Here is a 125,345-nt window from a genome sequence, read left to right as displayed (position 1 = left end):
AAGCTACTATTGGTAAAATACCCAGGGTTGGGACCATAGTAGGTCCCTGTGTTTTAAATGTAAATTTTGTTAATTATTGATTTTCCCTAATTTTTATTGTATATTCCTTGGAAGCCCTGAGAAAAATAGAATAAAATGGTCCAAGAAAAGGGAGGCTAGGTAAGAAGTAATGCTAATCACTGTTGGAGGATTGTTTTCAGAAAGCACACTTTCTTGATCTTCTATGAAGGAGATAATGGTGCAAAAAAAAAAAAAAAAAAAAAGAGGTCCAGATCTCCTGTCCATTCTGACCTCCCTTACCTGAGATCATTCCTGCACCAAGTCCCATAGGTACCTGCATAGACAAATTTATTAGAAAATTGTATTACAGAATTAGAGTCAGGAACTCAAGAAGGGGAATATTCCCTCTTGAAGCTGAAGGAAGTTGAGAGACCTACCTATGGATTTCTGATAAGCGTCGAATGACTTCCTTGGTGTATAACTATGACCTAACTAGGGAGAAGATAACATAACTTCAAGGCCAGGGTTTAGGGCTGTGATAAATCACTTATGGTATGTTTTTTTCCTTTAGACTAATGTAAATTAGTTAAAATTAACAGGAATGGCAAAGACATGTTTAAGAGGTATGAATAAAGGAGGATAGGGCTGCAGGAAAGTTTGAGGGATGATATATAAAAGCTTTGGATGTATTTTCCCCAGTTTCTCTTCCATTTTTCTTCATTTGGTTAAGTCCTTGTCCAATCGTGGGGTTGGGTACCTCCAGCCCTGCTCAACTCTGGTCATGAAGTAGGATATTGAATTTTAGAGCCAGAGTTAGATGTCCCTACAAAGAGGGTACATAGGAGAGTGGGTGATTCTGTACCATTACCTGAGATAGGAACCATGATTATTCTTTCTCTAGTAGGGGATTAGAAAGAGGCTTCTTAAGACTGTAAAGCAAGTTTGGCAGATGCTAGATGAAGAGAATTGTGTGACGGCCTTTTGTAGGTTGTTTAGCGTACAGGGTCTGGATTATCCAGGCTCTTGAATCCTAACACCAGTTCTTAGGGATTCCCAAGTCACTCTCATTTATCCCCCCCAAAAGTCATTTTTACCTTTTAAATACTTTATCCCAGGAATTAGGAGTCCAAAGTTAATATAATATTTAGTGAAATTTCTTTAGTTTTATGCCATAATTTCTCAATTATGGTTCTAGTTTGGCAGCATGGATATTCATATGCATTCCTCATTCCTGGGTCCTAAAGATGGACAGACCTCCAATGTTTTGACAGCAATCAGCTTAAGTTCCAAAATGAGCCTACTAAGGAAAAGATAGTATGTTTATTTTCTCCAAACTGCTAATTCTATCAGCAATTTGATCAGCATTTAACTTTTCTCTAAAACAAAATTGCCTCTGGCCCCACTATTCTGAGTTGTTAAGGGCCACTGAGTGAATCTCAGTGGACTCACCTTTCCTATTACAATGCAAATCTACAAAGGGATTGAAAACTTATGTTGTGAGTCTAAACTGTCTACATTAAAAAACTAGTTTTTGTTTGTTTGTTTTTTTAGGTCTTGTGACAAACTTATAATGCTGGGCATTTTAGGGATTTAGAAAGTGAGAGAGTAAGTGGGCCAGTAAGAATTAATATCAATACTGGGGCACCTGGGTGGCTCAGTGGGTTAAGCCTCTGCCTTTGGCTCAGGTCATGATCTCAGGGTCCTGGGATCGAGCCCCGCATCGGGCTCTCTGCTCAGCGGTGAGCCTGCTTTCCTCTCTCTCTGCCTGCCTCTCTGTCTACCTGTGATCTCTCTCTCTGTCAAATGAATAAAAAAAAAAGAATTAATATCAATACTGATACTAATTAAATTTTGTAGTGCTTAGATTATCCTTCCTTCTCTTATGTAACATAATCCCCAAGAGTAAAGGTGAGACTTGACTTACATCTTTTCATGAATGTGCAGAATGGAACTCCTTATGTGACTTTTTATATACTGCATTTTGGATTTAGAAACTAAAGTCTAAAATGTAAGGCTATTTTTTTGGCTCTTGATCAATGAGACAGAACATAGACTTTTTAAAAAAAGATTTTATTTATTTATTTTACAGAAAGTGAGCATAAGCGGGAGGAGCAGAGGGAGAAGGAGAGAGAATCTCCAGCAGACTCCATGATGAGCATGGAGCCTGATGTGGGGCTCAATCTCACAATCTTGAGATCACAACCTGAGCCAAAACCAAGAGTCAGATGCTTAACTGACTGCCCCACCCAGGCACCCCAGAAGATAGACTGTCTAAGCAGGTTCCATTATTTTGCAGTGGGAGGGGAGGAATAAAAACATAAAATGGTCTTCCTTATAAATGTCAGTGCAAAAATCATTAATAAATTATTATCAAACAGAATTTATGCACTGAAAAATACAGCACAACCAAGTGGGATTTATTCCAGGAATTCAACCATAGTTCAATATTAGGAGTTCCATCAGTCTTAAAGCCTGCATCTTAATGGGAAAACATTAGAGGCATTTTACTAAGTTCAAGGACAAGGCAGGGATGCTGGATGCTTAGGACCTCCACTACTATTTAAATTGTACTAGAAGTATTAGCTAATGTATTCAGATAAGGGAAAATAGAAGAATAATAGTTGCAAATGAAGAAATGAAACTATTTCTATTTGTTGATGATATGGTGGTATATTTGGACAACCCTATTCCATAGGACCAACTTAAACAACATATTAATTAATAGTCTTGATTTCACAAATATACGATAATTGGTTAGTGGAAAAAGAAACCTCCATCGACAACAGAAATAAAAAGAGAAATACTTGGGGCGCCTGGGTGGCTCAGTGGGTTGAGCCGCTGCCTTCGGCTCAGGTCATGATCCCAGGTCCTGGGTTCGAGCCCCACATCGGGCTTTCTGCTCAGCAGGGAGCCTGCTTCCTCCTCTCTCTCTGCCTGCCTCTCTGCCTACTTGTGATTTCTCTCTGTCAAATAAATAAATAAAATCTTTAAAAAAAAAAGATAAATACTTAGAAATAACAATTTAACTAGTAATGTTTAGCAGCCTTTATGAGAAAATTTCAGACTCAAAGACATAAAAATAGGCTTGAGCAAATTTAAAGACATTCCTTATTATTGGATGGTAACTATCAACAAAATAAACATATTATTCTCCCTAAATTCATTTACAAATTTAATGTAATCCAATAAAAATGCCCATTTTTTTGCTTATTATTTTTTCTTAAAAAAACTTTATTGTGAGATAGAGATTTACAGGAAGTTGCAAAAATGGTACAGAGAGGTTTACTCAATTTCCTCCAACAATTATATTTTACATAATATCAAATTCAGGAAATTGACATTGACACCATTTGTAAGCATATCTCTGTGCCATTTTATCACATGTGTAGATTTGTGTAATTACCACTCCAGTCAGGATAAGGAACTGTTCTATCACCACAAAGAACAAAGATCTCTCTCCTGCTACCCGCTTTATTCCTACTCATCCTACCCCCCCAACCCTTAAACACCGGCAATCACTAATTTGTTTCCCATCTCCATAGTTTTGTTACCTTGAAAATGTTATACAGATGGAGTTATATAGTATATAAGTTTACCTCTATTTCTAGTTCTTTAAGAGTTTTAAATAACAAATAGGAGCTGAATTTTGTTAAATTTTGTTAACCACCTTTTCTGTATCAGTTGATTTTGGTCATGTGATTTTCTTCTTTAGCCTGCTAACATGGTGGATTACATTGATTTTTGAATATTGAGCTATCTTTGTATCCTTGGAATAAAACCCTATCTGGTCAAGGTGTATAATTCTTTTTATATATTGCTGAATTCTATTTGCTAACATTTTGTGAAGAATTTTCACATCAGTATCCATACAGGATATTGGTCTGCAGTTTTCTTTTCCTTTTTGCACTGTCTTTGTCTTATTTTTGTATCAGGGTACTATTACAGGGAAACCAACTGGGCCTGGAGATTTCTTTTTCGGAGTTGTAAAAATTAAATGTTTAATTTCTTTAAAACTTATTGAGTTATTCAAAGTATCTCATATTGGTGAGGTGTGGTAGTTTATGCTTTTCAAAGAATCGTTCAGTTCGAATAGGTTGTCAAATTTATGTGTGTACAGCTGTTTGTAATAGTCTCTTATTACGCTTTTATACCTGCAGGGTCTGTAGTAGCATCTTCTTTTAAATTCCTGATATTGGCAATTTGTATCTTCTCTCTTTTTTCTTTTTTTTTAAATCTTATTTTATTTAAATTCAATTAAATAACATATAGTGTATTATTAGTTTCAGAGGTAGAATTCAATGATTCTCTCTTCTTTCTTTGTCAGTCTTGCTAGAGGTTTGTTAATTTTATTCATCTTTCAAAGAATAATTTTTCTATTTCTCTGATTTTTCAACATTGTGTATTTTTCAATTTCATTGGAATATCCTATATTTCGTCCTTCTTTTTGCTTAGGGTTTATATTGCTCTTTCTTCCTAGTTTCTTACAGTGAGAACTTATATTACTAATTAGAGACTTTTCTTCTCTAACAGAAACATTTAGTCCTATGAATTTCTTTCTTTCCTTTTTAAAGATTTTATTCATTTATTTGACAGAGAGTGGGAGAGAGAGCAAGAGAAAGCACAAGCAGGGGGAGCACTAGAAAGAGGGAGAGGCAGGCTCCTCACTGAGCAGAGAGCCCAATGTGGGGCCAGATCCCAGGATCCTGGGATCGTGATCTGAGCAGAAAGCTGATCCTTAACCAACTGAGCCACTCAGGTGCCCCTATAATTTCTTTTTTAGTACTGTTTTACTTATGACCCACAATTAAAATTTTTTTTTATTTAAATTAAACTTATTTACTTATTTCTTAATGCATTAAGAATTTATTTGTTTATTTATCTATTATTATGTTGTTAGCCCCCATATGTGCTCATCACAACACCTGCCCTCCTTAATACCCACCACTTGGTTACACCATCCCTCCATCCTCTCCCTTCTGTAACTTTCAGCTTGGTTTCCAGAGTCCAGAATCTCTTATGGTTTTTCTCCCTCTCTGATTTCTTTGCATTCAGTTTCTTCTCCCATTGTGGTCCTCTGCACCATTCCTTATGTTCCACATGTGAATAAAACCATATGATAATTGTCTTTCTCTACTTGACTTGTTTCACTTAACATAATCCCCTCCAGTTCCATCCATGTTGATGCAAATGGTAGGTATTCATCCTGATGGCTGAATAATATTCCTTTGTATGTATGAAACACATCTTCTTTATCCATTCATCTGTTGAAGGAGATCATGAATCCTTCCACAGTTTGGGTACTGTGGATATTACTGTATGAACATTAGGGTGCATGTGCCCCTTCTTTTCACTATGTCTGTATCTTTGGGGTAAATACTAGTAGTGCAGTTGCTGAGTCATAGGGCAGCTCTATGTTTAACATCTAGAGGAAACTCCATACTGTTTTCCACAGTGGCTGTGCCAGCTTGCATTCCCACCAACAGTGTAAGAGGGTTCCCCTTTCTCTACATCCTTGCAAACACTTGTTTCCTGTCTTGTTAATTTTTGCCATTCTAATTGTTATAAGGTGGTATCTCATTGTGGTTTTGATTTGTATTTCCCTGATGGCTAATGACATTGAACCCTTTTCATGTGTCTGTTAGCCATTTGTATGTCTCCTTTGGAGAATTGTCTGTTAATGTCTTCTGCCCATTTCTTGATTGGATTATTTGTTTTTTGGGTGTAGAGTTTGAGGAGTTCTTTATAGATCTTGGATACCAGCCTTTATCTGTAATGCAAATATCTTCTCCCATTCCGTGGGTTGCTTCTTTGTTTTGTTGACTGTTTCCTTTGCCGTGCAGAGCTTTTTATCTTAAAGTACCAATAGTTCATTTCTGCTTTTGTTTCCCTTGCCTTTAAAGACATATCTTGAAAGAAGTTGCTGTGGCTGATGTTAAAGAGGTTACTGCTCATGTTCTTCTCTAGCACTTTGATGGATTCCTGTCTCACATTAAGGTCTTTCATCCATTTTGTGTTTATCTTTGTGTATGGTGTAAGTATATGTTGAATCCAGTTTCATTCTTCTGCATATGGCTAACCAAGGCTCCCAGCACCATTTATTGAAGAGACTGTCTTTTTTCCATTGGATATTCTTTCCTGCTTTATCGAAGTTTAGTTGACCATAGACATGAGGGTCCATTTCTGGGTTCTCTATTCTGTTCCATTGATCTATGTGTTTTTGTGCCAGTACCACACTGTCTTGATGATTACAGCTTTGTAAGATAGCTTGAAGTCAGGCATCATAATGTCCCCAGTTTTGGTTTTTCTTTTTCAACCTTTTCCTGGTGATTCAGGGTCTTTTCTGGTTCCATACAATTAGAGGATTGTTTGTTCCAGCTCTGTGAAAAATGTTGACGGTATTTTGGTAGGGATTGCATTGAAAGTGTAGATTGCTCTGGGCAGCATAGACATTTTCACAATGATTATTTTTCCAATCCATGAGCATGGAATGTTTTTCCATGTCTTTGTTTCTTCCTCATTTTCTTTCCTAAGTGTTCTGTAGTTTCTAGAGTATAGATCTTTTACCTCTTTGATTAGGTTTATTCCTAGGTATCTTGTGCTTTTTGGTGCTATTATAAATGGAAATAATTCCTTAATTTCTCTTTCTTCAGTCATACTGTTAGTGTATAGAAATGCAACTGATTTCTGTGCATTAGTTTTGTATCCTGCCACATTGCTGATTTGCTGCATGAACTCTAGTAATTCGGGAGTGGAGTCTTTGGGTTTTCCACATAAAGTATCATATCATATGTGGAGAGAGAGAGTTTGATTTCTTCTTTGCCAATTTGAGTGCCTTTTATTTCTTTTTGTTGTCTGATTGCTGAGGCTAGGAATTCTAGTACTATGTTGAACAATTGTGGTGAGAATAGGTATTCCTGTCGTGTTCCTGACCTTAAGGGAAAAGGTCCCATGTTTTCTCCATTGAGAATTATATGTGCAGTGGGCTTTTCATAGATGGCTTTATGATGTTGAGGTGTGTTCCCTCTATTCCTGTATTTTAAAGAGTTTTAATCAGGAAAGGATGTTGTATTTGTGAAATGCTTTTTCAGTTGAGAGAATCATAAGGTTCTTGTCTCTTCTTTTGTTAATGTGATCTATCATATTGATTGATTTGCAAATGCTGAATCATCCTTGCATCCCAGGAATAAATCCCACCAGGTCATGGTGAATAATCCTTTGATCCTATTGGTGAGGATCATGTTGAATATTTTGGCATCCATGTTGATCAGGGATATTGGTCTATAATTCTCCTTTTTGATGAGGTCTTCGGTTTTGGGATCAGGGTCATGTTGGCCTCATAGATTGAGCACTAGAAATTACCATATTAACAGCAGAGAGAAAACAGACTAAAAAATTTAACAGAGCCTCAATGACTTGTGGTACTGTACAAAAGATTTAACATTTGTCCAGACATCATCAAGTTCCCAAAAAGAGCAGAAAATGTGAGGCCAAAATATATTTAAAGATCAGATGATTGAAAGTGCCCACATATGGCAAAGACATAAACCTACAGATTCAGGGAGGAAGAAAGATGGCAGAGTAATAGGGAACCCTAAATTCATCTGGTACCTGGAATTCAGTTAGATAGTTATCAAATTACACTTATCACCTGCGAAATCAATGGGTGAACTGAGAAAATAATTACTTCTGTTCTACAAATAGAAAAGTGATCACTTTTTGCAAGGTAGAAGACATGAATCCAGGGTGATATATTGTAAAATAAACCATGGAGGGGAGGGAGCTCTTAAGCAAGCTACTGGGAAGATTATAAGCAGCAGAGCACAAAATTGGAACTTTTAGAAGTCTCCTACAGTTGGGGATGTCACTGGTTTAAAGGTGCTCAGGTGGTGAGGTGGGGCAGAATCCTAAGTGGGAAAGCATGGTCTCAGGATCCCTGGGGTCATAAAAAGAAGGGGGGGGGTGCCTGAGTGCAGCAGAATTCCCAAGCACTGGAGCAGGGAAGCTGGCTGAAAACAGTAAGTCTAGGTGCTGGTTTGCTGCTCAGTGTTGCCATAGTGAATGGCTGCATGGTTAGGTAATTGCTTTCTGGGAGGGGCCCCACAAATAGTGGAAGCAGGGTGAAACACCCGTTATTTCCCTGGGAGGAATAGTGTGGGTCCATGCAGCAGGACTCCAGAAAATTTGGAATCTTGAAACCCAGTCATGTGTCTGAGATAAAAACAGCCACAGGCTCATGAACACATCAGAAATGTGTTAGGATGGAAAGTAGGAAGACAAGAGTGACTGACTGCTTTTCTGTGAAGGTTAAATTGAAAAGTTGGGGGAGGGTGTGTGAGTGCAAACTTTCAGCTCCAGGGCTAGATGCACTGCCATTTTCATTGGGTGCTGAAAGCCTTAAGGGAGCAAAACAGTGCCACATAGTGCAATCTGGAGCTGCTTACACTGAGCGAGACCCTTGGCAAAGGAGACCCATTTCCACCCGGGCAAGCATACATGGGAAACAGCTCAAGGGCTCCTCCCCCAAGAGACCAGCAGGAACAACTGCTTAGCACCAAGTTTACCAATTAGAGAGAACTATAAAGCTTCAGCTCTTGGGGAAAACAATATACAGCATTCATGTTTTTAAAAAATTCTCTAGTCTTTCAGTATTATTTTTCAGCTATTTTCTTATTTTGTAAATTCTTTATTTTTAAAATTTATATATATGTATATATATGTTTGTTTCCCTTCATTATATATATTATATATAAGTTTTATATAATTATATATATATATACTATATATATATATAAGTTTTTCTTTCTTTCCTATTTTGAGATCTAGTTTTCTTTTAACAAGCAGACCAAACACACCCAGGATCTAGTTTTCTGTTCTGCTTTGTTCTAGATTTTTGTTCTGCTTTGTTTCTTGTTTGTTTTTTTCTTATTTTGTTTTGTTTTTCTTTTTTTCTGGTTTGTTTTGTTCTTTTTCTGTTGTTGTGGTTGTTATTGTCTTTTCTCTTTCTTTCTTCTATTTTTTTTTTTTTTTTTTTTTGCTGGACAAAATGAGGAGATGGATAAACTCACTAGTGCTTTAAAACTTGAAGTCAACCAGAAGAAAACTTTTGGAAGGACCACAAATACATGGAGATTAAAGAGCATCCTGCTAAAGAATGAATGGGTCAACCAGGAAATTAAAGAAGAATTAAAAAAAATACATGGAAACAAATGAAAATGAAAACATGATAGTTCAGAACCTTTGGGATAGAGCAAAGGTGGTCCTAGGAGGGAAGTATATAGCAATACAGGTCTTCCTCAAGAAACAAGAGAAACTTCATACACAACCTCACCTCACACTCAAAGGAGCTAGAAAAAGAATAGCAAATAAGCCTAAATCCAGCAGGAGAAGAGAATTAATAAAGATGAGAGCAGAAATCAATGACATAAAAATAATAGAAACCTGGTAGAACAGATCAATGAGACTAGGAACTGGTTCTTTGAAAGACTTAATAAGATCAATAAGCCCCTAGCCAGACATATCAAAAAGAAAAGAGAAAGACCCCCAATTAATAAAATCATGAATGAAATGGGAGAGATCACAATCAACGTCAAAGAAATACAACTACAAGAGAATATCATAAGCAACTATATGCCAACAAATTAAGCAATCTGGATGCATTCCTAGAAACATACCAACTACCAAAACTGAACCAGGAAGAAATAGAATACCTGAACAGACCCATAAACAGCAAGGAAATTGACACAGTAATAAAAAAATCTCCCCCAAAAGAGTCTAGGGTTGGATGACCTCCCAGTAGAATTCTACTAAACATTTGAAGAAGAATTAATACCCATTTTTCTGAAGCTGTTTCAAAAAAAATAGAAATGGAAGGAAAACTTTCAAACTCATTCTATGAGGCCAGCATTACCCTTATTCCCAAACCAGACAAAGACCCCACCAAAAAGGAGAATTACAGACCAATATCCCTGAAGAACATGGATGCAAAAATTCTCACCAAGACACTAGTTAATAGGATCCAAGAGTACATTCAAAGGATTATCCACCAGGACCAAGTGGGAGTCATTCCCAGGCTGCAAGGGTGGTTCAATATCCACAAATCAATCAATGTGATACACCACATTAATAAAAGAAAGAACAAGAACCATATGATCCTCTCAAATAGTTGCAGAAAAAGATTTGACAGAGTACAGCATCTGTTCTTGATAAAAACTCTCTGTAGTGCAGGGATAGAGGGAACATACCACAATACCATAAAGGTGATATAAGAAAAATCCACAGTGAATATCAGTCTCAATGGGGAAAAACTGAGAGCCTTTTCCCTAAGGTCATGAACAGGACTCTTTTTTTTTTTTTAAACATCTTAATTTAATTTTATTTTTTTCAGTGTCCCAAGATTCATCGTTTATACACCACACCCAGTGCTCCATGCAATATGTGCCCTCCTTAATACCCACTACCAGGCTCACCTATCCCCCCACTCCCCTCCCCTCTAAACCCCTCAGTTTGTTTCTCAGAATCCATAGTCTCTCATTCTTCATCTCCCCCTCAGACTTCCAACAATTCACTTTTCCTTTCCTTCTCCTAATGTCCTCTGTGTTATTCCTTATGTTCCACAAGTAAGTGAAACCATATGATAAATGGATTTCTCTGTCTGACTTGTTTCACTCAACATAATCTCTTCCAGTCCCGTCCATGTTACAAAAATTGGGTATTCCTCCTTTCTGATGGAGGCATATTTCATTGTACACATGGACCATATCTTCTTTATCCATTCGTCTGCTGAAGGCCATCTTAGCTCTTTCTACGGTTTGGCAATTGTGGCCATTGCTGCTATGAACATTGGGGTATATGTGGCCCTTCTTTTCACTCCATCTGTATCTTGGGGTAAATACCCAGTAGTGCAATTGCAGGGTCATAGGGTAGCTCTATTTTTAATTTTTTGAGGAATCTCCACACTGGTTTCCAAAGTGGCTGCACCAACCTGCATTCATTCCCACCAATACTGTAAGAGAGTTCCTCTTTCTCTACATCCTCTCCAACACTTGTTGTTTCTTGTTTTGTTAATTTTGGCCATTCTAACTGGTGTAAGGTGGTATCTCAATATGGTTTTGATTTGAGTTTCCTTGATGGTTAATGATGAACATTTTTTCATGTGTCTGTTAGCCATTTGTATGTCTTCTTTCGGAGAAGTGTCTGTTAATGTCTTCTGCCCATTTTTTGACATTATTATCTGTTTTTTGGGTGTTGAGTTTGAGAATTTCTTTATAGATCTTGGATATCAGCCCTTTGTCTGTAGCGTCATTTGTGAATATCTTCTCCCATTCCGTGGGTTGCCTCTTTGTTTTGCTGATTGTTCCCTTTGCTGTGCAGAAGCTTTTTATCTTGATGAAGTTCCAAAAGTTCATTTTTACTTTTATTTCCCTTGCCTTTAAAGATGTGACTTGAAAGAAGTTCTTGAAAGAAGCTGTGACTGATGTTGAAGAGGTTACTCCTCTAGGAATTTGATAGATTCCTGCCTCATGTTGAGGTCTTTCATCCATTTTGAGTTTATCTTTGTGTATAGTGTAAGAGAATGGTCAAGTTTCATTCGTCTATACATAACTGTCCAGTTTTCCCAGCACCATTTATTGAAGGGACTTTTTTACCACAGGATATTTTTTCCTGGTTTGTCGAAGATTATTTGACCATAGACTTGCGGGTCCATATCTGGACTCTCTACTCTGTTCCACTGGTCTATGTATCTGTTTTTTGTGTCAGTGCCATGCTGTCTTGGTGATCATAGCTTTGTAATAAAGCTTGAAGTCAGGCAACGTGATGCCCCCAGCTTTGTTTTTCTTTTTCAACATTTCCTTAACGATCTGGGGTCTTTTCTGGTTCCATTCAAATTTTAGGATTGTTTGTTCCAGTACTTTGAAAAATGCCGGTGGAATTTTGATCGAAATGTCATTGAAAGTTTAGATTGCTCTGGGCAGTATGGATGTTTTAACGATGTTTATTCTTCTGATCTATGAGCATGGAATGCTTTTCCACCTTCTTGTGTCTTCTTCAACTTCTTTCGTGAGTGTTCATAGACTTATTCCAAGGTATCTTATGGCTCTTGGTGTTATAGTAAATGGAATGGATTCTCTAATTTCCCTTTCAATTTTTTTTATTGTTAGTGTATAAGAAAGCAACTGATTTCTGTGTTTTGATTTTGTATTCTGCCACATTACTGAATTGTTATATGAGTTCTAGTAGTTTGGAAGTGGAGTATTTTGAGTTTTACTTATAAAGTATCATGTCATCTGTGAAGAGAGAGAGTTTGGCTTCTTCATTGCCACTTTGAATACCTTTTATTTCTTTTTGTTGTCTGATTGCTGTTGTTAGAAATTCTAGTACTATGTTGCACAGCATGGTGAAAGTGGGCATCCTTGTCGTGTTTCTGATCTCATTGGGATGGCTCTCAGTTTTTTCCCATTGAGAATGATATTCACATGAACAAGATTCTTAACTCTAGGGAACAAACTGAGAGTTGTTGGAGGGGAGGTGCATAGGGGGATGGGATAACTCAGTGATGGACATTAAGGAGCACACTTGAAGTAATGAGTACTGGGTGTTGTATACAACTGATGAATCACTGAATTCTACCTCTGAATTCTATAAAAAAGAAAACTGGAAATTATCCAGATATTCTTCAATGTATGAATTGTTAAACTGTGGTGTCATGTAATCCTACTGAGTAATAAAAAGGAGCAAACTAATGATATACTCAATAATCTGGATAAATCTCAAGAGAATTATATTGTGTGGAAAAAAAAAACCTCTTTTCCAAAGGTTTACATGTTGTTTGATTCCAAATACATAAAATTTTTGAAATGACAAATTATTGAAAAGGAGAACAGATGAGTAATGTCAGATGAGGAGGGGGCAGTGCTGGAAGAAAGTAGGTGTGGGTATAATAGTGCAACATGAGGGATTCTTGTGGTGATGGAAATGTTCTGTATTGACAATGACTGCATTGGTGTCAATATCTTGATTGTGATGTGTGCTATCGTTTTAAAGGTTGTAGAAACTGGAATTTCTCTGTTGTATTTGTTATAGCCGCATGTGACTCCACAATTTTCTCAAAATAAAACATTTGATAATAAAAACCCAAATGAGGGGTGCCAGGGTGGCTCAGTGGGTTAAAGCCTCCGTATTCAGCTCAGGTCATGGTCTCAGGGTCCTGGGATCGAGCCCCACGCTGGGCTCCCTGTTCAGTGGGGAGTCTGCTTCCTCCTCTCTCTCGGCCTGCCTCTCTGCCTACTTGCGATCTCTCTCTGTCAAATAAATAAATAAAATCTTTAAAAAAAAATAAAAACCCAAATGAATAATATTATAGCTTGGATTTTGTGTTGGTAAAAAAAGAGTTAATATAAAGGACAAATTGGGATAATTGGCAACATTTAAATATTTAGTGTATGTGTTGGAAAATTGTATTTTATCAATATTAAATTTTCTGATTTTGACAATTGCTCTCACTTAATGTAAGAAAATTTCTTTGGTCTTAGGAGATACATTGGATTATTATGGGTGGTGAGTCTTGATAGGCAATTTCCTTTCAAATAGTTCAGCAAACAAAAGAACACTGATTTAAAATATATACATATAAGGTGTGTGTGTGTGCCTGTGTGTACACAAGAGAAAAAAGTAGTAAAGCAACTGTGCCACAATGTTAATAATAAGTAAAGAGTATATGGGATCATTGTTATACTTTTGTAACTTCTCTGTATGTTTAAAATTACTTTCCAAAAAATAAAATATTTAATTAAAAAAAGGCAATAAATTGCCAGAGAATAGAGAATAATTTAGGAAAGGTAATAGATGCCAAATCATAATCTGTTTTAGTTCTACCCTGAAATTCATGCCAGGAGATTAAAACTTAAGAGTTCTGTTTGACTGCTTCAGTTTATCTCCACTCACTCCTTAACAGATTGTGTTTACCCAAAGGAGTTTTATGACAGAGATTCAATCTACACACCTGAAAATCAAACTTATAATTTATTTTTGGAACCATGCAAAATAAAATAAGGTTTAAAATACAAAAAGCATGTCTTGATAAAATGCAGAAGAAAACAGACAAGGGAAAGAGTTGTGGAGGAGAATGAGCAAACAAGTCACGTGAAACCAGAAGTGTTTGTGGAGAAATGATCTATGTAAAGAAGTACTAATATGTACTTCTATTAGTCATTGATTTTTTTTTCTTTTTCTTAAAACACCACTTCCCTTAGCCTGTCCTTTTCCTAGAATGAAAATTAGCATCAGTTTCTATAAATTTTTCCTCATCTTGTACAAATAGCTTTTCTCTAAAAGTAGCTTTCCACAGCGAAGGAGAATTTGATAATCGCATAAAGTCAGCAAAGGGTTTTTCTCTGTGACCAAATTTAGGCAGTTTTCAACTGAGGTAGTTAGGTGCGGTTTCTTGTCTTGCACTTGGAATCAAAAAGGAAAAAGAGAAGGAAATCCACCTGTGATTTTCAGTGAAACCGTGCAAGTTATAGAAAATGCTTCTTAGGGCACAAACTTTCTTTCTCTCTCTCTTTCCCTCTTTCTTTTCTTTTCTTTCTCTCTTTCCCTTTCTTTCTTTCTTTCTTTCTCTTTCTTTCTTTCTTTCTTTCTTTCTTTCTTTCTTTCTTTCTTTTTTCTTTTCTTTCTTTCTTTTTCTCTCTCTCTCCTTCCTTCTCTTTCTTTCCTTCCTTCTCTCCTTCTCTTTCTTCTCTTTCTTCCTTCTCTCTTTTTCTTCCTTCCTTTCTTCTTCTCCTTTTTAAATATTTCATTTATTTGAGAAAGAGTGAGCAAGAGCACAAGCGGGGGAGGTGCAGAGTGAGAGGGAGAAGCAAGCTGAACAGGGCTTGATCCCAGAACCCCAGGATCAGGACTCCAGCCAAAGGCAGACGCTTTAGGGACTGAGCCACCCAGGCGCCCCCCCACCCCAACTTTCTTTTGAGGCAACTATCAGACAGTTTCAATTTAAACTCTTTCTTGCCTGGTTTTGAGAAATGTCAGCCAATGCTTTCAAAGAACACCCTCTTGTTAGATCTTTTCATTGTAAGTTCTGAGGAATAAACAGTTTACTTCCTCTCTCCTCTGTGCTTCACCATTCATCACGGCTGTCCTCTGCTGGCTCTGCGGAACAGCAGCAGAATCAAGGAATAAGGACGTTATACCCATGTGCCACATTTCATTGAATCGACAAGCCATCGATTTTAAGATACACAATTTCAGAAATTATATTACGAAAGGCAAAATGTAATGTATACTGTGAAACACCATACGACTGTAAGACGCATCCTTTTTTAAAAACTTAAATTCAATTAGCCAACTAATTTTTAGTTAAGTTAGTTGGCTAATTTTTTCAATTAGCCAGCTAACTTTCAGAGAAAAGCTATTTGTACAACAAATAGATCATTAGTTTCATAGGTCGTGTTGAATAATTGATCAGTTTCTGTAATACCCAGTGCTCCTCACATTAAGTGCCCTCTCAATGACCATAAAATGCCGGATAAAAAGGCCCCTGTATGCTTGGCCTAGCAGGCAAAGGGCAAGCCCTGGAAGCACAGCATACTTGTTGAAAAGCGAAACCCCAAGGACTGCTGGGTCTCCCAGCCGCCGGGTGTGGGCAGTGCATCGCTCTTGCTCCCCACGCGGAGGCGCTGGGCACAGCCGACTCCTGTTGAGTTTCACTTTCCATTCAGTGGGAAACGAAAGCTGGGCTGCCGCTGGTGGGCGGGGCCTGAGCGAACCTTGGAGGGGCTTCCCGCGATCTAAACTCTAGGCTAGATGACTGGACGAGCCGGCCCAGCTCTGCTGTGCATGTGCATTCTCCGCCAACCCGGCGGCCAGCAAGGCTACAGAAGCTTTTTCTGTTTCCCGAGCATCCATCTTCGCGGTGGAGGTTTGACGCTTCCCTGGAAGTCCAGGCAAGTTTGGTGTTCATTTTCAAAGCTTTCTTTCCAGGGACGACATCCAACGGGGCTTTACTCAGATGCCACCAGGGCAATCAAGGGATTTATTTGGATTTTTGCAAATTATAATAATGGTCTATATTTATTACATACATATATTGGGCCAATGAATTTTTTTTACAAGCTGATATATTTATTTGGACTTCTTGCGTTTTGTGTTTAATTTAAAAAGAAATTCCAAAAGTGGTGTAACCTTGTAAAAAAATTGGAAAAAATGCAGACAGGTGAGTAAAGTAGAAACAGAAATTTCTCTTACTCCACAACTCTGTATTATTTTTCTGTATACTTTACCAGAAATTTTCATCCATACAAGTTATTAATATTGTTTTGTAATTTGCCTTTTCCCACAGATGGATCTCTTTTCACGGCAAGATGTATAGCTAGGTCAACCTCATTTAAAAAAATTGGTGCATAATATGGTGCGTGCATCTTTTATTTAAACAATTAATAGGCATTTATGCTGTTTCTAGTTTTTACTGGTATAGATGATGCAGCAGTACACATTTATGTACACATTCACGTGAATATACAAATATATTTGTGAAAAATTCCTAGAAGTGGAATTGCTGGGTCAGTGGGCATCTATACTGAGAAATTTGGAAGATTTTGTCAAATTGTGCAAATAAGGAGTATTTTAGTCTTAATCCCCCTCCAACCTCCTCGCCTTTTTTTCCTGGAAGAAAGCTGAATTTAGATGTTTAAACATAAAACTTCATTCTATGACTTTTGAAAATCTGGGTTCAAAGTGTTTGAAAATGAAAACAGTGACTTTAGTTGCATTATTTATAGCTTTGAGGTAGTTATTCTTTGAAATTGTTCCAGAAAACAGGCAAATTGTTTATATTTTATTTTATTATTTTTATTTTTTGAGGAGGGAGAGGGGCACCGGAAGAGAAAAAGAGAGAGAAAATCTTAAGCAGGCTCCATGCTCAGCACAGAGTCCCATCCTGGGCTCAGTCTCAGGACCCTGAAGTCACAGCCTTAGCCAAAATCAAGAGTCAAACACTTAAACAACTGAGTCACCCAGGCGCCCTTTAAACAAGGCAAATGCTTTAAAACATTTGGAAACTTTCTTTTATAGTGTTATGTAGTGGCAGAGGGAGGTCAGGGGAGGGTGTTTAAATCTAGATATCTAGGCTATCTAGATATCCTAGTTTATAGGAACAAAATGAGTAGGAGAGTAATGTACGTATATAGTGCTATCTTGATTTATGGAGCACTATCAAGAACTAAAAAAAAAAACAACACTTTTTGTTTTGTTTTTCCTTTTTCACTATTAAAAATGTGCTGTGCTTTTGGCACTTTTATTTTTTAAACTTTTAAACTTTTAAATTTTTTATTATTATGTTTGATTAGCCAACATATAGTACATCATTATCTTTTGATGTAGTGTTCAAGGATTCTTCCATTGCATATGACACCCAGTGCTCATCACAACATGTGCTTTTGGCACTTTTACACAAAGATGGGCTTGCAAAGGGGAAACACTTAACATGTACACAGGCTCAAAGAAGGTAAGTCCTAATGCCTTCCATGTGGGCTGATTCTTTTAGAGAGAGTAGTCCCAAGATTCATTCCCTCTTATCTGGGGTTCCATCTGGTATGGTACTAATTCATGGACACAGCATATTACCATTACTTAAACATACAACAAATGATTAAGGATGAGGTCTAAATTTGTTATTGCCATGATGGGTTGGATTTGGGAGACTATGAGGTGGTTTGTATCATGTTCTAGGCATGTTAATTTTGTTTCTCTTAGGGCATTTCAAGACAGTCAGTTTTCCTTATGGAGAGAGAGTCTAGTTGTGGGTGAAGAGCCCAGTTAAAGACACAGAACAGCCAGGTTTTCTGCATCGCATTTTTTGCTGTTTCTTGGAAGTCCCTGATTGATTCTGTGGCTACAATGATGGTGGACTTAGACCCGTTTCTATCATTCACGTCTTCTACTTATTTTAAGAGAAAAATTTGGGGGAGGTTGGGGGCCACAATAGTTTAGTTCTTTGGAACCAATAAGCATTTAATAAATAATAGACTATTTTCCAGAGTAGTTTTAGGTCCACAGCAAATTTGGGTGGGATGTACAGAGTTCCCATATATCTTATCCCTCTCCTGACCCTCATCTTAACCATTATCATCATCTGACACCAAAGTGGTACATTTGCTGCAACTGATGAGCCAACAGTGACACATGATTATCATCAAAAGTTCATGCTTTACAATAGGGTTCACTCTTGGTGTTGTGCATTGTATGAGTTTTAAGAAATGTATAATGACGTGTATCCACCATTATAGTATCATATGGAATAATTTCACTGCCCTAAAAATCCTCTGTTGGAGTCAATTTTTTGAGTCAGGGCTTGAGTTTGAAAATTCAGCTTCATTGGAATAAAACCATCCTTTTTTCTCTGGTATATGCTAATCACCACCAACTTAGCTCAACAGGTATTCTCTGCCAGCTCCGCCTTTCTTCATCCTTCTTAGATCTCTAGGTTTCATTTTCCTTCCTTTTGTAGCCACACCTACTTATTTCCCCTCTTATCAGCTCTGAAGATTTTCCTCTTGGAATCTGGCATGTCAGCCTGCCCAAATGATACTCTCCACTGGGGTTTACTGCTATATTTGGCTGACATATATTTGAGGTTTTTTTTTTTTTTAAAGACTTATTTATTTATTTGCCAGACAGAGAGAGTGAGAGAGCATAAGAGTACAAGAAGGGGAAGCTGCAGGCAGAGGGAGGAGCTGGCCCCCACTGAGGAGGAGCCCCATGTGGGACTCAATACCAGGACCCTGAGATCATGACCAGAGCTGAAGGCAGATGCTCAATGGACTGTGCCACCCAAACATCCCAGTTTTGAGGTCTTGACAAAGTACAGAACAATGTCTCTGGAAAACACAGGCTGGTCCTTTTCTATTCTGTTTCATCAGATTTCTCTCAGGGTGGTCTTAGAATCCTATTTCTTGCTCATGGAATTGCTAACTGCCATCATTTCTCTCTTAGTTTTAACCCTTCAGGCTGAGGCTCCTAAGATTATGAGATTGTTTTTATTTATTTATTTATTTATTTATTTATTTATTACGAGACTATTTATTAAGACTGGTTATGACTACTGAAAATAAATACTAAGTAAAAGAAATTATTATCTGAGTCATTTAACATGATTTATTAATATATGCTACCTTTATATTTAGGTTTTTCCCAACTTCTGATTTTCACCTTTGCTTCACATTTTGTAAAAGAATTAAGAAAAAGAAATTCTAACAGTTCTTCTCATCCCCAATTTGTTAATTTTTTGGATCTTGAAATAGGAACAGTATTGCCAACAAAGATTCCCTTGAGAAATGGTAAATCTACCCCCTAAATGAATTATTGCTTATTTTAAAATTGCATATTAATTAATTACAAGAAATTTGGAAGTTAAGAGAAATAATAAAATAATGAAAAAATTGATTTGTAATCCCACCAATGAAATCTCTATTTAATGACATTTTTGGTATATTTCATCCCAGTCTTTCCTTTCTCTCTCTGTAGTTATATTTATGTTTTAAAAAATTAGGTTTGGGGGGCCTGGATGGCTCAATCGTTAAGTGTCTGCCTTTGGCTCAGGTCATGATCCTAAGGTCCTGGGATCAAGCCCCACATGGGACTCCCTGCTCAACGGGGAGTATGCTTCTCTATCTCCTCCCCCTGCTTGTGTTCCCTCTCTTGCTGTCTCTCTCTGTCAAATAAATAAATAAACTCTTAAAAAAAAATTAGGTTCATACCATATGATTTTTAAATAATTTCTTTTTTTATTAAATGAAGTGTTATAGTCACTTCCTCATCTTTCTTAGTCTAAAATGATTGTAATGTCACCATAGTATTTCATTTTGTGAGAGTGTTGTAATTTACTTAACTTTTATTGTTGCATTTCCTATTTTTTTTCTTTTTTGGCCATTGTAAATAATGCTTCAGTCTTGAATTTGAAATCGTCCTTTTACTTTTTGGCAGTTGACAACAACAACAAAAATCTCCCTTTGAAAAATCATCTAGTGTTAATTAATGGGGAACAAAAAGGATAGACAAAATATTAATGGAATTATTGCACCCCATTTTCCTAAATGCTTCACTTTTTCTCATCAGTATTTCATTTTATTTGTAAAACACATAAGGAAAATAGGCCATAAAAATGAATCTCTTACATAGATCTTTATATGTATCTTTGTATATGTGCTGCCGAAGCGAGCACTTTATATGTATCTTTGATTATTTTTATTTATTAAGTTTTTAAGTCCAGTATTAATTTCAGTTGTACGATATAGTGATTCAACAATTTCATACATCATCCAGTGCTCATTGTGACAAGTGCACTCCTTAAATCCCCATCACTTATTTCACCCATAGATTATTTTCTTAATCAGTATTAATTAGTACTCTTTCAGCTACAAGGACAGAAAGCCTTTTCAAACTAATTTTAAAAACAGCAGAGGAGGGGCGCCTGGGTGGCTCAGTGGGTTAAGCCTCTGCCTTCGGCTCAGGTCATGATCCCAGGGTCCTGGGATCGCGCCCCGCATTGGGCTCTCTGCTCAGCGGGGAGCCTGCTTCCTCCTCTCTCTCTATCTGCCTCTCTGCCTACTTGTGATCTGTCTTTCAAATAAATAAATAAAATCTTGAAAAAAAAAAAAAAAACAATAGCAGAGGAGGGGCACCTGGGTGGTTCTGCTAGTTAAGCATCTGCCTTCAGCTCAGGTCATGGTCTCAGGATCCTGGAATAGTATCAGAGTATGAGAATGGAAACAGGTTTTTTTTTTAAAGTTATGTTCAATTAGCCAACATAGAGTACATCATTAGTTTTTGATGTAGTGTCCAACAATTCATTAGTTTTTAAAAGGAAGAGGTGATTCTGCCACCAAAAGTAGGGGCAGTGGCCTGGCAGAAATGACGATGTTCACTATGGTCATTGTTGAGGTTGTGATAAATGTTGCCAAATTTGTGTCAAGGTTGGCTTTAGCAGCTTGTACTCCCAGTGGCAGAGTGTGGAATGCTTGTGCAGTGGGTAAGTTAGGAAAGCTGTTTGGGGCTGCTAGACCTGGACCAAGAGTGTTCTGTCTTCCATATCTCCATAAATAAGCAACATGAGGTTTTCATTAATGACTTCCTTAAATGCAAATGAAACAACCAGGAAATCATGCACTTTTAAGGAAACTAATACAGAAGATTCTTCATGAAACTAATTAAAGATTTTTGTCTTGTGTTGAAATCTGTATGTTTCATGTAGCACTGGGTATTATATGCAAACAATGAATCATGGAATACTACATCAAAAATTAATGATGTCTATTTTTAACTTTTTGAGGAACCTCCACCCTGTTTTCCAAAGTATCTGCACCAACTTACATTCCCACCACATCCCCTCCAACATTTGTTGTTTCTTGCCTTGGTCCAGTGATGGGTATTAAGGAGGACATGTATCACATGGAGTACTGGGTGTTACATGTAAACAATGAATCATGGAACACTACATCGAAAACTAACCACGTACTATATGGTAACTAACATAACATAATAAAAAATAATAATAAGGAAAAAAACTAATGGTGTACTGTATGGTGACTAATATAACTTAAAAAAAAAAAAAAAAAAGAAACCTGCATGTCACTGGTCGACCCTTGACATCCTAAGCTTCTTTAGTACCTGTTGTCTAAAACATCTTCTCAAACTTTATTGTATATATAGAGAGCCAGGAATCTTGTCAACATGCAGATTCAATTTGGTAGGTCTGCTGTGCGGCCTAATATTCTGTTTTTTAAATAGACTTCCAGGTGATGCTGATGCTGCTGGTCCAGAGACCTGCTTTTCTTTTTTTTATTTTTAATTCAAATTCCATTTAGTTAACATATATTATTAGTTTTGGAGTAGGATATAGTGATTCATCAGTTGCATATAATACCTGGTGCTCATTACATCAAGTGCCCTCCTTAATGCTTATCACCCAATCACCTCATCTTTCCCCCTCTCCAGCAACCCTCAGTTTGTGTCCTGGAGTTAACAGTCTCTTATGGTTTGCCTTCCTCTCTGTTTTTATCTTATTTTATTTTTCCTTCCCTTCCCCTGTGTTCATCTGTTCTGTTTCTTAAATTCCACATATTCAGGAAATCATATGGTGTTTCTCTTTCTCTGATTTATTTTGCTTGGTGTAATACCCTCTAATTCCATCCATGTTGATGTAAGTGTAAGTATTCATTTTTTGATGGGTGAGTAGTATTCCATTGTATATATAAACCACTTTTTTATCCATTCATCTGTTGTTGGACATCTGGGCTCTTTCCATTGTTTGGCTATTGTGGACATTGCTGCTATAAATATTAGGGTGTATGTGCCCTTTTGAATCACTATGTTTGTATTCTTTGTATAAATACCTAGCAGTGTAATTGCTGGGTCATAGCGAGGGTAGCTCTATTTTTAACTTTTTAAGGAACCTCCACATTATTTTCTGGAGTTCTATATCAGCTTGCATAACCACCAAAGTGTGAGAAGTTTCCTCTTTCTCTGCATCCTCACCAATATCTGTCATTTCCTGACTTGTTCATTTTAGCCATTCTGACAAATGTGAAGTAGTATCTCATTGAGGTTTTGATTTGTATTTCCCTGATGCTGAGTGATGTGGAGCATTGTTTCATGTGTCTGTTGGCCATTTGTATGTCTTCTTTGGAGAAATGACTGTTCATGTCTTCTGGCCATTACTTGACTGAATTATTTGTTTTTTGGGTGTTGAGTTCAGTAAGTTCTTTATAGATTTTGGATACTAACCATTTATCCAATTTGCCATTTGCAAATATTTTCTCCCATTCTGTAGGTTGCCTTTTAGTTTTGTTGTTTCCTTCACTGTGTAAAAAAGCTTTTTATCTTGATGAAGTCCCAAGAGTTCATTTTTGCCTTTGTTTCCCTTGCTTTTGGAGATGTGTCTATTAAGAATTTGCTGTGGACGAGGTCAAAGAGGTTGCTGCTTGTGTTCTCCTCTAGGTTTTTAATAGACTCCTGTAGAGACCTGCTTTTCAAGTAGCAAGATAAAAGACCAGGTGTTCCCAATATTTTAACAAAACAAAAAATCAGGACCTACCACCCTCAAAATAGTAATTGTTATTTTAGTGTCCACTAATTGAGAAAATATATTGAAAATTATTATACATTCAGAAAAACTTTTACATGAGACTGTTTTTATAGTCATGATGGCATCTGCCTACATTTTGGCACATTTTGACAGAACACTAAAAGGCTGAGTTTTATTTGGTTACAGTTCTGCCATCTGACCCCCATCTTTACTTAAATGCACACCAATTTCAGTATCTTCATTGGAATAGAAGGATGGGAATATCTTGCAGCAGGTATCAATTAGAAATATTTGGATTCTCAAGAGGACTTAGTTTGATTATTCCAGTAGGTTTCAGTGAACAAATCTGAAGGCATTAAGTTCTGTAAACTATAGCATTAGGCTTTTTTGGTGTGGTTAGAGTAGCCTTCTAAGCACATAATGTCTATCATTCCATAGTGCTTGAACATCTCATGTGAGTACCCAACAGGACAATTCCAAAATCTCTTTCGTATCAAATAGTGTGTGTTTGACTGATGAAGAACTGCTGTCTTTCTCCTTTGGCCAGAATTTCTGTTACATTTTTCTGTGCTATAATTACTTTATGAATATATACTGAACAATCTGGGCAAATCACTATATGCAGGACAGGCTACATAACTTGCCAGTCCTATGGTAAAGTAAAAATGTGGAACTCCTTGTTAAAAATTATTAAGAATTTCAAGTCTATAACAAGGCAAGCATTAAACCAAGTCTGGATCTCCCGAGCATATGTATCTGGAACTACACAGTTTGTACACTCATGAAGCGGGCCATGACTGTATGTTCATGATTCCTAAACAACTCATAGCTTCCACCTTGTTTGTTCCACTGTTGATGGTATTGACATTTTAAAAACTGGTTTTTCAGTCCATAAATATTTCTTCAATCAGATTTGCAAGGAGAGAATCCTGGCTGAATTCAATATCCACCATGCTCTTAAATTTTAAAGACTCTGGTTGTTTCTACCTGTTCAAATAGATACCTGATGTACATGATATAGAAATGGTACATTTAAAATATCAATTCTTTTTTTGTGTGGCCAACAGAATATAATTCAGGAAAATTATTTTTAGCAGAATATTTTCCAGAACAATGTTGTCCCTAAGATTCAAAGTTTGGACAATTCTTAAAATTTTCATTTCCAACTATCAAATTGAGTGACAATCTAAAGCAATCATTTGGATAACAGTTTTTAGCTTTCATAAGTAGACTAAACACTAAAAGCGCTGTGTGCTTGATTCAGTTTGTGTAGTGTATGATTTTTGAAGTATGACTAGTGAGAACAAACTCTGTTATGGGTATCCCATTAGTCTTTAAACTTTTCTTCTTTTTTTTTTCAGATTTTAAAATATTCTTTATCATACTTGGATTGAGGGATGATTTATTATTGACTTTTTAGTATATGTATTTGGGATTTTTCACCTCACGATAATTTTAGGTTGTAAAGTTGACATTCTGCTTTTAATTCATCTTCACAAGATGTGAAGAATTTATAGATAGGATCTTTTTCTTGAAAGACTGTGGCATTGGGAATAAATTATTAAAATTTAAATACAGTTCTTAATAATAAGTATTAAAGTGCAACAGTACCATTGGAAAGATGTAGCTGATTCTGATATGAAATATAAAGGTGTATCAAAAATAAAAAAATGGGGGTGCCTGGGTGGCTTAGTCAGTTAAGCATCTGCCTTTGGCTCAGGTCATGATCCCAGGGTCCTGGGATCGAGTCCCACGTCAGTCTCTCTGCTCAGCTTGGAGCCTGCTTCTCCCCCTCCCTCTTCCTACAGCTCTGTCTGCTTGTGCATGCGTGCTCTCTCCCTCCCCCTCTGTCAAATCAATCAATTAAATATATGTATATATGTGGAGCTGTGCTGTCACAAATCTCTTATTGTAGTGTCTTCTAATGGAAAAAATTAAAAAGCCAGACCAAGTTTGGGTATGTAGGCACTGTCCCCCCTGTGGAATATGTAAAGAATATCCAGGTAAAAATGAGCTGAAAAAAGACTACCAAGCAGTGTACCAAGTAAATAAAAATGAACACATATTAAACAACATAAAATAAAAGACATAATATGAAAAACCTAAAACATGGAAATATCAGTCACTCGCACCTATGGCCAGGACATTCAATGAAAGTGGCACTGTATCCAGAGGAATTCTAACCATTACATGAAGACTTAAATTTTTTAGACGAAGTAGAAAAGCCTGAAAGTGTGGCTTCAGTGTCATTATACAGCCAACATCTGCTCCTTGGCTTCAATTCTGGCCCCAGTGTTTGAAAGTCCAATTAACAAAACACCACTTAAGTAGCATTTCTGGTGTCCTTGGACTTGTGCATGATCAAGTGATCACATTGGTTACAACGATGTGTAATCAGTGTGACAAAAGGGAGGTCACATGGATTAGCTGTTAATATCTGAGTACATGTAGTGGCAAATACTACACACATGATTGAGGGTAGAAAATCTCATATAGGGGCACCTGGGTGGCTCAGTGGGTTAAGCCTCTGCCTTCAGCTCAGGTCATGATCTCAGGGTCCTGGGATCGATCCCTGCATTGGGCTCTCTGCTCATCAGTGAACCTGCTTCTCCCTCTCTCTGCCTGCCTCTCTGCCTACTTGTGATCTCTCTCTGTCAAATTAATGAATAAAATCTTAAAAAAAAAAAAAAAGAAAATCTCATATACTTTTATGTTGAAATATAAGAGCATAATTTTTAGTGCATAAGTTAAATGTTGCAATAATGGATAGTTTAGGCCATGCTTTTATGTATAAAACTATTATTTTAAAGTCTTAAAGAAATTGAAAATTAATACATAAAGAGAATAAATTTACTAAATAGTGTATGAGGTATCTTTTTAAAAATTTTAAAAAATTATTTATTTATTTAAATTTATTTGATAGAGATTACAAGTAGGCAGAGAGGCGGGCAGAGAGAGGGGGAAGCAGGCTCCCTGCTGAGCAGAGAGCCCGATGCGGGACTCCATCCCAGGATGCTGGGATCATGACCTGGGGTGAAGGCAGAGGCTTTAACCCACTGAGCCACCCAGGCGCCCAGTGTATGAGTTATCTTTTGGGGGTTTACGGCTATTTATTATTATTATTATTATTATTATTATTTTTAATTTTAAAGATTTTATTTATTTGTCAGAGACAGAGAGAGAGCACAAGCGAACACAGGCAGAATGGCAGGCAGAGACAGAGAGAGAAGCAGGCTCCCTGCCAAGCAAGGAGCTCAATGTGGGACTCAATCCCAGGACGCTGGGATCATGACCTGAGCTGAAGGCAGCCGCCCAACCAACTGAGCCACCCAGGCGTCCCTTACAGCTATTTATTAAATTAAAAAGTAATTTCAACTAATAAAGTTAAGAATGTATCACTTCTATGCTTTATAAAATTGGTATACCTGCATTCATAATACTGAAGAAAATAATCTTTAAGAATTTATTTTTAAATTCCTATAAATCATTTTTTAAATTTTATCTTCTTTTTTTCAGTGTTGCAAGATTCATTGTTTATGCACCACACCCAGTGCTCCATCCATTATGTGCCCTCCTTAAATCATTTTTTAAAAAGATTTTATTTATTTATTTGACAGAGCACAAGTAGGCAGAATGGCAGGCAGAACGGGCAGAAGGAGAAGCAGGCTTCCTGCTGAGCAAGGAGCCCAATGTGGGACTCGATTCCAGGACCCTGGTATTATAACCTGAGCTGAAGGCAGACATTTAACCAACTGAGCCACCCAGGCACCCCAGTGCATCTCTCTTTAAGGACTCCTCATCATAGTTAGTTAAAACTGAGTGTTGTTGGGGAAAATAGACAAAGTGACTTGTCATAAATTCAGATTTGTCGTTCGTGTTAGTTCTGTCTTAACTGCTTGAGCTGTGGCATGAGATCTCTACAGAGTGAATGATTCTTTCTGGCATATGTTAGACTATGTCTTCCTCAGACCATTAGCCTTGACCCCAAGTCCCAATTAATTACTTAATTAATTAATAACAAAGCCCTTAGGAAACCTCTTCATCCCCAAACTAGACTGTTGCTAGCAATAACACAATAACACAGTCTTCACTTGTTTCATCCTTCTGCCTCCCCACCAGAGGTCAGTCATTACTTGATCCTTGTGGTTTCACTATTTATTTAAAAAGTTTTATTACACACATATATACTGATGCCTAAACAACATAATATTCCATTTTCCCTGAGTTTGAATATATTTTGACTCAACAGTATGTTTCTAAGAGTCCCCATACTATGACATGTGCTATAGTTCCTTCAAATGCAACTGATGAATATTATTTCATTTGTATAAATTTATTACCACTTAGGTACCCATTCTTCTGTCTTTTGGGTTGAGTGCTTGCATTTTTTCCATGTCTTTGCTATTATAAGTAGTACTGCCAAGAACATTCTTATATATGTCTCCAGGGAAAAATGAGAATTTCTCTTGGAATTTTTGGGTTGAAGTTAAGTGAATGTTTAACTTTTTTTAAATTTAAATTCGATTAGCCAAGTTACAGTATACCATTGGTTTTTGATATAATGTTCAATGATTCCTCGGTTCAGTATAACACCCAATGAATGTTTAACTTTACAAGATAATGACAAAATGTTTTCCCAAGTGATTGCACCATTTTACACCCCTCTCCTGATAGTGTATAAATGATCTTATTTATTTACATCCCCTCCAAAACTTGATTCAGTCAGAATTCTTAATTGTTGCCAACTGAATAGTATAAAATGGTATCTCACTGTGGTCATGATTTGCATTTACCTGACTACTGGTGACCAGTTACTTTTTTTATTTTATTTATTTATTTATTTATTTTTATTTTTATTTTTTATTTATTTTTTTTAATTTTTTAAATTTTTTTAATTTTTAAATTTTTTTTATTTTTTTATTTTTTTTAAGATTTTTTTTTTTAATTTATTCATTTGACAGATAGAGATCACAAGTAGGTAGAGAGACAGGCAGAGAGAGAGGAGGAAGCAGGCTCCCCGCTGAGCAGAGAGCCCGATGCGGGGCTCGATCCCAGGACCCTGGGATCATGACCTGAGCCGAAGGCAGAGGCTTTAACCCACTGAGCCACCCAGGCGCCCCTGACCAGTTACTTTTTATAAAAATTACAATTTTGGAACTTTTACATTTTATTCTAGTCCTAGGTTGGACTCATCTATGCAAATCTGCTTTTATAATCCTTTGTACACTTTTCCCCACATTTTCCTCCCCCAACCACTGATCTTTTCTTTTTTTTTTTCATTTTTAAAAAAATTTTTTTTCAGTGTAACAGTATTCATTGTTTTTGCACCACACCCAGTGCTCCATGCAATCCCTGCCCTCTCTAATACCCACCACCTGATTCCCCCAACCTCCCACCCCCCACCCCTTCAAAACCCTCAGATTGTTTTTCAGAGTCCATAGTTTCTCATGGTTCACCTCCCATTCCAATTTCCCTCAACTCCCTTCTCCTCTCCATCTCCCCTTGTCCTCCATGCTATTTCTTATGCTCCACAAATAAGTGAAACCATATGATAATTGACTCTCTCTGCTTGACTTATTTCACTCAGCATAATCTCTTCCAGTCCTGTCCATGTTGCTACAAAAGTTGGGTATTCATCCTTTCTGATGGAGGCATAATACTCCATAGTGTATATGGACCACATCTTCCTTATCCATTCGTCCATTGAAGGGCATCTTGGTTCTTTCCACAGTTTGGCGACCGAACCACTGATCTTTTCATATCACTTGCCTTGCCTCAAGGTGCCCCTTATTTCAAACCATACCCTTTCTTCTTTAATAAACCCAATTCCTAAAAACAAAACATAACAAAACCAAATAAGTTCAATTCCAGACTCACCTTTTTTCCTCATGAAAACCTGTCCTTGTAAACATCAGTGAACTTAGGTTATTACATTTAACCACTGAGTCCTGATGGTTTGTTCACACTGCACTGTCATTGTATAAACTGGTACAAGGCCTTTAGCAACAGTATTAAGAACCTTAAACTTTGGGGATGCCTGGGTGGCTCAGTTGGTTAAGCAGTTGCCTTTGGCTCAGGTCATGATCCCAGCATCCTGGGATCGAGTCCCACATCGAGCTCCTTGCTCGGCAGGGAGCCTGCTTCTCTCTCTGTCTCTGCCTGCCACTCTGTCTGCCTGTGCTCACTCTCTCTGACAAATAAATAAATAAAATCTTTAAAAAAAGAACCTTAAACTTTGTACACTTTGACCTTATAATTACATTTCTTTTTTTAAATTTAAATTAAATTAGCCAACATGTCATACATCATTAGTTTCAGATGTAGTGTTCAATAATCCATCAGTTGTGTATAACACCCAATGCTCATCACATCCTGTGACCTCCTTAATGCCCATCACCCAATTACCCCATTGTAATTACATTTCTAAGAATCTGTTTTAACGTTTGATTTAACATCTGGTTGTTTCTTTTCTTTCTTTCTTTCTTCCTTTCTTTCTTTCTTTTTTTTTTAACAGCTGGTTGTTTCTAATGGTCAAATAAATTGGAGGGCTGCAGAGTTACTGGCATGGAGTCAGAGAAACAACTGAGGAAACCTTTCATAAGTGCCTCTGAGTGGAGAGAAGGGAGACATAGAGAAGACAATATAATTTATGTTTCCCAGCTTAGACCTGGGCACGGACCTGGGCACAGAACCCTGGACAGAGAGCAGTTGTAGGCGGAAATATAAGCCCTTTCGGAAGGAGTTCAGTGAAATCAAAGGGCACAAGGCAGTTGGAGGAGCTGGGCATGTATCCCACTTCCACATCAAGCCCCTACTTGGAAAGAGGAGGGAACCTTAATTCATTAATTGTTTTACCTTGCATTGCCTTGCGGTACTCCGCGGATACTCTGGAGTGGTAGTGGCAGTGTACAATAATTGTCACTTGTTCCAAAACACGTAAGAGTCTCCTCCTGAGAGTCTAAAATATGCTCGGGAGCATTTACAGGTGGCTGAAATCTGTGTTGTCAGGAGAAAGTAAGAGAGTAGGGGATTTGCTTTATGTGGTTAATATGACCTCATTTATAGCTAAGTTTTGTTGTGTCCGTGGACCTTTAGTTTGTACGAGGGACATCAAATAGGTAGAGAAAAGTTTTATGCCTAAAAATGTTCACTATGTGTATTTGTTATAATTGTAAAAAATTGAAAAATAACCAGAATATTCCACAATGTTTTATTGCTACATCAGTCATCAAAAGGTATTTATAAAGAGCTTGGGAAAAGTTATGTTATAATGTGAAATGAGAAAAACAGTAAAATATCAGCCATGTCAAAAATATTTAGGAAAGAGGACACCTGGGTGGCTCAGTTGGTTAAGTATTTGGTTCTTGATTTTGGCTCAGGTCATGATCTCAGGATCATGTGACCGAGCCCTAAATGGAACTTGGCATTAACTGTGGAACCTGCTTGGGGATTCCCTCTCCCTTTCCTATTCCTCTCCCGCTCTCTCTCTCTCTCTCAAAAAAAAAAAAAAAATACACACACACACACACACATAAATAAATGTTTGTTTGTTTGTTTGTTTGCTTATTTATAGGAAAAAAGATTGTTACATACCAAGTAGTGGTTATCCCTAGGTCCTGGGACAATGAGTGATTCATGTTTTTTTCATTTTGTATTTCTACATTTTACAAATATTCTTCATAAGTTAGCATTATTTGAGAAAAACAACCTTAAAAATTATAATGAAAATCTTAAAAAATACATATATTTTTTTCCTTGGTGGGCATTTGTGTATGTACAAGGGAACTGTTTTCTCTAGGAACAGCAGTGATTTCTCTTTCCAGCTGCCGTGGTAATTCTCCAGAATACATTATTCAGTGGGACATATTTGAATGCTTCCACTTGAATTAAAATGAATAACTAGAAAGAATCACAGGCTTCGGGTTTGGGAGGCAAACAAGAGATCTCACACGCCACCCACCCTTCAATTCCTTTCTGCACTCTCTCTTTCAAGGGCTAGCCCAGCTTCTGCTTACTGACAAATTACTGCTGCTGGAGTTGACTTTCTTTATTTTGAAATTAAATCTATTTCTTAGTAGTTTTCACATTTTAGGTAGTTTGACCTCCTCCATCCTCATGCCCCAAAGACAAGAAATCTAAGTAAGTCTAATTATATCACTTCCACATGATAGCCTTTTAAGTATTTGAACACATTTCTTTGTTCCATACAAGTCCTTATTCTTTCATGTGTTCATTAATTCATTCAGTGGTTATTTACTGAATGCCCACAAAACTCTGTGCTAAGTGTAAAGGAAGCAGTTGAAGATACACACTCCCTGCCTTCCAGATGCTCACAGTTTAGGGTCTCAGGTCAGATGCTGAAACTCTGAGATGGGTATGCAGGAGATTATTGGGGAGTACCCTTGGGAACAACATCTGGGAGACGTGAGCAAAGCAGGGAAAGAGAGGGAAGGGCTGCCAAATAGTTGCAGCAGAGGCCTCAGCTGTTCTTAAGGGAACTCTGGGGCTGGCTGACCCTTCAAAGCTATTTCATCTTGAGGCAAGGTGGTAAGATTTTATACCTGCTATTGTCCAGTCATTGTATAGGGATAAACTTCTTTTCAAGGGTAGATTATTGGACAGGGACTGAGTGGGGAGCTGTTAAGCTGTGTTCCTCTCAGCCTAAGAAATCATGTTGGTCCTGCAGGAAGAGTGTGAGTGGTGCATCACTGTCCAGAACAAGTGGAGAGATAGCTATTCCCCACAATAGAATATAGTGAACCAATTACTTGATTAGCTCTGAGTACAAGGTGTATGGACACACAGACAACATGTAGGCTTCATGTGAGGAGTCAGGACAGGCTTCCCAGGAAGTCAAGGGTATGGATAGCAAGGAGAGTGCTTGTGAGCGGCCTTTAGGTGGTGGAGTTGACAGTCCTCGATGATTGTTTGGGCCAGGGAGTGAGGAGAAAGGAGACACCCAGGTTTCTGATCTGGACCCCCTTGGTTCATATTGTGCTATTTGCCAGAGTAGAGAACCTGTGGGAAAGAGTTATATGGCAGTCTGTTCTGAAGAAGAAAATGGAAACATGTGAGACAAAGGTAAGGAGTATCTAGCCTAGTTGTCATTTCTAGCCCTAGAGCTCTATAAGTCAAACATTTCTTTCCAAGACTTGTCTGTTTTTTTTTTTTTTTTTTTTTTTTAAATTTTGTTAGTTAACATACAGTGCAGTAGGGGCATCTCAGTGACTCAGTTGGTTAAGTGTCTGCCTTCAGCTCAGGTCATGATCCCAGAGTCCTGGGATTGAGCCCTGCATCAGGCTCCCTCCTCGTGGGGGGCCTGCTTCTCCCTCTACCCCTCACCCCACTCTTGTGGTCTCTTTCTCACTCTGTTTAAAAAAAAAACCAGACAGTGCAGTATTGGTTTTTGGAGTAGAATTCAGTGATTCTTTACTTACATATAACCCAGTGCTCATCACAAGTCAGCCCTTTTTTCCTCTCCCCCTCCTTCCCTCCCTTTCTAAAATTTTAATTTAAATTCCATTTAGTTAACATATAGTGTATTATTAGTTCAGGGGTAGAATGTGGTGATTCATCAGTTGCGTATAACACCCAGTGCTCATTATATCAAGTGCCCTTCTTAATGTCCATCACCCAGTTACCCCATCACCCCATCCACCTCCCCTCCAGCAACCTTGTTTGTTTCCTATAGCTAAGAGTCTCTTAAGGTTTGCGTCTCTCTCTGTTTTTTTTTTTTTTTTAATTTAAGATTTTATTTAGTTTTTTGCCAGAGAGAGAACAATCAGGGGGAGCTGCAGAGGGAGAGGAAGAAGCAGGCTCCTTGCTGAGCAGGAAGCCAGATGTGGGGTCTGATCTCAGGACCTTGGGATCATGACCTGAGCTGAAGGCAGATGCCCAACCGACTGAGCCACCCAGGCACCCCCCTCTCTCTGTTTCTATCTTATTTTATTTTTCCTTCCCTTATGTTCATCTGTTTTGTTTCTTAAATTCCACATATAAGTGAAAACATATGGTATTTGTCTTTCTCTGATTGACTTATTTTAGTTATCATAATACCCTCTAGTTCCATCCATGTCATTGCAGATAAGTGCCTTCTTTAACACCCATCACCCATCTAGCCCATCTCCCCCAAATCTCCCTCCATCAACCCTCAGTATGTTCTCTTCCCTTAAGAGTCACTTATTGCTTGTTTTCCTCTCTCCTTTTTCTCTTTTCCCCCTTCCCATATGTTCATCTACTTTCTTTCTTAAATTCCACATATGAATGAGATCATATGGTATTTGTCCTTCTCCGACTTATTTCATTTAGCGTAATACACTAGAGTTCCATCCACATCCGACTTGTCTCTTTGGAATTAGAACTGATCACATGAATATGCTTTCCCTCTTCCCTTATCCTTACCTACTTGTGGTGTGTTTTCACAGAACTCCCACCAACGCTGACTTATGTGAGCTCTTCCTGGAGTGTGCAGTCCTGAAGACAGGCTGGGCAGCCAGTGTCCTGGGGATTTTGGAGTGATCGCTAATGAGTCAGGTGCTGGAATCCCTGAGGAAATTTGCCAGTGCGTCCTGGCTGAGTCTCAGCATTTCTCAGCAGAACCCATTGAGAAGAAGGAAGAGAACAACATGAAGAGGAAGAAGGAGCAGCTAAAGGAGCGCCTCAGTGCCTGGGACTCTCCCCATGGTCATTAGATTCCTCACATTTTTCTCTTTTTGATTGCATAGAAATGCTTTGCTCACCCACTATACTCTGAAGTAGTAGATCTTTGTGGTTAAAAACTCCTGATTTCTTATGCCTCCATTTCTGCATCTGTAAAATGGGAATAATCATAGTACTGAGCACATAGGGTTGTTGGGAGGGGTAAGTGAGATAATCTGTGGAAAGTGCTTTGAGTTATAGCTTGGCATATAACAGCAGCCAGCATTAGTTCTTGCCTTTACTGTTACACCTGTGTGCTAGGATATCTAGAGGCAAGGTTCTTCTTTCTGCTGATTCAGGAGCCAAAATCTGTGATTACTTGCTGTCCCTGGATTTTTTTCATCTTAATCACACACTCAAAACTACTTCCTCAGGAACTCTGAGATTAGTGGTATTCCCTCTCTCTTAAATTACTCACCTTGTGCGGTCAGCTGTGTCCAAGTTGAGTTGGGAAAAGAGAGGTTGGTTCCTAGTACATCAGAGAAATACTGTCTTTTGGTTTTCTCACATCTTTCTTCATAGGTTCCTTTTGGCATCTGGCCTCTGGAAGTGAGCTTAGATTAGTGAATTTCCCCCAGAGCTCCCCACCCCCCGATTTCTTTCAGCCTTTCCACTGGAGTCTGAAATAGACTAGCTAGGAAATTACTTTTATCTATGAGCTCCATAGATGCTCATTCCGACTCAACTCTGTAGGGAACAGCTTGAGTGGGAAGAACTCAAAATGCTCCCAGTTATGCTTTCTGTAGTGTTTCTTTCTTTGTCTTTGCTCTTATAACAATTGCTTGTACTACTCATTTGACATTGCATAATACTGTTTCTTTTTTTAAATTTTATTTTATTTTTTCAGTGTTCCAAGATTCATTGTTTATGAACCACACCCAGTGCTCCATGCAATACTCGAACTCCTTAATACCCACCACTGGGCTCACCCATACCCCCACCTCCTCCCCTCTAAAACACTCAGTTTGTTTCTCAGAGTCCCCAGTCTCTCGTGGTTCGTCTCCCCCTCTGATTTCCCCCAATTCACTTTTCCTTTCCTTCTCCTAATGTCGTCCATGTGATTCCTTATGTCCCACACTGCTGGTGGGAATGCAAGTTGGTGTAGCCACTGTGGAAAACAGTGTGGAGATTCCTCAAAAATTAAAAATAGAGCTACCTTGTGACCCTGTAATTGCACTACGGGTATTTACCCCAAAGATACAGATGCAGTGAAAAGAAGGGCCATATGTACACTAATGTTTATAGTAGCAATGTCTACAATCACCAAACTGTGGAAAGAGCTAAGATGCCTTTCAACAGACAAATGATAAAGATGTGGTCCATATATACAATGGAATATTACTCAGCCATCAGAAAGGATGAATGCCCAACTTTTCTGTCAACATAGACAGGACTGGAGAAGATTATGCTGCATGAAATAAGTCGAGCAGAGAAAGTCAATTATAATAGTGTTTCTTGTGACAACTCTCTTTTCCTAATGAATTATTAAAAGTTTTACTGCTGGATGTGAGGGTGATCTGGCTGTGAGATCTGTCACCTCATTGATTTCCAGGGTTGATTTGGCTGATCTGGCTGTCAAGGCAGGTGTCCCCTTCCTCCCTCAACACTCCACATGCATCCCTCCTGAAGCTGCATGCTCATTCCAAAGAGGACAACTTTCCCCGATACAGGAGGGCTGTTTTTCTGTCAAGGGTATACAAGTCACTGTGCTCCCCTTCTAGAACCTCCAAACAAGCTCTCCAGGTCTGTTTGTAGGAGAACATAAGGTAGTCAAGCTTCCAAGACTCCACAGACATCCAAATAAGGCACTGCAGGTGGCACTTTGACTTTCTTTAAAAAAGTTTTACTGCTATTTTGTTTTTCAGAATCGCATGCTTTATCGCTCCTCTCCAGTTTGTTTGCAAGCTCTTTTGTGAAGTCTTTGTACCTCTGAGAGTATTTTGCAGGATTTCATGACCTTGGTAGATCTTAGAAAACCATCTGATTTTTGTTAAGTCCCTTAGCTTGCCCTTGTCCTCAGTATGTTTTTTTCTTTTCCCCGTATAGGCCTGGTTGGTTTACACAACATTGGCCAGACCTGCTGTCTTAACTCCCTGATTCAGGTATTAATTATGAATGTGGGCTTCACGAAGATATTGAAGAGGTAAGACTAACATGTATATTATTCTGCATTTTCATATGTTCAATTTTTCACAGTGACTTATACTTTAAAAAAATCTTCTTTGAATGGTTGCCAGAAAAAAGATCTTGTTCTAAACAATCTAGACTACACTCTGTAACCACCTAAGAAGTTTAAAAAGAAATATGAATACCTATTTCCACCACCAGATATTTGGTTTTGGTTGGTCTAGGGTGGGGTTCAGGTACTGGTACTTTTATTTTTTACTTTAATTAATTAATTTTTTGTTTTGTTTTTAAATTTAAAATCCATTTAATTAACATATAGTTTATTACTAGTTTCAGAGGTAGAATTTCGTGGTTCATCAGTTGCATATAACAGCTAGTGCTCACTTCATCAAGTGCCCCCTTTAATGCCCATCACCCAGTTACCCACCTACCTTCCCTCCAACAAACCTGTTTGTTTCCTATAGTTAAGAGTCTCTTATGGTTTGTCTCCCTCTCCAATTTTGTCTTATTTTATTTTTCCTTCCCTCCCCCCTATGTTCACCTGTTTTTCTTCTTTTATTTTTTTAATTTTTTTATTTTTTATTATTATTGTTTTTTAATTTAAATTACTCTTATTATTTTTTAAATTTCTTTTCAGTGTTCCAGAATTCATTATTTATGCACTACACCCAGTGCTCCATGCAATATGTGCCCTCAACAATACCCACCACCAGGCTCATGCAATCTCCCACCCTCCTCCCCTCCAAAACCCTCAGTTAGTTCCTCAGAGTCCACAGTTCTCTCATGGTTCATCTCCCCCTCCAATTTCCCCCAACTCCCTTCACCTCTCCATCTTCCCATGGCCTCCGTGTTATTCCTTATGCTTCACAAATAAGTGAAACCATATGATAATTGACTTTCTCTGCTTGACTTATTTCACTCAGCATAATCTCTTCCAGTCCCGTCCATGTTGCTACAAAAGTTGGGTATTCATCCTTTCTGAGGGAGGCATAATACTCCATAGTATAAATGCACCACATCTTTATCCATTCGTCCGTTGAAGGGCATCTTGGTTCTTTCCACAGTTTGGTGACTGTGGCCTTTGCTGCTATGAACATTGGGGTACAGATGGCCCTTCTTTTCACTACATCTGTGTCTTTGGGGTAAATACCCTGTAGTGCAATTGCAGGGTCATAGGGAATCTCTATTTTTAATTTCTTAAGGAATCTCCACACTGGTTTCCAAAGTGGCTGCACCAACTTGCATTCCCACCAATAGTGTAAGAGGGTTCCCCTTTGTCCACATCCTCTCCAACACATGTTGTTTACTGTCTTGTTAATTTTGGTCATTCTAACTGGTGTAAGGTGGTATCTCAATGTGGTTTTGATTTGAATCTCCCTGATGGCTGGTGATGATGAACATTTTTTCATGTGTCTTTTAGCCATTATTATTGTTTTTTACATTTTATTTTTTCAGTGTTCCAAGATTCATTGTTTATGCACCACACCCAGTGCTGCATGAAATATCTGCCCTCCTTAAAACCCACCACAAGACTCACCCATCCCGCCACCCCCTTCCCTTCCAAAACCCTCAGTTTGTTTCTCAGGGTCCACAGTCTCTTCTGGTTCATCTCCCCCTCCGATTTCCCCCAATTCACTCTTCCTATTTTTCTCCTAATGTTGTCCGTGTTATTCCTTATGTTCCACAAGTAACTGAAACCATATGATAATTGATTTCTCTGCCTGACTTATTTCACTCAGCATAATCTCCTCCAGTCCCATCCATGTTGATACAAAAGTTGAATGTTCATTTTTTCTGATGGAGGTGTAATATTCCATTGTATATATGAACCACATCTTCAACCATTCATCTGTTGAAGGGCGTCTTGCCTCTTTCCACAGTTTGGTGATTGTGGCCATTGCTGCTATGAACTTTGGGGTACATATGGCCCTTCTTTTCACTGCATCTGTATCTTTGGGTAAATACCCGGTAGTGCAATTGCAGGGTCATAGGGTAGTTCTATTTTTACTTTCTTAAAAAAATCTCCACACTGTTTTCCACAGTGGCTACACCAACTTGCATTCCCACCAATACTGTAAGAGGTTTCCCCTTTCTCCACATCTTTGCCAACACTTGTTTCTTGTCTTATTAATTTTGGCCATTCTAACTGGTGTAAGGTGGTATCTCAATATGGTTTTGATTTGAGTCTCCCTGATGGCTAATGATGATGAACATTTTTTCATGTGTCTGTTAGCCATTTGTATATCTTCTTTAGAGAAGTGTCTGTTCATGTCTTCTGCCCATTTTTGATATGTTTATCTGTTTTTAGGGTGTTGAGTTTGAGAATTTCTTTATAGATCTTGGATATCAGCCCTTTATCTGTAGTGTCATTTGTGAATATCTTCTCCCATTCCATTGGTTGCCTCTTTGTTTTGTTGACTGTTTCCTTTGCTGTGCAGAAGGTTTTTATCTTGTTTAAGTCCCAAAAGTTCATTTTCGCTTTTGTTTCTTTTGCCTTTGGAGACGTGTCTTGAAAGAAGTTGCTGTGTCTGATGTCAAAGAGGTTACTGCCTATGTTCTCCTGTAGGATTTTGATAGAATCCTGCCTCATGTTGAGGTCTTTTATCCATTTCAAGTTCATTATTGTGTAAGGTGTAAGAGAATGGTCGATTTTCATTCTTCTATACATAGCTGTCCAATTTTCCCAGCACCATTTATTGAAGAGACTGTCTTTTTTTTTCCCCACTGGATATTTTTTCCTGCTTTGTCAAAGATTATTTGACCATAGAGTTGCAGGTCCATATCTAGACTCTCTACTCTATTCCACTGGCCTGTGTATCTGTTTTTGTGCCAGTACCATGCTGTCTTGGTGATCACAGCTTTGTAATAAAGCTTGAAATCAGGCAACATGATGCCCCTGTTCTGTTTCTTAAATTTCATGTATGGGCACTGGTACTTTTAAAGACTCCCCAGGTGATTTGAAACTACAGCCAGGATTGACAGCCACTGATTTGGTTAAAACAGTGTTGGGACTAGATCAATATCAGAAATTTCAGAGAAGGAATAAATCAACAAGTAGGTCCCTGCATCTCTCCATTGATTTCGCTCAAACAGAACACACACACACACACACACACACACACACACACACACAGTGTATATATGTGTGTATATATATTTATACATGTACATACTTCATCACACATTCTTTTAAAAAATGTTTATTTACTTATTAATTGATTAAATTATTTTTAGTAAGTTTTTTCTTGCCACTAGATTTTTTTTAAGTTCTTAATTAATTAATTAATTAATTAATTTTAAAAATGTTTTTATTTATTTATTTGACAGACAGAGATCACAAGTAGGCAGAGAGGCAGGCATAGAGAGAGGAGGAAGCAGGCTCCCTGCTGAGCAGAGAGCCCGATGCAGGGCTTGATCCCAGGACCCCAGGATCATGACCTGAGCCGAAGGCAGAGGCTTTAACCCACTGAGCCACCCAGGCGCCCCTGAGTTTTTAATTTAAATGCCAGTTAGTTAACACACCATGTAATATTAGTTTCAGGGGTTCAGTATAGTGATTCAACACTTCCCTACATCACTTGGTGCCCACCACAAGTGCCCTCCTTAATCTGCGTCATATATTTCACCCATCCCCCTACCCACCTCCCTTCTAGTAACCAGCATTTTGTTCTCTGTAGTTAAGAGTCTGCTTCTTAGTTGACCCCTCTCTTTCTTTTTACCCCATGCTCATTTTTTTTTAAATTCCATAAATTAGTGCAATCATATGGTATTTGTCTTTCTCTGACTGACTTATTTTCATTTAGGATATTATTACTTCCTCTATCTGTGTTGTTGCAAATGGCAAGAATTCATTCTTTTTTATGGCAAAGTAATATTCCATTATATCACACACATATGCACACCTCTTTGGTTAGGCTTATTCCTTGATATCTTATGGTTTTTGGTGCAATTGTAAAGGTGATTGATTCCTTTATTTCTCTTTCTTCTGCCTCCTTGTTAGTGTATAGAAATGCAACTGATTTTTGTGCATTGATTTTATATCTTGCCACTTTGCTGAGTTCCTGTATCCATTCTAGCAGTGTTTTGGTGGAGTCTTTTGGGTTTTCCACATAGAGTATCATGTCATCTGTGAAGTGTGAGTGTTTGACTTCTTTTCCTATTTGGATGCCTTTTATTTCTTTTTGTTGCCTGATTGCTGAGGCTAGGACTTCTGGTACTATGTTGAACAGCAGTGATGAGAGTGTTCTGTCTCTGTCCTGTTCATGACCTTAGGGGAAAAGCTCTCAGGTTTTCTCCATTGAGGTTGATATTTTATTATGATAGACTGTCTTTTTTCATCTCTTATTACAGTCTTTGGTTTAAAATAGTTTGTCTGATACAAGGATGGCTACTCCAGCTTTGTTTGGGTGTCCATCGGCATGATAAATTTTTCTCCACTCCTTCACTTTCAATCTGGAGGTGTCTTTGGGCCTAAAGTGAGTGTCTTGTAAGCAGCTTATTGATGGGTCTTGTGTTTTTATCCTTCCTGATACCCTGTATTTTTATTGGAGCATTTAGTCCATTTATATTCAGAGTAATTATTGAGAGATATGAACTGAGTGCCATTGTATTACCTGTACAGTTGCTGTTCGTGTAGATTGTCTCTGTTCCTTTCCGGTTTTTGTTACTTTTGGGCTCTCTGTTCATTCAAGGGATACCCTTTGATAATTCTTGTAGGGCTGGTTTAATGTTCACAAATTCTTTTAGTTTTTGTTTGTCCTAGAAACTCTTATAGCTATTTTATTCTTAAATAAATTTTCTGTCCCCTGTTCTCCCTCTTCTTCTGGGACTCCTATAAAACAAATGTTATTACACTTAATAACTCAGTTCCTGAGTTCTGTAAGTCTATTCTCATGTTACATAATTCTTTTTTCTTTCTTTTGTTCAGCTTCATTGCTTTCCATTACTTTGTTTTCTAAGTCATTAATTCATTCCTCTGGTTCTTCCAGTCTGCTGTTCATTGCGTCAGGCAGGTTTCTAATTTCATTTATTGCACTCTTCATCTTTGTTTTTTTCTTTAACTCTTTTATCTCTGTGATAAGGGTCTCACTGATGTCTTTCATTCTCTTCTCAAGCCCAATGAGTATCCTTATGATCATTGCTTTAAGTTTTCCCTCAGGCATGTTACTTGTATCTGTTTCATTCAGATCTCTAGCTATGGCCTTACCTTGTTCTTTCATTTGGGATAAATTCCTGTGTCTTCCTGTTGTGTCTAAGTCTCTGCCTGCTTCTCTGTGTTAGAAAAGTCAGTTGTGTCTCCTCTTCCTGAAAGTAATGACCTAATAAAGAGAGGTCCCATAATGTCCAGGGCCTGCTGCTTCAGGGAGTGTCTCCTGTGTGTGCTGTATGTGCTCTGTTGTTGTTTTGGTTGCCCTATCCTTCAGGCCAGTCATTTAAAGAAGCTCTCCTTGCCTGCTGTGATCAGTGTTTTATCTCTGGCCTGAATTTTAACTAGGTGGTGAGTTTTAACTAGATGTGCCCTGGTTTGCTTGTGAAATGAGACCTGTCACCACCTCCTCCACAACTGAGGTCCTGCAGGACTCTCTGGTTGGGAGGTGTGCTATGGGCAGGGGTTTGTGCTGGTCTTCTGGGGGAGGGGCTCACCACTCTGGGACTTAGAGAAGCATGACTGAGAAGGGTTGTTTTACTGGAGCTCAGCGGGTCTTGGTGTAGGTAAGTTAGGCAGCCAGTGTTGATACACCTGCTTCCCACAGGTGGCTCTGTGTTCATGCTGAAGGGTGGGGGAGGGAAATGGTGCCACCTGGCTCTTTTATTCCTGAGTGATGTCCCTGTACATGCTTCCTCTCAGGAATGTGCTTTGAGAGGAGCAAATAATCTCCCCACTGTGTGCCCCAGGCATGCTTTAAATCCCTGTTTCCATGCTGTCTGCCCCTCAGGTTGTTTCCTGCCTTCTCTCCATGAACAGCACAGTGACCTCTAAGCTCTATCCCAGTCAAGCCCTCTGATCTTGGCTCTGGCCCTCTGATCTCTGGCTGTGGTTCCAGATGCTTATTGCAAGAACTCATGAAATTTTACCCCTATCATTTTCTAAACCAATGGCTTTGGGGAAATGTTCTCCTTGTGTGTTCTCCTGTGTACTCCTCTCTTTCTTCCCCTTCTCCATGACCATGGCTCCCTTCCCTCTGCAGCACCTGCAGTCTTTTTCTCCCCTAAACCACACCTCTGCACTTTCTACATTCTTTGATGTGGCCTCTTCTTTCCCTTTAGTTGTGGAGTTTGTCCTGTCTTCAGGTCTACTTGATAGTTATCTGGTTGTGTTCCCGGGACTAGTTGTGTTCCTCCTTCTATTGGCTTGGGCAATGAGAGATGCCTATAATTAAATAAGTTATTTAAAAAAACCCTGACATTCCTTCATGTCCTTTATTGCCAGGACCTAAATTGGTATTTGCCTTTTCACTTTGGAGTACTTCAGCCTGGACATTTTGCTGTATTGCCACATTGATGTGGACCCAGGACTCTCTTCATTTGCCCTTCATTTAAGTGTGATTATTGGGCAGAGTTGGGAGAGGGGTAAGGCAAGAGTTGTCTTATCCCCTCCTTGAAAAGATACTCTCCATAGCCAGTTAGCTAATTTGGTGCTTCTCAACCTTGTATATATTTAAATCATCTGGGAAACAAAAATTCTGATAACTGGGCCCCACCATCAGAAATTCTGACTAAAAAAAATTCTGATTTTGTTAGTCTCCCAAGTGGCCTGGAGTTCCCCCAAGTGAGTCCAGTATGCATCTAGCATTGGGAACTGTGGGGATAAGGAGGTTCATGGATGTTCTTATTTGGCAGGATAACAGTACCAAGGGGAACAGAAGAGCAGAGAAGAAGTGTCCCTTTCCAGTTGCTCTTACTACTGGAGAAGATGCAGGACAGCCGGCAGAAAGCAGTGCAACCTATGGAGCTTGCCCACTGTCTCCAGAAGTACAATGTTCCAAGTAAGATAGCCTTCTCAGCTCTGAAAGAGAGGGAGGGGGAAGAAGTTAGGAAGGGGAAGGAGGGGGAATGCCTCAATGAATGAGTCAGCTGCTGTTACCTCCTCTTCTTTGTTTTGGAAGCATTTGTGAAGGTATAGGTATTAGTTCTTTAGGTGTTTGGTAGAATTAAGCCAATTCTGGACCTACGCTTTTCTTTGTAAGAAGTTTCAAAATGACTGATTCAGTCATTTTCCTTTTTACAGTTAGGGTCCTTTCTTTGGGTTAAACTGAGCTCCCTTTAGCAATTTCTTGTAAGGCAAGTGTAGTGGTGATGAACTTCCTCAGCATTTGTTTGGGTAAGTCTTTATCTCTCTCTCATTTCTAAAGTAAATTTTTCTTGACTGGCAGTGTTTTCCTTTTATCACTTTGAATATGTCATTCCACTGTCTCTTGACATGTAAGGTTTGTGCTAAAAATTCCAATGATAGCCTTATGGGAGCTTCCCTTGTAAGTGATAAGGTCCCTTTCTCATAATGATTTTAATCCTTGTCATTGATTTTTTATTAAGTTCAATTAGCCAACATATAGTAAGTACATCATTAATTTCTGATGTAGTATTCAATGATTCATTAGTTGTTTGTCACTGATTTTTAAAAGTTTTGCTATTGATGTGTCTTGGAGAATATCTGTTTGAGTTGAATGTGTCTGGGGACCTAAGAGCTTCATGAACTTTGATGTCTAAATCTCTCCCTAGATTTGGGAAGTCTCAGCCACTATTTCTTTATTTTATAAAATTTTATTTACATTCAATTAATTAACATATAGTGTATTATTAGTTTCAAAAGCAGACTCATCAGTTGTGTATAACATCCAATGCTCATTATATTGGACATTTCCACCCCTTCTCTTCCAACAACCCTGGGTGTTTCCTCTAGTTAAGACTCTTTTATGGTTTATCTCCCTTTCTGACTTAATCTTGTTATATTTTCCCCTCCCTCCCTCTATACTCCTCCATTTTTTTTTTGTTCTTAGGTGTTTTATGATTTTGTCACTTTTTAAAAAATTTTATTTTATTTTTTCAGTGTTCCAAGATTCATTGTTTATACCCCACACCCAGGGCTCCATGCAATATGTGCCCTCCTTTAATACCCACCACCCGGCTCACCCATCCCCCCACCCCCTCCCTTCCCAAACCCTCAGTTTGTTTCTCAGCATCCACAGTACTCTCATGGTTCGTCTCCCCCTTCCATTTCTCCCAGTTCACTTTTCCTTTCCTTCTTCTAATGTCCTCCATGTTATTCTCTATGCTCCACAAGTAAGTGAAACCATATGATAATTGACTTTCTCTGCTTGACTTATTTCACTCAGCATAATCTCTTCCTGTCCCGTCCATGTTGATACAAAAGTTGGGTATTCATCCTTTCTGATGGAGGCGTAATATTCCTTTGTATATATGGACCATATCTTCTTTATCCACTCATCTGTTGAAGGGCATCTTGGTTTTTTTCCACAGTTTGGTGACTGGTCATTGCTGCTGTGATCACTGGGGTACAGATGGCCCTTCTTTTCACTACATCTGTATCTTTGTGGTAAATACCCAGTAGTGTAATTGCAGGGTCATATGGTAGCTCTATTTTTAATTTCTTAAGGAATCTCCACACTGTTTTCCAAAGTGGTTGCACCAACTTGCATTCCCACCAACAGTATAAGAGGGTTTCCCTTTCTCCACATCCTTTCCAGCACTTGTTGTTTCTTGTCTTGTTAATTTCAGCTATTCTAACTGGTGTAAGGTGGTATCTCAGTGTGGTTTTGATTTGAATTTCCCTGATGGCTAATGGTGTTGAACATTTTTTTCATGAAGGAAAACTTCCAGATTCTTTCTATGAAGCCAGCATTACCCAATCCCCACCCAGGCAAAGACCCCATCGAAAAGGAGAATCTCAGACCAATATCCCTGATGAATATGTTTTAGTTCTTCTTTGCCAATTTGAATGTTATTTCTTTCTGTTGTCTGAAAAATGAGGCTAGATTTCTAGTACTATGTTGGTGTTTTAAATTTTGGCCATTCTAATAGGTTTGTAGAGGTATCTCATTATTTTAATTTGCAATTTCTCTTTTTTATTATTTTTTCATTTATATTAAATTAGCCAAATATAGTACATCATTTGGTTTGATATAATATTCAATGATTCATTAATTCACTATAACACCCAGTGCTCATTATATCACCTGCCCTCTTTAATTCTCTTTAACATATGCCATGCACTACTTCATGTGCTTATTTGCCATTTGTATATCGTCTTTCATGGGATGTCTATTCATGTTTCTTATCCATTTTTTATTCAGGTTTTTTTTTGTCTTATTGTTGAGTTTGAAGAATTGTGTATTGTGGGTAACAGTCCTTTGTAAGATATGCCTTTTGGAAATATTTTCTCTCAGTCTGTGGCTTGTTGTCTCATGCTTTTGATAGTATCTTTCACAGAGCAGAAATGTTTATTTTTAATGAGGTCAGTATACCACTTCTCCCTTTTGTTGCTTGTACATTGGAGTTGCATTAAAAAGTAATCACCAAACACAAGTTCTTCTAGATTTTCTCCTGTATTATATTTAGGACCTCTATAGTTTTGCATTTTACATTTAAGTTTATTACACATTTTCAATTTGTTTTCTTAAGGGATTTAAGTTCTGTGTATAGATTCATTTATTTGCATGTGGATATTCTGGGTCTTTGCCTCTCCAAATAGACTTTAGAATCACTTTGTCAATATACACGGAATAAATTGCTGAGATCTTGACTGAAATTACAATGAGTCTATAGATCAAGATGTAAGAATTGGCACCTTGACAATATTGAATCCTTCTTTCCATGAACATGGGATATCTCTCCATTTATGTAATTCTTCTGATTTCTGTCATCAGAGTTTATAGTTTTTCTCATATAGATCTTGTACATATTTGGTTAGATTTATATCTAGGCATTTCATTTTCATGGTTTCTAATGTAAATAATATTATGCTTTTAATTTAAAATTCCCCTTAATAAAAAACTAATGATGTTCTCTATGTTGACTAGTTGAACATAATAATAAAAAAAGGGAAAAATCCCCAGTTCATTGCTGATATATATTTACCTGTATCTTTACCTTTATATATTTAACTTGTATCGAAGTTAGTTCCAGTTGTATCCAACTCCTAGTTCCAGGAGTTTTTTGTTGATTCTTCTGAAGTTTCTACATAGATGATCATGTCACCTGCAAATAAGGACACTCTTAATTTTTCTTTCCAATCAGTATACCCTTTATTTCCTCTCATTGTCTTACTGCATTAGCTAGGACTTCCAATTCCACATTGAAAGGAGTGGTGATAAGGGACACTATTGTCTTTTTCCTGATCTTAGCAGAAAAATTTCTCACCATTAAGTGTGATGTTGGCTGTAGGTTTTTTTGAAGATGTCCCTATCAAATTTAGGAAGCTCCTTTCAGTTTATAGTTGGCTGAGAGTTTTTATCATGAATGAATGTTGGATTTTGTCAGATGCTTTTTTGGCATCTATTAATAAAATCATTTGAATTTTGTTTTTAGTGTATTGATGTGATGGATTACATTAATTAGTTTTCAGATGTTGGGCTAGTCTTGCATACCTGGGGTAAATCTCACTTGTTTGTTGTATATAATTTTTATATTTTGTTGGATTCTATTTGCTAATATTTTCTTGTGGATTTTTGTATCTATGTTCATGAGAGATATTGACCTGTAGTATTCTTTCTTGCAATGTCTTTGTCTGGTTGTTGTATTAGGAGAATGGTAACCTTATAGAGCAAATTCCTCTGTTTCTATCTTGTGAAGAGTTTTTTTGAGAGCTGGTATAATTTATCCCATAAATGTTTGGTAGAATTCATCATTGAGCCCATTGGTGCTCTGTACATTTATCCTCATTCATTTTCCTTTTTATTCCTCAGACTGTATGACTTCATTGACCTGTTTTCAAGTTTGATAATTCTTTTTTTCTGCCAGATCAAGTCTGCTACTGACCACTTCTTGAAAACTCTTCATTTCTGTTACTGTATTTTTCAGTTCAAGAATTTCTATTTGGATTTTTAAAATAACTTTTTCTTTACTGATATTCTGTGTTTGGTGAGACATTGCTTTGATATTTAGTTATTTTGATATTGTTTTATTTAGTTCTTTGAATAAATTACAACTAATCTAAATTCTAGTGAGACTAAAGTGCCTGGGTGGTTCAGTCATTAAGCATCTGTTTTGGGCTCAGGTCATGATCTCAGGGTCCTCGGATAGAGCCCTGCATCAGGCTCCCTTCTCAGTGGTGAGCCAGATTCTCCCTTTCCCACTCCCCCTGTGTTCCCTCTCTCACTGTCTCTCTCTCTGTAAATAAATAAATAAAATATTAAAAAAAATTAAAGTCTAGTGAGACTAACATCTGGATCTTCTCAGTGATAGTTTCTACTGATTGCTATTTGTGTGTATGTGTACCACACTTTTCTGCTTCATTGTATGTCTTGTAATTTTTTGTTAAAAACTAAACATTTTAGATAATATAATGTGGCAACAGTGGAAATCAGAAACTGACGATGAGGTTGTTGCTCTTGTTTTGTTGTTGCTATTTGTTTAATGACTCTCCTGGGCTAATTCTGTAAAGGCTATGCTTCCTATTGTGTGTGGCCATTAAAGATTCTGTTTGGTTAGTTTAATGTCACCTAATGATTGGTCAGGGATTTCTTTAAAGGCCTACAAATGGCCTTCCAGATCACCAAGAATATGTCAGAGATTTTAGAAGTCCACTATGGACATCTCAGTACTCAGATCCATCTTTTAAGTTTCAGCTGGTCTCTTTTTTTTTTTCCCCCATCTGTTATTACAATCTTAGGCAATCACAATATTAACTATCATTGATTTCTTTTGACAAATATCCTGGGGATAGGATTTTAAGCTCTGAGTTAGGTCAAATAATGACAACCTCCATCACAGGGTGCTTTTCCATAAAGCTGCAAGACAAGTCAAATAATAAAAATGCTCCTCAACTTTTTGAGGAACTCCCGTCCCACTCTGTCTCTTTCTTGGTTGCAAGGCTTCTGATTTTCACAGCTTCTATGATTGCAGGTTTTCTTGTTTTCAAAGCTACTACAGAGCTGGGAAGAAGGAAATGGGAATAGGCCAGGTTGAAAAGTCTGAAATCCTGTTCTTCTTATGTAGGTTCTGCTGTGTTTGTTGAATAAATATTCCTAAGATTTTTTAAACCTTTGGGTAATTTTTAGAGTTCTGAAAAAATGATTTTTATAATTTTTTTGCCAGGATTTTCATTGCTTTTCTGGAGGATTAGATTTATAGAGCTCCTCACTCCATCATTCCAGTTGTATTTTCACTTTTATATCAATTTTCATAGCAGTTTGATTACCTTCGGGAATTTTTCTTATTCTTTAAATTATGACTTTGTGGATACTTGTCCTCCACTAGAATATAGGTTTCTTGGGGATAGTAACTTTCTCTAGCATGTGCAATGCCTTTTACATAGCAGGTGTTAACTAAATTATGGGTTGGGCAGATATCCCTGTATTTTTTAGACAAATCAGGACTCTTGGCTCTGGTATGATCAGAAGAGGCAAAATGTCTTCACATGACAAGGAGATCTATCTTTATGTCCAGTGTTGGCTTCATGGCAGGCAGTCTTCTGTAAAGAATTCCCTGGAGACAGCATAGTTCAACCCTAGTTCCACTCTGTTTGTCTTTAGGTTTTGGGGTTATAACCTTAAAATATGGATTAATTAATTCATTCAGCTCATAGATAGTGTTCACCTATTATGTGCCAGGTATTGTGCAAGTGTTGCAGATAAGGGAATAGATGATAGGGTCTTTGCTTCCATGGAGCTTATAATCTTGAGAAGAGACAGGCCAAAACAAAAGTCAAACAAAACAAAATGAAATAAAGAATGTTAAGTACAAACTGTGATAAGTATAATAAAGGAAATAAAAAGGTGTTGAGATAGCTGATATGAATATTTAATACATTTACAATAACTACCTTTTCTTGCAGTGTCTTTGCATGTTGGCAGACATATATTCTTTTGTAAAATAGTCCTCAGTGTGTTTTTCATGTTCTTTGTATTCCTAGGTTTCTTTTAAACAATAGAAATTCATTTATATCTGTCTTTTAGGCTTCTTACATAACATATGGAAAATCTACTGCTTAATTCCTGTTTCCTCTTAGGCAGCATCATCTAACACTGAGACAGTTCTTTCCTTTCTTGTCCTCCCAGATGCCTTTGGGGAAGACCTGGGTCAGATATGAGCATTGGAAAACTGCTCAATTTATGGGGAATGAAAAAGAAATTAAATAAAAAGAAAGAGAAATGAATGGTCATTAGAGTCCAAATAAGGTGTTGGCTTGGCTTGGAAATTGGAAAGAATCCACTATGGAATATTGGTTTTATGTGGCTGGGCCCCCCAGTAGAGGCCAGTAGGTGTGGATGGCTCAGAGAAAAGGAAACTTCTGTGATGCAGTCAGACTGGATTTTGAATTTTAAGAGGAGTTGTGAATACCCAACTTTTGTATCAACATGGACGGGACTGGAAGAGATTATGCTGAGTGAAATAAGTCAAGCAGAGAGAGTCAATTATCATATGGTTTCACTTATTTGTGGAGCATAAGAAATAACATGGAGGACATGGGGAGATGGAGAGGAGAGAAGGGAGTTGGGGGAAATTGGAGGGGGAGATGAACCATGAGAGACTATGGACTCTGAAAAACAATCTGAGGGTTTTGGAGGGGTGGGGGGTGGGAGGTTCGGTGAGCCTAGTGGTGGTTATTATGGAGGGCACGTATTGCATGGAGCACTGGGTGTGGTGCATAAACAATGAATTCTGGTACACTGAAAAGAAATTTAAAAAATAAAAAATTAAAAAAAAAATAAAGAATATTTACTGAGTTCCTAAAAAAATAAACAAGCTTATTTTTCATTTTTAGTGCCTCACTAAAGTGGGGGTTGGTGGTGATGTTGAGGGCTGGGAGAGGACAAAATGGTGAATGTTCATGTACATGTAGGTAGCTAGGGCACAAGGGCATCCATGAGAATTGTCCCTTGGTGACCTCACTGATCGGGCTGTTACTTTTCTCTTTGTCCAGTGTTTGTCCAGCATGATGCTGCTCAACTCTACCTCACGGTCTGGAACCTAATTAAGGACCAAATCACAGATGTGGACCTGGTGAGATCCTAGAACCAGAGAACTCAGAAGTTTAAGATGCTGCTTATTTAGCTCATCCAGCAATCAATATAATGTATAGAGAGGATTAAAAGAGAAATCCACATATGAGGCTTATCACAATTCCATAATATTATTACTGTTATTATTTTGCACCTTTTTGAAGAGCAAAGAGCATCAGTGACTACCATTTTTGGAGCTTCTGTTTGATGGCTACAATTTCTGGAAATTGACTTGACTTGTTTTGTTTATGACTTTGTACCCTTCTTTCCTCTCACCTTCTCTCTCTTACAGGTAGAGAGGCTGCAGGCCCTGTATACAATCCGGGTGAAGGAGTCCTTGGTTTGCCTTGAATGTACTGTGGAAAGAAGCAGAAACAGTAGCATGTTGACCCTCCCCCTTCCTCTTTTTGATATGGACTCAAAACCCCTGAAAACACTGGTAAAGGATTTCTTTTGGTGAATTTTCTGTTCCCATAAACCCGGTGCTGCCAGTGTGCCCTTACTTCTTTAATCCACCATTGCCTTTTAAAAAGTAATTTCTATTTCCTTTGCACAGTTCTGTTTCTCCTTTGATTTGGTGAAAAAAATTTTGTTTCCTTTTACTTTCTTTCCTCACACTGCTACCTTAACAAGTGCTCCCTCTTATTTATCAATCCAGTCACTAGGTCCTTTTGGAGATCCTGCCACATGCACCACACTGGGCCAGGGGGGAGGACACGGAGAGAACCAGAAGAAAAACTTTTATCTTCATCTGTAGGGTGGTAAATAGTAACTCTGATTTTTCTTTGATCTTCTGAAACAGGAGGATGCCCTTCGATGTTTCTTCCAACCCAGGGAATTATCAGGCAAAAGCAAATGTTTCTGTGAGAAATGTGGGAAAAAGACTTGTGGGAAACAGGTACTCACTCTCTGAAACCAGACGCTGCCATAGTTTGGGGTTGCCTTTAGTGGATTTTCTGATAGAGCCTTCATAGAGGGTACCATGTGTTGGTTGAGGGAGGGAATCTATATTCTGGCTAGTATCTGGGATCTGGGGATCCTAATTTTCAGAGGCCCATCACTGAGAGGGGCAGAGTCTTTTAAAAGATAAGAGAAGGGATGCCTGGGTGGCTCAGTTGGTTAAGCATCTGCCTTCAGCTCTGGTCATGATCCCAGGGTCCTGGGATTGAGTCCTGCTTTGGGTTTCTTGCTCCTCGGGGAGTCTTCTTCTCCTTTGCCTGCCATGCCCCCTGCTCAGATCTCTCTTTGCCTGCTGCTCCCCCTGCTTGTGTGCACTCTCTCTCTCTGACAAGATAAATAAATAAAATCTTAAAAAAAAAAAAAAGATAAAAGAAAGTCCAAAAGCAACAGGCAGTTTTCCATGCAGAGTTAGACTAGCTCTCTAGAGCAGACTCTAGTTCCCGTGGTTCCTGGTTCTTGTGCAGAACCCTATGGCTGCTCATGATTTCTGTGAAGAGCTCAACAGATTCAGCAGATGGGAGCCCTTAATTCTGTATTATATCATTCTGATACATTTTGGAGAAGAAGAACGCACCATCGGCCCTGGTATTTCTCTAAATCTACCCATTTCAAGTGCCTTAGGACTTCATCTCCATAGTAATTTTGCTTTTTCAGGTCTTGAAGCTGACCCATTTGCCCCAGACCTTGACAATCCACCTCTTGCGGTTCTCCATCAGGAATTCTCAGACAGAAAAGATTTGCCACTCACTCTATTTCCCCCAGACCTTGGATTTAAGTCAGGTCCTTGTGATTGAAGAAGGCCTCTGTAAAGCTGAGGAACAGGTGAGAAGCTCCTTAATGCCCTTCCATTCTCCATCTCTTCAGACCCCTTTTCTGCTTGATTTTGCCTCCCTTCCCCTAAGATGCTTAAAGTCACGCACTCAACAGACATAGCACTTTTGGTCATCTCATCTTTGCCATTATAGCATCTCATAAATCACAGCCTATGTTGGACATGCTTGGGGCACACAAAGGGAGGAAAACTCACCAGCAGCTTCTTGGTGTGATTCATAGAAACACATTCATATGTTAAGAAACATTTATTTTTTTTAAAACAGTATTTTAATGATGGAAACCTATGTGTTCTTAAATTAAAAAATGATGGCTTGTTATTACCATACTACTATCACCAACATTTGCTGTATGTGGTTGCTTTTCTTATAAGATTCAAAATACTTCTGTCAATGGACATCTGAGTTCTTTCCCTAGTTTGGCTATTGTGGACATTTCTGCTATAAACATTGGGGTGCTGGTGCCAGATGAATGGATAAAGAAGATGTGGTACATATATACAATGCTATATTACTCGGCCATAAAAAAATATGAAATCTTACCATTTGCAACAATATGGATGGAACTAGAGGGTATTATAGTAAGTGAAATAAGTCAGAGAAAGACAATTATATAATTTCACTCACATGTGGAATTAAGAAACAAAACAGGTGAACATAGGGGAAGGGAGGGAAAAATAAAACAAGACATAATCAGAGGGAAACAAACCATAAATGACTCTTAACTACAGGAAATAAACTGAGGGTTGGTGGAGGGTGGGAGGTGGTGAGGGGATGAGGTGACAGGGTGATGGGCATTAAAGAGGGCATGTGATGTAATGAGCACTAAGTGTTATATACAACTGAAGAATCACTAAACTCTACCTCTGAAACTAATAATATATGTTAATTAATTGAATTTAAATAAAAAAGACTCAAAACATTATTTTTTTTTTTAAACTGTATTTTATTTTTTCAGTGTTCCAAGATTCATTGTTTATGCATCACATCCAGTGCTCTATGCAATACGTGCCCTCCTTAATACCCACCACCATGTTCACCACTCCCCTCAAAAACCCTCAGTTTGGGGGCACCTGGGTGGCTCAGTGGGTTAAAGCCTCTGCCTTCGGCTCAGGTCATGATCCCAGGGTCCTGGGATCGAGCCCTGCATCGGGCTGTCTGCTCAGCAGAGAGTCTGCTTCCTCCTATCTCTCTCTGCCTGCTTCTCTGCCTACTTGTGATCTCTGTCAAATAAATAAATAAAATCTTTAAAAAAAAACCAAAACAACCCTCAGTTTGTTTCTCAGAATCCACAGTCTTTCATGGTTCATCTCCCCACTCCAATTATTTCTAAGTATTGGACTTTGTTCATAACCCTCACAGCACTAAAGAAGGGGAGGAACCCATAATTCAGGGCCTTTTCCTAAATGAAGTATATAATACATATATACATAAGTAAATGCAAGATCTTGGGTTCTAAAGATAATACCAACCTTTCTTTTTAAAACAGCTTATACCCACTCTGAGGATAGTAACAAAAGAGCCAGTTCATTCGGCCAAATTTAATTAGAGTAAAGTTGAATTCAATTTTCCTGAGCTAATAACTTACTGGGAAATTCTGAGAAAAAATATAACATAAATATCTTTTTTTAGGTTTGAAATGTTACATTTAGTAAATTCTATATTGCTACATATATATGTAGCAATATAGAATTATATATACATATAGTGTATATATATGGACTGTTTTTTTTAAGCTCTTTACTATTCATGCAGTAGAAACTGGTATCTTCAAAATGACTTATATGGACTGTTTTTTTTTCATGCTCTTTACTATTTATTCATGCTGTAGAAACATGGTATCTTAAAAATGAGGCCTACAACAGACACATGAAAAAAATGTTCCACATCACTCAGCATCAGGGAAATACAAATCAAAACCTCAATGAGATACCAGCTCACACCAGTCAGAATGGTTAAAATGAACAAGTCGGAAACAACAGATGTTAGTGAGGATGTGGAGGAAGGGTTGGTGGGAATGCAAGCTGGTGCAGGCTCTCTGGAGAACAGTATGGAGGTTCCCCAAAAAGTTAAAAACAGAGCCACTCTACTGCCCAGCAATTGCACTATTAGGCATTTACCCAAAGGACACAAACATCATGATCTGAAGGGGCTTTTGCACCCCAATGTTTATAGCAACAATGTCCACAATAGCCAAACTATGGAAAGAGCTGAGATTCCATTGATAGATGAATAGATAAGGAAGAGAGAGAGATATATCTATCAATTTAAATTAAAAAAATTTCACTATACCAGAAACTAATGATGTGCTATATATTGGCTAACTGAACACAATGAGAAATTTAAATTGAAGAAATAAAAAATAAAAACTGAGGCCTAATAATATAATAGCTCCTATATAACATGGTTTCTTTACCTATTTAGTGCATATATGTTTCATAAGATTCTCGTTTTCTGTTCTTTGAGTTTTCCTTATTTCTATTTGTATACTATGAAGTATATCATAATGAAATATCTTTCCAGAAAATTATTTAAATACAATGGAGTTTACGTGTACTGTATTATTAGTTTCAGGGGTAGAATTTAGTAATTGGTAAGTTGCATATAACTCCCACTGTGCATTACATCAAGTGCCCTCCTTAATGCCCACCACCCAATTACCCCTTCCTCCAACCCACCTCCCCTCCAGCAACCCTCCATTTGTTTCCTGGAATTAAGTGTCTCTTATGGTTGTCTCCCTATTTTCATCTTATTTTATTTTTCTTTCCTTTCCCGTATGTTCATCTGGAAGGAACTAGAGGGTATTATGCTAAGCAAAATAAGTCAGGGAAAGACAATGCCTTATGATTTCACTTGTATGTGGCATTTAATAAGAAACAAAACAGATGAAATAACATCTTAAAATTTTCAACTAATGAATCATCACATGTTCTATCAAAAACTAATGATGTACTACACCTTGGGTAATTAAATTAATTAATTAAAAAGATTTTATCCATTTATCTGACAGAGAGAGACACAGAAAGAGAGGGAACATAAGCAGGCAGAGTGCGAGAAGGAGAAGCAGGTTTCCTGCTGAGCAGGCAGCCCGATAGGGGGCTCAATCCCAGAACCTGGGACTATGACCTGAGCTGAAGGCAAGTGCTTAATGAGTGAGCCACCCAGGTGCCGCAGCTAATTGAATTTAAATAAAAATTTTTTTCCACTTAAAAAGACATTGTGATTGAAAATCTTGAATATATACCAAAATAGCAAAGAATTATACAGCGAATTCCCATGTCCATCAAGCAGTTTAAACGTTATCAAAACCCATGACCAATCTAGCTTTACCAACATCCTCACCCTCTTCTTTCTCCAACCCCCTACTGGATTATTCTGAAGCAAGTCCCAGACTCTGCCCTTTCATTTTAAAGTATTTCATTATGTCTTTCTAAAGACTAAGCTCTCTTTCTCTAGATGTAAACAATTCTATCTCATAATTTCTTTTTTATCATTTAAAATTTTAAATTTTAATTCCAGTATAGTATACTATACAGTATATATATTATATTCCAGTATAATAATATACAGTATTATATTATATATTATACATATAATTACACAATATATATATATTTTATATATATATATATATAAAATCCAGGTGTATGATATAGTGATTTAACAATTCTATACATTACTCAGTGCTCATGGTGATAAGTGTACTCTTTTTTTAAAGGTTTTATTTATTTGACAGAGAGAGAGAGAGCACAAGCAGGGGAGCGGGAGAGGGAGAAGCAGACTCCCCATTGAACAGGGAGCCCAATGTGGGGCTCGATCCCAGGACCTTGGGATCATAACCCAAGCTGAAGGCAGTCACTTAACCAACTGAGCCACCCAGGAGCCCCAAGTGTACTCTTCAAAAAAATTTTTTTGATAAGGGTATTCTTAATCCTCATCACCTCTTTCAACCGTTTCCCACCTACCCACCTACCAACCTACCCAAACCATATGTTTGTTCTCCATGGTTAAGAGTTTATTTCTTGGTTTGTCTCTTTCCTGTTTTTTCTTTTTTCATTTGTTTTGTTTCTTAAATTCCACATATCATTTTTATTATTTTATTTTATTTATTTTATCTTATTTTTATTTTTTCAGTGTTCCAGAATTCATTGTTTACGTACCACACCCAGTGCTCCATGCAATATGTGCCCTCCTTAATACCCACCACCAGGCTCACCCACCCTCCTCTCTAAAACCCTCAGTTTGTTTCATATGAGTAAAATCATGTGGTATTTGTCATTCTCTGACTGACTTATTTCACTTAGCATTATACTCTCTTGCTCTATCCATATTGTTGCAAATGGTAAAATTTCATTCTTTTAATGGCTGAATAATATTCCATTGTGTATGTATGTGTGTGTATATCACATCTTTATCCATTCATCAATTGATGGATACTTGGGCTGTTTCTATACCTTGGCTATTGTAAATAATGTTGCTATAATCGTCAGGGGGCATATACCACTTTGAATTAGTGTTTTGTACTTTTTTGGGTGAATACCCAGTAATGTGATTATCGGATTGTAGAGTAGCTCTATTTTTAACTTTTTGGGGGAATCTCCATACTGTTTTCCACAGTGGCTGTAACAGTTTTCACTCCCACCAACAGTGCATCTCATAATTTCATAATATCATTGATGACCAGCCAATATTTAGATTTGTTTGCTTTTTAAAATTTTATCTATTTATTTATTTATTTGAGGGAGGAAGAGAGAGAGAGAGATAGCATGAGCAGAGGGAAGGGAAGAGGGAGAGAGAATCTCAAGCAGACTCCCTGCTGAGCACAGAGAAGGACGTGGGGTTCTTTCAAGACCCTGAGATCATAACCTGAGCCAAAATCACTAGTCAGGCATTCAACCAACTGAGCCACCCAGGCACTTCATAACCAATTATTTTTGAAAAAAATTATTTTTACCCAGTGTCAAAACTCACGTGGTTTTTTCCCCTTTTTTAAAATTTTTTATTATTATTTTTATTATGTTATGTTAGCCACCATACTGTACATAATTAGTTTTTGATGTAGTGTTCCAAGATTCATTGTTTACATATAAGACCCATGCAATATGTGCCCTCCTTAGTACCCATCACTGGGTTACTCAATCCCCAAGCCCTTCCCTTCTGTAATCTCAGTTGGTTCCTGGCATCCAGAGTCTCTCATGGTTTGTCTTCTTCTCTGATTTCTTCCCATTCAGTTTCCCCTTTCTTCCCCTGTAGTCCTCCATGCTATTCCTTATGTTCCACTTATGAATGAAACCATAAGGTAATTTTCTTTCTCTGCTTGACTTATTTCACTTAATATAATCCCCTCCAGCTCCATCCATGTCGATGCAAATAGGGGGTATTCATCCTTTCTGATGGCTGAGTAATATTCCATTGTATATATGAAATACATCATCTTTATCCATTCATCTGTTGAAGGGCATCTCAGCTCCTTTCACAGTTTGGCTATTGTGGACATTGCTGCTATGAACATTGGGGTGCATGTGCACCTTCTTTTCACTATGTCTGTATCTTTGGGGTAAATACCTAGTAGGTCAATTGCTGGGTCATAGGGTAGCTCTATTTTTAACATCTTGAGGAATCTCTATACTGTTTTCCAGAGTGGCTGTACTAAGCATGCATTCTCATCAACAGTGTAAAAGGGTCCCCCTTTCTCCACATCCTTGCCCACACTTTTTTCCTGTCTTGTTGATTTTTTCCATTCTATCTGGTGTAAAGTGATATCTCAGTGTAGTTTAGATTTGTATTTCCCTGATGGCTAGTGATGTTGAACACTTTCATGTTTCTGTTAGCCATTTGTATTCCTTCTTTGGAGAAGTGTATGTTCATGTCTTTGTCTATTTTTGACTGGATTATTTGTTTTTTTGGGTGTTGAGCTTGAGAAGTTCTTTATAGATCTTGGATACCAGCCCTTCATGTCATTTGCAAATATTTATGTCATTTTCAATATCTTCTCCCATTCCTGAATTGCCTCTTAGTTTTGTTGACTGTTTCCTTTACTGTGCAGAAGATTTTTATCTTGATGAAGTCCCCAAAGTTCATTTTTGCCTTTGTTTTCCTTGCCTCTGGGGATGTGTCTGCAAGAACTTGCAGAAGAAGTTGGCTGCAGCCAAGGTCAAAGAGTTGCTGCCTGTGTTCTCCTCTAGGATTTTAATGGATTCCTGTCTCAAATTAGGTCTTCCTTCCACCTTGAGCTCATCTTTGCATATGGTGTAAGAGAATGGTACAGTTTCATTCTTCTGCATGTGATTGTCCAATGTTCCCGGCACCATTTATGGAAGAGACTGTCTTTTTTTCCATTGGATATTCTTTCCTGCTTTGTTGAAGATTAGTTGACTATAGAGATGAGGGTCCATTTCTGGGATCTCTATTCTGTGCCATTGATCTATATGCTTGTTTTTGTGCCCATACCATGCTGTCTTGTATATCAGCTTTGTAAGACAGCTTGAAGTCAGTCATCGTGATGTCACCAGCTTTGGCTTTCTTTTTCAACATTTCTCTGGGAATTCGGGGTCTTTTCTGGTTCCATACAAATTTAAGAATTATTTGTTCCTGCTCTGTGAAAAATGTCAATGGTATTTTAATAGGAAATACCCTGAAAGTGTAGATTGTTCTAGGTAGCACAGACCTTCTCACAATGTTTATTTTTCCAATTCATGAGCATGGACTATTTTTCCAACTCTTTGTGTCTTGCTCAATTTCTTTCATAAGTATTCGGTAGTTTCTAGAATTTAGATCCTTTACCTCCTTGGTTAGATTTATTCCCAGGTATCTTATGGTTTTGGGTGCTATTGTAAATGGAATCAATTCCCTAATTCCTCTTTTGTTCATTCACTTTGTTAGTGTATATAAATGCAGTTGATTTCCGTGCAATAGGTTTGTATACTGCCACATTGCTGAATTGCTGTATCAGTTCTAGTAATTTAGGGGTGGAGTTTTTTTGATTTTCCACAAAAAGTATCATAGCATCTCTGAAGAGAGAGAGTTTGACTTCTTTGCCAATTTGAGTGCCTTTTATTTCTTTTTATTATCTGATTGCTGAGGCTAGGACTTATAGTACTGTGTTGAACAAAAGTGGTGACAGTGGCCCTCCCTGTCATGTTTCTGACCTTAAGGGGAAAGGTCTCAGGTTTTTCTCCATTGAGAATGATGTGTGCAGTGGGCTTTTCATAGATGGCTTTATGATGTTGAGGTATGTTCCCTCTATCCCTGTATTTTTAAGAGGTTTCATCAGGAAAGGATGTTGTATTTTGTGAAATGCGTTTTCTGCATCAGTTGAGAGGATAATATGGTTCTTGTCTCTTCTTTTGTTAATATGATCTATCACATTGATTGATTTGTGAATGTTGAACCACCCTTGCATACCAGGAATAAATCCCACCAGATCATGGTGAATAATCCTTTTCATGTGCTGTTGGATCCTATTGGCTCGATCTTCAGTATTTTTGCATCCATGTTCATCAGGGATATTGGTCTATAATTCTCTTCTTTGATGGGGTCTTTGTCTGGTTTTGGGATCAGGGTAATACAGGCCTCATAGAGGAAGTTTGGAAGTTTTCTTCCCATTTCTATTTTTTTGGAACAGCTTCACGAGAATAGGTATGATTTCTTCTTTAAATGTTTGGTAGAATTCCCCTGGGAATCCATTTGGCTCTGGACTCTCACTTTTTGGGAGGTTTTTGATTACTATTTCAATTTCCTTGCTGGTTATTAGTCTGTTTAGATTGTCTATGTCTTCCTGTTCCACTCTTGGTAGTTTATAAGTTTCCAGGAATGCATCCATTCCTTCCAGATTCCCTAGTTTGTTGGCATATAACTGCTGATAATAAGTCTAATAATTTTCTCTATTTCCTTGGTATTGGTCATTATTTCTCATCTTTCATTCATGATTTTATTAATTTGGGTCCTTTCTCTTTTCTTTAGATTAAGTCTGGCCTGACATTTATCAATTTTCTTAATTCTTTCATAGAATCAGCGTCTAGTTTAATTGATCTGTTCTGCTCTTCTAGTTTCTATTTCACTGATTTCTGCTCTATATTATTTCTCTTCTCCTGCTTGGCTTAGGCTTTATTTACTGTTTCTTCACCATATCCTTTCTGTGTGACTAACCGGAATTTAAATAAAAACTCTAAAGTATAAAAAAAATAAAGTTTTAATTCTTTTTTTAAAAAAGATTTTATTTATTTACATGAGCGAGAGAGAGAAAGCACGAGCAGGGGGAGGGGCAGAGAGAGAAGCAGGCTTCCCACTGAGCAGGGAGCCTGACACAGGGCTCGATCCCAGGATCATGACCTAAACCAAAGACAGACACTTAACCAACTGAGCCATCTAGGTGCCCCTAAAGTTCTAATTCTTGACTTGACCTTTGTAACCACATATCTTGTGACTTCCCAGCACCCTCCATGCCTCCCATTTCCTTAGTATGCTCTGTTGTGCTGTGCTGCCAAGTCTTTGGAATTTTGGGGCCTATTTGAGGATACCCCCTACTTAGAACTTGTCTGCTAGTCTTGTTTATCCTTCAAGATCAATTCAAGCATGTCTTTTCTGGGGAGCTTTTCTCAGATGATTGTTTCTTCTCCTTTTTTGGTGCATGACATTATAATTGTGGCTTAATTAATCGTGAGATTTTTTAGTTCAAAGACTATTTTCTAGCCCCCTTGAAGTACTAGTGCCCGCAATGTGATGAAATAATGTTTCTTTATTCTAGACTACAGTTAGAAAAGGAGGCGTGATGGGTGAATAATTTTGTACCTTATGTCCTTCCAGCTTGGAAGACAGTATGAGCTCTTTGCTGTGATTGCCCACGTGGGGGCAGCTGACTTTGGTCATTACTGTGCCTATATCCAGAATTCTGTGGATGGAAAATGGTTCTGCTTCAACGATTCCAATGTTTCCTGGGTGAGAACATTGTCCAAAATTTCCTCTTGTCCTGGATTAGCCACCTGTAATAAATTATGACAGGACTAGATGGGTCCTCAAGGTCAACACACATTGTGGACCAGTTCTCTCTTTGCTTAGGGCCTTTAAACAGTCCTTTTCTTTATAAAAAGCTTTTTAAAATTCAAGTACAGTTGACACAATGTTACCTTAGTTCCAGATGTACAATATGGTGATTCAACAAGTTCATACACTATGCTGTGCTCACTGCAAGTGTAGCTACCATCTGTCACTGTACAATGCTATCATAGTATCACTGACAATATTTCTTATGCTGTACCTTTTTCTTTTTAAGAAAAGAGAGAGGAAGAGAGAGAGATAGGAAGAAAGAGAGAGCAAGTGGGTGGGGCATAGGGAGAGAATCCCAAGCAGGCTCTGAGAGAGAATCCCAAGGCCCACATAAGGGGCTTGACCTCATGACCCTGAGAATATGACACGAGCTGAAATCAAGAGTCAAATGCTTAACTGACTGAGAAACACAGGTGCCCTATACTGTGCCTTTTATTCCTGTGACTTACTCATTCCATAACTGGAAGCCTGTATCTTCCGCTCCCTTTTACCTCTCTTGACCATCCCTGCCTCTCCCCTGGCAACCATAGGTTTGTTCAATTTTAGGTCTGATTCTGCTTAAAATCCTTTTCTGCATGAAGTACCCATTCGGTGTATAGCCCTCTGAGAGTTCACTTAGCTCAGTGTCTAGGTTTTTGGTGTCTTCATGCTTTGTGGGAGACTTAAGAAAAGTAAGAAGAGTTAGATATATGTAAGTTAGAACCAAGCACAATCAAGTTTAAATAGAGGGAACAGGGTACTAAAAGTGCCTTCGTAAACATGGCGTCCTATCACGGAATGATCCAGGCCTTGAGAGGTACTTAGGGGTGGGTTTGTCTGGATGAGTGAGGAAGGATACATTGTAGCACCCCATACTCTCTGGGTGCTTAACATATGCTAGCTGGATGCTTCACTTCATCTATTTATGTACTTCCAGGTATCCTGGGAAGACATCCAGTGTACTTATGGAAATCATAACTACCGCTGGTAAGAGAAGTGTTTGAGTGATGGAAACCAAATGAGTTTGCGCAGGGTTCTTTTACTGTATGAAACTTATGGATTTACCTTCCACTTGTATTCGGATATCTCCCCAGTGACTGTTCAGCCTCATCTCTCATTACATCTCACCATACCATGCATTTTTCACAATTTAGATGCCAATAATACTAAAGTATAACTAGCTCACCAGCATCATATTCTCCAATGGCTTGCACTTGCAGTTCCTGGTCTGTTTTTCCCTCTCCTAATTTATTATTGGGGCAAACACCCACTTATGCTTTAATATCTGTGCTCATGGCTTTTCCTACTCTGTAAAGCATTCACTGATTGATGCTGGATTTGTAGGGTTTTCTCATATGCTTGTCCTGCACTTTTAGCATATGTCCTTTATAACAAACAAACCCTGTTTGTAACTGTTTGTATGTGTAACTTTATTTTATATTAGACCATGAACTATTTGGGATTAAGGATCTTTCTTCTCTTTTTCTTTGGCCAATATAGTGGCTTGCATTTAGTAAATAGCTATAAATGTATTTTTAAAAATCAATGACTACAGAGGGGCAGCTAGAGGAAAAAAAGCTGGATTAAGTTTTTTTTTTTAAGATTTTAAAAATTTATTTGAGAGAGAGAGAGCACAAGCATGGGGAGTAGCTGGCAGAGGGAGAAGCAGAATCTCCACTGAGCAGGGAGCCTGATGCAGGGCTTGATCCCAGGACACTGGGATCATGACCTAAGCTGAAGGCAGACACTTAACTGACTGAGCCACCCAGGTGCCACAGGATGAAAGTTTTATTATTTTTCATCTTTTTAAAAATTAGGTTCAGTTAGCCACTACATAGTACTTCATTAGTTTTTGATGTAGTGTTCAGATTCACTAGTTGCATGTAATGCCCATTGCTCATCACAACATGTGCCTTCCTTAATATCCATCACCCAGCTGCCCCATACCTAACCCCTCTTCCCTCTGAAACCCTCAGATTGTTTCCCAGAGTCCAGAGTCTCTAATGATTTGTCTCTCTCTCTGATCTCTCCCCCTTCAGTTTTCCTTCCCTTTCCCTATGGTCCTCAGTGCTATTCCATATGTTCCACATCTGACTGAAACCATATATTTATATTTTATAATATATAATTTACTTATATATATTCATATATAATATAATATATATTCACATATAATATAATATATATTATATTTTATGTTATTTATATATTATATAATTGACTTTCTTTGCTTGACTTATTTCACTTAGCATAATCCCCTCCAGTTGCATCCATGTCAATACAAATGGCAGGTATTCATCCTTTTCGATGTCTGAATAATATTCCATGGTATATATGAACCACATCTTCTTTTTATTTATTTATTTATTTTTAATTTCAGTGTTCCAGAATTCATCGTTTATGCACCACACCCAGTGCTCCATGCAATACGTGCCTTCCATAATACCCACCACCAGGCTCTCCCAACCTCCTACTCCTCTCCCCTCCAAAACCCTTTGTTTCTAAGAGTCCACAATCTCTCATGGTTCATCTCCCTCTCATTTCTCCCAATTCACTTTTCCTTTCCTTCTCCTAATGTCCTCCATGTTATTCTCTATGATCTACAGGTAAGTGAAACCATATGATAATTGATTCTCTCTGCTTGACTTATCTCACTTAGCATAATCTCTTCCAGTCCCATCTATGTTGATACAAAAGTTGGGTATTCATCCTTTCTGATGGAGGCATAATACTCCATAGTATATATGGACCATATCTTCTTTATCCACTCATCTGTTGAAGGGCATCTTGGTTTTTTCCCACAGTTTGGTGACTGGCCATTGCTGCTGTGATCACTGGGGTACAGATGGCCCTTCTTTTCACTACATCTGTATCTTTGTGGTAAATACCCAGTAGTGTAATTGCAGGGTCATATGGTAGCTCTATTTTTAATTTCTTAAGGAATCTCCACACTGTTTTCCAAAGTGGTTGCACCAACTTGCATTCCAACCAACAGTGTAAGAGGTGAACCACATCTTCTTTATCCACTCATCTGTTGAAGGGCATCACAGCTCCTTCCACATATTGTGGACATTGCTGCTATGAACACTGGGGTGCAGATGCTCCTTCTTTTCACGGTGTCTGTATCTTTGGGGTAAATACCTAGTAGTTCAATTGCTGGGTTGACGGGTAGCTCTATTTTTAACATCTTGAAGAACCTCCATACTGTTTTCCAGAGTTACTGTACTAGTTTGCATTCCCACCAACAGTCTAAGAGAGTTCCCCTTTCTCCACATCCTTGCCAACATTTGTTGTTTCCTGCCATGTTGATTTTTGCCATTCTAACTGGTGTAAGATGGTTATCTCAGTGTGGTTTTGATTTGAATTTCCCTGATGGCTAGTGATGTTGAACGTTTTTCATGTGTCTGTTAGCCATTTGTATGTCTTCTTTGGAGAAATGTCTGTTCATATCTTCTGTCTATTTTTTGACTGGATTATTTGGTTTTGGGATGTTAAGTTTGAGAAGTTCTTTATAGATCTTGGATACTAGCCCTTTATCTGTAATGTGATTTGCAAACATCTTCTCCCATTCCGTGGGTTGCCTCTTTGTTTTGTTGACTGTTTCCTTTGCTGTGCAGAAGCTTTTTATCTTGAAGAAGTCCCAAAAGTTCATTTTTGCCTTTTTTTTCTTTGCCTCTGGGGACGTGTCTGCAAGAAGTTATTGCAGCCGAGATCAAAGATGTTGCAGTCTGTGTTCTCCTCTAGGATTTTGGTGGATTCTTGTCTCACATTAGGTCTTCCACCCACATTGAGTTTATCTTTGCATATGATGTAAGAGAATGGTCCAGTTTCATTCTTCTGCATGTGACTGTCCAATGTTCCTGGCACCATATGGAAGAGACTTTTTTTTTCCCATTGGGTATTTGTTCCTGCTTTGTCAAAGATTGGTTGACCGTAGAGATAAGGGTCCTTTTCTAGGTTCTCTATTCTGTTCCATTGGTCTATGTGTCTATTTTTGTGCCAATAAAATATTGTCTTGATGATTACGGCTTTGTAAGATAGCTTGAAATCCAGCCTGTGATGCCACCAGCTTTGGTTTTCTTTTTCAACATTCCTCTGGCTATTCAGGGTCTTTTTTGGTTCCATACCCATTTTAGGATTATTTGTTCCCACTCTGTGAGAAATGCTGGTGGCATTTTGATAGGATTTGCACTGAATGGATGGATTTCTCTGGGTAGCATATACATTTTAACAGTATTTGTTTTTCCAGTCTGTGAGCACAGAATATTTTTCCATGTCTTTGTTTCTTCCTTAATTTCATTCATAAGTGTTCCATAGTTTTCATAGTACAAATCCTTTACCTCTTTGGTTAGGTTTTTCCTAGGTATCTTATCTGGTTTTGGTGCAATTGGAAATGGGATAGATTCCTTGGTTTCCCTTTCTGCTGCCTCATTACTACTGTACAAAATTGCAATGAATTTTTGTGCATTTTTTTTTAATTCTGCCACTTTGCTGAATTCCCATATCAGTTCTAGCAGTTTTTTGGTGGAATCTTTTGGGCTTTTCACATAAAGTATTCTGCCATCTGTGAAGAGTGAAAGTTTGACTTCTTTGGTGTTTTGGATGCCTTTTATTTGTTTTTTTTTTTGTTTGTTTGTTTGTTTTGTTGTTGTTGTTGTTGTTGTCTGATTGCTGATGCTAGAACTTTTAGTACTATGTTGAAAAACAGTGGTGAGAGTGGACATCTCTGTCATATTCCTGACCATGGGGGAAAAGCTCTTAGTTTTTTCCCCATTGAGGATGATGATCAATGTGGGCTCTTTACAGATGGCTTTTATTTTTTTATATAATTTTTAAATTTTTTTATAAACATATAATGTATTATTAGCCCCAGGGGTACAGGTCTGTGAATTGCCATACAGATGGCTTTTATGATATTGTGAGGTCTGTTCTCTCTATCCCTATACTGTGAAGAGTTTTAATTTTAATATAGAAAGGATACTGTATTTTGTCAGATGCGTTTTCTGCATCAATTGAGAGAATTATATCATTCTTTTCCTTTCTTTTATTAATGTGGTATATCAACTGACTGATTTGCAGATATTGAACCACCCTTGCAGCCCAGGAATAAATCCCACTTGGTCCTGGTGAATAATCCTTTGAATGTACTCTTGGATCCTATTGGCTAGTATCTTGGTGAGAATTTTTGCATCCATGTTCATCAGGGATATTGGTCAGTAATTCTCCTTTTTGATGGGGTCTTTGGTTTGGGGCTCAATATAATGCTGGCCTCTTATAGTGAGTTTGGAAGTTTCCCTACATTTCCATTTTTTGAAACAGAAGAATAATGATTTCTTCTTTAAATGTTTGGTAGAATTCGCCTGGGAAGCCATCCAGCCCCGGACTCAGTTACTTGGGAAGTTTTTTCATTACTGCATTAGTTTCCTTGCTCGTTATGGGTCCGATCAGTTTTTTTTTTTTTATTTCTTCCTGTTTCAGTTTTGGTAATTTATACACTTGTAGGAATGCATCCTTTTCTTCCAGATTGCCTAATTTGTTGGCATATCATTGCTCTGTATTCTTAAAATTGTATTTATTTTGTGTTGGTTGTGACCTCTCCTCTTTCATTCATGATTTTCTTAATTTGGGGCCTCTCTCGTTCTCTCTCTCTCTCTCTTTTGATAAGTCTGGCTTTGGGTTTGTCAATCTTTTTTTTTTTTTTTTTAAGATTTTTTTTTTTTTTTTTACAGACAGAGATCGCAAATTGGGAGAGAGGGAGGGAGAGAGGGAGGAGGAAGCAGGCTCCCTGCTGAGCAGAAAGCCCGATGTGGGGCTCTATCCCAGAACCCTGGGATCATGACCTGAGCGGAAGGCAGAGGCTTTAACCCACTGAGCCACCCAGGCGCCCCATGGGTTTGTCAATCTTATTAATCCTTTTAAAGAACCAGTTCCTGATTTCACTTACCTGTTTTACTGTTTTGTTTTTTTTAAATCTCTGTATCATTGATTTTTTTTTTTTTTTGGCAGTAACACACAACAAGATTTATTGGGTGTGGCTCAAACAGGATTGCTTGTGAGGGAAGAACCTCACAGCATGAGACCATCCAGAGGCTTACAGCTTGGGAACTACCCTCAGAAGGGGAGGGGACAGGGGAAATCAGAGAGCAGGGGGGCAAGAACATTGGAAAGGGGGCTTGCATGTCTGGGTTGTATCATTGATTTCTGCTCTAATCTTTATTACTTCTCTTCTCCAGCTGGTTTTAGACTTTGTTTTGCAGTTCTTTCTCTAGCTTCTTTAGGTGTACATTTAGTGTGTATGAGACTTTTCTTGTTTCTTGAGAAAGGTCTGTATTGCTATGTACTTTTCTCTAGGACTGTCTTTGCTACATCCCAAAGATTTGAGCAGTTGTATTTTCATTTTCATTTGTTTCCATGAATTTTTAAAAATTCTTTAATTTTCTGATTGACCGATTAATAATATTTAGTAGGATACTCTTTAACCTCCATGTACTTGTGTACCTTCCAAATTTTCTGGAGTTCAAGTTTTAAAGCACTGTGGTCTGAAAATAGGAAGAGAATAATCCCAGTCTTTTGTACTGGTTGAAACCTGATTTGTGAACCAATATGTGATCTCTTCTGGAGAATGTTCCAGAATGTGTATTCTGTTGCTTGAGGATGGAATGCTCTCTATATATCAGTGACATCCATCTGGTCCAGTGTGTTATTCAAATCCCTTGTTTTCTGGTTGATCTTTTGCTTAGATGATATGCCCATTACCGTGAGTGGGGTGTTAAAGTCGCATATTATTGTTATTATTGTGTTTCTTTAATTTTGTTATTAATTGGCTGCTCCAAGCTGGGGGCATAAATATTTACAGTTGCTAGATCTTGTTAGATATACCCTTTGATTATGATATAGTGTCCTTCTTCATCACTTATTATGTCTTTGGTCTAAAATCTAGTTTGATATGAGGATGACTATTCCAGCTTTTTTGGATTTCCATTATCATGACGAATGGCTCTCCACTTCCTCACTTATTTAAATTTTTAAATTTTTTATAATTTATTTAAATTTTCAGTGTTCCAAAATTTGTTGTTTAATGTACTACGCCCAGTGCTCCATGCAATACGTCCTCTCCTTAATACCTACCACCAGGCTTATCCATCCCCCTACCCCATCCCCTCTAAAACCCTCAGTTTGTTTCTCAGAGTCCATAGTCTCTCCTGGTTCATCTCCCCCTCCAGTTTCCCCCAATTCACTTTTCCCTTCCTTCTCCTAATGTCCCCCATGTTATTTCTTATGTTCCACAAGTAAGTGAAACCATATAATTGACTTTCTCTGCTTGACTTATTTCACTCAACATAATCTCCTCCAGTACTGTCCATGTTGATACAAAAGTTGGGTATTCATCCTTTCTGATGGAGGCATAATATTCCATTGTATTTATGGACCACATCTTCTTTATCCATTTGTCCATTGAAGGGCATCTTGGCTCTTTCTACAGTTTGGCTATTGTGGCCATTGCTGCTATGAACATTGGGGTACAGATGGCCCTTCTTTTCACTACATCTGTATCTTTGTGGTAAATACCCAGTAGTGCAATTGCTGGGTCATAGGGCAGATGTATTTTTAATTTTTTGAGGAATCTCTACACTGTTTTCCAAAGTGGCTGCACCAACTTGCATCCCCACCAACAATGTAAGAGGGTTCCCCTTTCTCTACATCCTCTCCAACATTTGTTGTTTCCTGTCTTGTTAATTTTGGCCATTCTAACTGGTGTAAGGTGGTATCTCAGTGTGGTTTTTATTTGAATTTCCCTGATGGTACTTAAGAAAAAAAGATTAAAAAAAAATTTTTTTTTAAGATTTTATTTATTTGACAGAGAGAGAGAGATCACAAGTAGGCGGAGAGGCAGGCAGAGAGAGAGAGAGAGGAGGAAGCAGGCTCCCCACTGAGCAGAGAGCCCGATACGGAGCTTGATCCCAGGACCCTGGGATCATGACCTGAGCTGAAGGCAGAGGCTTTAACCCACTGAGCCACCCAGGTGCCCCAGAAAAAAAGATTTTTATTTATTTATTTGACACAGAGAGAGAGAGAGAGAGAACAAGAACACAAACTGGGGGATTGGGAGAGGGAGAAGCAGGCTTCCCGCTGAGCAGGGAGCCTGATATAAGGCTCGATCCCAGGGCCCTGGGATCATGACCTGATCCGAAGGCAGATGCTTAATGACTGAGCCACCCCGGTGCCCCTCCACTTCCTCACTTTTAATCTGGAGGTGTTTTTGGGTCTAAAATTTGTCTTTTATAGACAGCATTTTGATGGGTCTTGTGTTTTTTTTTTTCTTTCTGATTCCTTTTGTCTTTTGATTGGAGCATTTAGTCCATTTACATTGGGAATAATTATTGAAAGATATGAAGTTAGTGCCAATGTATTACCTATAAAGTTGCTGTTTCTCTAGATTATCTTTCATTTCTGGTGTATGTTACTTTTGGGCTCTCTCTTTGCTTAAATTATCCCCTTTAATGATTCTTGCAGGGCTGGTTTAGTGATTCTTTTGGTTTTTGTTTGTCCTGGCTCTTTTTTTTTTTGTCCTGACTCTTTATCACTTCTTCCACTCTGAATGACTTGCTGGATAAAGTATTCTTGGCTGCATATTTTTCCCCTTTAGCATGTTGAATGTATCATTCCAGTCCTTTCTGGCCTGTTGGATCTGAGGATAGGTCTGCTGCCAGCCTTATGTTTCTACCCTTGTAGATTAAGCATCTGTTGTCTTAAACTGCATTCAGGGTTTTCTGTTTGTCTCTGAAATTTGCAAGCTTCATTATTATATATTAAGATGTTGACTTATTTTTGTTGATTTTTGAGGGGAATTCTCCATGCCTCCTGGACTTGAATGCCTGTTTCCTTTCAAGTTAGAGAAGTTCTCCTCTATATTTTGCTCAAGTAAACCTTCTTCCCCCTTTCTGTCTCTTTTTCCTCTGGGACCCCAATTATTGTAGTATTGTTTTTCTCTGTGGTGTCACTTATCTCTTGAATTCTTCCCTTGTGATCCAATAGTTGTTTATCTCTCTTTTTTTCAGCTTTTTTATTCTCCATAATTTTGTCTTCTTTATCACTGACTCTCTCTTCTACCTCATTTATCCTAGCAGTTAGAGCCTCCATTTTGTATTGCATCTCAGTAATACCTTTTTTGATTTCAATCTGATTAGATTTTAATTCTTCTGTTTCTCCAGAAAGAGATTTTCTGATATCTTCTTTGCTTTTTTCAAGACCCATAGTATCTTTATTATCATTCTAGTTCTGTTTTATTATCAGATTCTGATTCTGACATCTTAAATCCCTGGCAGTGAGTACTGTCTATTGTTCTCTTTTTTGGTTGAGTTCTTCTGCATTGTCATATGTCTAGAGAAGAATAGATGAAAGAGACCAGAAAAGGTAAAAATAGCAACAGTGATTCCAGAAAGATATACACTAAACAAATCAGAAGAAATTAGAAACCAAAAAAGAGAAAAGAAAAAGGAAATATTTTTTTCATTAGTCTGTTAGCCATGTGTATGTCTTCTTTGGAGAAGCGTCTGTTCATGTCTGCTGCCCATTTTCTGACGTGATTGTCTGTTTTTTGAGTGTTGAGTTTGAGGAGTTCTTTATAGATTTTCCCAGCACCATTTATTGAAGAGACTGTCTTTTTTCCACTGGTTATTTTTTTTTTTTTTTGCTTTGTTGAAGATTATTTGACTATAGAGTTGTGGGTCTATATCTGGGCTCTCTTAAGGAGGGCATATATTGCATGGAGCACTGGGTGTGGTGCATAAATAATGGATCTTGGAACACTGAAAAAATAAAATTAAAAAAATAAAAATAATAAAAGAAACAATAAAATTAAACAGAATGTGAACGGAACAGAATAATAAACTAGATCCTGGGTGTATTTTGGTCTGTTTGTCAGAAAAAACTAGATCCCAAGATTGTAAAGAAAGAAAAAAATATATATATACACAAATAAAGTTGAATACAATGAAAGCAGTCAAAAATGATAAATATATATGATGTAACTGTAAAAATATCAATTAAAAAAGACCTAGAAAAAGAGTTAATAAATTAAGAAATTAGGTAAAAAGGAAAAAATTTAAAACTGAAAAACTAAAGAATCATGAGAAAATCCCATGAATTCTAAATACTGTTTTCTCCTAGCACTGGAGTTTTGCAGTTCTGTATGATAAGTAAAGTTGGTATTAGCCAGATGTTCTTGCTGATATTCTGGGGGAGGGACATTTTGCACTGACTCTCATGTGTCTTTGCTTGGGTGGTATTGTGCCCCCTTGCAAAGGGGGCTAGGCTCAGTATAAATAGTTCTGGATTGCTCTATGTGGGATTTTTTCTCCTGAAGGCTTCAACGCTGATTGGGGGGATGACAATGAAAACTACGGCAACCTGATCTCCAGCCTTGGAGCTGAAAATTGCACCCCCTACTCCCCAGTGCACCATCAGGGAAAAGCAATCACTCTTGTCTCCCTGGTTTCTGTCTGCAGTGCTCACCTAGCCTGTGATGGAGCATTTTAATCTCAGACATGTGACCCCTCTCCAAACTTCACAGATTCCTGTGGTACACACATATGCTGCTCCTCCCAGGACAGGGAGGGGTGGTCTTGCTGCAGTTCTGCCTTTTTCTGGGCTCCTGCTTCGAGAATGGCCCCCCAGCCATGCAGTGGTTCAAGGTTTATGGCAACACCAAGCAGAAAAACCACTCCTGGGCTCGCTGTTTGAAGCCAGGTTCCCTGCTGCAATGCTTGGAACTCTGCCACACTCAGGCTCCCTGTTCTTTCTGTGACCCTAGGGATCATGAGACCATATTGTCTGACCTGGGATTCTGCCTGGCTTTGCCTCCTGAGCACCTTTCAGCAGGGACATCTCCCAGTGGAACAGACTTCTAAAAATTCTGATTTTACACACTGTTGCTTATTTAACTTTTTTTTTTAAGATTTTATTTATTTATTTGACAGAGAGAGATCACAAGCAGGCAGAGAGGCAGGCAGAGAGAGAGGGGGAAGCAGGCTCCCTGCTGAGCAGAGAGCCCGATGTGGGCCTCGATCCCAGGACCCTGAGATCATGACCTGAGCTGAAGGCAGAGGCTTTAACCCACTGAGCCACCCAGGTGCCCTGCTTATTTAACTTTTTGGTAGCCAGCTTATGGAGGCTCCCTTTCCCTGGGGTTTATCTTCCCATATATTGCCTCAGATTCACTTCTCTGCTCCTCCTACCTTGCAAAAAAGTGGTCACTTTTCTATTTGTAGAATTGCAGCACTTCTTTTCTTAGATCTCCAGTTGAGTTCACAGGTGTTCAGAATGATTTGATGAGCCCTGGGTGTCATACTGAACTGATGAATCCCTGAACATTTTATCAAAAACCAATGATATACCATACCTTTGCTAATTGAATTTAAATTAAAAAAAAAAAAAGAGAGAATGATTTGATAGCTCTTTAGCTGAATTCCGAGGACCAGATCAAATTAGGGTCCCCTACTCCTCTGCCTCCAGATGAAGTTAAAGCAGAGAGACTTTGTAAGTTTTTCCATTGACTTTCTGGATTTGGGGTGACATTATATACCAGAGGTGGTATTTGAAATGATTTCAGCTGTAGTAGTGGACCTTATCACTTGAAAAATAATGAATTAGGTGAAATTTTTGTTTGAAATCCTCTCACAATCTTCTACTTTTTATCTTTGTCTTTTCTTTCTTCTGAACAGCTCCTTTTGGTTCCCATTCTTTATCTCTTTCTGGTTGTCAGTGATTCTCTCATTATTTAGATCAGGGTTTGGCAAACTGTTTCTGTAAAGGACAGGATAGTAAACATTTTGGGTTTTGTGAGCCATATAGTCTCTGTTGCAACTACTCAACTCTGATCTTGTACCACAAAAACAGCCACAGACAATACATGAATGAATGAGTGTGGCTTTGTTCTAGTTAAACTTACTTGCAAGAACAGGGTTAGATCTGGCTTGTGGCCTGGTAGTTTGTCAACCCCCGATACAGATATCAACTAATAGAAGCTTAGTTGCTATTTTCCCAGGTTACCCATTTTTTTCCCCTCTGTGGTGATGGATAGATGAAGACTTGATTCAACAACCAGAAACTTCTGATGCTTGTCCTATCATGAATTAGTAATGTGTCAATTAACTATGAATGTTTCATTTCTGTTATGCTGTTGCATTGTTTTCTTCTAGGAGAGAAACTGCTTATCTTCTGGTTTACGTGAAGATTGAGTCCTAATGGATGTACCCTAAAACTTCAGAGACTGACAGAATTTCATTTTCCTCTCTATCCCTGGATCTGTTGACTCTTCCATGAAATTTTGCAGTGAGAAGCCTCATTTTCAAATTGTGTAAATTGTTTATAATAAGGGGTAATTTAACAGTAACTTTGCAGGGTTCTTGATCAGTCAGAATAGATACTTCCACCTCTAGACCGTTGGCCATATGGCTGGGGAAGAGAGTGCTCCTTGCTGTGGAAGATATTAATTCTTTAGTTAGGGTAGTGTGGGAGTCCAGATGCTCCTAGGGGAGGAGAAACCAGGCCTACAATGGCAGTGGGAGGCATTCAGGGAGCAAGGGGCAGTGTTAGGGAGGTATTTCAGTATTTTACAGCTACTGTGACAGTATTGGTATGTACTGGTAGAATATGATTTTTGTTTATAATTTAAAACTATTTTAGAACACATATCAATTCTATAAAAGTCAAATGTTTTGTCACTGCTATTCATTTATGTGACAAATACATACTGATCACCTACTCTCCTTAAAATAGTGTGCTAGGCACCATTGTGAATAAAGTTCTTTTTCTCAAAAGGAGTTTGCAGTTTAATGGGGGGGTGATTAATATACATTAAATACAGAGGGTTGGGGCGCCTGGGTGGCTCAGTTGGTTAAGCGACTGCCTTCAGCTCAGGTCATGATCCTGGAGTCTCGGGATCGAGTCCCGCATCAGGCTCCCAGCTCCACGGGGAGTCTGCTTCTCCCTCTGACCTTCTCCTCACTCATGCTCTCTCTCACTGTCTCTCTCTCTCTCAAATAAATAAATAAAATGTTTAAAAAAAATAAATACAGAGGGTTTGTGCTTCAGGAGTTAAAGGACAGTGAAATACTTCTATTGTGGGGCCATGGGAGAAGCGATGAATCTGGAAAGGGGGTTAGGATGGAGGATAGTTCATGTATATGGGTAAGCATACACAATGGCATGGCTGAAAAAGGCAAGGCTCAAGGTTCAAAGATTATCCACAAACCTGGCTTCCCTCTACCAAGGAAGCAGTGGAGATTGATAAGCCTAGGTGGTAGGTGATGCTCAGAATATAGTAGGTCTTAAATTGCTAAGAAGTTTGGATTCAATTTAATAGGTAATGAGGAAACATTGATGGGTTTCAAAAAGTAAAGGAGTATTTAGTGGTGTTTTTGGTAAAATGAATCTGCTAGAGCCTGGCAACAGGAATTAGAGACAGAGATGGTAGTGTAGATGGTAAAGTCTCTAGAGCCATTTTGGGGGAGAAATGGATGTGGACAATGAGACAAAAAGGGTACATGGGGACTCCAGTACCACTCTGGAAGGTGAGGAGGGTAGATGTTACTATCTCCATTTTACAAAAGAAACAGTTGAGACATTCATATGTTTAATGACACACTCAAGATTTCATACTTGGTAAATGGCAGAGTCAAAAATTCCAATATAAAATGTAGGTTATTTATTTTTATTGTCCAAATAATTAGCTATGCAATAACAAATTCTCACTGTAAAATATTCAAACAATATAGAAATATATTGAATCTCTTCCGTAGAGCTAACCATTATTAAACAGGTGTAAATTAGCTTCCTAGCACTGCCACAGCAAATTATCACAAAATGGGTGGCTTAAGACTACAAATTTTTCTCTCTCATGGTTCAAGGAGACCAGAAGTTCAAAGTAAGGTGTTGGCAAGGTTGATTCCTTCTGGAGTCTCGGAGGGAGAATCTGCTTCACGTTTCTTTCCTAGTTTCTGGTGGTTATCAGCAGTCCTTGTTGTTCATTGACCTGTAGCTAATGTCAACTCTCTGTCTCCGTCTTCACATGATCTTCTTTCCTGTATGTCTTCATATGACATTTGTATAAGTATACCAGTCATTGGATTTATGTCCCACCCTAATTCACTTTGACCTCATTTTTACTTGGTTAATTATATCTGTGAAGACTCTATTTCCAAATAAGTTTACATTCTAGGGTTCTAGAAAGACATGAATTTTTGTGTGACACCTTCAGTGCAATGCAAGGTGTGTATGTCACTAGGCTGTTTTCTATGCATTTGCATACATATATCACATACATAATTTTTACATAATAAGTTATTCACTTAATGTCCTAGAAAATCTTCTTGGAAAAGTTGAATTTAATTCCATAGATAGGTATACTATATTTTTTAGATTCTCATATTGGTGAATGTTAAGGGCATTTCAATTTCTTTAGTATTTAAGAAATGCAGAATGAATGACCTCTTTTAAACATGTTTTTGTATATGTATAAATATTTCTGCAGGTACTGAGAAGTATTTTACTTAAATTAGGTCAAGGCATGGGTTTCTAAAATAGTACTAGATACTGATAAATTGACTCCAATTAACACCAATAACTTATGTTAGGCTGCTGCTTTTTTTTTTTTTAAAGTAGGCTCCGTGCTCAGCAATGGAGCCCACCATGGTGCTTGAACTCATGACTCTGAGATCTAGACCTGAGCGGACATTGAGTCAGATGCTTAACAGACTGAGCCACCTAGGTGCCTCTAGGCTTCTTTCCCGCCCAAGTTTTTTCTTTTTAATTTTTTATTTATTTTAAACATTTCTTTTCAGTGTACCAGAATTCATTGACTATATACCACACACACTGTACCATGCAATAAGTGCCCTCCATATAACCCACCACCAGGCTCACCCAACCTCCCACCCCTCCAAAATCCTCAGATTGTTTTTCAGAGTCCATAGTCTCTCATGGTTCGTCTCCCCCTCCAAATTCCCTCAACTCCCTTCTCCTCTCCATCTCCCCATGACCTCCATGTTATACCCTATTCTACACAAATAAGTGAAACCATATGATAATTGACTCTCTGGTTGACTTATTTCACTCAGCATAATCTCTTCCAGTCCCGTCCATGTTGATACAAAAGTTGGGTATTCATCCTTTCTGATGGAGGCATAATACTCCATTGTATAAATGCACCACATCTTTATCCATTCTTCCGTTGAAAGGGCATCTTTGTTCTTGCCACAGTTCGGCGACTGTGGCCATTGCTGCTATGAACATTGGGGTACAGATGGCCTTTCTTTTCACTACATCTGTATCTTTGTGGTAAATACCCAGTAGTGCAATTGCAGGGTCATAGGGAAGCTCTATTTTTGATTTCTTAAGGAATCTCCACACTGTTTTCCAAAGTGGCTGTACCAACTTGCATTCCCAACAGTGTAAGAAGGTTCCCCTTTGTCCACATCCTCTCCAACACACGTTGTTTACTATCTTGTTAATTTTGGCCTTTCTAACTGGTGGTATCTCAATGTGGTTTTGATTTGAATCTCCCTGATGGCTAGTGATGATGAACATTTTTTCATGTGTCTGTTAGCCATTTGTATGTTTTCATTGTAGAAGTGTCTGTTCATGTATTCTGCCCATTTTTTGACAGGATTATCTGTTTGTGTGTGTTGAGTTTGAGGAGTTCTTTATAGATCCTGGATATCCCCCCCCCCCAAGTTTTAATTGACATTCCAGTTAACATACAATGTGGTATTAGTTTCAGGTGTAGAATTGAGTGATTCATCACTTACATTCAACACCCAGTGCTCATTACAAGTTCCCTCCTTAATGCCAATCATCCATTTAACCACCACCCATTTCCCCTCCAACAACCCTTGGTTTGTTCTTTATAGTTAAGAGTCTGTTTTCTGGTTTGCCCCTCTTTTTTCCCATTTGTTCATCTGTTTTATTTTTTTCCCCTTAAATTCCACACATGAGAGAAATAATATGATATTTGTCTTTCTTTGACTTATTTTACTTAACATAATACTCTGTAGCTCCCTCCACATTGTTGCAAATGGCAAGATTTCATTCTTTTTTTTATGGCTGAGTAAAAATCTTTATATATACCTGAACTTCTTTATCCATTCATCAGTTGATGGACATTTGGACTCTTTCTATAATTTGGATATTGTTGATAACATTGGGGTGCATGTATCCCTTTGAGTCAGTATTTTTATAACCTTTGCATAAATATCTAGCAGTGCAATTGCTGGATTGAGGGTAGTTTTTTTTTTTTTTTTTTTTTTTTTTTTTACTTTCAAGGACCCTCCACATTGCTTTCTGGGGTGGTTGCACCAGTTTGAATTCTCACCATTTCCTTACATCCTTGCCAAACGATATTATTTCCTATGTTGTTAGTTTTAGCATTCTAACAAGTATGAGGTGATACCTCATTGTAGTTTTTATTTGTGTTTCCCTGATGATGAGTGATGTTGATCATCTTTTCATGTGTCTGTTAGCCATCTGTATATCTTCTTTGGAAAAATGTCTATTTATGTCTTCCACCCATTTTCAAACTGGATTGTTTTTTGGGTATTGAGTTTTACAACTTCTTTACAACTACCCCTGCAAATGACATATTTGACAAAGGGTTAGTAACACCAGATTTCAAGTTTTATCTTTTGTCATTCTGAAGAATCTGGATTGAATTTGATCTTTATAGATTAAGACAGTTAAACTTCTCTCCATGTTTATTGACCATTTATTTTTCTTCTGTGAATTTCTTGTGATGTCCTTTGTCCTTGTTGTGTTTTCCTTTTTATATAAAGTTTTTTGCTTTATTTTATTATTATTTTTAACTGATAAGCATTTTATTTTCATTTTATGGTGTGTATTTGTAGAATGCAACTTTTAAAAAATTATGTTCAATTAGCCAACATATAGTACATTAGTTTTTGATATAGTGTTCAACTTTTCAAATTTTAGAGAGAGGAAAGTGAGAATGGCAGGGGTGAGGGGTAGAAGAAGAGCAAGAGAGACCATTCTTAAGCAGACTCCCTGCTGAATACAGAGTCCAGTGTGAGATTCAATCTCAGGTCCCTGAGATCATGCCCTGAGCTGAAATCAAGTCAGTTGCTTAATCAACTGAGCTACCCAGGCTCCCCAAGAGTTTGCTATTTTTATTTTAACTCTTTTCTTCCCAGATTTATTGAAATTCAATTTAGTTAACATATAGTATAGTATTAGTTTCAGGAATAGAATTTAGTGACTCTTCACTTACATATAATACCCAGTGCTCATCAAAACAAGTGCCCTCCCATCACCCATTTACACCATCTTCCCACCCACCTCCCCTGCAGCAACCCTGTCTATTCTCTATAGTTAAGAGTCTCTTATGGTTTGCCTCCCTCTCTGTTTTTATCTTATTTTTTCCTTCCCTTTTCCTATGTTCATTTGTTTTTTTTTCTAAATTCCACATATGAGTGAAATTGAATGATATTTGTCTTTCTCTTACTTCGCTTAACATAATACCTTCTAGTTCCATCCATGTCATTGCAAATAGCAAGATTTCACTCTTTTTGATGGCTGAGTAATATTCAGTTGTATATCTACACCACATCTTCTTTATCCATTCATCTGTTGTTGGACATCTGGGCTCTTTCCAAATTATGGCTATTGTGGACATTGCTGCTAAAAACATTGAGGTGCATGTGCCCTCTTTGATTCACTATGTTTATATCTTTTGGATAGATATCTTGTAGTGCAATTGCTGTGTCATAGGATAGTTCTACTTTTTACTTTTTGAGGAATGTCTATACTGTTTTCTGGAGTGGCTGTACCAGTTTCCATTCCTACCAACACTCTAAGAGGGTTCCCTTTTCTCTGCCCTCACCAACATCTGCTGCTTCCTAAGTTGTTAATTTTAGCCATTCTGATAGATGAGAGGAGAAATCCCATTGTGGTTTTAAAAATTATTTTATTTTAATAATTCTTTTAAATTTAATTTAGTTAACATATACTGTATTATTAGTTACCAGTGTAGAATTTAGTGATTCATTATTTGCATATAACACCAGTGCTCATTACATTACATTACATCAAGTGTCCTACTTAATGCCCATCACCCAACTACCTCTTTCCTCCACCCACCTACCCTCCAGCAATCCTAGTTTGTTTCTTAGAGTTCAGTGTCTCTTATGGTATTCCTCCCTCTGTATTTTCATCTTATTTTGTTTTTCCTTCCTTCCCCTATGTTTATCTATTTGTTTCTTAAGTTCCACATATGAGTCTCTTGTAAGCAGCATTTCAATGGGTCTCGTTTTGTTTTTATCCATTCTGATACTCTGTATCTTTCAATTGAGCATTTAGTCCATTTAGATTCAGAGTAATTATTGAATGATATGAAGTTAGTGTCATTTTATTGCCTGTAAAGTCTCTGTTCCTGTAGCTTCTCTCTGTTCTTTGTTACTTTTGGGCTCTCTCTCGGTTCAAGGGATCCCCTTAAATATTTCTTGCAGGGCTGGTTTAGTGTTCACAAATTCCTTTTGTTTTTGTTTGTCCTGGAGACCATTTCTTCTTATTTTCTGAATGACAGCCTTGCTGAAAAAAGTATTTGTGGCTACATATATTTCCCCTTTAGCATGTTGAATATATCATGCCAGTCCTTTCTGGCCTTCCAGGTCTCTGTGGGCAGGTTTGTTGCCAGGCTTATGTTTCTACCCTTGTAGGTTAAGGACCTGTGGTCCTGAGCCCCTCTCAGGATTTTCTGCTTGTCTCTGATATTTGCAAGCTTCACTATTATAAGTTGAGGTGTCGACTGATTTTTACTGATTTTGAAGGGGGTTCTCTTGCTTCCTGGACTTGAATGCCTGCTTCCTTTCCAGATTAGGGATGTTCTCATCTATATTTCGTTCAAATAGGGGTGCCTGGATGGCTCAGTTGGTTAGGCGACTGCCTTTGGCTCAGGTCGTGATCCTGGAGTCCTGGGATAGAGTCCCATATCAGGATCCCTGCTCAGCAGGGAGTCTGCTTCTCCTGCTGACCTCTCTCCTCTCATGTTCTCTCTCTCTCTCTCTCTCTCAAATAAATAAATAAATAAATATCTTTATAATTTGTTCAAATAAACCTTCTGCCCCCATCTTCTGGGACCCCTATTATTTGAATATTATTTTGCTTTATGGAATCACTGAGTTCTCAATGTTTCCCTTCCTGATCCAGTAGCTGTCATTCTCTCTTCTTTTCAGCTTTTTAAAAAATTTCCCATCATTTTCTTTTTTTTTAAAGGTTTTTGTTTGTGTGTTTTTTAAAAGATTTTATTTATTTATTTGGCAGGCAGAGATTACAAGTAAGCAGAGAGGCAGTCTGAGAGAGGAGGGAAGCAGTCTCCCTGCTGAGCTGAGAGCCCGATGTGGGGCTTGATCCCAGGACCCTGAGATCATGACCTGAGCCAAAGGCAGAGGCTTTAACCCACAGCGCAGACTCTGTAGATGGCTGTGGGGAGAGTAGGTATTTTCCTGGTGCCGGTTCTTCCCTGAGCACAGTGTCTCCCTGTCTCCGTTTGTCTCCCTCCATGTCTGTCATCAGTGTTGCAAGGCTGTCAGGAGACAGGTCTGTCACCTCCTGGGTTCAGGGGACTCCTAGGAGTCTTGTTCTTTTGGAGCAAGAAAATGAGATTGTTCTCCATAGTCTCTTTCTGATGGTTCCTTCTGAGCATGTAGAAATGTCATTGATTTGTGTATATTGAGTTTTTCCTTGCAAGTTTCTTGAGTTTATTAGTTCCAGTCACCTTAAACTCAAACTGCAATTTTGAATAGTATATTTGACCAGCAACATGGGTTTATTTGGGAAGAGCAGAGAATGGTGATCTGGGCTGAGCAAGCTACAGTCCCATCACAGGCATGTGCAAGAAAAAAAGGAGAGGACCGTTATTTCATGGAGAAGGAGGAAGAAGGTGGGAGGGGTGCTGGGAAGGGAAGTCTCCTGGAGAAAGGCAGGGGTTTGGGGTGACAGAGGATTCTCACTGGCTGAGCTGTGGGGATGGTGATTTCTTATAGGAGATGAACCTCCAGCTTCCCCTGTGGGGCCTGGAACAGATGAGTCTCTCCTGTGGGGGATTGTAATGTGGGGTCTCTAATGCACACTGAGTGCCAGGCGCCCCCTTCCAGCCTCCCCTTCTGGCATCCCCAGTCCACTTTACTGAGGCTTCCCTTCCTGCTTTTGCACAGTTCTAACCAGGTTGTGGGGGAGCATTGTGGAAAATGGAACCCAAACCCCACTGCTTCTACTGCACCCGAGACATGGGGGCCCCTGGTTTAATCCTCCCATGAGTCTCTTGCTAACATATGACCTCCTCCAAGGGTGAGTGGCCTCTCCACGGTGGGTGACCTGGATCTGGGAGGGCTTGGTCTCCATCCCAAAGTCTGATGTCCTCTCTGCTTCTGTGATGTGGTGCTAATGTGGATGTTTGGAAGAGTCATTTACTCTGTGGTGATTTTAGATCTGCAGTAACTTGTCACATCTGCACAAATACACTTTGTCTCCACATGCAGACTCCCCAGCTGTCATTTCTTTACCACATTTGCCATGTCTCATGGGCTGCTTCAGTGCATTTTATCCCAAACAGGGACACTGTCCTGTGGAACCACCACGTAACCCCAAGTGAGGAGATCATGATGGTTCCCATGTTTGAACCCAGACCACAGGCCCACTTTAGCTGTCACCACCTGCCTGATGGTCTGAAATGTCTTCTCCATTTGATTTCAGTTTTCTTCTTCTGGAACTTCTTCCAGGACTTTCCCTTATTTGGGTAATCCTGATGGATTTAAGGAGCGCAGATGGCTCCAATCTGAGGGCTATTTCTGTATCGCTTATGCTGCCAGGGCTGTCTTCAGTGTCCGCCCATGTTGTGACATGCATTAGTCCTTCATTCACTTTTCCAAGGTGACTGAACATAAGAACGTTGACCCCTTAAAACACTCAGTTCCACAGTTCTCTGGCCTTAGCTGAGTTCCCACGATTGTACATCATTCTCCAGAACTTTCTCATTCTCCACGAGGGAGTCTGCATGCATGAAACACCAACTCCCCATTGTCCTTTCCCCTCGGCCCCTGCAGCCACATCCAGCTGTGTGTCCCAGACACCTCAGTTAAGTGGGATCATACAGTATCTGTCCTTCCATGGCTGGCTGATTTCACTCAGCATAATGACTTCCGGGTTCAACCCGTGTTGTAGCCTGTGTCATAACCCCCTTCTTTTTTTTTTTTTCCTTCAAAAATTTTTTTAATTTTATTTTTTTAATAAACATATAATATATTTTTATCCCCAGGGGTACAGGTCTGTGAATCGCCAGGTTTACACACTTCACAGCACTCACCATAGCACACACCCTCCCTAATGTCCATAATCCCACCCCCCCAACTCCCCTCCCCCCATTAACCCTCAGTTTGTTTTGTGAGATTAAGAGTCACTTATGGTTTGTCTCCCTCCCAATCCCATCTTGTTTCATTTACTCTTCTCCTACCCCCTTAACCCCCCATGTTGCATCTCCTCTCCCTCATATCAGGGAGATCATATGATAGTTGTCTTTCTCCGATTGACTTATTTCGCTAAGCATGATACCCTCTAGTTCCATCCATGTCATCGCAAATGGCAAGATTTCATTTCTTTTGATGGCTGTATAGTATTCCATTGTGTATATATACCACATCTTCTTTATCCATTCGTCTGTTGATGGACATCTAGGTTCTTTCCATAGTTTGGCTATTGTAGACATTGCTGCTATAAACATTCGGGTGCACGTGCCCCTTCGGATCACTACGTTTGTATCTTTAGGGTAAATACCCAGCAGTGCAATTGCTGGGTCATAGGGTAGTTCTATTTTCAACATTTTGAGGAACCTCCATGCTGTTTTCCAGAGTGGTTGCACCAGCTTGCATTCCCACCAACAGTGTAGGAGGGTTCCCCTTTCTCCGCATCCTCGCCAGCATCTGTCATATCCTGACTTGTTAATTTTAGCCATTCTGACTGGTGTGACGTGGGATCTCATTGTGGTTTTGATTTGTATTTCCCTGATGTCAAGTGATGTTGAGCACTTTTTCATGTGTCTGTTGGCCATCGGATGTCTTCTTTGCAGAAATGTCTGTTCATGTCCTCTGCCCATTTCTTGATTGGATTATTTGTTCTTTGGGTGTTGAGTTTGATAAGCTCTTTATAGATTTTGGATACTAGCCCTTTATCTGATATGTGGTTTGCAAATATCTTCTCCCATTTGTCAGTTGTCTTTTGGTTTTGTTAACTGTTTCCTTTGCTGTGCAAAAGATTTTGATCTTGATGAAATCCCAATAGTTCATTTTTGCCTTTGCTTCCCTTGCCTTTGGCGATGTTCCTAGGAAGATGTTGCTGCGGCTGAGGTCGAAGAGGTTGCTGCCTGTGTTCTCCTCAAGGATTTTGATGGATTCCTTTCTCACATTGAGGTCCTTCATCCATTTTGAGTCTATTTTCGTGTGTGGTGTAAGGAAATGATCCAATTTCATTTTCCTGCATGTGGCTGTCCAATTTTCCCATCACCATTTATTGAAGAGGCTGTCTTTTTTCCATTGGACATTCTTTCCTGCTTTGTCGAAGATTAGTTGACCATAGAGTTGAGGGTCTATTTCTGGGCTCTCTATTCTGTTCCATTGATCTATGTGTCTGTTTTTGTGCCAGTACCATGCTGTCTTGATGATGACAGCTTTGTAATAGAGCTTGAAGTCCGGAATTGTGATGCCACCAACTTTGGCTTTCTTTTTCAATATTCCTTTGGCTATTCGAGGTCTTTTCTGGTTCCATATAAATTTTAGGATTATATGTTCCATTTCTTTGAAAAAAATGGATGGTACTTTGATAGGAATTGCATTAAATGTGTAGATTGCTTTAGGTAGCATAGACATTTTCACAATATTTATTCTTCCAATCCAGGAGCATGGAACATTTTTCCATTTCTTCGTGTTTTCCTCAATTTCTTTCATGAGTACTTTATAGTTTTCTGTGTATAGATTCTTAGCCTCTTTGGTTAGGTTTATTCCTAGGTATCTTATAGTTTTGGGTGCAATTGTAAATGGGATTGACTCCTTAATTTCTCTTTCTTCTGTCTTGTTGTTGGTGTAGAGAAATGCAACTGATTTCTGGGCATTGATTTTATATCCTGACACTTTACTGAATTCCTGTACAAGTTCTAGCAGTTTTGGAGTGGAGTCTTTTGGGTTTTCCACATATAGTATCATATCATCTGTGAAGAGTGATAGTTTGACTTCTTCTTTGCCAATTTGGATGCCTTTAATTTCTTTTTGTTGTCTGATTGCTGAGGCTAGGACTTCTAGTACTATGTTGAATAGCAGTGGTGATAATGGACATCCCTGCCGTGTTCCTGACCTTAGTGGAAAAGCTTTCAGTTTTTCTCCATTGAAAATGATATTTGCGGTGGGTTTTTCATAGATGGCTTTGATAATATTGAGGTATGTGCCCTCTATCCCTACACTTTGAAGAGTTTTGATCAGGAAGGGATGCTGTACTTTGTCAAATGCTTTTTCAGCATCTATTGAGAGTATCATATGGTTCTTGTTCTTTCTTTTATTAATGTGTTGTATCACATTGATTGATTTGCGGATGTTGAACCAACCTTGCAGCCCCGGAATAAATCCCACTTGGTCGTGGTGAATAATCCTTTTAATGTACTGTTGAATCCTATTGGCTAGTATTTTGGTGAGAATTTTTGCATCTGTGTTCATCAAGGATATTGGTTTGTAGTTCTCTTTTTTGATGGGATCCTTGTCTGGTTTTGGGATCAAGGTGATGCTGGCCTCATAAAATGAGTTTGGAAGTTTTCCTTCCATTTCTATTTTTTGGAACAGTTTCAGGAGAATAGGAATTAGTTCTTCTTTAAATGTTTGGTAGAATTCCCCCAGGAAGCCGTCTGGCCCTGGGCTTTTGTTCGTTTGGAGATTTTTGATGACTGTTTCAATCTCCTTACTGGTTATGGGTCTGTTTAGGCTTTCTACTTCTTCCTGGTTCAGTTGTGGTAGTTTATATGTCTCTAGGAATGCATCCATTTCTTCCAGATTTTCAAATGTGTTGGCGTAGAGTTGCTCATAGTATGTTCTTATAATTGTCTGTATTACTTTGGTGTTAGTTGTGATCTCTCCTCTTTCATTCATGATTTTATTTATTTGGGTCCTTTCTCTTTTCTTTTTGATAAGTCTGGCCAGGGGTTTATCAATCTTATTAATTCTTTCAAAGAACCAGCTCCTAGTTTCGTTGATTTGTTCTATTGTTTTTTTGATTTCTATTTCATTGATTTCTGCTCTGATCTTTATTATTTCTCTTCTCCTGCTGGGTTTAGGCTTTCTTTCTTGTTCTTTCTCCAGGTCCTTTAGGTGTAGGGTTAGGTTGTGTATTTGAGACCTTCCTTGTTTCTTGAGAAAGACTTGTACTGCTATATATTTTCCTCTCAGGACTGCCTTTGCTGTGTCCCACAGATTTTGAACCGTTGTGTTTTCATTATCATTTGTTTCCATGATTTTTTTCAATTCTTCTTTAATTTCCTGGTTGACCCATTCATTCTTTAGAAGGATGCTGTTTAGTCTCCATGTACTTGGGTTCTTTCCAAATTTCCTCTTGTGATTGATTCTAGCTTCAGAGCATTGTGGTCTGAAAATATGCAGGGAATGATCCCAATCTTTTGATATACCGGTTGAGACCTGATTTATGACCCAGGAGGTGATCTATTCTGGAGAATGTTCCATGTGCACTAGAGAAGAACGTGTATTCTGTTGCTTTGGGATGAAATGTTCTGAATATATCTGTGATGTCCATCTGGTCCAGTGTGTCATTTAAGGCCTTTATTTCCTTGTTGATCTTTTGCTTAGATGATCTGTCCATTTCAGTGAGGGGAGTGTTAAAGTCCCCTACTATTATTGTATTATTGTTGATGTGTTTCTTTGATTTTGTTATTAATTGGTTTATATAGTTGGCTGCTCCCACGTTAGGGGCATAGATATTTAAAATTGTTAGGTCTTCTTGTTGGACAGATCCTTTGAGTATGATATAGTGTCCTTCCTCATCTCTTATAGTCTTTGGCTTAAAATCTAATTGATCTGATATAAGGATTGCCACTCCTCCTTTCTTCTGATGTCCATTAGCATGGTCAATTCTTTTCCACCCCCTCACTTTAAATCTGGAGGTATCTTCGGGTCTAAAATGAGTTTCTTGTAGGCAACATATAGATGGGTTTTGTTTTTTTATCCATTCTGATACCCTATGTCTTTTGATTGGGGGCATTTAGCCCATTAACACTCAGGGTAACTATTGAGAGATATGAATTTAGTGCCATTGTATTGCCTGTAAGGTGACTGTTATTGTATATTGTCTCTGTTCCTTTCTGATCCACTACTTTTAGGGTCTCTCTTTGCTTAGAGGACCCCTTTCAATATTTCCTGTAGAGCTGGTTTGGTGTTTGCAAATTCTTTCACAGTTTTTGTTTGTCCTGGAAGCTTTTTATCTCTCCTTCTATTTTCAATGATAGCCTAGCTGGATATAGTATTCTTGTCTGCATGTTTTTCTCGTTTAGTGCTCTGACTATATCATACCAGCTCTTTCTGGCCTGCCAGGTCTCTGTGGATAAGTCTGCTGCCAATCTAATATTTTTACCATTGTATGTTACAGACTTCTTTTCCTGGGCTGCTTTCAGGATTTTCTCTTTGTCACTAAGACTTGTAAATTTTACTATTAGGTGACGGGGTGTGGACCTATTCTTATTGATTTTGAGGGGGGTTCTCTGAACCTCCTGGATTTTGATGCTTGTTCCCTTTGCCATATTGGGGAAATTCTCTCCAACAATTCTCTCCAATTATACTTTCTGCTCCCCTCTCTCTTTCTTCTTCTGGAATCCCAATTATCCTAATGTTGTTTCGTCTTATGGTGTCACTTATCTCTCGAATTCTCCCCTCGTGGTCCAGTAGCTGTTTGTCCCTCTTTTGCTCAGCTTCTGTACTCTCTGTCATTTGGTCTTCTATATCGCTAATTCTTTCTTCTGCCTCATTTATCCTAGCAGTGAGAGCCTCCATTTTTGATTGAACCTCATTAATAGCTTTTTTGATTTCAACTTGGTTAGATTTTAGTTCTTTTATTTCTCCAGAAAGGGCTTTTATATCTCCCGAGAGCATTTCTCTAATATCTTCCATGCCTTTTTCGAGCCCGGCTAGAACCTTGAGAATCGTCATTCTGAACTCTAGATCTGACATATTACCAATGTCTGTATTGATTAGGTCCCTAGCCTTCGTTACTGCCTCTTGTTCTTTTTTTTTGTGGTGAATTTTTCCGCCTTGTCATTTTGTCCAGATAAGAGTATATGAAGGAGCAAGTAAAATACTAAAAGGGTGGCAACAACCCCAGGAAAATATGCTTTAACCAAATCAGAAGAGATCCCAAATCATGAGGGGGGAGAAAGGGGATAAAAAGAGGTTCAGAAAAAAAAAAAAAGAAACAAAAGAAGAAAACGAATAAAGAAAAAATATAAAAAGGAAAAATATATATATTAGATAAACTAGTTAAAAAACGTTAAAAAAGAAAAGGGTAAAAGTTAAAAAAAATTTAGCAGAAGAAGAGAAAAAAATTGAAAAAGAAAAAAAAATTAAATTAACTGCAAGGCTAAAGAATCATGGGGAGAAAGCCATGAGTTCCGTGCTTTGCTTTCTCTTCCTCTGGAATTCCGCTGCTCTCCTTGGTATTGAAACTGCACTCCTTGGTAGGTGAACTTGGTCCTGGCTGGATTTCTTGTTGATCTTCTGGGGGAGGAGCCTGTTGTAGTGATTCTCAAGTGTCTTTGCCCCAGGTGGAGTTGCACCGCCCTTACCAGGGGCCGGGCTGAGTAATCTGCTCGGGTTGCTTTCAGGAGCTTTTGTTCCCTGAGCGCTTTCCATAGAGTTCCGGAGGACAGGAATGAAGATGGCGGCCTCCCAGTCTCCGGCAGGGAGGAGCTGAGAGCCCGGGGCCCCACTCCTCAGTGCACCCCCAGAGAACAGCGCCCAATTAATCCCATCACCCTGGCCTCCGGCTGCGCTCTGAGCTGACCGAGCCTGCGACCGGTTCAAGGTAACCCCGAGTTTAGAGCTCACTCCTCAGCTCTGTCTCTGTAGCCTGCTTCCCCATTCTAATACCTGTAAGCTCTGCGACACTCAGACACCCCCGATCCTTCTGTCACCCTGTGGGACCTGAGGCCACGCTGACCCCGCATGGGCTTCACCCTGGTTAAGCCTCTGGAGCGATGTCCCTCAGTGGAACAGACTTTTAAAAGTCCTGATTTTGTGCTCCGGGGCTCCACTGCTTGCTGGGAGCTGGCCCCTCCCTCCGCGGTCTATCTTCCCATCGCTTTGGATTCACTTCTCCGCCAGTCCTACCTTTCAGAAAGTGATTGATTTTCTGTTCATAGAATTGCTGTTCTTCTTCTCTTCAATCTTCCATTGGATTTGTAGGTGTTTGCAATCTTTAGATAAGCTATCTAGCTGATCTCCCGCTACCTGAAGTAGTCTCAGCCTGCTACTTCTCCGCCATCTTGACTCCTCCCTCCACAACTTTTATTTTTAATTCGTTCCCACTATTCTGGCTCATTTTTAAAATATAGATAATTTTTTAACCTATTTACCATCACAGTGAGATGTCCAGTACATCAAATTCCATAATAACCTTCTAAACTGAACTTTTTGATACATACACCTGTGTTTTCTTTTGCATTTCTTTTTTTTTAAATTTTAGTTTAGTTTAGTCTAGTTTATTCATTTAAAATTTTTATTTTCTAATATTCATATAGAGTTAAACTTCAAGGTAATCCCCTTTCCCCAATCAATACTACCCCTATAGGTAAACCAATTTTTAATCCCCCTTTATCTTAGGAAAGGTGAGTTCTTTAACAAAGATATCAAGATACATCCAGGAAGAATCAAAACAAACTTCCTCGCCCACACTGAGAATTTATAACCACTCTCCCATCTTTTTCTTCCACCAGGGTTTCTGTTTTTGTGTTTGTCCTGATAGTATATAAATCTTACACTTGGGCTTGTTTTTGACGAGGTTCTTCCTTTATTTGCAAATATATATATATATATATATATATATATATATTTTTTTTTTTTTTTTTCCCCTCTTGTCATATACTTTTATCAGTCTTTTTGTCTGTTTTTGTTTGTATACTTCATAAATCTTACCTTGGGGCCCTTTTGGGCTGAACTTTCTCTTTTATCTTCCCTTTCTTTCCTGTCTCTCTCTCTCTCTCTCTCTCTCTTTTTTTCCTTTTCCTTTTCTTTTTTCTCTCGTTTGGGTGGGGAATCCTGATTGCTCAGAAGCGTTCCAGGGTGCACCTTGACTACACCACAGTCGATACATCCAGCTACATCCGTTCAGTCATCTCTCACCAAAATGACTAGGAGGAGGAATGTCCAACAGAAGAAAAATAGAGGATGGACCTTCTGCAACAGAGATAATGGCTATCAACATAGACAATATGTCAGGAAGAGAATTCAGGCTAACAATTATCCAGGCAATAGCTAAGTTGGAGAAAGCCATTGATGACCAAACAGAATTGATTAGGGCCGAACTGAAAGCGACCAGAGAGGATGTTCACAATGTTAGGGCAGATCTGAAAGCCACCAGGGATGAGGTTCACAATGCTCTCAATGAGTTCCAATCTAATCTAAATTCTCTCAAAGCTAGGGTAACTGAGACAGAAGATAGAATTAGTGATCTGGAGGACAAACAGATAGAGAGAAAGGATCAGGAGGAAGCCTGGAACAAACAGCTTAGAAGCCACGAAAACAGAATCAGGGAAATAAATGATGCCATGAAACGTTCCAATGTCAGAATTATTGGAATCCCTGAAGGGGAGGAGAAAAAAAGAATTCTAGAAGATATAGTGGAACAAGTTCTTCATGAGAATTTTCCCAATCTCGCGAATGGAACCAGCGTTCATATACTAGAGTCCAAATGGTCTCCACCCAAGATTATAGATTCCAGAAAAACATCAAGGCACCTGATAGTCAAATTGAGGAATCATAATTGTAGATATAATCTCTTGAAAGCCGCTAGGACAAAGAGGCTCCTTACGTACAGAGGAAAGCCCATCAGAATAATGTCAGACCTATTCACAGAGACCTGGCAAGCCAAAAGGGCTGGCAAGATATATTCAGGGCACTAAATGAGAAGAACATGTAGCCAAGAATACTTTATCCAGCAAGACTGACATTCAAAATGAATGGAGAGATAAAGAGTTTCCAAGACCAGCAAGGCTTAAAAGACTATGCAACCACCAAGCCAACACTGCAGGAAATATTAAAGGGGTTCTATAAAACAGGAAAAATCCCAAGAATAGCATTGAACAGATATATAGAGACAATCTACAGAAAGAAAGACTTCAAAGATAACACAATGTCAATAAAAACGTATCTATCAATAATCACTCTCAATGTGAATGGCCTAAATGCACCCATAAAATGGCACAGGGTTGCAGATTGGATAAAGCGATGGGACCCATCCATATGTTGTCTACAAGAGACCCATTTTGAACCTAAAGATACACCCAGACTGAAAGTGAAGGGATGGAGAAGCATCTTTCATGCCAATGGGCCTCAAAAGAAGGCCGAGGTAGCGATTCTCATATCAGACAAATTAGATTTTAAACTAAAGACTGTAATCAGAGATACAGAAGGACACTACATAATTCTTTTTTAAAAATCATTTTTATTTATTTATTTATTTTCAGCATAACAGTATTCATTGTTTTTGTACCACACCCAGTGCTCCATTCAATCCGTGCCCTCTCTAAACCCACCACCTGGTTCCCCCAACCTCCCTCCCCCACCCCTCTTCAAACCCTTCATATTGTTTTTCAGAGTCCATAGTCTCTCATTGTTCACCTCCCCTTCCAATTTCCCCCAACTCCCTTCTCCTAACTCCCCATGTCCTCCATGCTATTTGTTATGCTCCATAAATAAGTGAAACCATATGATAATTGACTCTCTCTGCTTGACTTATTTCACTCAGCATAATCTCTTCCAGTCCCGTCCATGTTGCTACAAAAGTTGGGTATTCATCCTTTCTGATGGAGGCATAATACTCCATAGTGTATATGGACCACATCTTCCTTATCCATTCGTCCGTTGAAGGGCATCTTGGTTCTTTCCACAGTTTGGCGACCGTGGCCATTGCTGCTATAAACATTGGGGCACAGATGGCCCTTCTTTTCACTACATCTGTATCTTTGGACACTACATAATTCTTAAAGGGACTATCCACCAAGATGATCTAACAATTGTAAATATCTATGCCCCCAATATGGGAGCAGCCAATTACATAAGAAAACTGTTAATCAAGATAAAGAGTCATATTGATATGAATACATTAATAGTAGGAGATCTTAACACACCTCTCTCAGAAATAGACAGATCATCTAAGCAGAAAATCAATAAAGAAACAAGAGCATTGAATGACACCTTGGGCCAGATGGAACTTATAGATATATGCAGAACATTCCACCCTAAAACAACAGAATACTCATTCTTCTCAAGTACACGTGGAACCTTCTCAAGAATAGGCCACATACTGGGTCACAAATCAGGACTCAACCGATACCAAAAGACTGAGATTTTTCCCTGCATATTCTCAGATCACAATGCTTTGAAACTGGAGCTCAATCACAAGGAAAAGTTCAGAAGGAACTCAAACACCTGGAAGCTAAAGACCACCTTGCTTAAGAATGCTTGGATCAACCAGGAGATCAAAGAAGAACTGAAACAATTCATGGAAACCAATGAGAATGAAGATACAGCAAAGGCGGTCCTAAGGGGGAAATACATAGCCATCCTAGCCTCCCTCAAAAAAAATTGAAAAATCCAGAACACACCAGCTGTCTTTACACCTTAAAGAACTGTAGAATCAACAACAAATCAAACCAACTCCACACATAAGAAGGGAAATAATCGAGATTAGAGCTGAGATCAATGAGGTAGAAACCAGAGATACAGTAGAACATATCAATGAAACTAGAAGCTGTTTTTTTGAAAGAATCAATAAGATTGATAAACCATTGGCCACACTAATCCAAAAGAAAAGAGAGAAAGCCCAAATTAATAAAATTATGAATGAAAAGGGAGAGATCACAAATAACACCAAGGAAGGAGAAACGATCATCAGAAGTTATTATCAACAGTTATATGCCAATAAACTAAGCAACCTAGATGAAATGGATGCATTCCTGGAAAACTATAAACTCCCAAATTTGAACCAGAAAGAAATTGACAACCTTAATAGACCGATATCTAGTAACGAGATTAAAGCAGTGATCAAAAACCTCCCAAAAAACAAGAGCCCAGGACCTGATGGATTCCCTGGGTAATTCTACCAAACTTTCAAAGAAGAAATAACACCTATTCTCCTGAAGCTGTTTCAAAAAATTGAAGCAGAAGCAAAACTTCCAGACTCTTTCTATGAAGCCAGCATTACCCTGATCCCCAAACCAGGCAAAGACCCCACCAAAAAGGAGAATTTCAGACCAGTATCACTGATGAATATGGATGCTAAGATTCTCAACAAGATCCTAGCAAATAGGATCCAACAGCACATTAAAAAGATTATCCACCATGACCAGGTGGGATTCATTCCTGGGCTACAAGGATGGTTCAACATTCGCAAATCAATCAATGTGATAGAACAAATTAATAAGAGAAGAGAGAAGAACCATATGGTCCTCTCAATTGATGCAGAAAAAGCATTGGACAAAATCCAGCATCCATTCCTGATTAAAACGCTTCAAAGTATAGGGATAAAGGGAACATTCCTGAACTTCATAAAATCTATCTATGAAAGACCCACAGCAAATATCATCTTCAATGGGAAAAAGCTTGCAGCCTTCCCGTTGAGATCAGGAACACGACAAGGATGCCCACTCTCACCACTCTTGTTCAACATAGTATTAGAAGTCCTAGCAACAGCAATCAGACAACAAAGAGAAATAAAAGGTATCCAAATTGGCAATGAAGAGGTCAAACTCTCTCTCTTCACAAATGATATGATTCTTTATATGGAAAGCCCAAAAGACTCCACCCCCAAACTACTAGAACTCATAGAACAATTCAGCAACGTGGCAGGATACAAAGTCAATGCACAGAAATCAGTGGCTTTCTTATACACTAACAATGAAAATACAGAAAGGGAAATTAGAGAATCGATTCCATTTACTATAGCACCAAGAACCATAAGATACCTGGGAATCAACCTAACCAAAGAGGTAAAGGATCTGTACTCGAGGAACTACAGAACACTCATGAAAGAAATTGAAGAAGACACAAAAAGATGGAAGACCATTCCATTCTCTTGGATTGGAAGAATAAACATTAAAATGTCTATACTGCCTAGAGCAATCTATACTTTTAATGCCATTCCGATTAAAATTCCACCAGTATTATTCAAAGAGCTGGAGCAAATAATCCAAAAATTTGTATGGAATCAGAAAAGACCCTGAATAGCTGAGGAAATGTTGAAAAACAAAAATAAAACTGGGGACATCACATTACCTGATTTCAAGCTTTACTACAAAGCTATGATCACCAAGACAGCATGGTACTGGCATAAAAACAGACACATTGACCAGTGGAACAGAGTAGAGAGCCCAGATATGGACCCTCAACTCTATGGTCAAATAATCTTCGACAAAACAGGAAAAAATATACAGTGGAAAAAAGAGTCTCTTCAATAAATGGTGCTGGGAAAACTGGACAGCTATATATAGAAGAATGAAACGTGACCATTCTCTTACACCGTACACAAAGATAAACTCAAAATGCATAAAAGACCTCAACGTGAGACAGGAATCCATCAGAATCCTAGAGGAGAACATAGGCAGTAACCTCTTCAATATCAGCCACAGCAACTTCTTTCAAGATATGTCTCCAAAGGCAAAGGAAACAAAAGCGAAGATAAACTTTTGGGACTTCATCAAGATCAAAAGCTTCTGCACAGCAAAGGAAACAGTCAAGAAAACAAAGAGGCAACCCACAGCATGGGAGAAGATATTTGCAAATGACAGTACAGACAAAAGGTTGATATCCAGGATCTATAAAGAACTCCTCAAACTCAACACACACAAAACAGACAATCATATAAAAAAATCGGCAGAAGATATGAACAGACACTTCTCCAATGAAGACATACAAATGGCTATCAGACACGTGAAAAAATGTTCATCATCACTAGCCATCAGGGAGATTCAAATCAAAACCACATTGAGATACCACCTTACACCAGTTAGAATGGCCAAAATTAGCAAGACAGGAAACAACATGTGTTGGAGGGGATGTGGAGAAAGGGGATCCCTCTTACACTGTTGGTGGGAATGCAAGTCGGTGCAGCCTCTTTGGAGAACAGTGTGGAGATTCCTCAAGAAATTAAAAATAGAGCTTCCCTATGACCCTGCAATTGCACTACTGGGTATTTACCCCAAAGATACAGATGTAGTGAGAAGAAGGGCCATCTGTACCCCAATGTTTATAGCAGCAATGGTCATGGTCACCAAACTGTGGAAAGAACCAAGATGCCCTTCAACGGACGAATGGATAAGGAAGATGTGGTCCATATACACTATGGAGTATTATGCCTCCATCAGAAAGGATGAATACCCAACTTTTGTAGCAACATGGACGGGACTGGAAGAGATTATGCTGAGTGAAATAAGTCAAGCAGAGAGAGTCAATTATCACATGGTTTCACTTATTTGTGGAGCATAACAAATAGCATGGAGGACAAGGGGAGTTAGAGAGGAGAAGGGAGTTGGGGGAAATTGGAAGGGGAGGTGAACCATGAGAGACTATGGACTCTGAAAAACAATCTGAGAGGTTTGAAGCGGTGGGGGGTGGGAGGTTGGGGGAACCAGGTGGTGGGTGTTGGAGAGGGCAGGGATTGCATGGAGCACTGCATGTGGTGCAAAAATAAGGAATACTGTTATGCTGAAAATTAAAAAAAAAAAAAGAAAAGAAAATACATTCCATTCACAATAGCACCAAAAACCATGAGCTACCTTGGAATAAACCTATCCAAAGAGGTAAAGGATCTGTACTTGAGGAACTACAGAACCCTCATGAAAGAAAGTGAATAAGACCCAAAAAGATGGAAAAACATTCCATGCTCATAGATTGGAAGAATAAATATCACTAAAAACCTCTATGCTGCCCAGAGCAATCTTTACTTTCAAAGCCACTCCAATCCAAATACCAATGGCATTTTTCAAAGTGCTGGAACAAACCATCCTAAAATTTGTCTGGAAACAAAAGAGTCCCCAAATCGCCAAGGAAATGTTGAAAGATGAAAACAAACCTGGGGGCATCACCTTGCCTGATTTCAAGCTATATTACAAAGCTGTGATCACCAAGACAACATGGTACTGGCAGAAAAGCAGACACAGAGACCAATGGAACAGGATAGAGACCCCAGATCTACACCCTCAACTTTATGGTAAACTAAGCTTTGAGAAAACAGATATTCTTTATCCAGTGGATAAAAGACAGTCTCTTCAATAAATGGTGCTGGGAAAATCGGACAGCTATTTACAGAGGAATGAAAATCATCATTGTCTTATACCGTACACAAAGATAAACTCTAAATGGATGGAAGGCCTCAAGGTGAGAGAGGAATCCATCAAAATCCTAGAGGAGAGCATAGGCAGTAACCTCCTTGACATCGGCCACACCGACTTCTTTCAATACATGTCTCCAAAGGCAAGGAAGACAAACGTGATAATGAACTTTTGGGACTTCCTCAAGATAAAAACTTCTGCACAGCAAAGGAAACAGTCAAGAAAACAAAGAGGTAACCCATGGAGTGGGAGAAGATATTCGCAAATGACACCACAGACCAAGGGCTGATATCCAAGATCTATAAAGAACTTCTCAAACTCAACACCCCCAAAACCCCAGATTTTCAAGTAAAAAAATGGGCAAAAGACATGAACAGATGCTTGTCCAATGAAGACATACAAATGGCTAACAGACACATGAAAAATTGTTCATCATCATTAGTCATCAGGGAAATCTGAATCAAAACAACATTGAGATACCACCTTAAACCAGTTGGAATTTTTAAAGAAAATTGCAAAGATTAACATGGGAGGACACTACAAATGTTGGGGAGGATGTGGAAAAAGGGGAATCCTCTTACACTGTTGATGGGAATGCAAGTTGGTGCAGGCACCTTGGAAAACAGTGTGGAGATACCTCAAAAAATTAAAAACAGAGCTACCCGTATGACCCAGCAACTGCAATACTGGATATTTAACCCCAAAGATATAGACGGAGTGAAAAGGAGAGCCATATGTACCCCAGTGTTCATAGCAGCAATGTCTACAATAGTCAATTGTTGGAAAGAGCCAAGATGCCCTTCAATAGATGAATGGATAAAGCAGATGTACTCAATGGAATTTTACTCAGCCATTGGAAAGAATGATTTCCCAACTTTTTGCATCAATATGGATGGTACTGGAGGAGGTTATGGTGAGTGAAATATGCCATGTAGTGAAAGTCAATTATCATATGCTTTCACTTATTTTAGGAACATAAGGAATAACATGGAGATCAGTAGGAGAAGGAAGGGAATAATGAAAGGGGAGAATTCAGAGTGGGAGATGAATCATGAGAGACTATGGACTCCAGGAATCAAGCTGAGGGTTTTAGAGCACAGGGGGTGTGGGGGAATTCATGAACCCTGTGATGAGTATTAAGGAGGGCCTGTATTGCATAAAGCACTGTGTGTGATACACAAACAATGAATCATGGAACACTACATCAAAAACTAATGATGTACTGTATGGTGACTAACATGACATAATAATAATAAAAAAATAACCTATTCTCATGTTTTAATCTTTTCTTCTGTCTGCTGTCCAGCTAGGTTACATTCCATTATTCTGTCTTCAAGTTCACTGATTGATTTTTCTTCTTTTTCTAGTCTATTATTTTTTTTTAAGATTTTATTTATTTATTTTAGGGAGAGAGAGCACAAGTTGGGGGAAGGGGCAGAGCGAGAGGGAGAAGTAAGCTCCCCACTGAGCAGGGAACCCCACATGGGACTTGATACCAGGAGCCTAGGATCATGACCTGAGCTGAAGGCAGATACTCAGCCAACTGAGCCACCCATGCACTCCTCTAGCTTATTATTTATTCCCTCCAGTGCATTTTAAATTTTAGTAATTGAGTTCTTTTCTCTGACTGGCTCTTTTTATATTTTCTCTTTGTTTAAAGTTTCCCTGAGATCCTCCACTCTGTTCTCAAGTTCAATCAGTATCTTTGTGACCATGTCTTTAAACTCTTTCTCGGGCATATTGCTTATCTCCATTTCATTTAGCTCTTTTGGTGTGATTTTGTCCTTTTATTTTTTAATCATCTAGGACATACTCCTCTGTCACCTCATGTGATCTGTCTGTGTTTGTTTCTATGTCTTAGGAAAGCCAGCTATGTCTCCTGCTCTTGAGAGTAATAGCTTTATGGAGAAAAGGTCCTGTAGTGCCCCGAATCCCTTATTCAACAAAACAAGATGCTTTGATGGTGTCTCCTTTCTGGGCTGCATGCACCTTACTATTGTGGCTGAATTGTATTTGCCTTCAGTCCAGTCAGCTTCAATGTATTACTTTGTCTGTTTTGGGCAGAATTTGGTCTCTGTGCTGTTAAGGGGCCAGTCTGAGGCCACTTTCAGTTGTAATTGGGTCAGACTAGATGCTTACCCCAGACTTTTTGCTGGGGCTGTGTTTTCAGGGAACTCCAGGTCTCTCTCTTCTAGCTTACCCCTCTAAGGTTTTGGTTAATGGATGGTGTCATTAGTCAGATTAGATGTCTGCCCCGTCCATTGCTATGGCTGTAGTGGGACTGATGTGTTTGGTTATCTTCCCCTCTCCCAGGAGATGTCAGTTTGCAGTGACACATTTCACTGTCATGATTCTTTATAGAATGAGACATGTCAGGAACTGCTTTGAAGGAGAGCACAAAGGCAGGACACATGATGTTAGCAGGGTCAGTAGAGAGTATGCTGCCAGTTCCAACCAAGGCTGCAGGAGGGGGCTTAGCTGGTGCTTTCTTTTGTAGGAACACCTGCCAACTGGGGAAGGTTGTATGAGGTGGGTTCACAAGATAATGCAGAAGCAAGGCATGGTGTATTAGCAAGCTACTTGGAGAATGCTCTGGTTGGTTCCCATAGGTGTCTGGTTATCTATGCCAAAGGTGGAAGGGAGAAATTATGCCTGCCAGTTTTTTGTTGTTGTTTTTCTTGTTATTGTTCTTCTAAGGAAGTCTCCTAAATATCCCTCTTCCTTTAGTGCATGTTCTGAGATAAGTAAATAAATCTCCCTCCTGTATATCCTAGGCACTTTTCAAACTGCTGCTCCCATGCTGTATCTTGGCAGAATTTTTGTTATGCTGTTTCTTTAAATGTGGGTGCTCAGTATTCCATTACCTTCCAGCTCTCCCAGAGCTAATCCTGCTGATTTTTAAAATACCTGGAGTTAAGTGAACGGATCATACAAAATCACAGAGTTAAGCCCCACCAGTTTTCAAAGCCAGATGTTAGAGGAACTGATCTTTCCAGGTCTTCCCTATCTGTGTGCTTGGTGTGGGGTCTGTTCTTGTCCCTTCCTTGTGTTTGTAGTGTCCCTCCTGTTTGTGGTCAGTCTCTTCAGGAGTTTAGTTCCAGACTGCATCTGTGCTACTCCTACCCTTTTATTGTGGCCTTCTCTCTATGATTAACCATGGGGAGTTTATTCCATCAGGCTTTGGGTTGTTCTCTGGGTGAGTTGTACTGATGTGGCTGTTATCTAGATGTACTTGTGGGATGACTTGAGCTTAGGATCCTTCTACTCTGCCATCTTCCCATGCTCCCCTCTCTGTATGATAGTTTTATTGTTATATTAGGGTCTACAGCATCCTTGTTTTCTGCAATTAACCAATGGTTTAAATTATGATTCAAACTCACATTTATTTTATTTTATTTTTTATAGTCAATATATTAAATATTTTATTTTTTTTAAATTTAATAGATTTTTTATTTTAATTTTAATTAATTAATTAATTTATTTACCTATTTATTTTATTTTCAGCATAACAGTATTCATTGTTTTTTTCCTTTGTTCCCCAGCAATCTTTATTTATTTATTTATTTATTTATTTATTTTTTAAATCATTTTTTAAAATTTATTTTCAGCATAACAGTATTCATTGTTTTTGCACCACACCCAGTGCTCCATGCAATCCGTGCCCTCTCCAATACCCACCACCTGGTTCCCCCAACCTCCCACCCCCCTCCCCTTCAAAACCCTCAGATTGTTTTTCAGAGTCCATAGTCTCTCATGGTTCACCTCCCCTTCCAATTTCCCTTAACTCCCTTTTCCTCTTGATTGCTTCTAATAAAGCTGGCATTGTTAAGGTAGGGATGGGTTTGGAGTAATTGAGATACATAGATAGGAAATCATGTCAAAAAAATGGGCAGAAGACATGAACCGACGCTTGTCTCATGAAGACATACAAATGTCTAGCAGACACATGAAAAAAATGGTCATCATCATTAGCCATCAGTGAGATTCAAATCAAAACCACATTAAGGTACTACTTTATACAAGTTAGAATAGCCAAAATTTACAAGATGGTAAACAACAATTGCTGAAGAGGATGTAGAGAAAGGGGAACCCTCTTACACTGTTGTTGGGAATGCAAGTTGGTGCAGCCACTTTGGAAAACAGTGTGGAGATTCCTCAAAAAATTAAAAATAGAGCTATCCATGACCCTGCAACTACTGGGTATTTACCCCAAAGATACAGATGTAGTGGAAAGGAGGGCCATATGTACCCCAGTGTTCACAGCAGCAATGTCCGCAATTGTCAAACTGTGGAAAGAGCCAAGATGCCCTTCAACAGACAAATGGATAAAGAAGATATGGTCCAAAAATACAATGGAATATTATGCCTCCATCAGAAAGGATGAATACCCAACCTTTGTATCAACACAGACGGGACTGGAGGAGATTATGCTGAATGAAATAAGTCAAGCAGAGAAAGCCAATTATCATATGGTTTCACTTACTTGTGGAGCATAAGGAATAGCACAGAGGACATGGGGAGATGGAGAGGAGAAGTGAGTTGGGGGAAATTGGAAGGGGAGATGAAGCATGAGAGAGTGTGGACTCTGAGAAACAAACTGAGGGTTTTGGAGGGGACGGGTGGGGGATAGGTGAGCCTAGTGGTGGGTAGTAAGGAGGGCACGTATTGCATGGAACACCAGATGTAGTGCATAAACAATGAATCTTGGGACACTGAAAAAGTAGAATAAATTTTATTTTATTTATTTATTTTTTAAAAAGATTTTATTTATTTATTTGACAGAGAGATCACAGGTAGGCAGAGAGGCAGGCAGAGAGAGAGGGGGAAGCAGTCTCCCTGCTGAGCAGAGAACCCGATGTAGGGCTCGATCCCAGGACCCCGGGATCAAGACCCAAGCCGAAGGCAGAGGCTTTAACTCACTGAGCCACCCAGGCACCCCTAGAATAAATTAAAAAAAATTTTTTTTTAAAAATAAAGATTTCTATGTAGAGGCAATTTACAAATTATAAATATTCAAATCATCAATGTATCCTTTATGTGATTGTGAGGTAGTGTCCTTTTAAACTTAATAACCTCACTCTCTGTAAAATAAAATACATACAATATCTGAGATAGAAATAAACTAGAGTGATGCCACAAGTGACTAGTTTTCCACACTTTCTCTGACAAGGATTTTTTTAAGGTATTTACCCCACCCTACATCCATACCTTCACACACACTGGATTTACCAGGAAGTTTTAATCCAGTCAGTCTGCTATTGGCTTAGGAGCCACTTTTTATTACTCCCTATGCAAGTAATTACAACATAAGTGGATCATATTTTGAAAAAATGCCAACCCAGAAATCAGTTTGGTTCAAATACTGTCCATCACTGTAGACACTATTCTATGGTTGATATTGAAAACTATGGTGATTGAAAAGACTCTTAATTTGAAAAGAAGAGGAACATTTCTGTTTAAAATAGTGAATAAAACACAAAGGCTTATATTATAGCCCATATCTCTTTTTTAACGTTTTATTTATTTACTTGAGAGAGAGATAGATGATGAGAAGGAAGAGGGGCTAAGGGGCAGAGAGAAACAGACTCCCCATTGGGCAGGGAGCCCAATGCAAGGCTCAGTCCCAGGACACTGGGATCATCACCTGAGCTGAAGGCAGATGCTTAACTGAGCCACCCAGGCACTCCTATTGTAGCCCATTTCTAAGCTAGATTACTTGTAATGTCCCCTTCTATTTTTCATTGGAGTCTCATTTGTTTACTATATTATAGTTATTTTTTAAAGGGCATATTTCTACTAATTGGGTCACTGACCCTATGGTGAGTCCGTCAAAGGATGGTGGAGTAAGCATTAATAGATGATCATTTCCTTTCAAGATAGCTCTGCTTCAGAAGATGAACAAGAATTCATAATTCATCAGAAGATGAACAAGAATTCATAAGGCACCAAGTAATAAAGTTAAAGCAGTGGTAGAATGGGGAAAAATATCATTTTGTTTTATTTTATTTTGTTTGTTGATTTGGCTTAAACAATGATGCTTAGGTGTCTAGCTACTAAGAAGAACAATACAATAAAGGAAAATAACTATTTTTTAAGGATATGTGATTTGATTAATTCTGATCTTGTAGTATAGGGAATAGAAAGTTTAAGTACTGGAAAATTTATGTTGAAATTGAATATAAAATTTATTAGCACTGTGACCTGGATAAAAGGATGATTTTCATGAACCTGAGTGCCCTTTTATGTCTTAAGTGCTTTGTTTGTTTATCCAGAAATGTAAATGAAATAAAGATGTTTGAGGTAAAGAACAAAGTGCATTTGTTTCTAAAAGTGAAATAAGTGCCTGGTAGCATGTAGCATCAGATGTAGAAAATAAAATACATTTTTTACAAGGATATTTTGTACTTGTATAACCAGAAGATTTCACCAGTCTAAGAACTTCAACACATTCAGTTATGGGTGATGTAACTTGGGCTGTCATTCTGTCCCTCTTCAATGCCATATTTTACCACTGGGCCTCCATGAATAGAAACTCATTCTCAGGATTTGTGTTTTTGTATAGGTTGTTAGTAATTTGTTCCTCTATTTCTGAGAAGTTAAAAATGACTACTGGCTCAGGAAATATCCAAGGATTTACTGTGCTCTTTTAGGCTTCTCCAAGTAGGTGAGGTAAGATAGCATGGTAGGAGGCTTAGGAGGGTGAAGGGGAAATCATCAAATATTGCTGGTGCAGTTTCAAATCAATGTGCCAAAAGATCACAGAGAAAGTTTTATTTCCTATGTCTTTTTGTAAATATACTTACTCTTCTTTTGCTTTAATAATCTCCTGGTTGAGCTAAAATAGAATAAACAAACAAACAAATACATCCATATACTCTAAAACAGTAACAAATGCTGTGACAGAGGTCAGTGAATGAACTGCAAAGCAGAAGAGAGCTAAATCTGCATCAGACATATTTTTTAAAAATTAACATATAATGTATTGTTTCAGGGGTACATGTCTGTGATTCATCAGTCTTAAACAATTCATGGCACTCACCATTGCACGTACTCTCCCCAATGTCCATCACCCAGCCACCCCATCTCTCCTACCCCCTCCTCCAGCAACCCTCAGTTTCAGTCCTGAGATTAAGGGTCTCTTGTGGTTTGTCTTCCTTTCTGGTTTCATCTTCTTTCATTTTTCCCTCCCTTATGATCCTCTGTCTTGTTTCTCAAATTCCTCATATCAGTGAGCTCATATGATAATTATTCTCTGACTGACCTATTTCCCTTAGCGCAATACACTCTAGTTCCATCCACGTCATTGCAAATGGCAAGATTTTGTTTTTTTTTTGATGATTCCATCGTGTATATATACCACATCTTCTTTATCCATTCATCTGCTGATGGTCATCTAGGCTCTTTCCATAGTTTGGCTATTGTGGACACTGCTGCTATAAACATTTGGGTGCACATGCCCCTTCGGATCACTATGTTTGTATCTTTAGGGTAAATACCCAGTAGAGCGGTTGCTGGGTCATAAGGTAGCTCTATTTTCAACTTTTGGAGGAACCTTCGTACTGTTTTCCAGAGTGGCTACACTAGCTTGTATTCCCACCAAAAATGTGGGAGGTTTCCCCTTTCTCTGCATCCTCGCCAACATATGTCATTTCCTGACTGGTTAATTTTAGCTATTCTGACTGGTGTGAGGTAGTATCTCATTGTTGTTTTGATTTGTATTCCCCGATGCCAAGTGATGTTGAGCACTTTCTCATGCGTCGGTTGGCTATTTGGATGTCTTCTTTGCAGAAATGTCTGTTCATGTCTTCTGCCCATTTCTTGATAGGATTATTTGTTCTTTGGGTGTTGAGTTTGATAGGTTCTTTATAGATTTTGGATACTAGCCCCTTATCTGATATGTCCTTTGTGAATATCTTCTCCCATTCTGTCAGTTGTCTTTTGGTTTTGTTGATCATCACCTTTGCTGTGCAAAAGCTTTTTATCTTGATGAATTCCCAATAGTTCATTTTTGCCCTTGCTTCCCTTGCCTTTGGCAATATTTCTAGGAAGAAGTTGCTGTGGCTGAGGTGGAAGAGATTGCTGCCTGTGTTCTCCTCAAGGATTTTGAGGATTTTTTTTTTATTTGACAGACAGATCCCAAGTAGGCAGAGAGGCAGGCAGAGAGGGAGAGAAGAGGAAGCAGGCTCACTGCTGAGCAGAGAGCCTGATGCGGGGCTTGATCCCAGGACCCTGAGATCATGACCTGAGCTGAAGGCAGAGGCTTTAACCCACTGAGCCACCCAGGCGCCCGTCCTCAAGGATTTTGATGGATTACTGCCTCACATTGAGGTCTTTCATCCAATTTGAGTCTATTTTTGCGTGTGGTGTAAGGAAATGGTCCAGTTACATTCTTCTGCATCTGGCTGTCCAATATTCCCAAAGCCATTTGTTGAAGAGACTTTTTTCCATTGGACGTTCTTACCTGCTTTGTCGAAAATTAGTTGATCACAGAGTTGAGGGTCTATTTCTGGGTTCTCTATTCTGTTCCATTTATTTTTTGCCAGTATCATACTGGTGTAATACACCTTCATAATAGAGCTCGAAGTCTGGAATTGTGATACTTTCAACTTTGGTTTTCTTTTCCAACATTCTTCTGGCTATTCGGGGTCTTTTCTGGTTCCACATAAATTTTAGGATTATTTGTTCCATTTTGGTGAAAAAAGTTGATGGTATTTTGATAGAGATTACATTTAGAGGTCTAGATTGCTCTAGGTAATACAGACATTTTCACAGTATTTGTTCTTCCAATCCAAGAGCATGGAATATTTTTCCATTTCTTTGTGTCTTCCTCAATTTCTTTAATGAGTACTCTATAGTTTTCTGAGTACAGATTCTTTGCCTCTTTGGTTAGGTTTATTCCTAGGCATCTTATGATTTTGGGTGCAGTTGTAAATGGGATCGACTCCTTAATTTCTTTTTCTTCTGTCTTGTTGTTTTGTGTATAGAAATGCAACTGATTTATGTGCATTGATTTTATATCCTGACATTTATTGAAGTTCTCTATGAGTTTCTAGCAGTTTTGGAGTGGAGTCTTTTGAGTTCTCCACATAAAGTATCATATCATCTGCAAAGAGTGAGAGTTTTACTTTTTGCCAATTTGGATGCCTCTTATTTTCTTTTTGTTGTCTGATTGCTGAGGCTAGGACTTCTAGTACTCTGTTCAGTAGCAGTGGTGATAGTGGACAGCCCTGTCATGTTCCTGACCTTAAGGGAAAAGCTCTCAGTTTTTCCCCATTGAGAATGATATTTACTGTGGGTTTTTCACTGGTGGCTTTTATGATATTGAGGTATATAACCTCTATCCCCACACTTTGAAGAGTTTTGATAAAGAAAGGATGCTGTCCTTTGTCAAATGCTTTTTCAGCATCTATTGAGAGGATCATATGGTTCTTGTCTTTCTTTTATTAATATATTATATCACATTGATTGATTTGCAAATTTGAACCAACCTTGCAGCTCAGGAATAAATCCCACTTGGTCTTGGTGAACAATCCTTTTAATGTATTGTTGGATCCTATTAGCTAGTATTTCAATGAGAATTTTTACACCCCTATTCATCAGGGATATTGGTTTGTAATTCTCCTTTTTGATGGGGTCTTTGTCTGGTTTTGGGATCAAGGCAATGCTGGCCTCATAAAATTAGTTTGGAAGTTTTCCCTCATTTCATTTTTTGGGGAATAGTTTCAGGAGACTAGGTATTAATTCTTCTTTAAATGTTTGGTAGAATTCCCCCTGGGAAGCTGTCTGGCCCTGGGGGCTTTTGTTTGTTGGGACATTTTTGATGAGTGCTTCAATCCCCTTGCTGGTTATGGGTCTGTTCAGGTTTTCTTTTTCTTCCGGGTTCAGTTTTGGTAGTTTGTATGTCTCTAGGAATGCATCCATTTCTTCCAGATTGTCAAATTTGCTGGCATATAGTTGCTCATAGTATGTTCTTATAATCGTTTGTATTTCTTTGGTTTTGGTTGTGATCTCTCCTTTTTCATTCATTATTTCATTAATTTGGACCATTTCTCCTTTCTTTTGGATAAGTTTGGCCAGGGGTTTATCGATCTTATTAATTCTTTCAGAGAATCAGCTCCTAGTTTTGTTGATCTGTTCTACTGTTCTTTTGGTTTCTATTTCTTTGATTTTTGCTCTGATCTTTATGATTTCTTTTCTCCTGCTGGATTTAGAATTTATTTGCTGTTTTTTCTCTAGCTCCTGTAAGTGTAAGGTTAAGCTTTATATTTGAGATCTTTCTTGTTTCTTGAGAAAGGCTTGTATTGCTATATAATTTCCTTCCTGGTTCCTCAGGACCACCTTTGCTGCATCTCAAAGATTTTGAACAGTTGTGGTTTCATTTTCATTTGCTTCCATGAATTTTTAAAATTCCTCTTTGATTTCATGGTTGACCCACTCATTCTTTAGTAGGATGCTCTCTAGCCTCCATGTATTTTATTTATTTCCAATTTTCCTCTTGTGGTTGAGTTCTAGTTTCAAAGTGCTGTGGTTTGAAAATATGCAGGGAATAATTCCAATCTTTTGGTACTGGGCTGAGACCTGATTTGTGACCCAGGATGTGATCTATTCTAGAAAATGTTCCATGTGCACTCGAGAAGAATGAGTATTCTATTGCTTTGGGATGGAATGTTCTGAATATATCTGTGATGTACATCTGGTCCATTATGTCATTTAAAGCCTTTATTTCCTTGTTGATCTTTTGCTTAGATGATCTGTCCATTTCAGTGAGGGGGGTGTTAAAGTCCCTTACTATTATCATGTTATTGTCAAAGTGTTTCTTTGATTTTGTTATTAATTGGCTTATATAGTTGGATGCTCCCTATTTATAGATAATTGAAGTTGTTAGACCTTCTTGTTAGAAAGATCCTTTAAGTATGATATAGTGTCCTTCCTCATCTCTTATTATAGTCTTTGGCTTAAAATCTAATTCATCTGATATAAGGATTGCCACCTCAGCTTTCTTTTGATGTTGCATAGGACATATTTTAAGCTGTGTGGCTTTACAAGTACAGTTTTGTCCCTAATGTCCTATTGAATGTTAATTTTCCTTGTGAACATTTATTTTCTTTAAGGAAGAACATCTAAACTGCAAGATTGTAGATATGTATTTTTTAATTTATTTTTTTCCAAATAAACATTCTTTAAACTTTATTTTTTCAGTGTTCCAAGATTCATTGTTTATGCATCACACACCATGCTGTTGCGTATTGCTCCATGCAATATGTGCCCTTCTTTTTATTTATTTATTTATTTATTTATTTTAATATGTGCCCTTCTTAATACCCATCACAAGTCTCACCCAACCCCCCAAACCTCTCCCCTCCAAAACTCTGTTTGTTTCTCAGAGTCCACAGTCTCTCATGGTTCATTTCCCCCTCTGATTAACATTTTTAATTTAAATTCATTAGCCAACATAGAGTAAATAATTTTTGACGTAGCATTCAATGATTCATTTGTTGCATACAATACCCACTGCTTATCACATCACATCGCCTCCTTAATGCCCACCAACATAGCCAGAATGGTGATTAAAATGACTTAGTGTAGAATCTAAGAAATCGAGGAAGTAAATATACAGAGGAGCTAATATACAGGGAGAAGTGTTAAAGGGCTATAAGAAAGGCCAAGAATGTCAGTGAATAAGGGTTAGGTTATAATGAGATCCAAAATTGAGATTATGTCAGGAAATGGAGTGTTTACATTCAATATTTCCAAGGTGGATCTGTTTCATTGTAGAATAGGTCCAGTATATGGCAAGTGAACATATGACCAATGTGGTATCAGGTGAAGGTTTTTGGTGATGAACAGGCTAAGATCCTGGGAACTTAGAGTGCTGTATGGACATATGAATGTCAGTAAGATTGATCAATGATTATAGGGAAATGAATCCAGGGAAAAGTTTTTAGTTACTGAGGAAAAGGAACCAGATCAGGTCAGAGAGATTGCAAGCCTGACTACAATCCTTCACTTCTACCAGTATCTGTGTCATTGTCAACTATAACTCTTCAAATCTCCCCATCAAAGAAGTCTGTTCCCTTCTTCCTTAATTTATGTTAGTCTCATAATTTGTATCAGTGGATGTATGGAAGGTACTATAAAGGATAATGTGCCAGTTTGGGACCTCAGGCTAAAAAATCTTGAGTGATTTTACTTGTCCTCTAATAGTTCTTCCCAGCCAAAATGTTGACCACTCCAGGACTGTCTACTGGGGGATAAAACAGCCACATGAATCAGAAAAATTCCATCCTATCTGAGGTCATCCTTGTCTACCTATCCCTTTGTAGACCTGGCAGCAAGAATGAGTCCAGCTGAGACCAGAAGAACAACCCAGGTGAGCACAATCCAAATTGCTCCCTTGAAGAATTATGAATTGTGTAATAATTATTTAAATTCACTAAGTTTTTGTTGTTATGCAGCAAAAGCTCTAACAAATACAGAAATGACTGTGACAGGGAAGAATAGAAAGCTAAGCATCGTGAGCCTGAAAGAAGCATTGTCTTTTCAATAAACACACAAACTACTAAAGTATCTCTAAAATGTGGATGTAACAATTAGAGAGACACCACAAGTATTGATGCATTTTTTTCTCCTCTTGTGTGGGACTTTAGGGGAAGTGGTATGAAAGTAAAAATTATGTTATATAGATTCTCAGGTACACACTGATCCTTAAATTTTAAAACTTATTTTTATATTTTGTATGCTTAGAGTGAGATTTATGAGAAAGGATATAATTACATGTAGCAATACAGAGCTTTTACACTTTTTATCTGAACTGACTTCTGTGTACAGATTTCCAAACTTGCTGGATCTTTCGAATTAATTTTCCACTGACACTGTCAACTTATAGGGTTCTCTCTTGCATTGCAAACATAGTACTAACTCTCATTAAGATTCGAAATTATGTCTTATCCTTTATCTCCCTATAGTCCTTTATTATCTCAGTATATATAGCACACTCCACATATGTAGCATTTTCAGTAAAATATTTAGAATTTGCCTTTGGAATAGCATTTAAGAAGTATTCACCCTAAGATTAGGTTGAAAAAATTAGAAAGTCATGGAAAAGTAGAAACAAATAAGATGCTTTCAGCAAAAATCTTAAAACAAGTAGCCTATCCCATTTGGTAGAAATAGCAGCATCAGTGATAAAAGTCAGGACATTGATGATAATGATGTTAAAATTATTTCTACTTGAAATACTTTATTCTCTTGGGTCTGTCATTCTCCATACAAGCACCATATCAGGCCCTGCATTTTACATGAATTTTTCTCAGATCATCTGGTTATTAATAAAATTGATTAAAATTTGAATAAATATAAGCAAAATGCTTTCAGCCAACAAAATGGATATTTTCCTATCTCTTAAACCCTGATTAAGTTATCTTACTTTGGGGGTTTATGGCTTTTTGTTAATTGATCATCTTATTCTAAGAGATGCTTATAGACCCAAAGAATAACCAGAGAATGAAGCTGTCTCCTAATTCCTGTTTTGGTAAAGAGTTAATGCATATTCTATTTTTATAACATTTATTTCATTTTTTCAATGTTCCAAGATTCATTGTTTATGCACCACACCCAGTGTTCCATGAAATACGTGCCCTCCTTTAAAAAAAAATTGCTTTATTTTATTTTTCCCCCTCTATTTCTTTTTTTAATTTCTTTTCAGTGTTCAAGAATTCATTGTTTATGCACACACCCAGTACTCCATGCAATACGTGCCCTCCATATATACCACCAGGCTCACTCAACACCCTACCCTTCTCCCCTCCAAATCCCTCAGTTTGTTTCTCAGAGTCCGCAGTCTTTCATGGTTCGTCTCCCCCTCCAATTTCACCCAACTCCCTTCTCCTCTCCATCTCCCCATGGCCTCCACGTTATTCCTCATGCTCCACAAATAAGTGAAACCATATGATAATTGACTCTCTCTGCTTGACTTATTTCACTTAACATAATCTCTTCCAGGCCCGTCCATGTTGATAAAAAGTTGGGTATTCATCCTTTTTGATGAAGGCATAATGCTCCATAGATATATGGACCATATCTTCCTTATCCATTCGTCCATTGAAGGGCATTTTGTTTTTTTCCAGTTTGGCGACTGTGGCCATTGCTGCTGTGAACACTGGGGTACATATGGCCCTTCTTTTCACTGCATCTGTATCTTTGTGGTAAATACAGGGTAGTGCAATTGCAGGGTCATAGGGAAGCTCTATTTTTGATTTCTTAAGGAATCTACACACTGTCTTCCAAAGTGGATGCACCAACTTGCACTCCCACCCACAGTGTAAGAGGGTTCCACTTTGTCCACATCCTCTCCAACATTTGTTGTTTACTGTCTTGTTAATTTTGGTCATTCTAACTGATGTAAGGTGGTATCTCAATGTGGTTTTCATTTGAATCTCCCTGATGGCTAATGGTGATGACCATTTTTTCATGTGTCTGTTGACCATTTGTGTCTTCTTTGGAAAAGTGTTCATGTCTTCTGCCCATTTTTGGACATGATTATCTTTTTTGTGTGTGTTGAGTTTGAGAAGTTCTTTATAGATCTTGGATATCAGCCCTTGTCTGTAGTGTTATTTGGAATATCTTCCATTCCATGGGTTACCTCTTTGTTCTGTTGACTGTTTCCTTTGCTGTGCAAAAGTTTTTGATCTTGATAAGCTGGGGGCATCACATTGCCTGATTTCAAGCTTTACTACAAAGCTCTGATCAATAAGACAGCATGGTACTGGCACAAAAGCAGACACATATATCAGTGGAACAGAGTAGAGAGCCCAGATATGGACCTCCAAGTCTATGGTCTAATAATCTTCGACAAAGCAGGAAAAAATATCCAGTGGAAAAAAAGACTGTATCTTCAATAAATCGTGTTGGGAAAATTGGACAGCTATATATGGAAGAATGAAAATCGACCATTCTCTTACACCGTACACAAAGATAAACTCTAGAATGATGAAAGACCTCAACGTGATACAGGAACCCATCAAAATCCTAGAGAACAACATAGACAGTAACCCTCTTTGACATCAGCCACAGCCACTTCTTTCAAGACATGTCTCAAAGGTAAAGAAAACAAAAGAAAAATGAACTTTTGGGACTTCATTAAGATCCAAAGCTTCTGCACAACAAAAGCATATGCTCTTGTATTGAATCTATCACATGCCTAGTTGTAGCTGAACACCACACTCACCCAACACAGGAGCTCAATCTCTGTACTATGCCCAGGCACGTGATACCAGCCACCATTGTGTGCAGGCCTAAGCTCACCCAGGCTTGCACCGCTGGCCACCCCAGACACCTCAGTGCTTCAGGAGATCGAGCATAGGACTAATGGCCCAGTGCAAATTTTGATAACACTAATGCCCCACCTCCAAGTTCCTTGACATACATACCACCTCAGAGTTGGCCTGCTTATATCCCACCAGCACCACAGATTGAAAGCACATCCACAGCATGCAGAAAGAGAGTGCAGACAATTGCATTTAAAGGAAAAGTGACTCAGACACATAGCAGATCACAAGGAACACACATAGGATACTCTCCTGGAGTGCTAGGTTCTGGTGAACAGGGAATAATGCACTGCAGGGCACTCCAGGACCTCTTCTTCATAAAGTCCCTGATGTCAAGAAAATACATGGTTTCTATACATATGGAAATAGACACAGAGAGGTGGACTAAATGAGAAGACAGAGAAATTTATCTCAAATAAAAGTACAGGACAAAGTCACAGGTCGAGATCTAAGCAAGACAAATATAAGTAACATACCTGATAGGGAATTTAAAGCAATGATCATAAGGATACTCACTGAACTAGAGAAAAGAGTGAAAGACATGAGTGAGGCCCTTAACATAGGAATAACATAGCAGAGACAGCTTTTATCTGAACTGGAGACAGAGACAAAAAAGGAAATAGTAAAGATTAGAGCAGAAATAAATGTTATACAATTTTTTTTTAAAACACTATAGAACAGATAAATGAAACCAGGAGCTTGTTCTTTGAAAAACATCAAGAAAATTGATAAGCCTCTGGGCACACTTATCAAGAACAAAAGAGAAAAGACTTAAATAAAATCACAAGTGAGAGAGGAGAAATAACAAACACTCTAGAAATACAAGCAATCATTAAGGAATATTATGAAAAAACTACATCCCAAAAAACTGGAATGGAGAACATAGAAGAAATGGGTAAATTCCTAAAAATATTTATTCTACCATAACTGAAACAAAAAGAAACAGAAAATTTGAACAGATTGACAACAAGCAAAGTAGTTGAATTGGTAATAAAAAAATCTCAAACAAAAGTCCAGGACCAGATAGCTTCATGAGGATTCTATCAAATAGTTGAAGAAGAATTGATACCAATTCTTCTCAAACCATTCCAAAAACTAGAATAGGAAAGAAAAGTTTTAAATTAATTATATTTTTTTCCCAGTATGCCATGATTCATTGTTTATGTATCACACCCAGTACTCCATGCAATATGTGCCCTCCTTAATACCCACCACCAGGCTCACTCAACCCCCCACCCCTCCCCTCTAAAATCCTCAGTTTCTTTCTCAGTGTCCACAGTCTCTCATGGTTCATCTCCCCCTCCAATTCCCCCATTCACTTTTCCTTTCCTTCTCCTAATATATGTGGCATATATTACCCTGATTGTAACAGCAATAACAACAATAGAGACACCAAATTTAAAAAACAAAAACAAAACAGAAAGGGACATTTATTGCTGAGGAACATAAATACAAACAACCTCAGCAAAACATGAGCAGACTGAATTCAACAGTACTTTAAAAAATAATTCATTATGATCAAATGGGATTTATTCCTGGGTTGCAAGTTGGTTTCAGTATTTGCAAATAAACCAACATGATACACCACATTAATAAAAGAAAGGATAAGAGCCATATGATCATTTCAATAGATGCAGGAAAAGCATTTAACAAAGCACAACATCCACTCTTGATAAAAATCCTTAACAAGGTAGGGTTATGGATGTCTGGGTGGCTCAGTTGTTTAAGTTTATGCCTTTGACTCATTGCCACTTCCTGATGGTGCACAGAAGAAGAATGAGGCACAAACCAGTGAGCTGCAAGACAGAGGGAACAGAGGTGGACAGTAGTAAAGATTGTCATTCCGAACAACTCCTCAGCCTGACATTAATTAGATATTAGACAGTAATCAATAAAGGAGCCAAAGAAGGCGACACATTTATCATATGCCTTGTCGATAAGTAAGAAGAAAGGCAAAATATATCTGGTCACATAGTCCATGACCTATAGTGAGCAAGCCCATTCAAAGGAATCATCTAATTAGCCACAGGTGGTCTCTGGAGTTGTGGAGATAAAAGAAAAATGAAGCAGGCGGTGTTCCACCCTGAGCTGGCCAGGCGTTCATGGCTGCTCAGCTTCCATGAAACAGGTAGCATTCCACCCTTAGCAAGCGGGGAATCACCAGCTGCTCTGTGTCAAGGATGTATATTGTCCTCTCCCCCAGAGGGCTGTTACCAGTACATGTTTTTCTTAAGACTGTATCTAAGCATGCTTGGTAACTAGTATAATTTCTTATGTTATATTTTAAGCAGTATATTGTTCTGAGGGACAGTTACAGTCATGATTCTGGAGTCCTGGTGATGAAGTTCTAGAACCTAGGTGAGGTTCGGTGGGCTGAGGTCCAGAGCCAATGACCAAGAAAGAATTCTTGAGACATCTTTGGTGCAAAATGGTGGTTTATTAAAGCACGGGGACATGAGCCGTGGGCAGGAAGAGCTGCTGCCCTGGGTTGTGAGGGATGGCAGGTTATGTACCTTGTGGTTGGGGGAAGGTGAGGGGAAAGGAGGTTTCAACGGAACTTTCATATGCTAAAGAGGGCCTACAAGGTGCCGGGGGGATACCGGAGGCCTTGCGGCTTGATCAATGTCGTCTTTTGGAAAGCCATTCACATTTCTGCTATCAAGCGTCTTTGTTAGTGAGATTTGGGTTTAGAAGAAATTTAACTTTTATTTAGGGCTTGAGGAACTGAGTTATTTGCCTCTGGAAATTGTGCTATTGATAAGGTAACTTCTTTGTTTGTATATCTCTAGGACATTTGTAAACCAGGGGAGACTCCTGTCTTGCAGGATGTGATCTCTGCAAGTTAACTATTTGTTTCTTGTTTATGGCAGTCAGGGGTGCCTGAGGAATGTCACACACTTTACCGAGGGGAGCGGGTGGAGAGGGGGTGCAAGGTGCCAGCTTTTGCTTTGTCTTCAGCCAGCCTCCTGCTCCCTCATCACTGGGATCAAGCCCCATGCCAGGCTCCCTGCTTGGTGGGGAGCCTGTTTCTCCCTCTCCCACCTGCTTGTGCTTTATCTATGCATATGTTTCTCTCTCAAATAAGTAAAAAAAAAAATCTTTTTGTAAAAGGGGTTAGAGGGAACATACATTAACTATAAGAAAGGCCATTTATGAAAAACCCACAGCTAACATCAACTTTAATGGGAAAAAGAACTTTTCCTCTACTGTCAGGAACAAGACAAGGATTTCTACTCTTGCCTGTTTTATTCAACATAGTCCTAGAAGTCCTAGCCATAGCAATAAGACAATAAAAAGTATCCAGAATGGCAAGGAAGTAGTAAGACTTTCACTATTTGTTGATGCAATGATATCCAATATAGAAAGTCTGAAAGACTCCACAAAAAAAAAAAAAAATCTAGAACTGATATTCAGTAAAGTCACTGTAAGGGCCTATTTAGCCAGACCGATTCCATCTTGGTTAAACAGTGATTTTGTTGTTTATGCAGTAAAACTTAAACTGACCCTGCCCCTCTCCCCAGGAGAACTTACTTAAAAGTAAGTCTGGGAAACCAGTAAAATATGGTCGACAAGTCCCTGATAACAGAGCCCATAATATAAGGACGAGTCAGGCCAGGTGGAGACATCCAATCAGTAAAGCACACATACTATCTCCCTAACTACCAAAGAATGTGGGCACCGCCTTTTGGGCACCAATTCTGACCAAGGTGATAGGCTAGTTCAAATAGCTACTATAGGGTGAATTGTAATTCAATTGGCCACCTGTGTGTGACCTAGCATGACTATGCAACTTTCTCTGTGTGTTACAATCTCATTGGCCACCTGTGTGTGGCCAGGCTTAACCACATGGCCTGTGCTCTATTAAAGTTAGTCTGTGAGGCTGGGAGGGGTCACTCTCTCCATAAGGGATGGCCCCTACCAATCGGTTTGATTCTCGGTGCTGGCGTGAAATAAAGCCTTTGCTTGACCTTCACTTTGTATCAGTCTCATTCCTTTGATCACAGACCCTAACAGTCACAGGATTTAAAATCATTGTACAGATATCTATTGCACTTCAATACGCCAGAAATAATGGCTCATAAAGATAAATTAAGAAAAGCAATTTCCTTTACAATTGTACCCAAAATAATAAGACACCTAGGAATAAACCTAACTGATGATAGACCTGTACACCGAAAATATGACAAAGTGATGAAAGAAATTCAAGATGACACAAAGAAATGGAAAACTATTCCATGCTCACGGATTGGAAGAAGAAAGACTGATTAAAAGTATATAGTATAGAGGAGGGGGGCAAGATGGCAGAGAAGTAGGAGACGCTGTTTCAACTGGCCCCCTAAAGTGAGCTGATTATCTACCAGAACACTCTGAACACACATGAAATCAGCCTGAGATGTAGGATTATACACTTCTGGATCTCTATGGGGGCAGAAGACGCCAGTGGACAGGTAAAGCAGAGTGGGAACGTCAGATTGATATCAGAAGATAAACAGTAGGTGGAGGGAGCCACCAGAAGCTACCCATTGGAAAGTAATACCCTAATACAAAAGTGCCCAATGGTTGGGACCAGAATTAACTTGGAGTCTGGTTAAAAGCACTCAAAAAGAGGAAAAGATATTAAGGGGCAACTGGTCGAATCAGGCAGTCAGGAGCACGGGCTTAAGCCCACGGACCCAGGATGGCCACCACTGGTGACTATCCCTGCCAGAAAGAGTGCGGTGAAGCCTCCAAGTGGTGGTCCCTGAGCCTATGGCTCGCCTGTGAAAGAGTTTATGTGGATAGCAGCCTGCACTCTCTAAAACCACAGCCTTGTGCACTCTAAATGCTCTCTGTGTGACTGGGGCCTGAGCCATGCTGCAAACCCACCCCTGAGAAATGTCCGAGCAGGTGCTAGCCTGTGGGCACCGGGACTGGCCTAGAGTCTGAACACTCCCAGCCTGGGCGGGTGTGAAAATCTCAGCATGCTGTCTCTGTTTGAGATCTTTAGGTCTCTTCCCAGAGAGCATCCCAGCAAGGGCAGCCACTGGAAGTGAGCTCCCTGGACCAATATGGCGTTTTTAGTAGCACCGGGGTGCAGAGACAAGCTGGAACTCCTGCAACCTCTGAAAAGGTGGGTGGAGATGTGCTCTGTCGTGGGAGGTGTCAGAGGGGGTGTCTGTATGCTCTGGACCACCCAGAGGGGAACAGACTGAGGCTTCTCTCTGAGATGGAGGTCTGAGTGCAGTTTGCTTTCCTCTAAACCAACGAGAGGTTCAATACAACAAAAGCTGCCAGAGGGGAAAAAAAGAAAAAACTTGCAGAGAACAAAAGCCTGAAAAACCGGTTTCCTCAGAGCCCAGCCCCTTGATAGGGGACTGGAGGACTCAACCCAAGCAAGACTGCCTGAAAAACAATGTGGCAGGCCTCTCCCCCATAAGGTCAGCCAAAAAAGGAGAAAAAAGATAAAGGAGAGAGAGGAAAACCACCACAGGGTCCCCCCAAAACTGTAAAACCCCAATATCAGGGGAAAAGAAGATATTAAACTCCCGGTATTGCCCTAAAACTTGTATACTTGATAGATACAACTTTTATTTTAAATTCATTCCCACTATTGTTTGTTTTAAATTTCAAAGATTTTTTAAAAATAATTTAAAAAAAATTTTCAGCATAACTGTATTCATTGTTTTTGTACCACACCCAGTGCTCCATGCAGTCCGTGCCCTCTCTAATACCACCACCTGCTTCCCCCAACCTCCCACCCCCCACCGTTCAAACCCTTCAGATTGTTTTTCAGAGTCCATAGTCTCTCATGGTTCACCTCCCCTTCCAATTTCCTCCAAATGCCTTCTCCTAACTCCCCATGTCCTCCATGCTATTTGTTATGCTCCACAAATAAGTGAAACCATATGATAATTGACTCTCTCTGCTTGACTTATTTCACTCAGCATAATCTCTTCCAGTCCCATCCATGTTGCTACAAAAGTTGGGTATTCATCCTTTCTGATGGAGGCATAATACTCCATAGTGTATATGGACCACATCTTCCTTATCCATTCGTCCGTTGAAGGGCATCTTGGTTCTTTCCACAGTTTGGCAACCGTGGCCATTGCTGCTATAAACATTGGGGTACAGATGGCCCTTCTTTTCACTACATCTGTATCTTTGGGGTAAATACCCAGTAGTGCAATTGCAGGGTCAAAAGCTTCTGCACAGCAAAGGAAACAGTCAAGAAAACAAAGAGGCAACCCACGGAATGGGAGAAGATATTTGCAAATGACAGTACAGACAAAAGATTGATATCCAGGATCTATAAAGAACTCCTCAAGCTCAACACACACAAAACAGATAATCATATCAAAAAATGGGCAGAAGATATGAATAGACACTTCTCCAATGAAGACATACAAATGGCTATCAGACACATGAAAAAATGTTCATCATCACTAGCCATCAGGGAGATTCAAATCAAAACCACATTGAGATATCACCTTACACCGGTTAGAATGGCCAAAATTAGCAAGACAGGAAACAACATGTGTTGGAGGGGATGTGGAGAAAGGGGAACTCTCTTACACTGTTGGTGGGAATGCAAGTTGGTGCAGCCTCTTTGGAGAACATTGTGGAGATTCCTCAAGAAATTTCAAAGATTTTTATAACCTATTTAGCATCACAACGAGAGGTTCAATACAACAAATCCCATAATAACCTTTTAACTTGAACTTTTTTGATACATATTACCTGTGTTTTTCTTTAGCTTTTCCTTTTTTAATATTCACATAGAGATAAGCTTCAAGGTAATCCTCTTTCCCCAATCAATACACCCCTATATATAAACTAATTTTAATCCCCCTTTATCTCTGGAAAGTTGAGTCCTTTTGATGAGGGAGCTGGAGGCTGACTGAGGACAAAGCAAAAGCTGGCACCTTGCACCCCCTCTCCATCTGCTCCCCCTGGGTAATATGTGTAGCATTCCTCAGGCTCCCCTGACTGCCATAAACAAGAAACAAATAGTTAACTTGCAGAGATCACAATCCTGCAAAACAGGAGTCTCCCTTGGTTTACAAATGTCCTAGAGATATACAAACAAAGAAGTTACCTTAGCACAATTTCCAGAGGCAAATAACTCAGTTCCTCAAGCCCTAATGTCTCCCTCCCCTCCATAAACAAAACAGAAGGAGGCTGAGGTAGAAGGAAATGTAAATATAGTTAAATCTCTTCTGAACCTAAATCTCACTAACAAAGACGCTTGATAGCAGGATTGTGACATCCCACCAAGAATCTCCCAACTATCTTGATGTTAATGGCTGGCCAAAAGACAACACTGATCAAGCTGCAAGGCCTCCAGTAGGCCTCAGGTAGGCCTCCGGTATCCCTTGGTATCCCGGCACCTTGTAGGCCCTCTTTAGCATATGAAAACTCCGTTGAAACCTCCCTTCCCCTCACCTTCCCCCAACCACAGGGCACATAACCTGCCATCTCTCACAACCCAGGGCAGCTGCATCTCCATCTGCCCACGGGTTCTGTCCCAGTGCTTTAATAAACCACTTTTTTGCACCAGAGACGTCTTAAGAATTCTTTATTAGTTGGCTCTGAACCTCACCCCACCGAACCTGACCTAGGTTCTGGGACTTCATCACTTTAACAAAGATATCAGGATACACCCAGGAAAAATCAAAATAACCTTCGACCACACTGCGGAGTTATAACCAGCCTCCCAACTTTTTCTTCTGTTATTGTTTCTGTGTATTAATTTTTGTTCTGTTATTATGTAAACCTTTCCCTTGGAGCTCATTTTGGCTGGGTTTCTTTTTTTTTCTTGTCATTTACTTTGTCAGTCTTTTTGTTTATTTTTCTTTGTATACCTTATAAATCTAACCTTAGGGGCCCATTCTGGCTGGGTCTTCTCTCTTTTATTTTTCTCTTTTTCTTTTCCTGTCAATCTCTTTCTCTCTCGTTTTTTCTTTTTTCTTTCATTTTGGTGGCAAACCCTGATTGCTCAAAAGGGTTCCAGGATGCCCCTTGCCTGGATCACAGTTGATACATTCAGCTACACATCCCCTCAGCCATCTCTCACCAAAGTGACTAGGAGGAGGAATGCCCAGCAGAGGAAAAATTCAGAGACTGTGCCCTCTCCATCAGAGCTATTTGATATGGACATAGACAGTACCTGGGAAAGGGAATTTAGGCTAACAATTATTCAGGCAATTGCTGGCTAGGTTGGAGAAAACCATTAATGACAATATGGGATCGATTAGGGCAGAAGTGAAAGCCACTAGGGAAGATGTTAACAATGCTATCAATGAGTTCCTATCTAGTCTAAATTCTCTAACAGCTAGGGTAACTGAGGCAGAAAACAGAATTAGTGATGTAGGGGACAAATTGATAGAGAAAAAGGATCAGGAGGAGGCCTGGAACAAATAGCTTAGAAACCATGAAAACAGAATTAGGGAAATAAATGATGCCATGAAACGTTCCAACGTCAGAACTATTGGGATACCTGAGGGGGAGGAGAAAGAAAGAAGACTAGAGGATATAGTTGAACACATTCTCCATGAAAATTTTCCCAATCTGGGGGGATGGAACCAGGGTTAATGTCCTATAGGCAGAAAGATCTCCCCCCAAGATCATAGAATCTAGAAAGACCTCGAGACACTTCATTTGAAACTGATGAATCGTAATTTTAGGCAGGAGCTCTTGAAAACAGCTAGGGGGAAGAGATTTCTTAGGTACAGAGGAAGACTCATCAGAATAATGTCAGGCCTGTCCACAGAAACCTGACAAGCCAGAAAGAGCTGGCAAGACTTATTTAGGGCACTAAATGAAAAGAACATGCAGGATAAATAATACTTTATCTAGCAAGGCTGACATTCAAAATGGATGGAGAGATAAAGAGCTTCCAAGACCGGCAAGGTTTAAAAGAGTATGTGATCACCAAGCTGGCACTTCATGAAATATTAAGGGAGGGGGTCTATAAAAGAAGAATGAACCCAAGAGTGTCATAGAACAAAAATTTGTGAAGACAATCTATAGAAACAAGGACTTCACAGGGAACACGATGTCAATAAAAACATATCTCTCAAAAATCACTCTCAATGTGACGGCTTACACACTCCCATAAATGGCACAAGGTTGCAGATTGGAGGGAACAGGAACCATCCATATGTGGTCTACAAGAGACCCATTTTGAACCTAAGGATACATCTAGACTGAAAGTGAAGGGATGGAGAAGAATTTTTCATGCCAGTAGGCCTCAAAAGAAGGTTGAGGTAGTAATTCTCATATCAGATAAATTATATTTTAAGCTAAAGACTGTAATCAGACACAAAAAAGGACACTACATCATTCTTAAAGGGTCTATCCATCAAGAAGATCTAACAATTGTAAATATTTATGCCCCCAATATGGGAACAGCCAACTAAATAAGATAACTGTTAATCAAGATAAAGAGTCATATTGGTATGAATACATTAATAGTAGGAGATTTTTAACACACCACTCTCAGTAACAGACAGATCATCCAAGCAGAAAATCAATAAAGAAACAAGAACTTTGAATGACACATTGGACCAGAGGACCTCATAGATATATACAGAACATTCCACCCTAAAATAACAGCATACTCATTCTTCTCGAGGGCACATGGAACTTTCTCTGGGATAGACCACATACTGGGTCACAAATCAGGACTCAGTTGATACCAAAAGATTGAGATTATTCCCTGCATATTCTCAGACCACAATGTTTTGAAATTGTAACTCAACCACAAATAAAATTTGGAAGGAATTCAAACACTTGGAAGCTAAGGACCACCTTGCTTAAGAATGTTTGGATCAACCAGGAAATCAAAGAAGAACTTAAACAATTCATGGAAACCAAAGAGAATGAAGACACATTGGTCCAAAACCTATGCGATATGGCAAAGGTGGTCCTAAGAGGGAAATACATAGCCATCCAAGCCTCCCTCAAAAAAATTGAAAAAAAAAAAAAAAAACGAGAATATATCAGCTGTCTTTACACCTTAAAGAACTAGAGGATCAACAATAAATTAACTCAACCCCACACACAAGAAGGGAAATAATCAAGATTAGAGAAGAGATCAATGAGATAGAAACTAGAGATACAGTAGAATGAATCAATGAAACTAGAAGATGGTTTTTTTTGAAAGAATAAGATCAATAAACCATTGGCCAAAATAATTAATAAAATTATGAATGACTAACATCAAGGAAATAGAAACAATCATCAGAAATTATTATCAACAGTTATAGGCCAATAAATTAAGCAACCTAGACGAAATGGATGCTTTCCTGGAAGCCTATAAACTTCCAAAACTGAATCAGGAAGAAATTGACAACCTAAATAGACCAGTATCTGCTAATGAGATTGAAGCAGTGATCAAAAACCTCCTCCCTCAAAAGATCCCAGGACCTGATGGATTCCCTGGAGAACTCTACCAAATGTTCAAGGAAGAAATGGTACCCATTCTCCTGAAGCTGTTTCAAAAAATTGAAACAGAATGAAAACTTCCAGACTCTTTTTATGAAGTCAGCATTACCCTTATCCCCAAACCAGGCAAAGACCCCACCAAAAAGGAGAATTTCAGACCAATATCACTGATGAATATAGATACTAAGATTCTGAACAAGATCCTAGCTAATAGGATCCAACAGTACATTAAAAAGATTATCCACCATGACCAGGTGGGATTTATCCCTGGGTTGCAAGTGTGGTTAAGCATTCGCAAATCAATCAATACAATAGAACAGATCAATAAGAGAAAGAAAAACCACAAGATCCTCTCAATTGATGCAGAAAAAGCATTTGACAAGATACAGCATCTGTTCCTGATTAAAATGATTCAAAGTATAGGGATAGAGGGAACATTCCTCCGCTTCATAAAATCTATCTATGAAAAACCCACAGTGAATATCATCCTCAATGGGGAAAAGCTGACAGCCTTCCCTTTAGGATGAGGAACATTAGAAGGATTCCCACTGCACCAGTAATCTTCAACATATTATCAGAAGTCCTAGCAACAGTAATCAGACAACAAAGAGAAATAAAATGTATTCAAATTGTCAGTGAGGAAGTCAAACTCTCTTCACAGATCACATGATACTTTATATGGAAAACTCAAAAGACTCCACCCCCAAACTGCTAGAACACATACAGCAATTCAGTAATGTGGCACGATACAAAATCAATGTACAGAAATCAGTTGCTTCCTTATACACTAACAATGAAAATACAGAAAGGGAAATTAGAGAATTGATTCCATTTATCATAGCTCCAAGAACCAAAGAGAATTAACCTGGGAATAAACCTAACCAAAGAGGTAAAAGATCTATACTCAAGGAACTAGAGAACACTCATGAAAGAAATTAAAGAAGACACAAAAGGATGGAAGACCATTCCATGCTCATGGATTAGAAGAATAAACATTGTTAAAATGTCTATACAGCCTAGAGCAATCTATATTTTCAACGCCATTCCAATCAAAATTCCACTGGCATTTTTCAAAGACTTGGAGCAAACAATCCTAAAATTTGAATGGAACCAGAAGAGAGCCTGAATTGATAAGGAAATGTTGAAAAAGAAAAAAAAAAACCTGGGGGCATCATGTTGCCTGATTTCAAGCTTTACTACAAAGCTGTGATCACCAAGACAGCATGGTACTGGCACAAAAACAGACACATAGACCAATGGAACAGAACAGAGACCCCAGATATGGACCCTCAACTAATCTTCGACAAAGCAGGAAAAAAATATCCAGTGGCAAAAGGACAGTCTCAAAATAAATGGTACTGGGAAACTTGGACAGTTCTGTGTAGAAGAATGAAACTTGACCTTCTCTCATGCCATACACAAAGATAAACTCAAAATGGATAAAAGACCTCAACATGAAGCAGGAATCCATCAGAAACCTAGAGGAGAACATAGGCAGTAACCTCTTCGACATTGGCCACAGCAACTTCTTTCAAGATAGGTCCCTAAAGGCAAAAGAAAAAAAAAAAAACTTTTAGGCCCTCATCAAGATCAAAAGCTTCTGCACAGCAAATTGTCAACAAAACAAAGAGGCAACCACAGAATGGGAGAAGATATTTGCAAATGACAGTAAGAAGGGCTGATATACAAGATCTATAAAGAACTCCTCAAACTCAACACACACAAAACAGATAATCATGTCCAAAAATGGGCAGAAGACATGAACAGACACTTCTCTAAAGAAGACATACAAATGGTTAACAGACACATGAAAAAATGTTCATCATTAGCCATCAGGGAGATTCAAATCAAAACTACATTGAGATACCACCTTACTCCAGTTAAAATGGCCAAAATTAACAAGATAGTAAACAACATGTGTTAGAGAGGACGTGGAGAAAGGGGAACCCTCTTACACCGTTGGTGGAAATGCAAGTTAGTGCAGCCACTTTGGAAAACAGTGTGGAGATTACTTAAGAAATTAAATATAGACTCACTGTATGACCATGCAATTGTACTACTGGGTATTTACCACAAAGATACAGAAGTAGTGAAAAGAAGGGCCAATGTACCCCAAAGTTCATGGCAACAATAGCCACAGTCACCAAACTGTGGAAAGAACCAAGATGCCCTTCAACAAATGAATGGATAAAGAAGTATTATTCCATATATACAATGGAGTATTATGCCTCCATCAGAAAGGATGAATACCCAATTTTTGTATCAACATGGACGGGACTGGAAGAGATTATGCTGAGTGAAATAAGTCAAACAGAAAGTCAATTATCACATGGTTTCACTTACTTGTGGAGCATAAGGAATAACATAGAGGACATGGGGAGATGGAGAGAAGTGAGTTGGGGGAAATTGGAGGGGGAGACAAGACAAACCATGAGAGACTTTGGACTCTTAGGAACTAACTGAGGATTTTAGAGGGGAGGGAGGTGGGAGGTTGGGTGAGCCTGGTGATGGCTATTATGAAGGGCACATATTACATGGAGCACTGGGTGTGGTGCATAAACAGTGAATACTGGAACACTAAAAAAAATTAAAAAAAATATAAAAATTTATAAAAAACCTATATACTATGGGAGGAGCCCAAGGTGGTGGAGGAGTAGATAATCTTAGTATTTTCCACTGTCAAGAGTTCAGCTAGATAGCTAGCTATTGAGTCATTATGAATACCTGCAAACTCAACTAGAGATCTAAGAAAATAATAGCTGCAACTCTAGAAATAGAAAAGCATCCAGTTTCTGCAAGATAGGAGGTGTGAAGAAGTGAATCTGAGGCAATAAATGGCACTAGCCTTATTCATTCACACAGGCTGTGGAGAAAAGGTGACGCTCGGGCTTTGGTAATTATATGGCCACTCCTTCTGTTTAAGACACTTTTGAAATTCCTTCTCAGTCAGCTCAGTGATGGTCATGGAAAGCCGGTGCCCTAAACTGTTGATATCTTTTTGGAGTTCAGTGCATCCCACTTTCCGTATGCCTCTACAAACTAGAAAGCGCTCTATTTACACGAACCGGGTTATTCCTGGAGCGCTGCATTCCTAGACAGCATGGGTTCTCGGAGGTCACCTCTATTAAGTTTTCCCATGAGTTCAGACATTGCCTTGGTGTGCAGGAGTGATGTGACTTGCAAGGCTCTTTCCTCTCAAGGTTTGAGTCTTGGATGGGGTTTAGTACATGCCACATTCCTTAGGCTTCCACAGGTCCATTCAAAAAAGTATCCTGGCTCACTGAAACTAGATGTTGGGTGAGAAACAAGAACAGTCTAAAGAGTCTTATTTCATGGAGTGAAGTATATGACAGTTTCGATACGCTCCACCCCTCTGCCACCCATTTAAATTGTGACTATATTTTCAGAGCGGGAAGACTTCAGCGGAAAGAGGCAGAATGCCCAGACTAGGTTGCTAAAGTAAGTAAGTACATGGCACTTGCCGAGTTCCTTCACACAGCATTTGTAAGAAGGTGAGGCTCAGGCCTCATTCATCCTAGGGCTGTTTCCTTCTGCTATCACCCACATTTAGGAAACTCCTATTGCTCTTGTGTCATTCGTTCACACAGCCTTGGGGTAAAGGTGATGCATGGGCTTTGGTCATTTAGGGCCCTCGCCTGTTGCTTAAGGAAAGCTTTGGAAACCCTGCCTACCTTCAGATCATTGAAGGGGGTGAAAAGCTGATCGTGACAGAGTGCTGGTTACTGAGAGTATGCAGCTTTGCGCTTTGATTATGCATGACACACATGCTCATGAGAACGCTTGTCTCTTCACGAAACGAGTTGTTGCTGGAGGGTTAAGTTGCAGGCAAACCGGGTTCTCGGCCATCGCTACAAGACATGTGCCATTCGCTTTCCAAAGCTGTGAGGAGGCACAGTGCTTGTCACGACAGCAGCAGATATCTCCACCTGCCTAAAAAAGCAGGAAGTATAAAGATTCAGCAGAGGGAGTCTTGTAACACGGATTTGATTCTACGTTCAGGACAGAAGCCCTGAGTGGAAAGTTTCCTCACAG

General features: G+C 38.7%; 1 protein-coding gene across 3 annotated transcripts; it reads left to right on the top strand.

Moving 5' to 3' along the window:
• Positions 1-15,764: 15,764 nt before the first annotated feature.
• On the top strand, positions 15,765-73,763 carry LOC111159737 (ubiquitin specific peptidase 18). 3 transcript variants are annotated; one of them, XM_022522311.1, is made up of 11 exons: positions 15,765-15,938; positions 33,499-33,757; positions 35,819-35,915; positions 42,740-42,885; positions 50,001-50,080; positions 50,372-50,518; positions 50,882-50,977; positions 51,694-51,861; positions 60,675-60,806; positions 61,831-61,880; positions 73,094-73,763. In XM_022522311.1, the coding sequence occupies exons 2-11, from the start codon at positions 33,700-33,702 to the stop codon at positions 73,137-73,139; spliced, it is 1,020 nt and encodes a 339-aa protein (XP_022378019.1). In that variant the 5' UTR covers positions 15,765-15,938; positions 33,499-33,699; the 3' UTR covers positions 73,140-73,763. The 3 variants fall into 3 exon arrangements, with proteins under 3 accessions (XP_022378019.1, XP_022378020.1, XP_022378021.1); XM_022522312.1 differs by lacking the exon at positions 51,694-51,861; XM_022522313.1 differs by lacking the exons at positions 15,765-15,938; positions 73,094-73,763 and having other exon boundaries at positions 33,546-33,757; positions 61,831-61,884.
• Positions 73,764-125,345: the final 51,582 nt, after the last annotated feature.

The sequence above is a fragment of the Enhydra lutris genome, unplaced genomic scaffold (genome assembly GCF_002288905.1).
Source record: "Enhydra lutris kenyoni isolate GAN:26980312 unplaced genomic scaffold, ASM228890v2 scaffoldscaffold69, whole genome shotgun sequence".
NCBI lineage: Eukaryota > Metazoa > Chordata > Mammalia > Carnivora > Mustelidae > Enhydra > Enhydra lutris.
The sequence above is the reverse complement of the archived record's forward strand: the minus strand, read 5'-3'. Positions and strand labels throughout refer to the sequence as shown.

Coding starts and splice junctions, on each gene's coding strand:
- LOC111159737 (XM_022522311.1), top strand. CDS start 33,700: ATGAAGAGGAAGAAGGAGCAGCTAAAGGAGCGCCTCAGTGCCTGGGAC. Junction 35,916..42,739: donor TTCACGAAGATATTGAAGAG/GTAAGACTAACA, acceptor CTTATTTGGCAG/GATAACAGTACCAAGGGGAA. Junction 50,081..50,371: donor AAATCACAGATGTGGACCTG/GTGAGATCCTAG, acceptor TCTCTCTTACAG/GTAGAGAGGCTGCAGGCCCT.